Source organism: Glycine soja, chromosome 3 (genome assembly GCF_004193775.1).
Source record: "Glycine soja cultivar W05 chromosome 3, ASM419377v2, whole genome shotgun sequence".
Taxonomy (NCBI): Eukaryota; Viridiplantae; Streptophyta; class Magnoliopsida; order Fabales; family Fabaceae; genus Glycine; species Glycine soja.
In genome coordinates this window covers 1,213,123-1,335,018 of record NC_041004.1, presented here as the reverse complement: position 1 = coordinate 1,335,018, position 121,896 = coordinate 1,213,123, and the positions used below count along the sequence as shown (strand labels likewise).

General features: G+C 32.2%; 8 protein-coding genes and 1 pseudogene across 11 annotated transcripts; 3 read left to right on the top strand and 6 right to left on the bottom strand.

Moving 5' to 3' along the window:
* Positions 1-2,032: 2,032 nt before the first annotated feature.
* LOC114405769 (transcription factor MYB41-like) lies at positions 2,033-5,270 on the bottom strand. Its single transcript, XM_028368260.1, has 4 exons — positions 5,000-5,270; positions 4,737-4,873; positions 3,814-3,943; positions 2,033-2,801 (listed from the first exon to the last, which is right to left on the bottom strand). The coding sequence occupies exons 2-4, from the start codon at positions 4,870-4,872 to the stop codon at positions 2,246-2,248; spliced, it is 822 nt and encodes a 273-aa protein (XP_028224061.1). The 5' UTR covers position 4,873; positions 5,000-5,270; the 3' UTR covers positions 2,033-2,245.
* Positions 5,271-13,457: 8,187 nt separating this feature from the next.
* On the bottom strand, positions 13,458-20,230 carry LOC114405766 (DEAD-box ATP-dependent RNA helicase 8-like). Of its 2 annotated transcripts, none has more exons than XM_028368257.1 (10): positions 19,575-20,230; positions 17,959-18,019; positions 17,124-17,358; positions 16,168-16,406; positions 15,638-15,889; positions 15,377-15,557; positions 14,953-15,041; positions 14,783-14,856; positions 14,575-14,702; positions 13,458-14,126 (listed from the first exon to the last, which is right to left on the bottom strand). In XM_028368257.1, the coding sequence occupies exons 1-9, from the start codon at positions 19,871-19,873 to the stop codon at positions 14,624-14,626; spliced, it is 1,509 nt and encodes a 502-aa protein (XP_028224058.1). In that variant the 5' UTR covers positions 19,874-20,230; the 3' UTR covers positions 13,458-14,126; positions 14,575-14,623. The 2 variants fall into 2 exon arrangements, with proteins under 2 accessions (XP_028224058.1, XP_028224056.1); XM_028368255.1 differs by having other exon boundaries at positions 13,458-14,131; positions 19,575-20,229.
* Positions 20,231-20,761: 531 nt separating this feature from the next.
* On the bottom strand, positions 20,762-21,278 carry LOC114405618 (TATA-binding protein-associated factor 2N-like). The gene is made up of 2 exons (XM_028368068.1): positions 21,274-21,278; positions 20,762-21,170 (listed from the first exon to the last, which is right to left on the bottom strand). Exons 1-2 carry the CDS (start codon positions 21,276-21,278, stop codon positions 20,762-20,764), a joined length of 414 nt encoding a protein of 137 aa, XP_028223869.1.
* Positions 21,279-24,155: 2,877 nt separating this feature from the next.
* LOC114405768 (28S ribosomal protein S33, mitochondrial-like) lies at positions 24,156-26,068 on the bottom strand. The gene is made up of 2 exons (XM_028368259.1): positions 25,606-26,068; positions 24,156-24,506 (listed from the first exon to the last, which is right to left on the bottom strand). Exons 1-2 carry the CDS (start codon positions 25,821-25,823, stop codon positions 24,416-24,418), a joined length of 309 nt encoding a protein of 102 aa, XP_028224060.1. The 5' UTR covers positions 25,824-26,068; the 3' UTR covers positions 24,156-24,415.
* An 801-nt stretch (positions 26,069-26,869) lies between these two features.
* Positions 26,870-33,090, bottom strand: LOC114405767 (DEAD-box ATP-dependent RNA helicase 8-like). Its single transcript, XM_028368258.1, has 10 exons — positions 32,396-33,090; positions 31,005-31,065; positions 30,167-30,401; positions 29,197-29,435; positions 28,544-28,795; positions 28,280-28,460; positions 27,848-27,936; positions 27,670-27,743; positions 27,464-27,591; positions 26,870-27,131 (listed from the first exon to the last, which is right to left on the bottom strand). The coding sequence occupies exons 1-9, from the start codon at positions 32,683-32,685 to the stop codon at positions 27,513-27,515; spliced, it is 1,500 nt and encodes a 499-aa protein (XP_028224059.1). The 5' UTR covers positions 32,686-33,090; the 3' UTR covers positions 26,870-27,131; positions 27,464-27,512.
* An 8,205-nt stretch (positions 33,091-41,295) lies between these two features.
* On the top strand, positions 41,296-50,792 carry LOC114405765 (O-glucosyltransferase rumi homolog). Of its 2 annotated transcripts, none has more exons than XM_028368253.1 (6): positions 41,296-41,519; positions 48,102-48,637; positions 48,896-49,088; positions 49,178-49,242; positions 49,394-49,604; positions 50,280-50,792. In XM_028368253.1, the coding sequence occupies exons 1-6, from the start codon at positions 41,373-41,375 to the stop codon at positions 50,622-50,624; spliced, it is 1,497 nt and encodes a 498-aa protein (XP_028224054.1). In that variant the 5' UTR covers positions 41,296-41,372; the 3' UTR covers positions 50,625-50,792. The 2 variants fall into 2 exon arrangements, with proteins under 2 accessions (XP_028224054.1, XP_028224055.1); XM_028368254.1 differs by lacking the exon at positions 41,296-41,519 and adding an exon at positions 43,671-43,929.
* Positions 50,793-57,279: 6,487 nt separating this feature from the next.
* Positions 57,280-64,656, top strand: LOC114405763 (protein O-glucosyltransferase 1-like). Of its 2 annotated transcripts, none has more exons than XM_028368251.1 (7): positions 57,280-57,433; positions 58,873-59,015; positions 61,267-61,805; positions 62,514-62,706; positions 62,799-62,863; positions 63,012-63,222; positions 64,170-64,656. In XM_028368251.1, the coding sequence occupies exons 2-7, from the start codon at positions 58,938-58,940 to the stop codon at positions 64,512-64,514; spliced, it is 1,431 nt and encodes a 476-aa protein (XP_028224052.1). In that variant the 5' UTR covers positions 57,280-57,433; positions 58,873-58,937; the 3' UTR covers positions 64,515-64,656. The 2 variants fall into 2 exon arrangements, with proteins under 2 accessions (XP_028224052.1, XP_028224053.1); XM_028368252.1 differs by having other exon boundaries at positions 58,794-59,015.
* Positions 64,657-72,578: 7,922 nt separating this feature from the next.
* Positions 72,579-78,041, top strand: LOC114405762 (FT-interacting protein 3-like). Its single transcript, XM_028368250.1, has 2 exons — positions 72,579-72,990; positions 74,659-78,041. Exon 2 carries the CDS (start codon positions 74,709-74,711, stop codon positions 77,718-77,720), a length of 3,012 nt encoding a protein of 1,003 aa, XP_028224051.1. The 5' UTR covers positions 72,579-72,990; positions 74,659-74,708; the 3' UTR covers positions 77,721-78,041.
* Positions 78,042-78,949: 908 nt separating this feature from the next.
* LOC114405761 lies at positions 78,950-104,290 on the bottom strand (annotated as a pseudogene).
* Between the last annotated feature and the right edge of the window lie 17,606 nt (positions 104,291-121,896).

The following is a 121,896-nucleotide window of genomic DNA, read 5'->3' as shown; positions in this document are numbered from 1 at the left end:
AAGTGAATAACGAAAGAGCCTTAATGCACAGCAATCAGAGCAGAAGGCAAGGTTTGTAAAAAAAAAAAAAGTCTCAAGTTACATAAAAATGCTACAAACTAGGAATGAAATTGTCTACAACTTTTCTTGCTTGTTTTTAAATGTTGTTTATGTGTGTAGGAAATTGAAAGGGAAACATTATGAGAATGTTTGCTATGTAATTAAACAAATATTTTCAGTTAATTTATAATTTTTTATTAGCTAAAAAAAACTTGTTTGATAATATTATGTAAAGTTTGTGACATACAGGACAGCCTGAAGGTCTTTTTGTTAAGATGCTTTATTCCATCTTTTTTTTTCATTTGGTTTTTCACAACAAGAATCATTGTTACCATGGAACATCAAGCGTTTAATATTTTTTACTGACACTAGGAAGATACCTTCTGTGCTTCTTATCGATTTTCAAGTGTTTTGTTTTATATTAGTTGCACTTGCACATAAAACAAAATGAACGCATCAAAATCATATGGACTACAGACTATATAGAAATTGATTTTTTAAAAAATTTTAGGATCAAAAGAGATATAATGAGGGTTAGATGGTTAAAAGAAAAGAAAAGAAAAGAGAGGAAATTAGAAAAGTTTTGAGTCCGATTTCTTTTACTGATAAAATTAACATTCTAACAAACTATGGTGTCACTTGATTTATTTTTAAAGAAAATAAAAAATAAGAGTAAAAATATATTTGATTAAAATTTTTAAAATATTTTAAAAAACAGACCCAAAATTAAAAACAACAAACCAATGTTTTTAATTTTTTCTGAAGAAGTGAAAATGCAATGACAACATGATATATATTTGCTTTATAAATAAAAATAACAACTAAACTAATAGACCAATTATGTCATAAAATAATTAATGTTACTTTATATAATACTAAAATTTTTAATGTACAATGCATAGTTCTTTTTCTGAAGAAGTGAAAATGCAATGAAAACATGATAAATATTTGTTTTATAAATCAAAATAATAACTGAGTTAATAAACCAATTATATTATAAAATAATTAATGTTGTTCTATATAATACTAAAATTTCTAATATATATTTAATGCACATGTAAGTTTACATAATAAATTTTGTGACAATTAATTTTGATCTAATAATTAATTTTTTTACATATATAAATTTTTATTAAACCTATGATTTTAATTTAAAATTTATATATGTAAAAAATGCATTAGATCAAAATTAATTATAATAAGACAAAAAACAAAAATCTACTTAATATAATAATTATAAAAAATTTATAATTAAATTTATTAAAAAAATTAAAAATAATTTTTTTTAGATTTTTTTAAGATATAGTTAATACAGATGTACAATCCATATGTTTATTAGAAAAATAATTTTGAATTTTTTTTAAAAGTGTTAAAGGTAAAAGAAATCTACACAATGCAGAAAGAACAAGCCAAACTAATGTGCTATGAAGTTAGTAGTAATTTAAGTGCGTAACAAAAGTGGAAGCACAAACATTAGAGAATAAACCGCTCAACATATTAAAAATATAATTTTAGCAATTACATGTAGATAGTGATACGGTACATCAATAGTCGATGATATGATATCGGATTGAGAAAAAGTATTATAATTAAACACTATAAACATAATCATTCAATAACAACTCTAAATTTGTTAATTTTAAAATATTTATTGATTTTTAAAATAATTATTTTAAAATAATTCAAATAATAATTTATGATTGAATAATGATATAAAATTATCAGTACATAACTATTAAATTCTATAAGAAATAGGAGAGTATAATATAAATTTCAAAATTACATAAAAAAATTAGATAAGAAATGAAAAATACACTCATTTCAGTCAACTAGTCGCATTTCTACCGGTCCTTAAAAGTGAAAAGCCTAATAATAATCATATTTCTGCAATGTCATTAATATATGCTGAATAACAGTTGTACTCATCTAAAATTACTAGTTCATTTTCTCATATACTAATAGCATGTTTGGATTAGATTAATTTTTTCCCCGAATCAATTCCAAATTCTCATTGAAAGTCCAAGCAACAAATAGTTGCTTTCACTTTTTTCAATTTTCAGCATAATTTCCTTCCAAAATCAATTATGATAGTTAATTATCCTAACATGCTATAAGTCTACAAAATAGCCAACAAAAAGCTACATGTCAGCATATCAACAACATCATACATGCACTAATTAAGGGTAAGGAAGGGGCTGTTGGTGTCTCATAATTCTAAGAAGCTCATGTCATTGTTCATAGGAAAGTCTAACAAGAGCTGCAAAGAAGTGTCACAAGAGTCATGGTGTAGTTCACTAGAGCTTGATGATGAATCCGAGACAATTTTCTTAACACCCCACAGAAACTCCTCTTTCACAATGCTTGCTGGGGTTAAGGAAGCCAAATCCGTTGTGGCAGACTGTGACTCACATTTGATTGAAGATTCTAATTTGTGGACATCACGAAAAGATTCTCCAAGATCAGAGTTCCAAATTCGTAGGAAGTAGTCAGAGTCAGTTTTGTTGTTGTTGTTGTATAAGTGTGGTTCCCTTGAGAGCCTTGCCTCTGCTTCAAGCCTTGCACTCTCCCACTGGGCCATGTGGCGGGTTGAAGTGGATGATGATGCATGAGCCTTGTCATTAGGGTTATGTGGAGAGGCTAGTGGTTGGTGGGTTTGTGGGTCAAGGCCCATGCAAATGAGACGTTTCTTCAAGTGGGTGTTCCATAAGTTTTTTATCTCATTGTCTGTTCTTCCTGGTAGCTGAGAGGCTATAGCAGCCCACCTGTGAATTGGTTCATTTTTTTTAACATTGCCAAAATATATAGCCTTAGAGAAAAAGAGAGAAATCATTATATGGTTTCTACTAATATCTACATGACATGTAATGAGTTTATTAATTTTTTTCTCTCATAGATAAAAAATTTTGAGTACGTATCACATAAGAGTTGGTTGAGACTGTGGAAGAGGGACATGCAGTTGTTATTAACTGAAATTTGAAAATAAGAATTGGAGCCCCCAATGGTGATAATTGTTGTTCATATGCAGATGGCCCAAGATGTCTTTTATTGGGGTTCAAGAAATAAATGGTTCTAAATATAATATTAATAAAGGACAATCAGTAATTAGTGAAATTAGCATACAACTTTGTTCATATTAGTCTTTGATTCATAAAAGTAAATCTAAAGTTCCTGAACATATTTTGTCAATCAGATTAAGTTTTAAGGATTAATTTGACTAATGAAATGTGCATTTAAGAACTAATTTGATTGAGAACATCCACATGCAAACTCTTTGGGGTGTAATTTAAATCATTTAGGCTTTAATTCAAGCAAGAGTGCAAGACTATATATTTTATCTATAAGACAATTTTTTTGTTTTCAAAGGAGCCTAATAATCACACAAGAATTTTGTTTTTATTCATACAGTAACATGGAATGTGAATCCACTTCAAGAGTTATTATGTACAAGAGAAAGAAAGACACATTGTTCAAATGAAACTACACTCAAACCTTGTGTCTTTCTCTCTCCCGCTTCACGACAGCTGCTTCAAAGTAATAGGGCATTTTAAACACCACATATCAAACTTTCAATTCCAAAATATCTCCCATGCATTAATTTAGATTTGGACTCCATTTTCACATAATAAAAAAGAGTTTAAGTTGCAAGACAAGAACTAGACCATTGACACATTAATTTTAAGCAAACACAACTAAGAATTGAAATAGATCTTTCCATCATTTACCAAAGCTATGTTAAAATTTTGTGTCTCACTCTTAGTCAACATTATTAGGTACCTATTTCCAAGGATACCATGAAGCTGTATGATTAGTTTTTCATCCTCAAGTGTAAAGGAACCACGTTTAATATCTGGTCTGAGGTAGTTTGTCCATCTTAACCGGCAACTCTTACCACAACGAAGAAGACCTGAAAGGGAGGGTTAAAAGGGAAGTTATATGGCCAAATATTCTTATGTAAAGCAAGTATAAAAACAAAAGTGTTCATGTGAAGAAAAATCTACAGATGGACGAGTGAATTGGCACTTGCTTAGCTTATGTGTAACAAATCAAATAAAAATGAAGGCCAAGTTTTCGGTTGAAAACACAAAAAGAACAAGAGAAAATCAACACAAAACTATGACTTGATATTTAGAAACAAAATGGTTATCAATGTAAAATCTACGGCTAAACTTGAGTACATATTTCAATCATATTCAATGCTTAAAAATATTTCTGTTAAAATTTAGAAAATGATGAGTAAACAATATTTTGTTATTCCTAACAAATTTTTGTGAGTGTGCTAAAAAAGAAGGTTCTGCATTTCTCCTTGAAATTTATAATAAAGGGACACTTTCCCCTGCCCTTCAACCCAATATTGTTCTAATAACTTGGTTGCAAAATTAAAAACCATTAGAGGGACCCCAAAATCATCCAAGGCACTTGTTAACAAGCCTAACAGCCTATTTCAAAGAAAAGCTCCTCTAACTAAAGCTACAGCCTTACCATAATTTTTTTTTATAAAAAAAGTCAAATTTGAGAAACATATGCTTCATATCAATGGAAAGGTATTTTAAAGCAGCATTTTTTTTATTGCTTTCTGAGTGTAACAAAAAGAGGGAAACTTTTTTGTTTCCAAGAGAGAAAAGTGATTGTTGAAGTAGAGTTTCAAAACATGACCAACAAAGCAAGAGAAAAAACACAACAAAAGGGCATGGGAAAACCTGCTAAATTGGGGAGAGAACGCCAACTTCCATGACCACCATTCTTGTTGATATAATTTACAAGAATCTCATCCTCTTCAGCAGTCCAAGGACCTTTCTTCAACCCCATCTTGTCACAACATGGTTTCCTTCCCATCCTTACCAACAAAGAACATTCACAAAGTTAGAATCATAACAATATTCATGTATAAATAAAATATAAAAAAGAAAGAGCAACAAAAACAATTATTATTTATTTTTAATTTTTAATTTCACACACGAACCTTCAAGAGTGAGTTTCCTTGTCCGTTGCAAGCTAGCTAGCACTTGAAGCCTCGAAGTGGGTATGACATAAATTGGGTAGGATTTAAAGTTGAAAGGAAAAAAATGTGTATTATGATCATTATGGCTATTCGAGGAGGCAGTATTTAATGATAGGGGACTTGCAAGGACTATAGTATAGGCGAGTTTCAAGCTTGCTTTATGCAATAAATGTGTGTGTTCAGTGAATTCAGAAGTTGAATCATCGTTGTTGAGCATTGTTGCACGTACATTGTGTGTGTTTTTCTCTCTTTTGTTTTCTTTATTACATACTCCTAGTCCTAGTATATCGATAAAACTGAGAGCATCTTTATCTCTCTTTCCCTGGCTACACACAGGTTACAAAAACAATTTAGTTATTCTAAGTTTTGATTAATTAATTTTAAGGAACTGTACTTGTATTAAATAATAGTGTTTAAGTGAGAGGGTTAGCCTAAAGAAACTAAAATAAAATTTGTTAATTTTTTAACGAATAAATATAAAATTTATCATCAATTAAAACAAAATAATGATTAAAACATAAATTATTATTAGGAACCGTTGTAAAAGAAAAATTTATTAGAAAATAAATTTAAAAATTATATATTTATTAGGAATCAAAAATATATTATAAAAAATAACTTATTAATTGTTTCTTTAGAAAACCTTCTTATTCTTATGAGAAGAAGTGGGAATCCAAAATTTCTAAATAAGTGAGAAAGTTTTAACTATATTTATAATAATGTATTTTCAAAAATCTTTTAAATATATAAAATACATTCCAAAAATTATAATTTTTAATAGACAAATGCTTAAGACACTAGTTAAAAAAAGTAAGAACATCTCCCGCGATAGGAGCTTAGTTGCATTCCTTATTGAATTTTGGGTGGGTCCTATAATCACGTAAATATATAAGAATCAGAAATTATGTTTTTCTTCAATGAAATCTTTCTAAAAGAGATGTCACATGTACAAAACGGTTTTCCTCTTTTTTTTGCACGGGATGATGTTGGTTGATGTAAATAATTTAGTTTTTAATACCTCCAACGGAGGAAAAAATGAAGACATTGTTCCTTGTGTTTAATCAACACTAACAATATTATTGCTGGAGATGCCCTAAAAAGAAAAAAAATTAAAAGAAAAAACTTCTCCAATGCCATTTACAAATAAAGTTTACTAAAAGAAGTTTGATTTTGTTGGTTAATTTGAAAATCGAGATGATACTGGATAAATCTGAAGTCGTGTATAACACTTTCAGATTGAATCAAATTTCGGGGTTCAACCAAAATTGTTCAATCGGATAAAATCAGAAGATTATAATTTAAGAGTTTTGTTTTAGTCTTGTATGTTTTGTCACCCGTTATGCTTTCTGAACCAGAATGATTATTTATGATCAAAGAACATGTGGTTTTTGGCGGTTGATGGAAGTTTTTTCTTTTTTAAAAACTGCTGTTGATGGAAGTTTTAGTAACTTTCATGTAACTTCCAACCGTTGATGGAAGTTTTAGTAACTTCCATGTAACTTCCAAAATTTGTCTAAACTGAACATCTCATTATTACCTTAAAACAAGCATTCTCATTTTAACATAATAAAGAGATCAATTATTTTCACGTTATTCCTTTAAAATTTTATCGTTTTAAAAATTGTGTTAATATTTTTATAATTAAGTATTAACACAACTCTCAAATTAATTTCATTTTGAAGGGATAAGGCGAGACAGCTTAAAAAATCATATGAAAGAAATTAATTCCTAAAAAAATATAAAATAATTTATTATAAAGTTAACCATAATCATAAAAAGTCAACAATAGTAATTTATTATTGGCAAAATAATTGTGTCATGATCATCGTTATAAAAGTAGTTACTAATTTTTCTTTTGCGTCAATTGTAAAAGATCGTCACTTACTAGTATTGATCAAGTCATCTATATCTATATATACTAATATAAAATCCCTTTTGATTATTGCCACAAGTCGCCATTTTATGCAGTATAGCTTGTTATTTCATTTTTTTTCTTTAACCTTATCCTTTCTCAATTTCTCTCATGGTCTACACGTCATCTTTGGTAGGAAGGAAATAAATAATATACTAAAAAATTATATATTTTATTTTGTGAATTCACATCTCTTATATTTTATTTTAATTAAAAAAAATCCTCTAAATCAAACATACCTTACAAACTCTCTAGGAGTCAATCAAATCAAACGCTATTTTTCTTCTTCCAATTACTCTTTCTTTGTACAAGCAAACCAACAATGAAAAATCCCAATACCACCAAAATGAAGCCTTCCCTCCCAAGCCAAAAATCAAAACCGAAACGTGACACACCAAGTCACCACTTTAGTTTTATTTTTTATATAACATCTTTCTATTAATCCTTAAATTATCATATTTAAAATTTAAAATAAGAAACAATAAAAGCTGCATGATAAAAGGAGATAAAGAGTGTGTGGTTCTTTACCTAAGGTTTTTGTTTTTTTACATAAATGGCATTACAGATGAAAGCGGATGCAGTGAATACGATAGTGACTGCATTAAATACAGAATCAAGAAGAAGAAAAAAAAGTTAGTACTATAAGATTGAGTAATGAAAATGTACTACATCATTACATATAGTGACATGCTCAGAGATTTCAAAGGATGGACTGAGAGGATAAGAAGCATCAATGAAGGTGCAATAAATGACATGCAGTGTACGGATTCAGCATCACAAGAGCATTTATTTTTCTACATTTCATGTTTTTCTACGTAGAAAGAAGGAAAAGAAAATAAAAAAAATCTTAATAAAAAATAAAAAATAACTATTTTAATCCCAAAATGTGTCAATCAATGATAGAATGAAAAATTTTATTTAGTTCACGTTAAAAGTATATTTTGTTAGGATTAATTTAAAACTAAATTATAAATTTTAGAAATTAAATTATCATTAAATGTGAAATGGGTTTATACAATTCATATAATTTTAAATTTTGACAGTGTTAATTATTAGTTTTTACCCAAATGTGAAGTGATCATGACTCGATCCATAATATAAGAGATAAAATCGGTTTAATATAACTTTTTCTTATAATATATACATATTTAGAATATGACGTCGAGATCACTCATTAAATTAAAACAATTTTAAATTAATTAATTCACATATTTAAATGTAATTCTGAAATTTATTTTAAGTGCTAACTAAATAGTCACTTAAAAAATAAAAATTTACCCAGTTCAAAGTCATAAATAATCTTTCAAGAAAAAAATATAGTAAATGTTTAGTCTAAAATCTTAGTTATTTAAAAATAAGGCACGTGATAATTAATTACTTACGGAAAAATGATTTTTATTTATTAAAAAGTACCATTTTTTTTTATAGAAATCCACTTTAAAAATGCATTAATAATCATATTAATATATATATATATATATACTAATATGATTATTAATGCATTTTTAAAGTGGATTTCTATAAAAAAAAAATGTTTTTAAATCATTGTACTTAAAAGACTGGTCAGCAAAATCCTTAAAATAACTATTTGTTCTGAGTGAAGTATTAAATTAGAAGTTGTCTAACTTGTCCCAAATTCCTTTCAAAAAAACTTATCCCAAATCAGAATAAGATAAATAATTCATTGAAAATGATTGTACAATTAATTGTGTATTTTAAGATCATCTGTATAATATTCTTAATTGGATCGATCATCTTCTTTGAAGTTGTTTAATCCTGCTTTTACTTGGGATAAGGTAAAACAACATATTAAATTGTGACACTGTATTGAATCAAATGTAAAATTATGTTTTGTGAACGTTGTTTCATATATATACTTTTTTTGTTTCTCAATGTCAATTATCTTTATTTCTCAGAAGTAACTCTGGTTGAGACACGTAAAACATTAAATATGAACATCTCACTAAAAAAAAATCTTAGTTTGTTACATTGTAGAAAACTAACTCTTTGTCCTAGTTAGTTGTTTGATTAACATATTGTATTTTAAAAATAAATTAGAATTTGCGAGGTATGGCATGGTGTATTGACATTATTGTGCATTTTCTTTTCGCATCTTGTACTTCTCAGTGATTCTTCCCATTTAGGTAATGCTGTTCCCACTTCTATATTCTAAATATTTTTATAGTTGTATCCCCTCATATGGAATCAATTCAAAATAGTATTCATGGATTCTTACATCTAATATTTTTCGATTCACAAAAAATAAAACATCAACTATTTTTTTCTTTTTACATTTGTCAATACATGCTCTAATTGCTTTTGCAAAATGACGAGTTTAAGACACTACATTTTTTATGATCGAGTTAAATTTATGACACTATCTTGAGTTTAAGAATAATTTACCACACAATGAAGATTAAATAATGATTCCGATTGATTAAGTTTTCTGATTTAAAGCAAAAAAAAAGAAGAAAAAAAAGTTTTCTGATAAACTTTTGACCAAACGATCCTTATCCTGCAGCGCTCAGCTTCGGGTAATAAATGCAATGCTAGCCGATGATATTTTTATGTATACTTTTTACTTTTTAAGATAATGAAAAAGCAACAGGGAGGTTAGATCATATATCATTACTCGAAAGTCCACCATTAGGGTTGGTTTGAAAGAGTAGAAGAGGATGAAAGAAAAGAAATATAAAAAAAAAATTATTTGAATTAAGGTAAAAGATAAAAGATGTAGGACGTACTCACATAATTTTTTTCAAATTTTCCTTTTTTTTTCTTCTCTAACCAAACAAAGGCTGGTCAAATTAAATTCTAAATAAAGATATATCCAAAAAAAAAGAAAAAGAAAAACTGAAACTAACGTATTATCCAGTAATTGGTGCGCAAATTTTGAGGATTGAGTCATAGTTTCTAAGGTTATCATTTGTCAACAATTTTTTTATCCATCCAAGATAGTTTTTAATTAAGAGTATATGGAAATTTATAATAATTTATGCACTTTATTCATCTAATTGAATTAGATGTATTGACATCATTTGTCAATATTGAATAAACCAACTAAGAAATAAAAAATCAATACTTGCAAATAAGAATCTTTGATAAAAAAAAAATATCTTTTCATCGATACAGTTTGAATATAAACAAACTTCTATTACGGTTAAAAGTCATCTCAATATTTCTGTCAACTAATAAAAGGAAACATTATGATAGTAATTTTTTTTAATATAGTTGGTAAACTAGTAAAGGCTTCTCTATAATATTTTTTTCTCAAATTATAACAAATTTACTTACATATGTACACATTATGAGCAAATTTGGTTATAATTGGTAAATTTGTCTCTTAATGACTTATACCCCTCTCCTGCTCAAGTTAATCCTTTATATTCTCATTTATACTATTCAAACGTGAATCATAGAAACAACTTTTAGTTGCTTTTGGAGTATCTTAATATGAAAATTTGATCAAACATGAATAATAAATACTAATTCAAACACGCACTATATAATTATTTTAAATGCCCAACTTGTTGAGTAAGGAATTGAGGTATGGTATCCCCAAGTCCTTTTGGAAGAGGAACTCCATATTAAGAATGAGTTGGAACATAAGAAAGTCAGACATAGTCTAGTAAGACTTCATTTCACACAAAGTAATAATCCATTTTAATGTGCTTAGTATTAACGAATATTAATGCAAAAATAAAGAAAATAAAAAATTGTTGCTTTAAGAGTAAAATTACTTTTGAACTCTCCCAACTTTAATCCAAGCAAGCACACAATACACTTCAATTCATATGAATTTTTATTCACCAGAAAAATCATATTTATTTGAAGCTCTAGTAACTAAACGAGGGAAAATAAGTATCACGGAATCAACCTTAAATTGCAATGTAATCAAGAAATTATAACATCAGAGGCTCGGTCCAATGGTTAATAATATCTTTTTAATTCCTGTACAATTTTAGGTGATAGTTACGGGATCATGATTTCAGTAACTCTATCTAAAATATTTGAGGAAACTTGCATTCTACCCTCGTGTGAAAAAACTTAAACAAACGAACACAGGAACACGAAACAATCCTTCAAAAAAACAAAAAGGAACACGAAACAAACTAGTCTGCATTGAAGAACACCCAATAAGTCAACAAGGATGAAATGATTCATTCCAATAGGTGACTCATCAATGATGAGAACATAACCTTCCTAATATTTTTAAAAAAAAAAATTTAACAAACTGGTCATAATTCAGAAATGCAGGTTAAAGCTTCAATGAACTCAAAAAACAACTTCTCGTACCCTTCATTCCATGTTATGCATGTAAAAATACCCGAAAATCCTCTCAAAACACTTCGCAGTGCAATCTGCCGACAGTCCTCTAAACCTAGGGTTACCGAAGGAGCTTCCATCGAAGTGTAACGCAGCAATGACCCAATGTTCTTTATTGCTATTAGATGTCAACTTTGGAGTAGGCTTTCTGGAAGTCTCTATATACAGTTGCAATCCACAGGCAATGCAGATACAGTTTGCAAATTCTTCCAAGTGAACATGAATACTCCTCGCCTTCAGAAAGCACGAAAGAGAGGCAAGGAATTTGTTTTACTTTTCATATGTAAAACTAACTTTCCTAGGAAAAAACAAATTAGATTTGTAGTTTTTACTAGACATGGCAAGGGGAGGGGAAAGTTCCTGACTTCGACTCTCTTTCCCCTCCCCAACATATCCTTGTACCCGTTCCTAATAGTAGATGGGTTAAATTTTGTTATCTGATCCCAAGTATCCATTGGGTAACAACTATATTTGTCCTTGTCTCGTCTTCCGTTCAGATTTGTGAAATAAGAGTTTTTTTTAAAAAAATATATTAAAAATATGATTTTAAAAAAACTAAATTAATTATTACACATTTATTTTTAACTACTTATATATCAACAAATTCTTTGCAATGCATTTGTTTGAAAAAATTGTCAAGAAACAAATATTAAATTATGTAAAAATTCTAAAATAAAATTAACAAGTAATAAATATAATTTTAATAATTTCATCATCAGATCTATCTTCGATGGGGGTTCAAATAATTTAGTGGTGAATCTTCCTTTCGACTTGATCAAGCTCCTCGACAAGGTCGACGAGTTCGTCTAATCCCTCATTGTTTTCGCGCATTAAGCTCAAGAATATGTTTATTTGCTAATATGATGGCCGGTCATAGTTCAGTAAAGATTTTAAGTGGGCTGATGAACTTAAAAAGCCACCTACATATGTTTTAGGCCCCATCATTCTAAAGTTTAGTTTTCAGATAAATTCTTAATTTTTTTAAAGACATTACTCAAATTACGTATCTCATTAAAAACTTATAGCAACTTATCAAACAAAAGCTAAAAGAAAAAAGAGTAAGGGTATTACTAGCATAATATCCACAATTTGATTCAAGGAAGTGTAGGCTTCAGACAATTTTGCAGAGAAGGAAATGCCAAACACAAACCTAAGCCTAACAGGAATGAGCAACAGCAAGATGAAAAGATGGGGTGCTCCCAAAAATAATAATAAAAATAAATTCAATAGATATATATATATTCAATTTAGTTTCCTACTTTACTACAAAGTATTATAAAGAGATAGGCACCCTTCATGAGGAATATATGCTTCAACAAAAATCACACAAGAATAGATTTTATACAATCAAAACCACTTACATGAATACATATATGGAACAAGTAATAACATTCTCATTCCCAACCCCAATTAAAAAATTCAGGTAATTCCTAAAATTATACTCAATCAACTCGAATATTTCCCATTAAAATTGAAACAGATACCCCCAGATACAAATTTTGTTACCATGCCAAGATTTTACAAAACATAAACATTTACCGTCAATACTCAACACACAAATGGAATCCCAATTTTCTTTAAAAGTGCATTCCATTATTATAATATTAGTATGATAAGTAGAATAAAAATGTCAAGTGTCAAGGGTAACGTGATTTAGCAAAATACTTCCATTTTCTGAATGTTTGTCCCATAGATACATTTGAAAGTTTGTCTTGAAACAAATTTGTTTTCTAAAAGTGATTCATAAACAGTTGAACAAGACACTGACGAGAGAGAGTACATTTTGTTTGTTTTCTTAAATTTTAAAGCCACATGTTTTTAAAATACTTTTTTAAAATTTAATAGATTTTGAATTGGAAATTAATTTCTAAAATGGATTAGAAGTGTTATCGAAAATATTTTTTTTAAAAAAAAAGTGATGAAAATCAAAACGCCCTTAATTTTACATTTGAATATGAATCCATTCTTGTGACTTGGAAATGTGCATTCTACCAATGCTATAGTTATAAAAATCCATGAGCATCAGAAGCTACCAAGCAGATACCATTTCAGTACCCTGTCTGCATAGCTTCATGAAATTAACAGTTGTAAAAACAGCATATCGAAAGAAAGGCTCCACAAGCTTGGTAAGGCCTTCAAGGCTTTAATAGCAATGGCCATGAAAATCCTGGCTACAAGCAATTGTGGATAAACCAGCACCGCCACGAACCATTTGGCATAATATGAGCAGCAAATGTTGAAGTTTCTACAACTAAGAATCTACAATCTATAAGATAACCCATAATGGCAAACCAATAGCATAAGGGTATTGCAAATAAGTGTCCCTTATCCTGAGGGACACTAATTAAGGATTCCAAAATAGAAAGTTTTTATTAAAATTCACATTGAAAATGCATTGGAAATCATAGTAGATATATATTTAATGACACTTGAATGAAAAGTTTCTATTTTGAATTCCTTAACCAGTGCCCAAAGTGGTTAGAATTTGCCTTAGGATAATAGCATAGGCAAGGAATATGTTTCATAAAAAGGTATGTTATCCCTAAACCATTCAATTATAAAACTACAATACTAAAAACATGTACTGACAAAATAAATCTGCAAAGGTAATCAACAGAAACCCAAACTGAACCCAGTAACTATCTGGCAGTTAAAAGCCAATATTAAACTTTTTAAAGGTCCCAATAAAGTTTCAGGGCTTTCAACCAGAATTAATCCGAAAGCACTCAATAATGGGTACAATAATACCCAGTTTTCGACAATGCATCCTCTCATGCCAGGGTCCTCTAATACACAATTTGTCACTAGCTTTGCAAATCCTCTCATGCACCTACTTGAGCCACGGTCACACTAACCTGCAAGAAATGCACACATCAGTAACAGCAACTGCAGCTATACATATAATAGTTGATAAACCATGAGCTAAAACAAATAGAGGCATATACCACTGCATAGAACAACTATATAAATTTAGCATATGCAATCCTGAACATATTTAATACATGTATAGTATCCAGGCAAAACTTCAAAATATTTTTAAAATAAAGATACACTAACATTGAATTTCCATGAAAAGACAAACTAATTTACCTATTTTAGGCAGATCAAAATGCATTTATTTCATCCTTCAAAGAAATTAATTACAATATCCAAGTCCATCGTGAGAAAGATATGGAAATCAACTTTAAGTTACACTAAAAATTATTCATATTTATCTCCACTTTTAAAGATCAAAACTCTAATCTGAATTTGGAAAATGCCCATCATAAATACGGAAAACATAAATCCTGTAACTCACAACTGCTATTAACCACAATTGTAAACACCACCCTGGTATTTACAGCCAATCACCGGCAATAAATTGCCTGATCAATTTGTGGGGGAATCTGCTTTATTTCAGTTCCAAGTTCTTGTTCAATCCTATATCTGAAAAAAGAGGATAGAATGCTTCAGAAAACATACAGCAAATATCTTCAAAAAAATCAATTCAAATGTAAATTACATACAGATTAAAGCGATCCTCATAGGTAATCAAGTTCACAGCTAAACCAAGGTGCCCAAACCTCCCTGAACGACCAACCTGTCATCAGCAGAGCATCCTTTAGAACATATATGCATAACCAGTACCATAGAAAATGAATTAGGTAGGTAGGGAGTGAGCACAAATCAAACATACCCTGTGCAAATAAGTCTCCGCATTCTTGGGAAAATCAAAATTAATAACAACATTTACTGCTTGAATGTCTATTCCTCTAGTAAAAAGATCTGCAAATGTTTCATATAAAAATATATAAAAACTGAAATTATTACAACAGTATTTATTTGTACAAGTAGAAAATCTAACCAAGAGTTTAAATATACAGATAAATTAATAATCGTGACATAAAAAGACTACACCAAATAAGTATACATTATACAATTATTGATTACTAAATTTGTTTTTTAAAATAAAAATGAAGATAATATCACAACAAAATGGACCAAAACCTAATAATTATTGCACACGACCATAACTGGTACAATAGGTATCAATCACAAGAACTAGGGGAAAAAAACTTCATTGTGCCAATTCATATGATGCTAAACTGTCAGCAGCGTACCAGTACAAACAAGATTTCGACATGCGCCATTGCGGAAGTCATGAAACACTCTGTTACGATGGTCTTGCAACATCTTTGCATGAATGTAGAAACATGAATACCCAAGTTCTGTGATTTTCTTGGCAAGGAGTTCAACCCGATTTACTGAATTGCAGAAGATGATAGACTGGTTTATTTGCAGCTGAAACAGAACCCATCATCAGCATCATCATATTCAAAGGCAGCATATAAGAAAATTAAGAAAACAAAGAAAAAGCAAACCTTAGAAAAAAGAGTATTTAGACAGTGGACTTTCTGTCTCTCTTCCACGAATGCATAAAATTGTGTAATACCTTTCAGAGTTAGCTCATCCATAAGGTTGATGACATAAGGTTTTCGAAGATACCTATCCTTGAAATCCTTTACAGTAACAGGAAATGTTGCTGAAAACATCAAGATTTGACGAGTTGTAGGAAGAAAATGAATCAGCTGCTCTATAGAAGGTTGAAACTCTGGGGACAGAAGCTTATCGGCCTGACAAACCCAAAAAGCAATAAAAAGCCTCAGATTGATAAGTAACTGTTACTACTAAAGACATAAATCTTAAAAGTGCCATAGAATGAACATACATAAATAATGGAAAAGAAAATATGTTCAGCTCTATTTAAAACATGAATGAGAAATCAATGAACAGAGGCATTTGCTTTAGAAATACAAATTCCTAATCCTAGCACATTGGACAAAAAAATTAAAGAACATAATGCCCATCAGATCTTCTTCGTCGAATATGATCCAAGGTGAAATGTGTTTACCTCATCCATAACAAGCATAGCACAATCTTTCAGAATACAAACACCTTTCTTGGCAAGATCTAATATTCTTCCTGGAGTTCCAACTAGTAAATGAACTGGTTGATATAAGCGCATTATATCATCTTTCAGGCTGGTACCACCTGTTGTAACCATAACTTGAATTTTCAAGTGCTTTCCAAGCTCTTTGCACACTTGAGAAGTCTGCAATGCCAATTCTCGGGTTGGGACCAGTATAACAACTGCATTACAGAAAAATACATTGAAAACATTCAATTCAAAGCAAGGGTAAAGCCAATCATCATGCTTATTCAAAAAGTCCACAACCATGAAATAACTGAAGATGATGCAGAAATGAATCATGAAACAACAATGCCACCAAAAATATATCAACTATTTTCAGCTATTGCAATAAAATCCAAGTATCCAAAAATTCATCTTCATCTAAAATAACTTTTCAGGAGAATCAACAAGATATCCATTAATTTAAAGGGAATATCAAAATCTTATAACTAAAACATAGAGCTTTTATTAAAACCAGATGTCCAGTAGAGAATAAAGAGAAGACAAATAAACTCTGAATTTAGCATTGTTTCATATATATATTGCTTCAATTCTGTGTAGGGTCACATATCAGGTTTGTTGTACCAAGTGAAGACTGAAACTAAAGACAATCAACATGTAAGTTGTAACAGTTTCAGTATCGTTCATTTTTTATGACAAAAACCAACTTGATGTGCCCTTCAAACTTGAAAGTTCGGCTTGTTACTGCAACTCCAGCTGAACCTTACCAGTCACAAGTCCCATTTTCTTTTTTTAATAGAATACTGCTTACAATCAGTAACAGGCTACCAGATATGCTTATGGAACTGAGACATCTTTAAATACTATTCTTTCAACTAGGCTATGAGAATCATGTGAAAAGCTTAAGCCAAGAGGACTAGAGGAGGACATCAAACCTTGAATAACATTATTGTCCTGGTCAATTTTTTCCAATGCAGGAATGCAAAATGCAGCTGTTTTGCCAGTTCCGTTCTTAGCCCTAGCAAGAATGTCACTACCAGTAAGAGCAATCGGAATGCTTTCTTCTTGGATGGGAGAAGGCCTTTCAAAACCCTTCTCATATATTCCCATGAGCAGCTCACGCTTCAAAAAGTAATCCTCAAACTCATTTCCTTTAGTTGCCGTTACATCCTGAGGAACAAAAAGGCACCAGATCAAGACAAACAGGTATATATTACAAAATAAAAGTTAATAATGACAAACCCATAATCATAGTAGCTATACGACTAACAAATGGATGGTATTATTTTATGCCTTTCAAGTAGATATTAGAAAATTAAGTAATTATTTACATGTAAAATCTAATAACACCACTCAGAAAATTAAAACTAAGGGTAAAAGCCATTGATTGCACTAGTTACAAGGAACAAAATTCAGTACATCTACTAAATCTCTAGACAAAGTATAATTAGTTGAACTAGTTCATAAATTCTACAAGTATGATTGTAGTCTAAATAACTGACAGCAAATCAGTACAAGAAATTAAAAAAAAAGACATCAATCAATCAATGAAATTCCAGTTAAATTCTATGACAAGAATGTTCTTCACTAAACATTTATAATGTGTGAAAAAATGACTCCATACTTAAAGGATATGCAAAAAAAAAAGTATGGAATTAGAAATATCACAAGGTGTAATGCTCTAAGGATCTCAAAGAAAATATATGATTAACACAAAATGCACATAACAAATAACTTGAGGCATAACACGATGTTATTCCATGACCATACCTCTGTCCTATAGCGAGTATCAGCTGGTGGAATCTTTAGTCTTGCTTTCCAATCTTGGGAACTAATAAAGGAAAACCAAAAAACAAATGAGGATTCTCTTTCCTTTTGAAATAACAGAACCACTAACAAGAAAATAGCTTCATCTAGCAGTAATAGAACAAAACCATACAATGTGATTTTATAATTCCAACTTATTGTAAACTCATAATTGCACCAAAATAAGTCGTAATTAATAATCCTAATAGTTTATAAACTTCATATTATAAACAGATAAACAATAAAACATGTTTCAATCATTGTTATCATAATTGTATAAATTGCTATACAATTCATGTGATTCAATTCAATTCTGAGACACAGCAATTCAGAACGCATTTATAATTTTGGTACTAAATTGCACCTAGAATCATCTGTACTGATATGAATTGCAGGAATCTCTATATTGTATAATGGAGCAATAGGATCTTGCATAAAACCAGGTCTGGTCAGGTCATGCAAAATCCGATAACCATGGTTTCAATAATCACAATTTAAGATACATTTATTAGTTATATTGCTGAAAGTGTAATGAAAAGCCTTAAATACAAATTACAAATATCTAACGAGAATAATAAGTTAATAAAAGGAAAAGAGGATAGTTATGCCAACTGCCAAGAGGCAAGAGCAACAAGACTGATGCAAATTCCCAAATAAAAATAGATCATTGATGTCATTTCTTTTTATGATCAATAATAGTTCACTCAGATAAAAAATTTCAGAGGGCAATCCAACCAGACAAGGAGCCATGCAAAACAAGGTAAAAGTGCCGTGCATTTCAGTTCTGAAAAGAACACAAGCAGCAGCACATAGAAAGAAGGCCAGCAACACCACAACAGGACCTCACAATCAGGCTAGACAGACAATGGGATCTCTTTGATCTAGAGATGCCAAAAGAAGACAGGTTCCAGCAATACCAGTGTTATCAATGGCATATCACGCAAAATGACAAACCAATAACCCACTATATCATATAACAGATAGTGTTGCAGGCAAATAGCAGAAGTCGTATTCACATATCGTTTGAAATTCATGATATATCAATTATTATACATGTATTGAAATTTAAGTTGCATGAAAATAAAAATTGGAATAATATTAACTCAAAAAGTTAAATTACAGAGACTTGCTGGAGATGACATAAGGTTGCAGGATGCAAGCTGCAACCACAACACCCATGGCCGAAACAGTCCTGATCCCCAGGAATTCCACAATGCAAGAGTACTATAGCAGCGCCACAGCAGTTATTTAACTGCATTCACCATTGGATGCTGCAGTAGTCTCACAAAATAGCTACATCACAAGAGTGGAAAGCCTCCACTCAACAGCAGTACAATCGCAGCCATTGACCAATGCAATTATGCCCCCAAGTAACCAAACCATTAAAATTTTCAAACACTGATTTCACCATTTCATCATTGCCTACACAATCAGAAACCTCTAAACAACAAACACCACAAACAGCCACACAGAATCAACCAAACACACCAATAACACCACCTCAACGCTAACCCTAACCCTAATATAAAGAAACCACACATCGAACAGAAGCCATATATAAAGAAAACCAAGACACGCACCTCGAATCCATGGGTTCGGACTGCACGGTCTTCTCGACCTCGTCGACGGCATTGGCATCCCTTCTCAGCCACTGCTGCTGCTGCTGCGGCGGCGGCGGCTGCAACAAATGCCTCTGCACATACTGCGGCTGTTGTTGCTGGTGGTGGTACGGCGGCCGAGCCTGGAACGCGTGATGATTCTGGTTCAGGTTCGGGTTCTGGTTCAGGCTCGGGTTCTGGCCCAGGTTGGGATTGAAACCTCCGCGACCAATCCCCATCCCGGGAGGGTACCTCGCTCTATTGTTGTTGTTGTGATTCATCTCACCGATTCAAAACCCTAAAAACTTCACAAAAAATTCTAACCTAAACTACCGAAAGAATTTACAAATCGACACAAAAACTACGCCTCTGGGGGGGAATCAGGTATCATACAGAAAGAAAGGGTTAGGGTTTGGTTTTGTTCAGGGAAATGAAAATTGGAGCGGAAATGTTCGGAGATTTGAACAGATCTAGAGAGAGAGAGTGATCGATGAAAGAAAGAAAGGATTTTCAGAGGTTCTTCAAGTTCAACCCACGGAGAGAAAAGAAGAGGGTTGGATTTTTATGTGTTGGTTTGGAAGGGTAAAGATTGAAAGGAAGAAAGAAAACAAGTGAACAACACAGAATGAGAGAATGCACAAAGGAAACAAAAAAAGTAAATAGTTATTTTCATTGTTTGGATAGGATAATTTAATTAGATAATATATTTTTTTTATAAAGAATTAATTTTTTTTATTAGAAGTAACTGTTTAAATATTTTAGTAAAAAAAAAATTAAAAATTTTAAAAGGAATTTTAGTTAGTTGAAAGAATAGAATGTCAAATTCTATCTTCAAGAGAGTGAATTTCTAATTCTCGGAAGTAAGTTTCTTAGATTCCGACGGCTACCGCCGCCATGGATTGCATCTTTGTAGTCAAGAACCAACGCAGCAAGATTTGCATTCTCGCCATCGACAGCGACGACATGCGCGGGATTCTCGTCGGAAAAGTCCTCGCCTACCTGGAAGCCGCATTGAGGAAGAAATCCAGCGACCAAAACACCACCATCGCAAACTACTTCAACGTGGCCGCCGGCGCCGGAGTCGGCGGCATCTTCACGGTGATACTCTTCTCCATCAAAGTCCTCACTGTAAGAAAATAACAACAACGATTTCCTTTTGCCGTTGTGTTCTAACCTCGACGATCTCCACCAGCACCGGCACGCCTCCTTCCTCCACCAGCACCACCCTCGCCTCCGATACCGCCACCAGCACACTCACCACGTACGCCGACTTGTCCACCATGTTCGACTCGAAGTCCGCCATCAGCTCCACCAGTACCTTCATGATCCCCGCCTTCACCGCCCTGATCTTGTTCTCCTTCACCATGCACAGCAAGTACAGCGTTGTCGATGCATCCTTCTTCGCGCGGAACCCCCCACTCTCCAGGAGGCTCACCAGCAGTGGAATCACACTGGACCGCCCGATCGGCGCCTTGCTCTCCTCCACCTGTGAGAGTCTTAGCAGCGCGCACGCCTCGTTCTCCTTCGTCGTCAGGGTTCCCACGCGCAGGTGCGATGCTCTTCTTCACGAGGCTTCGACTTTTAATAAAGAAATCCAAACAGAGAATTTTAAAAATAAAGGAATTTAAATTGGAGCATTTGAAATTCTCCGAATTTAAAATTCTTTAAAATTTTAAATTGCCTCATCCTCTTAGGGTGTGTTTGGATGAGCCAATTTAAAATGCTCCAATTCTTTCTGAGAATTTCAAATGCTCCAATTTAAATTTCTTTATTTTTAAAATTCTGTGTTTGAATTCCTTTATTAAAAATGGAAGCTATCCATTTCCGACATCGTCGCCGCCGCCAATGGCTTCTCCTCCTAGATACACCTATAGCATCCTTTGTAAGATTATATCTCAAACCAAAGGGACAATTTTGTAGACAGAAAAAGAAACTTGTGAATGAGTTTCATGCTTAGCTATGAATTAATCAGACTTTTTTATGAAAATAATTATTAATCAAATTTTATTTATTGTTTAATCGAATTTTGAATTAGTCCATCTCTTTTTCCGGATAAATAAGAGGTTTAAGACAAAAAAAAAAATTATCCAAGTAACAGCTTCAAAAGATGGAATATTATTGATAACAGAAGCAAGAGGATTCGAAAAAAAAACACCCTTGGAAATAAGCTTTGAAGCCACTTAAGAATTTATCTCAACAACAATGTTACTAAGATTCAAACTTCAAGCGAGTTCATCCCATACAAGATCAAATAAGGTCCCGGAAAATCAAATTGTTTCAACTTTTCCAGAGAAACCAACAAGTAATAGCAAACATAATAATACCTTTAGGTCCATCAATGTTCGCTTTCAACCAGCATGAACTGTCATCGCCAATACAATAATGCAACACATCAATATATTGAGTTGACTTTGAATTCTTCTCGCATTTAAGAGCAATCTCTCAGTAACTGAAGAATAGACTCTTGAAAAAGACCACACCAGCAACAAAAACCATCAGAGGAAATATGTCTGTTAAGTAAAAAGAGCTTAATTTGTTGGAAAGCTTTTGTGATCTAGCACCCAAAGGAAGTGTTTAATATTTTCTGGCAATGGAAGTGTCCAAATCTAGGAAATGCTTGCTCTCGAGTTAATCAACAAAAAGCAAGAGTACTACTCATTACAGGGACGCAATTTTATTAAACTATAAGACACTGTTGTGACATACACATGACTAACATGTACATTTTATTGGAATTTAATTCTCTTCATTCTAACCTTAAGAGAAGGACTTCTAGATTCAAAGAAAATAAAATGGTAAGAATAAGAAATAATTCTAAAAAAATTACTTTTGGTGTAAGCAAATTTCTCTTCTCTCTCATATAATTGATGCAATTAATGATGACATACACATTATCATAACAATCAAGGGAACATCTCTACCATGCCCCTGGTGAACCAACCCATCAAAATCCTTTGAGGCAACCCAATAATCATAACTAAGATGTGTCATACAGTCTCAGACCTACTTAACAACCCCATGCATTATGAGCCTTATCTAACGACATATTTAAGAAGTAATGTTCTCTCAAAAGTGTCAAAGTATATTGCATGTAACATCACCTTTAGGAGACATTAGTGTCAACCTTATTTGTTTCAGAGCCAAGCATGCAAGCATCTAAGAGATCATTATATATCTTTCACATCAAGATAAGGTACCTAGGAATAACCGTCCATACAAGTTGGTAGTCACTGTTGCCTTTTAGCCAACAACCCTCACATGTAAATATCAAAGTTCTTCTCACAGTCGGATATTCTCTTTTGCATCTTAATATACTGTTACTCCACTAGAATTTCTACTAAGTTAAGCATATGAGTGTCTCTACAAGCATCATCGCCTTGGACTATCATACTCAATCGTTGTCAAACAATTCACTGAAAGTCACCAACATCCACGTGTGAACTTTTTTTATTTTATTTTATTTTTATATCATAGTTGTACTGAAATTCAAACTTATAATCTCATGCATATTATCTCAAACCTCTCAACACTAAACGGACTCTAGTGGTTCTATGAACTTGTTGTTTGAGTCATTTCAAATCAATAGTTTTCTTGCTTCCAATTTCCAATTAGAGGTATGGATATTCTACAATTGTTATTTTTAGAGACTATAGTTTTAATTAGAATAAATCTTAGTTTTGATTCGTTATGTTTTAGTATTTTTTATTTTGGTATATTAAATTGTAAAAGTTTCATTTTCATTCTTTTTATTTTTTAAAATTTTAATTTGATACATTGTATTTTAAATTTTTATTTTAGTCTTTTATTTTCTTGAAAGTTTCATTTTAATTATTTTTTTTTCATTTTTCATTTAAAACGTTAGTCATCCATTCATGTTTTAAATTTTGAAATAGTTAATTATGTTAGTTATTATTATTTTAAATTAATTATTTTACTTATATTTAGTGCTCCTTCAAAATTTAAAATATTGACAAAGCACTAAAAATTTTAAGAGAAAATAAAAAAAATAATCCAAATAAAACTTTAAAAAAATAAAGTTTAAAATGAAACTTTTAACACTTAATGTACTAAAATGAAACTTTCAAAAATATAAAAGATCAAAATAAAACTCTTAAAACTTAATGTATCAAAGTAAAAAAAATATTAAAATATAATGAATCAATAATGATATTTAGTCTTTTAATTATAAAGAGTGATGATTTTTACCTTTTTAAGAGACAAAACATTTCTTCAATCCTTCGTTTTTATTTTATTAGATGCTCAAAAATTGTTGGTACACCGATGCACACGAGATGTTATTGCTTAAGACAGTGAGATAAGCACACGGTTACACCAGATATTGTCCCATTAAATTATAAGCATTATTCTATTTATATTATCCGTCCGTATACATCACACACACCCTAATTAATAACGACAAAATGAATGAAACATGTCTGCCCAATAAAAATGAGATAGGCACCGGCTTATTGAAAGTGACAGAGTTCAGTTCATCTAAAACTCCAACTATAATAACAGTAACAAAATAAGAAAATGGGTACTTTATGATTCATAACCTTGTGGTTGCATTCCAAATTTCCAAGATAGACTGAACCAATATCAGAAAATTTAATTGCACAAAGAGGACAGAGATCTCAACCAAATTAGGCTAGTGATTTCAAACTCTAAAATGCATGAGTTTACATTCTGATAACAAAAGTAAAACTCAAAGTGTTATCACATAAATAAACAAGTACTTGTCTTAAACTCAAAAGAGTACCCACAAAATAATTCCAGAGAGAGAGAGATGAGAGAGAGGAGAGAGAGAGAGGTGAAAGTATAATTTATTTGTTGCGTTTGGCAGCACGCCTTCCTTGGCCCTTCTTGGGTGGTCCTTTTCCTCGCCGCTTCAACATTTCAAGCTTTGATAAGCGTCTAGAAAAAACAAGATAGCAAATGTTGAATTGAATGAGTGGAAGTCGATGTAAGATAACTGGTAAAAGCTACCAAAGATTCTGACTGTAACATAAGAACATCCTTCTACTGACATAAATTAGCATTACTAGAATGCACTTGATGCAAGCAAGACAACATAGTCAAATTCACAGTGGAAATCAAAAACAGACCTCACCTAATTTAAATATCCGAGTTTTCACATTGGGAAAGAAGTAGTGCACTACTAAAGTTTAACAGAAACATTCATCAGCCACCATCTCCGGTATAAGATTATTTCCAACTTGTAAAGGAAGGTTAGCTAAACAGAATGTAATTTGCATCAAACATGTTCTTTCTACCCTTGTATTTTGAAAGCTGTAAACTAAGTTCAAAGACATACAATGGACAGGAGTAACATAAACATATCTAAAAAATGGGATAAAAATTCAAAAGGTAAAATTTTACCTTCAGATTGAAAATAATCCCACCAAGACAACAATAGACTAGTAATATCCATTTATTCACAGAAGAAAAATACTACCAACGTACACTGTAACTCACTCCCATTGTTAATTAAATAAGGAATGAAAGCTACTAAATTTTGTGATTCTTGATAAAATTTAGCAATGTGTTGCTAGCTTTTCCCATTCAGCAAATTATAATGTGTCAACATATTGAGCAGTTCATACCAAATGCAAAACAATCAACATTGGTATTGCCATCCACACCATACCACTGCATTCAATCCCTAAACTGATCGTTCTCACTTACCACGGCTTAAAAGAAATTATTGAAACGGGGTTTCAGGTTAACACACAATTTCTCCATTAAAATGAAGCACAGAGTGATCAAACCCCAAACCAGACCCCTGCAGAAAAAAGGGAACTTTACGATCCCATTCCATCCATTAACCAAAATAACAAAACCCCATAAACTCGCACGCGCTAAAAAACACAGGAAACTCCAGAAAGAAACCAAAACAAAAGAGTACCGTCACAGAGGCATAAACACAAACAGGTAGTGGGCATTCCCGTGTGGGCGCGTGCAAACAAATTACGATGGATAAAAAATGAAAATGTGGGTGAGAGAGAGAGAGTACTCTTGTTCTTGACGGGCCATGACAAGAGGGTCGTCTTTCTTGATGTCGTGAGGGTACCACTGAGCGACTTTTTCACCGAAGAGCTTCATGCGGAGAAGCTTGTGTGGAGTTTTCATGCCAGTGGGGTTCAATTGGTGGCCGAAGATCCTGGCTCGTGCTTCCACCACTCCTTGATTCATTGCTACACTCAACATGTTCTTCAAACTACCACTAGCCATCTTCTTTGAGTTTGTTTTCTGTGTATGTGTTCGTAGAGATGGAGGCCACGGGGTTAATGAATTCGTTTTATGGGTAATCACAATTTGACCCCTCTAAATGCATATTTTTCGACTAATCACTAATGCCCCTGGAATTTTTTAACCATATGTAATCTTAGAAGAAATGATTCATTCACAATTTAGTCCCTAAAATCAAAAAAATTAAAAAAAAAATCTCCAAAATTGTAATGTTATTCATTTTACTCCTTCCATAAGTAAGGTCTATCTCATAAGTGTGTTACTTGTCATGAGTTCCGTAACATATCAGGTGGTGTTATTTTAGTTTTTGAAATTATAACCCAAAATCAATTTAGTCATTGAAATGTGATTTTTATTTTATAGTAATCAAATTTAATTTTAGCTATAAAATATAAAATTTTATTTAATAACAATAATATATCTTTCCTTAAGTATGTACTTATACTTTCATTATACGATTTTTAGGATAAAAGAAAATAAAAATGAGAGAAATAAAAAAGTATTCTTATTATTTAGATAGAAAAAAAAAGAGAAATTAAAAAATCCCAAATTTAATATATTAAAAAAGAGGTTGATTTTATAATTTTACTTGCATATTTTGGTTATCTACCGTTATATTTAGAAGATATCAGGAGTAGTTCAATGTTTATATAATTTAAGAGAAATTTGGATAAAACCTATTTAAATTAACAAAATCAATTTATTAAATTATATTTTTTTATACCTAAGAATCAAAATGAAGTATATGAAAATTGTCTACTTAATCAATTGGAGTAAATTCCATTGATAGTAAGTGTGCTTAATTTCCCGTTAAATTTTTTAGAAACATGTTGAAACAGAAGTTAAAATGATTTTAGTTAAAATTTTGCATCTTTAATTCAACATTAAAAAATTAATTCTAGATTCAAAATTAATTTTGAATTCAAATAACTTTAGGTCACTTTGGCATTGACAGTTGATCAAGAATTTTATCCTGAGTTGTAGTACTAATTTTATTTTAAAATAAAAACATCTCCATCACTTCAAAATTAATTTTAACCAAATCAATTTTATTAACACTCATCCAAACATACTATAAATTATTTTAATTTATTTAAAATGATCGACCGTTCTGCAAATGTAATCAACAGAAACCCAAACTGGAATTAATCCGAAAGCACTCAATTAATGGGTCCAATAATACCCAGTTCTCGACAGTGCATCCTCCCATACCAGGGTCCACTAATACAGAATTTGTCACTTGCTTTGCAAATCCTCTCTTGCACCTACTTTAGCCACGGTCACACTAACCTGCAAGAAATGCATACATGTCAGCAACAGCAACTGCAGCTATACATATAATAGTTGATAAACCATAGTAGGCATATACCACTGCATGGAACTACTAGCATATACAATCTTGAACATATTTATTACAAGTATCCAGGCAAAACTTCATCAAAACATTTTAAAAATGAAGATACACCAAAATTGAAGTTCCGTGAAAAGACAACTAATTTACATATTTTAGGCCGATCGCAACGCATTTATTTCATCCTTAAAAGAAATTAATGACAATATCCAAGTCCTAAGAGAGAAAGATATTGAAACCAACTTGCATTTACATAAATCCTGTCACTCACCACTGCTATTAGCCACAATGGTAAACACAACCATGGTATTTACAGCCAATCACCGGCAATAAATTGCCTGATCAATTTGTGGGGGAATCTGCTTTATTTCAGTTCCAAGTTCTTGTTCAATCCTATATCTGAACAAAAGATGGAATGCTTCAGAAAACATACAGCATATGTCTTCAAAAAAATCAATTCAAATGTAAATTACATACAAATTAAAGCGATCCTCATAGGTAATCAAGTTCACTGCTAAACCCAGGTGCCCAAACCTCCCTGAACGACCAACCTGTCATCAGCAGAGCATCCTTTAGAACATCTATACGTAACTAGTATCATAGAAAATGAATTAGGTAGGTAGGTAGGTAGGGAATGAGCACAAATCAAACATACCCTGTGCAAATAAGTCTCTGCGTTCTTGGGAAAATCAAAATTAATAACAACGTTAACTGCTTGAATATCTATTCCTCTAGTAAAAAGATCTGCAAATGTTTCACGTAAAAATATGTGAAAAACTTAAATTATTACAACAGAATTTGTAAAAGTATAAAATCTAACCAAGAGTTTAATTATACAGATAAATATCATGACATAAAGACACTACACCAAACAAATATAGATTATACAATTATTGGTTACTAAACTTCTTTTTTAAAATAAAAATGAAGATAACATCACAACAAAGAAAATGGACCAAAACCTAAGAAATATTGCACACAACCATAACGGGTAGGATAGGTACCATTCACAAGCAACAGAAAAAAAAAAAAAAAAAAAAAACTTAATTGTTCCTGTTCATGTGATGCTAAAGTGTCAGCAACGCACCAGTACAAACAAGATTTCGACATGCACCATTGCGGAAGTCATGAAACACTCTGTTACGATGGTCCTGCAACATCTTTGCATGAATGTAGAAACATGAATAACCAAGTTCCGTGATTTTCTTGGCAAGAAGTTCAACCCGATTCACTGAATTGCAGAAGATGATAGACTGGTTTATTTGCAGCTGAAATAGAACACATCATCAGCATCAGCATCATATTCACAGACAGCATATAAGAAAATTAAGAGAACAAAGAAAAAGTAAACCTTAGAAAATAGAGTATTTAGGCAGTGGACTTTCTGTCTCTCTTCCACGAATGCATAAAATTGAGTAATACCCTTCAGAGTTAGCTCATCCATAAGGTTGATGACATAAGGTTTTCGAAGATACCTATCTTTGAAATCCTTTACAGTAACAGGAAATGTTGCTGAAAACATCAAGATTTGACGGGTTGTAGGAAGACAATGAATCAGCTGCTCTATAGAAGGTTGAAACTCTGGGGACAGAAGCTTATCGGCCTGACAACCACAAAAAACAATGTAAAGTCTCAGATTGATAAGTAACTGTTACAGCTAAAGACAAATCTTAAAAGTGCCATAGAATGAACATGCACAAATAATGGAAACGAAAATATATTCTGCTCAATATTTAAAACATGAATGAGAAACCAATGAACAGAGGCATTTGCTTCCACTACCAATTTGACAACATTTAGAGATACAAATTCCTAATCCTAGCACATTGGACAAAAAATTAAAGAAACATAAACGTGCATCAGATCATATTCGTCGAATAAGATCCAATTGTGATTCTTACCTTGACTTCCTAAACCTTTTTAAATATGAAAATGTTTTACAAACTGTTCATGCTTCTCAACCAAATTATATAAATGAGTGACTTCCAGGTGAAATGTGTTTACCTCATCCATAACAAGCATAGCACAATCTTTCAGAATACAAACACCTTTCTTGGCAAGATCTAATATTCTTCCTGGAGTTCCAACTAGTAAATGAACTGGTTGATATAAGCGCATTATATCATCTTTCAGGCTGGTACCACCTGTTGTAACCATAACTTGAATCTTCAAGTGCTTTGCAAGCTCTTTGCACACTTGAGAAGTTTGCAATGCCAATTCTCGGGTTGGGACCAGTATAACAACTGCATGACAGAATAGAAAACAAGGGAAGAGCAAATCATCATGCTTATCCAAAAAGTCAACAACCATGAAATAACTGAAGATAATGCAGAATTGAATCATGAACCAACAATGCCATCAAAAATATATCAAAGCTATTTTCAACTATTGCAATAAAATCAAAGTATCCACACATCCATCATCATCTAAAACAACTTTTCAGGACAATCAACAAGATATCCATTAATTTAAAGGGAAATTCAAAATTCTGTAACTAAAACATAGAGCTTTTATTAAAACCAGATGTCCAGTAGAGAATAAAGAGAAGACAAATAAACTCTAAATTTAACATTGTTTCGTATATATATATATATATATATATTACTCCAATTCTGTGTAGGGTCACATATCAGGTTTGTTGTGCCAAGTGAAGACTGAAACTAAATACAATCAACATGTAAGTTGTAACAGTTTCAGTATCATTCATTTTCCATGACAAAAACCTAAGAACATACAAAAACCAACTTAACGTGCCCTTCAAACTTGAAAGCCTGGCTTGTTACTGCAACTCCAGCTAAACCTTACCAGTCACAAATCCCAATTTTCTTTTTTTAATAGAACACTGCTTACAATCAGTAAAAGGCTACCAGATATGCTTATGGAACTGAGAAATCTTTACATGCAGTCCTTTCAACTAGGCTATGAGAATCATGTGAAAAGCTTAAGCCAAGAGGACTAGAGGAGGACATCAAACCTTGAATAACATTATTATCCTGGTCAATTTTTTCCAATGCAGGAATGCAAAATGCAGCTGTTTTGCCAGTTCCGTTCTTAGCCCTAGCAAGAATGTCACTACCAGTAAGAGCAATCGGAATGCTTTCTTCTTGGATGGGAGAAGGCCTTTCAAAACCCTTCTCATATATTCCCATGAGCAGCTCACGCTTCAAAAAGTAATCCTCAAACTCATTTCCTTTAGTTGCCGTTACATCCTGAGGAACAAAAAGGCACCAGATCAAGACAAACAGGTATATATTATAAAATAAAAGTTAATAATGACAAACCCATAATCATAGTAGCTATACGACTAATAAATGGATGGTATCATTTTATGCCTTTCAAGTAGATATTAGAAAATTAAGTAATTATTTACATGTAAAATCTAATAACATCACTCAGAAAATTAAAATTTAGGGTAAAAGCCATTGATTGCACTAGTTACAAGGAACAAAATTCAGTACATCTACTAAATTTCTAGACAAAGTATAAATAGTTGAACTAGTTTGTAAATTCTACAGGTATGATTGTAGTCCAAATAACTGACCGTAACTCAGTACAAGGCACTAAAAAAAAGACATCAATCAATCAATGAAATTCCAGTTAAATTCTATGACAAGAATGATCTTCACCAACATTTATAATGTATGAAAAAATGACTCCATACTTTAAGGATATGCAAAAACAAAACGTATGGAATTAGAAATATCACAAATAAGGTGTAATGCTCTGAGGATCTCAAAGAAAATATATGATTAACACAAAATGCACATAACAAATAACTTGAGGCATAACATGATGTTATTCCATGACCATACCTCTGTTTTATAGCGAGTATCAGCTGGTGGAATCTTTAGTCTTGCCTTCCAATCTTGAGAACTAATAAAGGAAAACCAAAAAACAAATAAGGATTCTCTTTCCTTTTGAAATAACAGAACCACTAACAATAATAGCTTCATCTAGCAGTAAAAGAACAAAACCATACATTGTAATTTGTACAATTCCAACTTATTGTAAACTCATAATTTCACCAAAATAACTCATAATTAATAATCCTAATAGTTTATAAACAGACAAACAATAAAACATGTTTCAATCATTGTTATCAAAATTGTATAAATTGCTATACAATTTGATTCGATTCAATTCTGAGACACAGCAATTCAGAACACATTTAGAATTGTTTTTGGTACTAAATTGTACCTATGATCATCTGTACTGATATGAATTGCAGGAATCTCTATATTGTATAATGGAGCAACTAGATCTTGCATAAAACCAGGTCAGGTCATGCAAAATCTGACACCATGGTTTCAATAATCACAATCTAAGATACATTTATTAGTTATATTGCTTAAAGTGTAATGAAAAGCCTTAAATACAAATAACAAATATCAAACAAGCATAAATGAATAAAAGGAAAAGAGGATAGTTATGTCAACAGCCAAGGGCAACAAGACTGTTGTAAATTCCCAAATAGAAAGAGAACATTGATGTCATTTCTATTTATGATGAATTGTCCACTCAGATAAAAAAAAATGTAGACGGCAATCCAACCCGACAAGGAGTCATACAAAACAAGACCTCACAATCTGGCTGGACATACAACGGGATCTCTATGATCAAGGGACGTCAAAAGAAGACAGGTTCCTGCAATAACAGATCAATGGCAGATCCCGGAAATCCAATAACCCATTATATCATATAATGGATAGCATTGCATTCGCATAGCATTTGAAATTTGAGTTGTGCACAAATAAAAATTGGCACAATATTAACTCAAAAGTCCAATTGGCCAGAGACCCAAAAGAATTCGCATTGACAGAGCATTCGTGATCCCCACGAATTCAACAATGCAATAGCACTATAGCAGCACTACCGCACCTACTTAAGAACACTAGGCAATACACTATAACCGCATCCACCATTCAAGCCTCCACTCAACAGTGCAATCACAGCCATTGTTGGTCAATGCAGTTATGTCCAAGCAACCAAAGCAATCAAATTTCAAACAAAGCTTTCACCATTTCATCATTACCTACACTATCAAAAACCTCTAAACAACAAGAATCACCAAGCCAACCAGCCAAGCAAGCACATTGCAGAAACACAACAAAAAGCCATACAACAGCAACCAATAACACCACCTCAACACTAACCCTAATTACAAACCACACATCGTATATAACGAAAACCACAACACACGCACCTCGAATCCACGGCTTCAGACTGCACGGTCTTCTCGACCTCGTCGACGGCGGCGCTGCCGTCCCTTCTCAGCCATTGCTGCTGCTGTTGCTGCAGCAAATGCCTCTGCACGTACTGCACCCGTTGTTGCTGGTGGTGGTACGGTGGCCGAGCCTGGAACGCGTGATGATTCTGGTTCAGGCTCGGGTTCTGGTTCAAGTTCGGGTTCTGGCTCGGGTTCGGATTGAAACCACCGCGCCCAAGCCCCATCCCGGGAGGGTACCTCGCTCTATTGTTGTTGTTGTGATTCATCTCACCGATTCAAAACCCTAAAAACTTAACAAAAAAAAATTCTAACCTAAACTACCGAAAGAATTTACAAATCGGCACGAAAACTACACGCCTGAGGGAAAAAATCAGGTATCATACAGAGAGAAAGGGTTAGGGTTTGCTCTTGTTCGGGGAAATTGAAATTGGAGCGGAAATGATTCGGGATTTGAACAGATCTAGAGAGAGAGAAAGAGGGTTTTGTGAGGTTCAATTGAACCCGCGGAGAGAGAAGAAGAAGAAGAGAGTGTTGGATTTTTATGTGTTGGTTCGGAAGGATTAAGGTTGAAACTTGAAATGAAGAGAACAAGTGAACAACACCAGAAACAGAGAATGCAGAAACTAGTTCCCTCTTCTTTTTTTTCTAGGGTACGATACGAATTTTTTTTATTTTCGAATTATTATACTTTGGCCCCTGTTCTTCTTTATTGTCTAGAGTTCCCCAGTTTTCCTATCAACGTTACCATTTCCCTTTCGTGCTTTTTAGTCAGGACTAGAATTTTAGTCAATGCAATCCACAAAATAAATATTTACTTTATATAGCTAAAATTTATCACAAATAAATATCCTTTAATAGTATTTTAGTTAATTTATGATTGGATGGAATTTTAGTGAATGCAATCCACAAAATAATTTACTTTACATTGTTGAAACTTATCATAAATAACTATTTTTAAATAGTATTTCAGTTAATGTGATCTTAAAAATAAATGTTTATTTAACCTATGTGTCTCGGAAAAAAATGGCCTCAAGTTGGTTTTCAGGTATTATTGATGTGGATACACATGACTGGCAACATATATACTTCATTCATCCTTAAATATAAGATTTTTTTTAATTATTTCATTTTTTAAAAAAGTTAATTAATATAATTATTATTATTAAATTTATTAATAATTTATCTTATTTTATCAAATTTATTCTTAAATTTACTGAGACTTATAATTTTTTTCACTTAATTACTTTCATATCTAATTAATTAATGTGTGTTAGTCTTCATATCACATTTTATAATAAAAATAATATATTTCTTTTAAATATATAATATTTATTATAAAATAATAAAAAATATTTGAATAAAAAATAATTAATACGAAAGACGAAAAGATAACTTAAAAAAAATATCCTATAAAAAGATAAATAAAACTGAAAAAAATCTTATATTTAAAAACAGAAAAATGATTTACCCTTGTCCTCCTAAGTTAGGTTCATCTTTGTTAACTGATGCAATGGGGGATCTTATTCCCTAGCGGTAGTTAGTTTCTTTTTTTCTCGCATCTGTTGTTTCTGTATTCCCATTAATAAAAATTAAAATAACTTTGCCTAGTGCTAGATACATGCCACATAGAATACCTAGTATATATTTTTGTTCTGACTTTAGATGGAGTACTTATTGTAACCATCATCATTTGGTATTCATTAATAATAAAAAAAATTGCAGTTAAAAAAATATGTTGTAATTAAAATTATTTTATCTTTATAATAATAAAAGTAAGAAAGTATGAGATAAATAGTCATGTAATCGAGTTGAAAACATACTTCTTAAATGTATTTTTTTATATATAAACTTTTTTCTAAAAATATTTTAAAAAATATATAATATATGTTCTTATATAAAGATGACAATGTCTACATTCGACCATCATACATCATTTTTTAAGAATTCTTAAATAAATCTAAGACACAACATAATTTTACTCTCTTTAGTCTCTCTCCTTCTCCTATGGTTTCTCTACCGTCATTGACAGTCAATCACCACCCACCATCGCGGCATATATGCAAAGTTATGAAATTTTGTCCGATCATTAACTCAGTTGAGATAGTGGTTCAGTGGTCCAATCTATAGGTCAGTAATTGGTCCAGTTTAACCTGATATATATTAAAAAATTCAAAATTATATATGTATATATTATATATAAGTGTATAACTAACATTAGTTGATTAAGAAAAGTTTATTCATACTCCAAAATTCAAAATAACAATTGAAGTATTAAAGTTGATAACAAATAATAATTCATTAACACAATTACACAAGTCCCAAATTTTTTTGGAGCGTTTTGGAGTTTTTTTATTTTTTTTATGCGAAATAGGTTTTAAAAATCGATTCGGATCGTCGGGTTTATCTCAAACCGACTGGATTTGGGCGGGTCTAATTGGATCAAGTGCATGACCGATCCAACAACCAAACCAGTCAGATTATAACACCAGGTCTCAATTGGATCAATCCGACCGACCGAGTCAGACCAGATTTTTAAACTATGCATATATGCTGATATCACTCACCAACCCATCGCCACCACTCCCATTTCCCCCTTCTTCCCTTCTCCATTCCAAAGAATTAGAAATCTAGATGTATGAACAAGAAACTAGACAATCATCAACTAAGTTTGATAACATCGATAAAAAAATCCTATGTTATGGAAACCAAACAAAGAACATTTCGTTAAATTAATAATAAAAAAAAACATGAATATGCAAAATCAATGGAGGTGCACACACAATGGTTCATGTCGCGAATCCAGAGGCGGTGGAGGAGGCGTCACTCCTTTGAGTCATAGTTTCTGCATTCGCTCTTTAGTGTTGTGGAGGTGCATGCCAACAAGCAATGTCAATGGTGGGTGCTTCGATTGTGCGACAAAGGCTTCGAAAATTCTAAAGCTTAGATTGGGAGACAATGGTTTGGAGGAGCCTTTGGGTGGGTCTCATGGCCTTAAGGAGGATGACAATGATAATAGTGATGATGGTGGGTGATGACTGAAGCGAAATGACGATGGTGGGTGGTGACTAACCTCTGACAATGGTGGAGGAGCTGCCAGAGAAGAAGGGAGACTAACAAGAGTAAAGTTTTTCTTTTTTATATTATTAAACAAGAGTAAAGTTATGGTATGATGGATGGATGTATAATAAAAATGTGTGCCTTACATTAATATATAAGAGTTCTTAAAAATGGTACATGATGGATAATTTAAAGATGGTGATTTACCCTAGACACCGCCATATGAAGATATATCTTTATACTATATATGTATAAAAAATCCTTATTTAATTGAGCAGAAAATTTTTAGAGAATTTTTTTTTATCTATTTTGTAATTTATAAAATTATATAAAATATAGTAATTCATCAAATATTAAGAAAAGTGTATATTCTTATTTGAAATAATTTAGATAATTATGTTCAACATATATATTAAGGTAATTAAGATTATTTAAAGATAAGGTAATCATATAATTTTCAATTAATTAGAATAATTATGAAAAATATATATTTTTTATTCCTTTCAATTTTTTTTCAGTCAGCCTTTGAACGCTTCATTGTTTAGTGTTTTTTCATACATTGTTAACATTGAAAATTGTAAATAATTTTTAAAAAGAATTTATACTTATCAAATAATAATTTTCATTAATGATTTTATAAACAAATAAATGTTTAAGTGCGAAACATATAATTTATTTTTTTATTGTAAGTCTTTTTTAGTTAAACAAGTAGTTATAGTTTTTAACTTAAGAAATTTTTTTAAATATTATTAAATAATAATAATAATAATCTCAATAGTAATATCCATTATAATAGTTTTTATAGTGATTTCGCCAGTAATAATTTTGATAGTTGCAGTTTTCGATAATAATGATTTTAATAATAATTCTAATAGGGTTTGATAACAATTCTAATAATAATTTGGATAATAATAAGAAAATGAGATCCAATAAAATTAAAGTTTATAAAAGAAATTGAGATTGAAAAAAAGATAAAGATTTAGAGGAAATAAAGAAAAATAATCGAAAGTTAATTTCATTGAAAGTGGGAAAAATAGAGAAAGTTTTATTTTCATTGAAAGTGGGTTCGAATCTAAAATATCAATCCGTTGTGTTATGTAAATTTTTGTTTAATGAATTTAGTTGCCTCTTGTTGCAACATCTTGCATATGCATTGTGACAGCGTTCACAGAGCAAGGAATCTGGAAACATACTAGCTGCATGAGTTAATGATTTCCCGAGAACGATCATGGCATCATTCTAAATATTTTCCACTGTTAAGTTAATGTTGATGGAATTGACTTCAAATTTGAATTATTATGGCTTCCCTTCAGCACAATAAGTCAAGTTGTTTTGAACTAGTTACATCATTTGTATAATATTCTTAGATGAAACAATTTGTTTTTAAGTGCATGTTAATGGAATTGCTATACAAAAACATAGGATAAATTTCTTTTTTGTATGTCTTTGGGATTTTCGATCTAATGAAAAGCAAACTGCTGTAGCATAAACTTGAATTAGGAACTCTACCAAACCCTGAGATTGATCATAGTTTGTAGTTTGAACTTACATTTTGTTAGTCTTGGAATCAAATATGAAAAGGATTGATGATCCTCGTTCAATACAACTTTCTTAGTTTCTTTATCTTTTCTTAATTTGTTTTTTTGCACCTTCTCAGGAATTAGGATGAAATGTTACCCTCCTCTCTTTCTGTTTATAATTTTTCTTTGTTCTCTCAAGTCGTATTTCTTTCTTTTATACCTTACCCCTCTCCTCATTTTCTAGGTTTCAATTTTTTATCTTTTCTGCTAACTAGATTCCTAAAATTATTTATATTTAAAATATAGCATTCTATGTAGGAAAGTAGACCGTGGATATTGATAGAAACAGATGAGATCCCACGATGCCTTCTTCTCAAGGCGGTTAAGAAACATATTGGGAAGGGAATCAAGGACTAGAACAAGAGACATTTCATCGCCTTCTTGTCAAAGTGATTATACTTTTCTTTCTTAACGGTGTATAGAAAGTAAATTCTTTTTTACACTTCGAACTAATAGTCATTTTTGTGTGAATGCATGAGTAGTATGTAAAGATTTGAGTGATAGTGATTCAATTTAAGAAAAAATAACTTTTAAGACCAAATTAAGGCATGATAGTTGTTGAGGAGTAAATATCAACTTTGTATGTCAAGATATGTAAGATGCAACTTAGTACATATAGACTGACTTAAGGATAATAAGTTGATGACCGGTTCAAGGACAACATAAATTAAAGATGTCTTAATAATAACTTTATCACAATACTTAAAATGAGATTTCCAACACAAATACTTATAATAAGACACGGGGTTAATAACGTCACAACAATATCACTATATATAAACTTCCAATGATAAAATAGAAGGACTTTCATTACATTCTCAATCACACTTGATTTTAAATTTTTCTCTCATTTTGTTGTATATTCGAACAATAAGTATTAACATCTAGAGACATGATCTCATTTATTTCATGTGATTATTTATATTTTCTTTATATATTTTGTATTCAATTTTTGAATTATGAGTTATGTAATAATAATCAATAATATTGGTCAAGAGTATATAACATGGTCATTTTGATTGTATCCATGGGATGTATGAAATTTCTAATGAAGAGGTATCAAGTAAAACCATAATTTACATAATTTCTCTTGTATAGATGTTGTTAATATTCACGGTTAAGTAACTTAAGTTATGTTTTAATTTGCCTGTAAAAAAATAGTTATGTTTTAATTCGGTTTAATATTTTATATTGTCAAATATAGTGTATTAAGAACTGTTTCTGTAAAAAATAAAAAAAAATTATGAAACTTAAATTAGATTAATTATTAATAATCATTATTCTATTTTTTATAAAAAAAATTAAAGTATAATTACAGTTTTATACATTGCATGAATTACCGTACCAGTACCATGTAAAATTAAGATTGGTAAGCTTCAAAATTTACACTTATTCTAGATTACAACAACAACAAAAAAATGTAACAACTCATATATATATACACATACACGATCGAGCATGAAAACTTTCCATGTTTCTTTACACAATAAATTTTCCCTCGATTCCTTTGCAAGCAAAATATATTGTGATCAGTCAACTTAATCAATGTGTCTCGGTTCATATATAAATTGTTTTTATATTAGTATATTTACTTAAAATATGTTTTTTTTAGAGAATTTCCTTAGTAAAATATTAGTAATTAAAATAAGATGTTAAAGATACTTCTCTTAGTGTCTGTTTGTTTAAAGTTTTTAGAATGTAAAAAAAGTGATTTATTATTTGGGGGATTTTGTGAAAAGTAGAAGTTTTTTTTTTTTGTTTGGTTACAGTTATAAAAAGCCATTTTTATTTTAAAAGGTTAATTATAATCTTGGTTTATTTTTTTACAGAATTTATAATCTTAGTTATTTTTAGAAACTACACTTAATTTTTCTTAAAATATATAACTAAAAATATTTTTTTAAGATTCTAATTTTGCACCATAAAATAATTATTCTAATTTTTATGAAAAATTATACGAATACGCTGAAAAGTAAAAATATTTCAAAGTGATTTTTCATTAAAAAAAACTAAAAAAAATTGTTGTCAACAAAATATTACAAAAGTTAAAGGCGTCAAGGAAGACGAGTCTGAAGTCTAACCATCATTAGTGCATGTCATGTGCTGAGAAAGTTAATTGTTTATCTTTTAAGCAACGAAATTAATTAGTTAGATATTTTATTTATGAAGAAATTAAGAAGATGTGATCAGTCAAACCATGCTTAATCTACACTATCGGGTCGGTTTTCATTTTCTCTGGGCTAATGTAAAAATAATATTAATAAGGTCAAATAAAAAAAGAAAAATAACTTCACCATAAGGATCCCATGTTTCAATGCACTAAGACGGATCTGATACACAGTTTCTTGGGTTGTAAGAAAAAGAAGTTATATTAATACAACAAATTATATAAATAAAAAAGGAAAGAGTTAAAAAATTTAAAATATAACAAGTGATAACAAAGAGAAATAAAAACAAAAAAATATTGTATTAAATATGATTTTATATATGGAAAAAATATGTTTTTAATCTTGTATATTTTAGGGGTTATTTTGATTTTGGTCCCTATAAATTGATAAATTTATTCTTTTAACTTTTAAAAATATGTGTATTTAATTAGTATCTAATTTTATTATATAAATATATTTTTTCTTACAAGAAAGCATTGCCATTTATATTTTATACAACCATGTGCAATCAAATAGTTATAAATAAGTGGGAAAAAACTAATAACTGTAAATAGGATACTCAGATAATTTTATCTTTAAACTGTGTATACACAAAAGATGTGTTCACACATCTTTAAAATTTAAGAATGGATATATTTTTATTTATATATGTTAGACATCGACCAACTCACTTTAAGGAAAACTTTAAGGAGACAATGAAAATTAAAATGCATGCAATGATAGTGTTGATTGGCCCTAATTTAATTTGGATTGAACCAAATAAAATTTGAAACAAATACTATTTTTATAAATTATTTTTAATGAAGAAAACTTAAAAACAAAGTTTTTGAGAAACCAACTTTTGATGTTTTTGACAATCATATTTTACACATGGTCATATTAATATTAGGCTTCGGCTTTCAAGCAAACAAATTATGTTAGATATGCCTTTGTCATTTTGTTTTTTTTGGGAGGCAAAATACGTTTAATTTCCTCGATGAGATACACGCACACTCTTGGCAATGTTGACTTATCATAGCCTCTAAGCAAATACTAAAAGAAGATGCAAAATAGAAAGGATAGACTATAATTGAAAATAAAAATGTACTACAAAAAAAATTGGATTGAACCAAATTAAATTAAACTAATCAGCAATCATAGAATGAACATTTGAGAACCATGGACATATTGAACTTGTCCAAAACAAATGAAAACTGGTGAAGAAATGTTGGCGGAAAGGCTAGAAATTAAAATTGAAACCGGTCGTTTTTATTTATTTATTTACTAATATTTTAGTTTATATAATCCACAAGATAAATATTTAGTTAATAAAATTATTTTTTAATAAATGAATAATTTTAAATATATTAACTATGATCTTTATTAAATATAATATATTAATGATAAAATAGTACATATATACTAATAATGTAAAATTTTAATATTATTATTCAATCACAAATAATTATGCATGATAAGACTATTAGCTCTTATAATAATTATAATTATTGTAAAAATAATATAAATGATCATTTGTAATTATATTTAATAAATAAACACATAAATTTAAATATTTAATAATGTTGTTTGATTTGACTATATATTTAATAAATATAATTACAATAATTTTATTATATTCCTTATTGATTAAAAATATAATTTATAAAGCATTTTAAAATGGAAAAATTTAAATATAAACATATATAATAACATATTTATTAGTATCAATATTTAATATTTTGGCTACATATTGAATTTAATTAATATAGTATATATTTAATGGTATTGGATGGTCAATTTGACTTATAATGTAACACATACATAGTAAAAATGATATTTAGTCTTGTACTAATATTGATTCGATTATGATTCCATTATAAGTATACCAAAAAGTTTTACCCAATATCTTTATTAGTTCAAAGACTTAAGTTATATATATATATATATGCTTAAAGTCATGATGTCATTCATCATACATGCTTAAACTATTTTATATTGCACGTTCCGTTGGTACACGCAAGGAACAAGCTTTGAACCTCTTGATGAAATAAAAATTTGATTAAGATCCAATATTTGAGGTAGTTAATTAGTCTAATTAAAAAATCTATATAATTGAGTTAGTTAGTCCTAGCTAGCATCACAAGCTGGAGTGGATATCGATCTCCATCAATGGCCAACACTAAGAGGCAAGGTTGTCACCAATTGCAATCATCATATAGCAAAGAGAAAAGATGGATTTCAACCTATGGCTTGTTCTCCCTCGCTTTCCTCTTTGTGTTTGCTGCAACCAATTTCATTGCCAACTGGCTTGACCTAGTAAGTCATCACTCTCTTAATTTTGCTATCTTAATAGCCCCTCTTAATTAATTTCTGTATATATGTATGTGTGTTTAAGCTTGATTTTGATGCTTTGCTTCCAAGTTTTATGAATAGTACTTACGCATATATATATATATATATATATATATTGTTTATCTCTTTCTTTGTTCTTACTTGTTAATTAATTTGAATGATTGATCAATTAATCCCTTCGCCTGAAGCTAAGGGGTGCTGGTCTTGTAGTTCTACTCTCTCTTTCTTTGTTACGTTCTTACTTTCGAAAGTAAAGTATATGGAATGAAAAAAAAAAGGAGATTTTTTTAAGGGGTACGTACGTAGGGGGAAGAATTAAACGGATTACGTAAATGACTGAAATACGATTAAATTAATTAATAACACGTAATGCTTTTGGATTAAAAAAACTATTGACCTTTGACTTCGTTGGTGTGTATACTATGATTCCACCAATTTTTTTTTTCACCATGAAATTGTTCGAAGTACTCCACCCGTTTAATTTGGTGTGATAATTAATTTTTATTGGAAAATTTAACTGTTTATATTTTGTGAGATTTTTTTTTCTAATCACATTTTTTTCTGTATAAAACTCGATTTTGAGATTTGATTAGGAAGATTTAGTTTAATACCAATCGAACCATATATTCCATTACCATCAAATTAAGTGCATGCTTAAATTTATGAAATAGATAATGGCTACAGTAATAAGCTGCATAAACTAAGTGTCGTGATCGTAAGGCAGCCTAACTTAAAAGAACTGATTATTGTCAACTTGATGTATTTCAAAGTCGATGCACTCAATTACTTGTTTTGAAGAAACATTTGCAATAATAATTTCTTTTGCCTTGTAAAAAAACTTGTTTTTGAAGAAATTGAGACATCTTGGCATTATATTTTTCTCATGGTAGGCATGATACCACGACTGGATCATTATTCATACATTGTTATAAATTTATGCAACACTTGAGTTTCTAGTGGCTATTAATCTGTGGGTATAATGATTAAAATCTTATTTATATAGAGCCAATATCATTTGAACTGGAAATTTTCAATTTCAATATATATATAATATAATATAATATAAAAAATCAAATTAATAGATATCTTATATATGTTTTTTCCTTCTTTTGATTATAGAATTGATTGTAATGAACTAATAGTTTAAAAATATTTTATATACTATTATTTAACTATAAATGTTTATATACGATAAGTTTTTGTTGTTTTTTATAATAAGTATTTCTTTATTATATTCCTACGGTAATTATTAGAGATCCAAATCCTTAATATGCAAACGAGTAGCAATTTACCGAAATTATAATTTGCTTTATAGAAGATTTTTCCTTTATATGTTTTAAAGAAAACTCTATATATGCGTTAATAACAACGCTCAAGATATATATATGGCGAGTTTACGTTATGTGAGGCATGTTTGAATGGTCCAAAACAGCAACTAATAACGTGTGTTAGAGGTGGGGAATAAATTGGAATATAATTGTAAGTGCTCTTAGAATCTTCGTGAGTGTTTATCAACCTAATATCAACCTAAAGATATTTTAAGTTAGGTTGTTTCTTCCTACACCTTTAAGTAATTTAGCTTATCATTTTTATAATTTTTTTATCTTTAGGATTTATTATTTCAAAAATCAAAATTTGTAATCAATTCAGAATATAATTTTATATTTTGTATTGATCATTTCGAAAGTTAAAAAAACATTGAACCTCTTGGAGGCACAGAAAACAATAATCTTTTAAGATAATCTCGAGTTTGAAAAAAAAAAGCACAACGAAATGGGTCGACTTTATTTATTTATTTGGAGGAGGAGTTCACTTATTTGGGACACTTATAAGATACCTGTAAAAAAAAAAATCATGGTTTTTGCTTTAAATTTAGTGATCATATCTTTTGAAGATTATCAGATTAAAGATATGAGTAGAAGTAGGAGTTTTGGAGGAAAAAAGAAAGGACAATAAATAAATATCCTCTAATTTAACATTTTTTAAATAAGAATAAAATTATAGATTAACATAAATTTGGTGTCTTATTTTTTTAGACAAAATTTAGTGTCTTAATCACTTGGGAAAAAAAGAAGATAATAAGAAGATAATGTTAGATACTATATATAGTCCCACTTAAAATTAGTCTTTTATCCGAAAGCCAATAACCAAATAGAGTAGTTGCATCATGCAATTGGCACACCATTGCCTCACACTCAGTTATTAATAGTCAACCACAAAATTAAGCTTGTAGAATTCTAAGGCTAACCTCTCGCATATGTATGATTCATGGTGGCTGTGAGAGTGGTTTAGCATAATGACGAGATGGACATTCTTCTCCGTCATCCTCTTGGCTGCATTTGTTGCAAGCACTTTCTTCCTCGAAATTGATCTTGTAAGTAGTCTTGTTAATTACCCATGATATATATATCTTTGTTCGAGATATTATTGCATATATATGTCTTAATTAAACCTTGGAGATCATATGCTTTTAATTGTCTCTCCTTGACCCCCTTATTGATTCATATGTTGCCTATCTCTCTCTCTCTCTCTTGGTTTGGTTTTGTTCCCTCCCAAAGAACTAAAGTTTTCAATTCTACTCGTAGTTGTCTTTCTTTCGTGATAAAGGAAGAAGGAATAGAGGAGAGTTTTTGAGTTCGGTTACTCTTTCACTAATAACTTAACATCTCTTTCTCTTGGTTCGATTTGTCCCCTCCCAAAGAGCCTAGACTTCAATTCTAATCATAGTTGCCTTTCTTTCTTTGTTGATAACCTATATACGTATAAGTTTAAATGCAAATAATTGTTATTCTTAGTTGTAGTATATTATAACTTGTAAGAACAGAAGAGTAATTTCATCACGAAATTCAGCTAGGAGTTATATCCTCTTCAAATGTTAATTTATTATTATGACTTTTCCAAGCAAGTTAAACTCGTAGGAGATAATGAAAAGGTAAGTATGCATGGGATGATGAATATAATACTTATGGAAGATTTGACATACATTAATGGTGTTGCTTTTTTTTAGGAGAAAAACTCGTTCGATTCTAATTTACAAGGAATATGTATATAATAAAATAATAATGAAGCAACGTGTGGGGTGCGGATAAAATAAAATAAAATGCTGCGTTCTGTTCTGTTTGTTTTTAGTATTATTTTTTTTGTCAGCCTGTTTGTTTTAGTTATTTTAACAGAATAAAAATGTATTCACGTCTAGCTAGCAAATGGTTTCTTAGTACTACAGATGGTAATATATTTATTATGAAAGTGGGAATTATGCGATTAAGTAAAATTATCGTTATCATTACATTTTCATTACTATAATATATGTGGTTTCTTCTTCACATAGTCCATATCTAGTACTTTTAACACCATCCACACGTTGTGCACGTTTGATTATAATAATATAGGTGTGCATCGTGGCACGTATTCTTATAAAATGAAGATATTATGTGGTTAGATACAAATTCTCGATCCTTGCTATTTTTTTAGCCTAAAATAACTAGTAATAAGGATGACACTGTGATGAATCGGTTTCTGACAACTATGTTGTGTTTGATTGCGAAGAGAAAAATAGAATTGATGGAAATAAAAAAGAGATGATTAAAGAAAAGAGAAATAGAGTAGAAATTAAAAATAGAATGTTTGGTTGCTTGATTTGAGTGAAATATGTGATAAATAGAGTGAAAATAAAAAAGTGAGATTGATCGATCAAAAGTGTCTACTAAAGACAAAAAGTAAGTCATTGTATTATATTGTATTAATAAGGGCAAAAAAAAAACATGTTGCTCACTAAAGATAAAATCGTGGGATCATTGAAATTTTCAAATGAATTCTACTTTATCTTACTGGTACCAAATGTTCAGGTGCTATTTTCATCGGTACAATATCATTTTTGTCGTCACAATCAAATCAATTGCTAATGTAAAGTTGATGTAGAGGGGTTTTTCCGGTGGTATTTGACTCATGAGATTCGCTAGTTATTCATTTTGAGATTCACCAAACACATAACCAATTTATTCATAGGGCTCTCCTAAAGATGGTTCCTCAATGCCTTGTAATTTGGGAGCCCATAAGAAGTAGGGAGGGGGTCCTCCAAATAAAGTGTACATGCATAAATTTATTGTCTCTAGAATTGTTATCTAGATTGCCTTGGATATAAAGGATTCCATTTCACATGGGAAGCCAAGGGTATCAAAGATAGGTTGGAGATAGCTAGTTGTAATGCGAATTGGCACCTTAGTTTTTCCTTTGCTTTACTCTTCCACCTCCCACCCTTTAAATCTAATCATAATACCTTACTTCTAAAGCTTAGTGAGGATAATCAATAAGGGAGAAGGGAAAGGTTCAAACTCTTGGCAAGTTGGATTGTGGATTGCACTTTCTAGGAGGAGGTATATATACAAGGGCAATAGAACTTAGTAAAATTTTAGGGTTTAGGCTCAAAGATGATTTGTGCCAAAACCTTTGTGTGTTAATCCTTCATGAAAGAAAACATGAAGCAATGCTTTGTGTACATCTTATACCGTACTTGTATGAGACTAACCTCTTAGCATGCTTCGACTTCGTCACTAGCCGACCAAATTACTTTCACCCAAGTTGTTAATGCTACCCTTCCAACCTTCACCATGCAAACAATGTTATTGCCTAAGACTATTTGTCATAGGTTGGAGAAATCTGCTTGGAATTTTGTTTGAGGTCATAGGGATGATGTTAGAGGTTGTCATACTATTGGGCTAGGTTTTGTCATTCAAAAGGAAGAGGGAGGTGTTGTGTTTAAATATCTTCATCTCTTTAATAAGGCCTTTGTCTCTAAGTTAGGATGGGATCTTATCTATTAACCTTAGGCTCTTTAGGTCAAAACGCTCTTTGCAAAGTATCAGTGTGAGGAAAAGGTCATTCCCAACGTGTAGCCTGAGAGGGAATATTCATTGTGGTAACATGACAAAGTATTTTAAAATGGGGTCGTTGGTTGATAAGTAATGGTATCATTATGAGGTTTTAGGAGGATTTTGGAAGTTCATGATGAGATTTGTGCTATGATTCCTTCTTTTCAATTCCTAGCTTGGATAGATTTGTATGGAGTTCTATAGTTGATGGTTCCTTCTTCACTAATAGAAACCTTGCAAACACATATGGTGACACGTACTCATGATAGGGGTTTGGAAGTTGAATATTCACTAAAAGGTTAAGGGATTCTTATGGAAAGCTATGCAACATGGCCACCCAACTAAAAAATTATTTAGTAGGGTTATCTTAATTTGCAGCTCGAGCTTATTTTGTATGTAGCAAGAGGAAACTACCTTGCACATTTTAAGGAATTACAATATTATTAGGCAGATTTGGCTTGGCCAAGGGGCTTCTCTCCCCAATGATTTCTTTGGCATGGAGATGGTTGATTGTCTTCTTATTTCTTTGTAATATAAAACCCAGGAGAATTGTCAATCCTAGTATGCATTGATAAATTTTGTTTGAAAACATCCTTTACTTTATTTGTGAGCATAAATGCAAGCTTATTTTTTAATATAATATTTTTAATTGTAATGAAATTTTTCATGCTTCCCAAAGGATAACTTGTGGTTATATAGATATTGTTACTAACCCTCTAAGTATGTTGTCATCACATGGTCTTCAGCCATATCTCACATTGTTAAATGAATTGTAGAAGGTTTAGTGTATATATCAACTAGGATCCAAAGCTTTGTGTGCCGAGGTCTTTAGGGACCAAGATGGTAAAATAAATATTAGACTTTGTTATAAATCTTTAAATCACAAACAATTCTATGGCTAAGTTTTATGCTATTCTCTTTGCTCTTCAAGTGGTTTGGGGCATGGGCTTTCATAGGATCATTGTGGGTTGTGACTTTATAGTGTCGGTTATGTTGATTAATCAAGGTTGTTATCAGCTTCACACTAATACAATATGGTTCACATGATTTATGTTTGATTGAATCATGCTTGAGAGGTAATAATCTCTCGTTCCCATTGAGAATCTAATATGATACTTGGTTGGCTTGCTAACAAGGCTCATAGTTATCCTATTGGTTTGCACATTCTTTATTCCCCTAGGTTGTTTTCACCTGCTATGATATGATGTTGTAGGGCTTTTTATTACCCACATTATTTTGATTCCTTAATTTCATGTATATTGGGATGTAGTTCCTCCACTGAATAAAAAAAATGTATGATATATAATTTATAATGGTGGCGTGTATCCCAACATTAATTTTTATTTATTGCTACCATAATTATAACATTTGATTGAGCAATAAAACAACAACTTTTTGCATAATTTTTCTTTTCATAAAAATTTTACAAAATTTGTAAGAAGTAAACTATGTGTTAGTAGCAAAAATTTATATATGAGAAAAATAGTATGTATAATCATAATATAATTTCTTTTAAAAGTCATTTAATAATAAATTATCATTATAGTAAGTTTACTACTTTGATTATAACTAGATTAAAAGTCATTACTAATAATGATTTCTAATTTGTTGACCTTTACAATGATAATAATACCCAGTAAACTCTATATATAATCATGCTAATTTTTTTTTATTTCAGTTCAGAATAACAACCACTACTATTCTCAAGACAAATATAGTATTCAATAGGCAACAACCCCAGTTCCCACTTAATTGCACCAACGAGAAGTTAGCAACAACATGCCCATCATACTACCCAACAAAATTTCAATTTTATGATAATTCATCTACTACATCATGCCCAGAATACTTCAGATGGATCCATGAAGATTTAAAACCATGGGAGAGTTCAGGAATCACAAGGGACATGATTGAAAGAGGCAAAAATATTTCGCATTTCAGGCTTGTAATTGTAAACGGAAAAGCTTATATAGAAAAGTTTGCCAAATCATATCAAACAAGGGATGTGTTCACAATATGGGGAATTTTGCAACTTCTAAGGTTGTACCCTGGAAAGGTACCAGATTTAGAGCTAATGTTTCACTGCGGGGACAAAACTGTTGTATTCAAAAAAGATTTCCAAGGACCACAAATGTCACCTCCGCCCGTGTTCCATTATTGTGGAGAAGAAAATTCATATGACATTGTTTTCCCTGATTGGACCTTCTGGGGTTGGTAAAGTATCTTTTCCTTTTGAAGTTAAAAACTTATTGTTATTTGTTTTAGGTGCATTAATTTGGTTTTAGAGGACCTAAATATGGGTGGAAACCTTCTTTATTTTTAATATTCTTATAGACTTGTTTTTAATTCTTTTATTAAGTTTCATCTCTAATTTCCATGTTTAAAGACACAATGTGATTTCATTACTTTTCCTTTAATTAAAATGAAACAAAAGGAAAAAAAGTTATATTTTTATATTTTTTTTCTTACTAGGGCTGAGCTTAGCATAAGACCATGGGAAACAACATTACATAATATACAAGAAGGCAACAAGATGGTCAAATGGAAGGATAGGATTCCCTATGCTTTTTGGAAGGGCAACCCAAAAGTGTCTATTATTAGGAGAGAACTTGGCAAGTGCAATGTCACAGAAAAACAAGATTGGAATGCAAGAATATATGACATAGTAAATATATAATTTAAAATCTGACTTTTATTTTTGGTTAATGCATTAATTATCTCAAGATGAAATTAACACATTTTTTTTCTTTTCAGCAATGGCTACAGGAGAGAGCAAGTAATTTTGAGAATTCAAAACTTGAAAATCAATGTACCTTTAGGTAAAGTTTTCAAGCATATTTTATGATTTATATTTTTTTTAATAATTATTATAGTAGGGATTAGTTTGCTTTTTGAATCTATCACATATAGTATTGTTTAGATTTTACTTACTAAATTTTGAAATTTGTTTGTGTTGCATTTTATGTTAAGATATAAGATCTATGCAGAAGGGGCCACGTGGTCTGTGAGTGAAAAGTACATCATAGCATGTGACTCAATGACTATGTTTATAGAACCTAAGTATTATGACTTCTTTACAAGAAATATGTTACCTTTGCGACACTACTGGCCTATCAGCACAAAAAATATGTGTGAAGAGATTAAGTATGCAGTGGATTGGGGAAATGCTCACCTTGACCATGTAATTATTTTCTTCCTTTATTTTTTCCTAAATGATTTCCGTGTTTAAACAAACTAAGGTTGGATTGAAAGTATGCTAATTGCACAATGAAACAAGCACTCAATTTATAGCTACATTATACATGACATTTGAATTTTATTGGAATTAGCTACATAGGATCTACCTAAAATTTAACATACCTAACAAAAATAGTTTTTTCTTTATGGCTTACATATTTAAGAATTTTTTTCCAACTAATGAATGAAACCTATAGCTTTAGCCACACACAACACAAAATAAGCCATTTTACCTTTTACTTAAATTACATTTAGAAATACAAAATTAGACTTAGATCATCCCTAATTATTGCACTATGTAGCGATGAAAGAGACAATCACATTCTAGGTAAGTCTCACATTAATCCCATATCTTTCTCTCTCCTCAATGTAGTTGAAGTTAGTGAAAAAACTAAAACATAAAATTATCATGACTTCAATCACAAAAGATTGTTGCAAATTGTGTTGTTAAGTCAAATAGTCAATACATGTCCTTTTCAATTACCTATAAGTTCCTTTAATGGTTGTTTTTTTTTTAATTTTTGCAATTCATTTAAATTCTTTAGCTTATCCCCTCCTAAAAATAATAAAAAATCCTTGTCTAGTTTTTTTTTTAATTGACAATTTTAATTAATTGCAGGCACAAGCAATTGGAGATGGAGGAACTAACTACATCTTAGAGAATTTAAAGATGAAATTTGTATATGATTACATGTTTCATTTATTAAATAACTATTCAAAACTCTTGAAATTCAAACCAACCATACCTATAGGAGCTGTTGAGATTTGTTCTGAAAGTATGGCTTGTTCCTTGCATGGTCAAAGGAAACATTTTATGGTTGAATCCATGGTGATCTCACCAAGTGATACACCTCCATGTATATTGCCTCCTCCTTATACACCTGAAACTCTAAAAGAGTTTCTACAAGAAAAAGAAAATCTAATCAAACAAGTGAAGACAAGGGTGATCAATACAAAGCAATAAAGGCTAGTGTTGACGGTGTTGTAGTATGTATGTATGTAGATGTAATTCTTACACACACACAACACTCTTGATGAATGTCACATTGTCAATTAGTCATAGTGTAACAAATTCAATCTATCAAAATGTGATTGAATATTCATGATTAGAAGAAAGTTTTTTGTTAATTTATCCTACCTTTGTCCCTTTCTATAAGATATTATTTTGGAATTTTCTTGTTCCTTTTTATAAGATTCTTTTCTAATTGTCTCTTGCATTCATTATTTTTTTACCAAAATACCCTTAATAATTTCAGTCCATAAATAATAAATGTTATGAATTGTCTCTTTCCCTCTCTATTATGAGAATTGGAGAATTAACAAGTCTAGTTAAAAAAATTATAACTCCACTATTATCATTCTTTGTTCATGCATTAATTATTTAAGGATAATTTTGTAATAATATTACAATTACAAAAAAAATTTAATGCTAATAACTAAATTAACCAACTTTCTTAATACATGTGAATTAGTTAACAATGTCTTACAATTAGGGACAGAGATAGCATGAAGTTTTTAGTTATACTCCCTTATAACTCATATATGACCAAAAAACTCATATAGTGATGTAAAATATAAGCAAATATTAACTAATTTCACTCCATATAATGATTATATTTTCAAAATATTCTTCATTTAATTAAGATTATATTTTGAATCACCATTTTTAATTCTTTATATCAAGATTTAATGAAGGGAAATTTAGAAAAGAAAAGTTTTATTTTTTAAAGAGATTAGTAAAATTAAATGAGATGTTAAATAATTTCCTTAATTAGCTTGATTTGTTTTTTATTTCTTCAAATATTTGAGTACAAAGGAAGTATCTTGTAAATTTTAGATAATTACATGAACAAAAAGAGTAATGTTTAATAACAACCCTTACCTCATGAGCTAACTTTTAAGGTTAAGTTGAGCATAAATCCAAAATTTTAAGATGATATTAAAGTTTATCGTAGAAATTATTTTTTGGTCTGTTATGTCACATATTATTTGGATATTATTGGATCACTTGTAGCTGTATGGAAATGTCTAGTCCTACAAACTTTACACTTGACATGTTCATACCTCAACATGAAGAGGTGTTGGAGATTTCACATTGACTAGCACTATGAAAAAAAATTATGTATATAAGCAAGACTAACCCTCGTCTCATGAGTTAAATTTTATAGTTATTTGGGTCCAAACCTAGACAAAGTTTATGGTTGGAGATCATTTCATGTCTTCTACTATGAGAATGTAATCCCACACTCTTTGATTTACTTATTTTTAAATAGATGGTTAGGATTTTTAAAAAATTTCTTTTTGTTCTTTTTATCTCTTTCTTTCTCATTTTGCCTCTTCAAAATCCTTTATCTATGCCTTTTTCCTTCAAGGCCATGTACCTTTTCCTTTTCCACAACTTTATTGTTACTTGATTTATAGATCCACACTTGAGGCACATAGAGACAAGCTGATTTTATAACATGTTGCTCTTGTATCAATTATTGTTGAACACAAGTGGCTTCTAAGGCCCCATTCGGGGTGATTGTATGTTTGTAATTTTGAAATTTTATAAAATCAAAATCAGTTTTACTGTTGGGTTTTCAGTTGTAGTTATTAATTTTGAAAAGATGTTGCAAAATAAGCAGCAAAACAAATCAATTTGAGGATAGGCAACAACAAAAGATCACCATCATCATCAATAATCAATAACAAGAAACATTTTGACTCAAACGAACATTTTATCAAACACCTTCTGAGCATCTTAACATAATTCCCTTTGAATGTTCAACATTGAAGTTCCAATAACAAGAGCCCAGATCCACCAAAAAATGAAAAGGTAATCACAGAACAGAGAAGTAGATTACATAATCGCAAGCCAAGAACCTTGACCAGAGCAAGAGCATTCTTCGGTTCAAACCTAACAATTGCCGAAAATTGTCACCAATAGCTTCACATGGCAATGCATATGGTGGTGGTTACAAAACAAGATCCCAAGCGACAAAGGCCATGACTACATGGTGAGATAAAACGATGTCAAAGATTAACATTGAAATCGTGTTTGCCTAAGCTCCCTCCTCTGATTGTAGTGTCAATGCACAACATATTTTGTGTCGAGCATTGCTACTTTGATCATTGTGACTGCTCATATGACTGCAAGGATGCCAAGAGAGAATTCATCACAAGAGAAAATTTAGTCATCAAAGCTACAAAGAGGAAATGGTGGTGGTGGGTGAGGAGGAGGAAGATGAAGAACTTACCAACGAGCGACTGATAACTGCTAAATCTGAGTTATTTTTTATAATAAAAATATATTGAAAATATCCTTAAAAATATTTATTTAGCAGTTATTTTTGGCTTAAATGATAGGAATTGATATTTTTTATTTATGGCTTGCAGGTATGAAAAGGAGGGATTAAAAGCAAAAAAAAAAATTCAGAAGATATCAAAAATATAAAATAAGGAAGATTTTTTTGGCATCAGGCCCAAGTCAACTCCAACAACTATAGAAAGGGAGTCAAGCCCAAGTCCACTCTAGCAGCTATAAAAATGGAGTCAAGCCAAGGAGAAAAGACACACTGAGTCTCAGAGCATTCTAATACACACCTAAAGTATGAGAACTCTTCCTTAGGGAATCCTTTCTTCTCTTTCATCATTTTCTATTTCTTTTTTCCATCTTTACTTCTCCATCAGTTCCTATACTCCTTTTTTATTGTAAGACCCCTTATGGCTATGAGAGGCTAAACTCTTAGTTAGGGTCTGACAGACCTAAAAAGTCAAAAGATGTATTGTACACTTCATATTTATCAATGGAAACAGGTGTTTTCTTTCCTATTATCCTTTCTTACTTGTAATTTCATGCAGTATTCCTCCTTGCATCATCTTTGGGATCAGGTGCTCGAGAGAGGGTAATCCTTAATAGAAAAACAAGGAAAGTTTTGCATGCATTTGTTTTAGGAATTAGTCGCTCGACAGAGGGTAATTTCTAATAGAACTAAAAGGAAGAAGTATCTTAATAAAATTATTGCTAGACATAGAGTGATTGCATTATGCCCATGCATCAAAGCAAACATCTAGAATTAGAACTTCATACATTTTATCTATTGACTCTTTGCAAAGACATTTGGGAGATAGATAGGTAAAATAAGCTTGTCATCGTGAGACATCATGGGCAAGTATTCTAACAGATGTGGGTAGGATAAATTCCCCTGATTAATAGAGAAAAATCACAAATAATACATCTTAGGCGAATAAGACATGCTAGGTCCTAACATTTTCATCCCATTGAATTCCCTATTATTTCTTTTGTTTTCAATTAATAGTTATTATTTTATATTTTGTTCTTTTATATTTATCTTTTATACCTCATCTTATCTTTTTCTCTTATAAATTGGAAATTATTCAACACAAGTACATAACAAAGTCCTTGTGGAAATCGACACTCAGACTTCCGAGTCTTTATTACTTGGACATTTGGTACACTTACCAATCAGTTAACAGTGACAACAACAATGGCGAGCGGCAACGATGACAACGAACGACAACTAGTAACTAGCAAAGAGAGAAAACAATTGGGGAAGAAGTTGGGTTAGGGTAAAATCAACAACTGAAACCAGAAACCTATTTTCATTGTTTTTGAAATAAGGTAAAATCTATTTTGAAAAGAAGAAACAAATCAAGTCACAATCATTTTAGTCAAACAAGTTTCCATTTTGAAATTGTATTTTAAAATGAAAACTGAAAATTGGCAACCATCCCGAACAAGACCTTAGTTCTTGCTTGTAAGTGGTTTGTATTCATTTATATAAATAATTGTGAAGAATTGATGCTTTTATTACATTTGTAATGAATTCTTTGTAAATACTATGCATAATAGATATTGCTCGATACAAACCTTACAATCTGGGCTACATGTTGGAGGTTTTAATTGGTGGAATTAATTGGAGTGGTTCACTATTGAAAAGAAATGGCGACGTTGACGCATTTTTCGATGCTAAAATGAAGTTTGTTGGTCGTTACATACTGGTCTAGAAAACACATGGCTTTGGTTTTTAAACTGGCTGACCAATTTTTTAAAGGCCAAATAATTTATTTAGTACATTATTTTATTTTTTTGTTTATCTTTTTAAATTGGTTCACAATGGTCTTTTTGTTCATCCAAAGTTAACACCGTTAATAAAATAAGGATATTAATGGCTAAAAACCGTCACAAAATGTAAAGATTTTTTTTTTCATCTTCAACTTCCTTCTTCTCTTGCTCTCGTTCTTCCCTTTTTTTTTCTTTTTCTTTGTGGACAACGGCGAGAGAGGCACCAATGAAGAAAGCAACGAAAAATCTGTAGATTCAAATATTAAATTTCCTTTTCTCCTTTTTTTTCTTTCTTTTCCAGATTTGCTCCTCCTTCTCTTTTTACCTCTCCTTTCTAATTGCCTCCATACCTCCCAACAATCACCACTCTTCCCATATTCAAACATCAACAACAATCAAATCCAAGAGTTTCCCTTGAAAAAATTATAAAACAAATATAAGAAATCAAGAACAACGAAATCATAAAAATTGAAAAACCAAAAATTGATCAAATTTAAAACTAAATACAGAAAATCATATATCCTAGAGGCTTTTTTTTAAGAAATTACAAAATAAATATGAAAATGAAGGTAATGCAACCAAAAATCAATAGAGAAGTAGGCCTTAGTGTAGGGCCATGGGGTTGGGGTCGTCGAAGCCAAAAAAGCTAAAGACGAGGGTCATGGGATTGAGGTTGCCATTGCTAGCAGCGGAGATGAATGCCTCGACGGAAGGAACATGATGGTTGGGCACGGAGGCAACTCCGTTTTAAAGTCAGTGTTTGGGAGTGGACATTTGTAGGAAATGATGGAATGGGGAGGAGTGTGGGTAGAGGTTTTAGATTTGGGGCTTGGACTAATGTTGGGAGTGTTTGATTTTTATTTTTTTTTGTGTATGTTGGGAAAATGATAAGGGAGGAGAAAGGAGAATGTGATAATGGATAAGAAACTTATATTTGGTTAATTATCAATATCTTTATTTTATTAACCGTATTAACTTTAGATGGATAAAATAATCATTTTGAACTAATTTAATAAGATAAATGATCAAAATAAACTTTCTAAAAAATAAATGATCAAATTGAACCACAAAAATAATATAAATGACCAAATATGTTATTTGGCCTTTTTTTTTAAATTGAATACCATTCAAACCTGAAACTAAAAATCAAAAACAGAATTGTTTTACTTTTTAAATAAGCAAAGTTAGAAATGCTTTTAGTGTTTGTTTAAACTTTTAAAAATAGTCTTAGAAAAACGTGGTTGATTATTTGCAGATTTTGTGAAAACTAGAAGTTATTTTTTATTTGGTTACAATTATAAAAAGAAAATTTTATTTAAAAACATAGTTATGTTTTTAGTTATTTTTAGAAGCTACTCAAATTTTCTCAAAATAATTAAAATTTTAATTTCTTTAAAGATTTTATTTTCTGAAAAATTATACAAATGCGCTAGAAATATATTTAAAAGTGATATTTCATTGTAAAAACTAAAAATTAATGTTGCCAATAAAATAATACAATTGTTAACGGCGACAAGGAAGATAATCAGACGAGTCTTAATCATTATTGGTGCATGCCACGTGATGAGAAATTAACTGTTTCTCTTTTAAGTAATGAAATTAAGATGTGATTAGTCAATTTGTCAAAAATAAGATGTGATTAGTCAAACCATGATTAATTTAGACCCTCAGGCTTTCCTTTTCTTTGGGCTTGCCCAGCGTAAAAATAATATTAATAAAGAAAAAGAAAAAAAAAAAAGAAAATTGACTTTTCCACAAGGACCCCAGTTTCATTGCACTAAGCCGGATCTCACACAAAGTTTCTTGGGTTACAAGAAAAAAAATTATATTAATACTACAAATTATACAATAAAAAAAAGAAAAAAAGTGAGATAAAATGAGGGATATAATGAAGAGAAATAAAAAAATGGTGTATTAATTGTTATATATTTTTATTTTATTAATATAATCTCTTTTATAACAAAGTTTTGCCAATTATGTATCTAAGATTTTAATCTGAAATAGATTCACTTATTTCAATAATAACTCTTTTAAAATTATTTCTAATCTTAATCATTTATTTTTTTGAGATTTATTGATTAATATTAGTTATTTATTATAATTATTAACTCTTAAAAAAATAAATGATAAGTAGAGTTACTTTTGAAGTAAAAGGAATATATATATATATACACATACATTACAAGTTCAAATATATAAAAGTTAACAAATCTGAAATCTTTTTACTAGTCAGAAACTTAAAATCAGTGGTAAAAACTATATATCCTTTTCTATCAAAGTGTTTTTATAATATAAAATTATCCCAACAAAGTAACACCTTAATTATTTTCATAAAGCAAACGCATACCAGATTTACTTTCAGCTGATTAATTTAATTAAAGTTATGATATCATTCTTTATAGATGCTTAAATTATTTTATATTGTACATTCCATTTGTAAGCAAGCTTTGGACCTTGACTAAATGAAAATTTGATTAAGATCCAATATTGGAGGTAGTAAGAGAGCATATATTTAGTCATATACTATATATCACAAGCTGAAGTAGTGGAACTCCATCGATGTCCAAAAGCCAAGGTTGTCACTAATCATGATCTCATATATATAACAAAAAGAGAAAAGATGGTTTTCAACCTATGGCTTTTTCTCCTTTGCCTTCATTTTTTTGTTTGCTGCAACCAATTTCATGTTCAATTGGGTTGACCTCGTAAGTAATCTCTCTCTTTTTCTATCTTAATCAATTCTCTTAACTAATTTCAGTGTCTGTGTTCAAGTTATCCCTTGTTTTAGCTTAAATTTCATGCTTTGCTTGTTTTGTCAATATATTTTGCTTGTCACTTTCTTTGTTAATTTCTTAGTAACATTATTGGGTGTTGCTCTTGTGTATAGTTACTACTTACTACTAGGTACTCTTTTTTTCAGAACCAACGCAGTAATTTTAATCTTGAATCTGTTTTTACTTATTTACCCCATTCATGTGAAGTAACTATCAATACTTTTGGACATGCAAGTATGGAAAGAAAATACAATTTTTTTTACCATTAAGTTCGTTTCGTGTACAGTGTGGTGGTAATAGTATTTTATTTTTCCATCATTTTAAGTGCACTTAAATTCGTGAAAATGGTGAAATAGTTAGGCAACATTAACTAGTGTTATGATAGGTAGCCAAACCAAAAGGTCCAAAACGCACCATTTAATTATTATCAACTTCCCTCTGTTTCGAAATTTGATTGTTTAGGCCCGGTTGGGGTGATTTCTAGTACGTCCTAATTTTTTAAAAAAATGTTTTTTTTTTTAATTTTTAGTTTTGAACAAATTTATTTTAAAATTTTTCTATTATGTTAAAATTAATTTAATGAAATCTTTCCTCTCAATCACTTAAGGAGACAAAATTCAGTGCCAGATATATCAATGACTCGTTGGTTTACTAAACTAGTTTCATCTCATGTGCTAATAATTTTTTTCCCCGAAATTTAATTTCTTAAACTTTACTGTATGTCGAATTCGAAATTTCAAAATTTAATAGGATTTTTACTCAAAACATTGCCCGATAAAATAATTAAAGTCACTGTAAATTAACTGACGATATCAATGTAGAAAATTATTTGTTATTTTTCAAAGAGAAATGCTAATTAATTAGTGTTTTGTGTGACACTTGTTAAGAAAACATTTTAAAAAAATATTATATTTAAAAATTATTTAATATTATATTTTTAAAATAATTTAAAGTTTTTAATGAAGTATATTTATTATTCATTACTCGATGATTCCCTTGGGACACTTATTATCATGAAACTTTTCACTATGCCACTTTGCTATCGCTTACTTCTTACCCTGATATAGACGGTAGAGTACAAGAATCATACCTAAAAGCATTAAACTCTTAATTAAAAATGGCTGTACTTTACAATAAAAACTTAGATATATACTTTGCAGATACTTAATGTTGAGCAAGCTATATATTAAAAAAGTCGTACGTAGCTTTTGGGTCCAAACTCAGAATTTTAAGACTTTATTATGTGATTATGTGACCACTTGCTAACTTTTAATTTTGACTATTATTATAGTTGTACAGAGTAAATTCATAATATATTAAGCAAGTATTCTCAACAAGTGTAGTCAGCTATTAATACTCAACAACAACAGGTTGTAGAATTCTAAAGCTAACCTCTCGCATTTTGATTCATGGTGGCTGTGAGTGGTTTGGCATAATGGCGAAATGGATTTTCTTCCCCATCATCTTCTTTGTTGTATTTGTTGCAAGCACCTTCCTCCTGGAAATTAACCTTGTAAGTCTCTTCTATATATCCTTGACATATATATCCATATATCTCTATTTGTATATATTATTAAACCTTAGATATATGGTTTAATTCCTTGATGCTTGGTTGCCTTAATGCCCTTGTTTCGTTGTTAATTGGTAATCTATATAAATTTAATCTATTTTTTTTCAGTAAAAAAATCTAATCTAAGTTTTAAGACAAATTATGTTTAGAAAAAATAGATTATATACTAGTAGTATAAAATAATTTTTCACGCTGACCTAACTATAAAGTACAATTGATAAATTTATTGATTTTATAATAATAATTTTAAAATACATATTAATAATGATTTTTAATTGATTTATTTTTACTGGAAAAATAATTACTCATAGCTATTAAACTCTTGTTGTGATTCTTAGCTGTAGTGTATTATAACTTCTAAGAAAGCAAAGAGGCAAGGGTAATTACATCCTGAAATTCAGCTAGTAGTTATCCTCGTCAGATTTCAATTTATATTATTAAGACTTTTCCGAGCAAGTTAAACCCAAAGGAGAAAATTAAAGAGAAATTATGGGATGGATATAATACTAATTCTAATGTAATGATGTTGCTTAAGAAAGAAAACTCGTGCGATTCTAATTTGCAAGGAATATGATAAAATAATAACTAAACAATACTATGTTTTTGGCAATGTTTCGGGTGCGGATAAAATGAAATGCTAGAAACGAAAAGATTATCCATTACAGTCTTATCCACTCATTCAATCACAATAAATTTGTTGACTTATTATATAATTATATTAAAGTAATTTAAATAGTAATTTATTATAATATAAAATTATTTTATTACAATATAAAATTATTTTATACTATCCGTACATTAATATAAAATTCTAAAAAAAATATGTTATGTTTTATTTGTTTTCGGTTATCTTGATAGAATCAAAATGTACAAGGTTAAAGTATGACTTTTATTCTTATAAATATAAAAATATTTAAATTTGTTATATAAAATTTTTAGTATGTGATTTTGTTCTCATAAAATTAAAATATATTATTCTTTTTATCAGAGTAAGGATTGTATATTATTTTTTTTACATTGATTATATAAACATAAAAAACATCATATTTTACATTAATTATATGTATAATTAATGTGCAAGGTCATCATGATAGGTTCGAATAAATTTGAATCTACTTTTGAGCTAAACAAAATGACATTTTTTAATTTTGTGTGAAAAAAAAGTATTAAAAAACTTGGAATCAATTTTAAACAGTTTCATATTTATGTGGATAAAAAAATATATTTTTATCCATTAGATAACTTATGTTTATTATTACGACAAGTCTAAACTCTAGCATTTGCTTTTTTTTTTTTTGAGAAAAAAGTTAGTTAATATATTTATTACTACCTCCTCCTTAAATATAAGATCTTTTTAATTAATTTATACTTTTAAAAATTAATTAATTTAGTTAATAACATTAAATTTATTAATAGTTTGTATTATTTTTCAAATATTACTTTGAAATTATTAGAACACACCATCTTTCTTTTCACTTAATTACTTTACCTAATTATTTAATGTATGTTAGTCCTTTTTTCAAAAAAATAAAAATAAGAGAAAGAAAATACATTTATCTTTTTAATTCATAGAATTTGTGCTAAAACAAATATTAAAATTATTTTGGTAAAGAATAATTCATCCATAAAAAGAGACAAATGATTTTTTTAAAAAAAATCTTATATTCAAAGACAAAAGTAGTATTTTATTAATTATGCAACTAAATAAAATTATATAAATATTTTTTACATGGTCAAATAATAAAAATATAATTATGTATAGTAGAATCATTAACTTCTACACGGTCAATGGCTAATATGATTTCTTTTTAATTGGAAATATGATTTTTTACATTAGTAATACATAAAAATTGAACTCAATTATCATTATCATTACATTTTCATCACTATAATATATGGTTATTTTTTAATTTATTTTTCAAAAAAAAATGAGAAAAATATATTGAATAAAAATATAATTGTAACATAGTAGGTATTACAAAAGTATAAAAAGTTTACTTTCCACGACCCTTAGTCCACATAACATTATTGTACACATTAATGTAATATAATATAATAAAAATGTGTATTCCAATATTTTATTTATTTATTGTTAGCACAATCATAACAGTTAGGTGTACAAAAATTATAAAAAGTATAATTTATGTATCTAGCTCATATTTATATATAACATGTTATCTTCTATCTTTTTCAGTCCAGAATAACAAGAACTACAATTTTCAAGACAATTATAATATTCAATAAGCAACAACCTCAATTCCCACTTAACTGCACGGATGGAAACTTAGCAAAAACTTGTTCATCATACTATCCAACAACATTCGATCTTGATGATGATTCATCAACTACATCATGTCCAAATTACTTCAAATGGATCCATGAAGATCTAAAACCATGGAAGAGTAAAGGAATCACAAGAGACATGGTTGAAAGAGGCAAAAACGTTTCCCATTTTAGGCTTGTAATTGTAAATGGAAAAGCTTATGTTGAAAAGTATGACAAAGTGTATCAGACAAGAGATGTGTTCACAATATGGGGAATTTTACAACTTCTAAGGTTATACCCGGGAAAGATACCAGATTTGGATCTAATGTTTCAATGTGGAGACAAGCCTGTTGTGTTAAAAAAAGATTTTCAAGGACCACAAGCCATGTCACCACCCCCCGTGTTCCATTATTGTGGAGATGAAAATGCACATGACATTGTATTCCCTGATTGGTCCTTCTGGGGTTGGTAAAGCTTCTATACCTTTCAAAACTAAAAACAACATTAACAAGACATTTTTTAAAGTGCGTTTGTCACCTGTTTTGAATGTGCATAATATAAGAAATGATAAATGGGAGGACAACATGTGGGAAGTAAAAATCAAGGATGCATTTGCAATTTGTTACATTGTCAATTTTTACCATTTCCTTTGGTTCCACTATTATTAATAATTTATTTTTCTATGCACATTTCTTTGAGAAGTGGTGAATTTGAATTCTCTCATGTTATTAAAAGTGTGTTTGGTGTGGTATAATGAAAGAGAAATAACTAATTTTTATGTCCAATCTCATCACAACTCTTTGTAGCTTCCAAATTTTTACATAAAAAATATTATTTTTGTGGTCATCACAAAACCAAAACACTCATTAAATAACATGATAATATTATGAGAGAAAGATCTAGAAATAGTTATAGTAAAAGTTATTATTATTATTATTATTATTATTATCATTATTATTATTATTATTATTATTAGGTTTTATAATTTTGTTTGAAATGACCTAAATCTTGGTGGAAACCTTTTTTTAATCTTCTTATAGATTTTTATTTTATTTCTTCTATTATGTTTTGTCTCAAATGTGTATGTTTGAAGATACAATGTGATTTCATTATTTTCCTTAATTAAAATGAAAAAAAGGAAAATAAAGTTACACTTTTACATTTTTTTCATACAAGGCCTGAGATCAACATAGGACCATGGGAAACAACATTACATAAGATATTGGAAGGCAACAAGATGATCAAATGGAAGGATAGGACACCCTATGCTTTTTGGAAGGGCAACTTGGCAATGGCTGATATTAGGAGAGAACTTGGCAAGTGCAACCCCACAAAAGAACATGATTGGAATGCAAGAATACATAACATAGTAATATATAATTTTAACCCTAGTTTTTTTTTCAGGTTAGTATTTCATCAATTATTTGAGGATGAATTAACATATGTTTCTTTTCTTTTCAGCAATGGAACAAGGAGGAAGCAAATAATTTTGAGAGCTCAAAACTAGAAAACCAATGCAACTTTAGGTAAATATTTTCAAGCTCTATGTAGGATTTTTTTATATCATTATTATAGAAGGAATTAATTTGTTTTTTTAATCTATTACACACATATATTATTTTATATTTTACATAATAAATTTTGAAATTTGTACGTGTTGTGTTTTGTGTTAAGATATAAGATCTACGTAGAAGGAGCCGCGTGGTCTGTGAGTGAAAAATACATAATAGGATGTGACTCAATGACCTTGTTCATAGAGCCTACATATTATGAGTTTTTTACAAGAAGCATGGTACCTTTGCAACACTATTGGCCTATCAGTCCCAAAAATATGTGTGAAGACATTAAGTATGCTGTGGATTGGGGAAATGCTCACCTTGATAATGTAATCATTTTCTTCCTCTATTTTCTCCTAAATTATTTTTATACTTACACAAACTCATGTTGCGCTGAAATTATTTTATTTGCACAATGAAACATGCCCTTAGTTTCTAGCTTCATTACACATGGGATTTAACTTTAATTGGACTTAGCTATATAACATCCACCTAAAATTTTAACATACCTAATAAAAACTATTTTGTTTATGACTTACATATTTATGCACGGAATTGTATTTTTTTTCTCTCTAACTAAACAACCTGGCTTTTGCTTCATAGGATAACAAAATAGTCTTTGACACCTTTTATATATAATAATCACAAAATATTGTATTAGACCTTTTCTGACTATTGCACTATGTAATGAGAAAAAAAAAAAAGTCTAGGTCAACGTCATTAGTTTGATAAGTTCCACTTACACAATAAATTATTAAGTGGTCTAAAATTATCATTACCTATCACTTAATTGAATATTAATAGTTTTATCTACTAAACTAAAAAACTTACACACAAGTGTGTGTGTGTATATATATATACACACACACACTCACACAAATTGGTTGTGGTCTTAGACACATGTTGATCCCATATCATGTAATAATTTCTACACTTTTACCTTGTATATTTTTCTTCTTCATATATGTGTAGTTGGTGGAAAGAAAAGAAACAAACAACACAAAACTCTTGATATCAATCCCAAAAAAACATATGCATATGGTGAAGTTAATACCCATTCTTTTTCTAAGCATAAGTCTATATATCCTTGAAAAATAGATTATTCATAAATATGACAAATTAAAAGGGAAGAAAATAACTAATTAAATTGGTCAATTAGCTAGTTGCATATTAATTCGTTTAGTATTTTTTTTTAATACATTTGAATTCCTTGGTTTATCCAGAAAGGAATCCTTGCCTAATTTATTTCAAAAAAATCAATTTTAATTAATTGCAGGCACAAGTAATTGGCAATGGAGGAACTAGTTTCATTGTAGAGAATTTAAAGACGAAGTTTGTGTATGATTACATGTTTTATCTATTGAATGAGTACGCAAAACTCTTGAAATTCAAACCAACCATACCAACAGGAGCGGTTGAGATTTGTTCTGAAAGTATGGCATGTTCTGTGCATGGTCTAGAGAAACGTTTTATGGTTGAGTCCATGGTGACCTCACCAAGTGATACTCCTCCATGTACCATGCCTCCTCCTTATACACCTGAAACTCTAAAAGAGTTTTTACAAGAAAAGGAAAATATAATCAAACAAGTGAAGACAAAAGAGGTCAATACAAAGATGTAAAGGCTAGTGTTGATTGTGTTGTAGTCTATATGTAGATGTAGTTCTTATGCACGCACAACACTCTTCATGCATGCCATATTAGCAATTAACTGTTGGTAACAAATTCAACCTATCAAAATGTGATTGAATATTCTTGATTGGAGAGCATTTTTTGTTAATTTATTTAAAGCTTTTAGTTATGTCTTGTAAATTTAGTTTATTACATGAATAAAGTGCAATATTTTCCTATACTACATCCTAATTTGGCTCAATACCAACTCAAGAATCAATTTTATTGTACACCATATAGTAATAGATTTTTTTTTGTTTCCTCTCCATCAATGATAAAAAGGACCTTGTTATTCTCACACCTTATAATGTTAAGTTTACCCCCCCCCCCCTAACTTTTTCAAGATTTTTTTACAATACCATGTTTTTGTTGTGATAAGTACATAAAAAAGCTTGTTTAATTTTTGTTGTGTTTTGGGGTGTGAAATCACCAAAGAAAATGGAAATAAGTTTTCACTATGTTAGATTTTTACAAAGATTAACACAACCAAAATAAATTTCCATTTTGTATGATTTCACAATATACAATTAATAGTGTTTCCATTGTGTATAGTGAATTCTTCGAACTTACATCATTAAGTGTAATAGTGTGTGTTTAGTTTCATGGTGAAAAACATGAAAATCAATTTTACTAGAGAGAGAAGAAGTGACAACATGGCGTTTCACATATTATTGTTTGTTAGTTAATGTTGTTACTAACAAAATTAACATTTGAACTAGTTTGATGGACAAAATGCAATTGCAAAAATATTTTTTTTTAATTTTTATCTTTTAGCTCCTCACACTTTCAGGCGAAAAAAATTAGTTTACTCAATATGTGGAACAGGAATTGGCTATTAGCAAGAAGCCCAAGGTGCATAGGCTCAATCTAGCCCATAAATGAATTTAGGACAAATATTATATCATCAAAGTGACAAAATTATTCTAAACACAATAAACTTAATAGAAAAATAAAATAAATTTTGAGATTATCATAAATTGAAAGTGACAATGATATTATTTGATCACAATGTGTAATTAGGGTAGATAAAGTTACACAACATATGCTAACAATCTAGTTTATTTTGACTTATTAGACCTAAAATAAGTAAGTAATACAATAAGAAAAACACGAAATACCGAGCAAAACTAGCAACCAAAATATTTATGTCGCAAATTGCGTTCGACTTAGCAACCGCTAACAAGATTCATCATTTATAAACAACAATTAGTGATTGGAAGTTTCAGTAACAAAAGAATCAGTCGCTAAATTAGTTGCTGCGTTATTTTTTTCAACAATAAATTTTGTAGATTTACAAGCAATTGTGCTTGCGACTAAATACATTTTAAATTCAGCAACTGACTTTGTTTAGTCACAAACTATGAATTTTTTCCAAATGGAGACGGACTAGTTTTAGATGTTAATTTACAATATGTTTTGTTTGTTGTTTTTGCCATTATTTTGGACGAAATGATTCAGTCGCTACTTTTATAATTTATAAGTCACTTTGAGATAGAATAGTTTGTTGCTAATATGACATTACAAATTTTAATATTATGATAATCGTTATAAAATTGTGATTTTAATATTATAATAGATCAATATTAACATCAATAATATAAAATTGAAAATATCAATATTAATAATATAATAAATATTTAAATAATAAAAATATAATTATAACAAACAAATTAGGTTTTGAATTTTTAAAATATCTATTTAACTTATTATTCTTCATCTTTTCATAATATCTATTCCAGCTATTAGGAAACTATTTATTTATTATTTAAATATATAAATGAAATTTTATAATTAATATTTACATAATTTATTAGTTATATATAGGAGTGAGAATAGGACAGGCCAGACCAGGCTTTGAAAGGCCTGAGTCTAGCCTACGATGAATTTTTGAGGTCTGAGCCTGACCTATAGCCTATCAAAGGCTTTTATTTTGACTCGACTGACCTGATAGTCTTTTTAAAAGTTTTTTTTAAAAGCTTTCTTTACATTAAATCTTTAATATTCATTTGCTTTGGAGTAGACACGTAATAGAAAAGTTAAAGGAAACGTTAACAGAAATAGGAAAGCCAATGAGAAATATAAAAGGGCACATGACTCACACCTAAATTGTAATTAAAGTCTTACTTGATTACAGTGATAAAAGTTATGGAGCAGTAATGTGTAATCAAAGTCTGATGGTTTTTTAAACAAAAATTAGTTGTACCCAAAAAATAATATAAGTATATATTGGTACCCAAAAAATAATATAAGTATATATACATACATATAGGCCGGCCTATCAGGCTTATAAGATTTTTTAATAAGCCTATCTATTTAATTTAATAGGTTTTTAAAAAAGTTTGGGCCTAACCTTTTAATTAAATAGGTCAGTTCAGGCCAGACTTTATGTAGGTCAGGTCGTAGACCCCTGTAAGCCGTCCTGACCTATTTCCACCCCTAGTTATATATAAATTTAAGAAAAAATAGACTATACACTCCTGGAACAATTTTAATTAAACTCATATGATCGAAACAAATTTAAACAATTTTAAAAGAAAAAATTATTTTTTTCAGTACTAGTCTAAGGAAACCATAAGATTGAAACAAAATAAGATTGAATTTTTATATTTATTGATTAAAACATATGATTTCTTAATGAAAATAAAAAATTAAACACCGCTTTAAATTTGTTGACATATTTCAATGTTTCATGTAATTAATATGTAAACACTGAGGGTATGTTTGATTAACATTAGATTCAAGAGACACGCATTCTAAAACACATTTTGTGAGAAGTGAGAATTTAAAACTTTTGATTGAATGGTTGTTTGAAGACTTTCCAACGAAAAAATAAACACACTAAACAAATTAAACTTTGAGGTTTTAGTTTATATACATATAAAAAAGGACGGAGGTCAAGGCTTCCGAATGTTACTTTATAATAAATAATAAATAACAGATCAAGATAATGTCAACATTATAGAAATTAAGTTTAAATTAAGGTTAGATAAGCATAACCTTTTCTCGTCGCACGTACGTGTCTGATAAACGTATTTGTTAAAACTTTGCAGAATTTTATATTCAGAAAGAATAGTATTTTATGGACACATGGAACTTGTTAGACAATTCTAATGTTTGTTCGGTCATGCATGCATTATCCACTCAGTGTGAAATGTTTGCTTTATCTTTTTAATATGGAAGGAAAAAGAGTCATAGACTTAGTTGGATTCAATTTCATTAGCTGTGTGCGCAGTTGTTAGATTTAGGTAGGTTAATTAGTTTAATTTCATGTTAATTATTCAGTTTTTTAGATGAACTCAGACATTTTTGTCTCAAAGTGAATTTTACGTATTTGAAATGAATAGATCTGCATTAGCTGGTCTGATGCTACACATTGTAGTTTCTGCTTCTTCTTATTCACTTGGCCCATGTATGGGTCAATTAGTTTATAATTAAAAAAAGTGTTTAAAAAAAGGAACTTTTTTTTAAAAAAAATTCTTCTTAAAATAGATACAATTTATTTCTTAAAAAAAGAGAAAAATTATTTTTTTAATAAAAAATGTTTAAATAAATACATTAAAAAATAAAAAATAATTTATTTTATTATTTTTTTAAAAACAAGTTTAAACAAATTCACCCAATTATATCATACGCAAATGCAACTATATATATGCTAATTTCTTGAGATATTGAGAAGTATTTTTTCAATTGATATTTTTTCACTTCATATATTTTTATACACACAGAGTGAGACCGGAATAGAATAATTTGTCAACTATGCCACCATATTTATTATCTAGTTAGTTTTTATTTATTTATTAAAAGGAACACCGAAATTCAAAGAAGAAACTACACTAGAATCCCACATAGCACCTTCTTTACAAAGGTTGGAGGTTGCTCAAAAATCAAAAACTTATCTCCCATAACATAAGTTTTCATTTTTTATGAATAAATATTAATTATTAATTTTTATTAAAAATATTTATACATGATTCAAACTCACGATCTCTTATATTTTTTCTTCACTCCTAAATCTTCATTTTCCAACCACACCATACCAATCATATATCTCCCATATAAATGTACATGATTAACAAACTTTTGAGTTAACTCGCTAATTCCTACGAGTTTACGAGTCTACTTACCTTCTATGAGTTGACTCTTGAGTAAATTATTTTTTAGTAGATTCTGGGTAAATTCTATAAACTCTAAGTAAAATCAGTAAACTCTCGAGTTTATCACCGTGTCAACGAGTCAGTAAGTTAAAAAAAATTAGACCACAATGTAAGTCATTTTGGATTATTTTTTGTTTGTTTAGTGTTCAATATACCATCATTTAGTGTGTTATTCTCAAATACAAAAATTCTCACCTTTAATAACAGCAAACACTTGTTCTCTAATAACATCAAATCCGCAATGAGAATGATCTACCACTACTATAACATCTGTAAGTTATTATCTAGTAGTGATGCATAAATAGACTTGGTTATTTAAGTATTATGAAATTTATAATTTACTATTTTGTTTTATTATATTGTTGAAATGTTTAATTGATATGTTATTTATCGATATTTTGTTATTATTTTTATATGAAGTGGACTCTTACGAGTTTACGAGTTGAGTTCACAAGTCGAGTTTCTAAAACTCTTACAAGTTTACATAAATTCTCGAGTTTGATAACCTTGTAAATGTATGATGTGTTGTTGTATCAAGTCATATAATTCAATTCACAATATGTGGAAGTTGATATAAATGAAGTTATGAACAAGTTTCTCTATTTTCAATTCGATGATGTGTTTCCTTATAAGCATCTAACTCCTAATATGGTAAAAGAGCTTCAGCCTTCATGATCCCACCTGTGGATGAGGAGAGCCTTGGTTCCAATATTGGTGGACCTAGAATTTGAAGAATTGCGTTGGGTTCTCTGCTGTTCGTGTTGTAGCTTTCTAGGGTCTCATGTTCTGTCCCCACAAAGATTTAGCTTTTCCTGCTCATTCCCTTGTTTTTTTATTTTTATTTTCAATCTTTGCAATGGTTGACTCTTGCGACGACCCTCATATATACTAATTATAATTAAAATTAAAGTTTTACCTAAGTTGGTATTGAATATGAACGTAAGTTAAGTGAAAATTCTAATGGAAGATCGTCAATACTAGAAACACTTATGGTACTACATGTGTCTACGTTTATATTTTATTCAATTAATCAATATTCAATGAAAGTTCATATGATCAAGTTTCTTTCTCATTTCTATGGTACAATTTTCTATGATCATATGATTCCAAATAAGTTGAAGTAATTAATAATACCAGTGCCACTAAATACTATAATAGCCAAAAAGATAGATGTAAGATGTGCCAATACGTTTAACCTTATGAGCACCAGATGATTCTCTTGAAAATGAAATGATAGCAACGAGGGACCAGAAATAGGCGTGTTTTTCCAGTTGAAAGGAAATTCTTATTTAACAATTTAAGAAAATAATGGTCAAAACAGTATTTTTATTTGTCCAGTGCGAGTAGACAAAACAACATTAATTGCTTTATACTTCGATACGCAGTACTATGGGCCGGCAATGGATCCAAAAAATTGAGATCAGTTATGATAATTGTTGAGGTGGCCGAAGAGCTAAAGATTAAAATTAAAAAAGAAAGTATATTAGAGAGACTAAAATAAAGAAAATGTGCATTTACTCACATAGTACAAACTCCAAACTAAAAAATTATATAAAGTAACGCGTCATCATGTGGCAAACTGAAGCAACGTTAAAGTCAACTAAATAATAACACATAGGATTAATATTCCACAAATTATTTTTAAAAAACTACAACAGAAACTCTTTAACTTAATATTCGGTAAATTAATAAACTCTCTAAAATAATATATTTGTCTGATTCCGACTTGGGTCAATATAAAAAATTGAAAAACTCAATAAAATAATAAGATAATAATTTTTCGTGAGATTCCTTTATAATTTTCAGTCTCAAAAAAATCATAAATTAATAATTTATTGAAACTAAAAAAATATATTACACCCTATTGAAATATGATTCAATAGTTATTTGTTTTTCTCTAAAATTCAAGTTTATTTGGAGCTCATCTCTAACTTTTCTTATTGCATCCAAGAGCTCACATGTTGTATTTTTGTATTGTATCATAAAGTTGTGAAAAGTACTTCCTTTCGCGTAACAGGCTTCAAAGATACCGTATCATCTTCACCATCATTCTCTGCATTGTTTTCAATGATAGTACCCACAATATCTTCTAAACTCTGAACCTCCGAACATACTTCATTTTTACCTAGGTAGTTCATTAGATTGTCGATATCCATCTTATTACGATAGCCACATTGATTGATCATAATTACTTAAAAACTCTTTAAATTAATAATTATTAATTTATCGATAAATTAATAACTCTTTAAATTAATAAATTTATCTAGACATTACTAATTTATATAGTTTTAACTGTAAAATGTAAAAATCCTGTAAACTACAATAACTTTAAAAACATGATTAAGTCAAAGAAATAACATAACATAATTTGAACAAAATCTCCTTAATGCATGAAAGAAAAATCAGTGGAGTTAGTAAAAAATTACAATAAAATTATCTACTATACTGTAGGATATATAATAATACAAAGTCATCTTTCATTCAATAATACATGTTATCTAGGGTATCTTTTTCTTTCAAAATTGCACGTATTTTTTCTTCTTATTTTTTCTAAGAATTTCTTCCTTTGTTGTTAATTTTATTTTTATTTTTATTTATAACTTGGTGCTCTTTACTCAAAAAAGAAAACTTGGTGCTCTTATTTTAAGAGATAATTAAACACTTTGGTTTTAGGAAAATTTGACTCAAACTTATAGAACTTCAATTATGGGAGAAACCCCTACCCAACAAATACAAGGAGGGATTGGATATATTTAACCAGCAAGTATAAAGTTTCATAATCAATGAGAACAAAAGCTAATTAAAAACGATAATTTGAAACCATGATTATTTATTTATTTATAAATGGTTCTAGTTAATTTGATCTTATTAAGTAAATAATTGATTATCTATATAACGTCTGTAGAATATTTGACTGCAGTCTACAGGACGTTATATATGTGCTAGATCTTGGAGAGAATTTTAGAGAAATGTTAATTTCTAAATTAAACGGAGAATTATTATAGAAAATAGTTTTACAGATTGGTTTACATGTATAAATATTTGAAACAGAAGAATCTACTTATTTAATTGACTGTCTTTGAAAGGTCTAAATAGTAGTAGTACTTTGACATTAATACCTAATGGTTACATCATAATGGTTTAAATTAAAAATATTTGAAAAATAAAAAATTAATTAAAATTATGACTTTTCATTTATATTTCAAGTTTGTTGAAATATTTAGAGAATTATTATAGAAAAGAGAAATTCTTACTTAAATTAATCATTTGTGTTTGTAAAGGATTAAACATTGTACATGAGTTATTATAAATTTTATAATATCATCTTTAATTTAATTTTTATGGATAAAAAAAATAAAATCAGGTATATTTTATTGAAAAACATTGAAGCCAATTCTTTTTTCCACACAATTAATTATGACCATTAATTAATAATCTAATGTGGTTTATAATTATTATTTTTTATGAGGTGGCATATAACTATTATTATCTCCCTTTGATATTTTAGATGATTTAATTTTTTCATCTTAAAACTATTGATGTTTTAGTCTTTTGTATTAAAATATCATTTTATTTAATATCTCATTAATAGTGATAAATTATATTACAATTTCTTAATATATGTAATTAACAAATTAATTATAATTTAAAACTCTTAATTAAAGATTTAAAATTAAAAGAAAGGATAACAAATAAATTATACTAAATGCTTTATTAGCATATTATTTATGAAGCTCAAAAATCAAAATCCCAACTCTGGTTACTAAATTTGTAGAAAATAGAAAATTATGAAAAGGAATATTACAAGAATCTATATTTCTGTATTTGAAGACGAAACAGGACAAACAAAAAAAAGCATGAAGACTCGAACTTGTGGTGATGTAGAGAGAGAGAGAGAGAGAGAGAGAGAGAGAGTTTGCAATTGCATTGATGAGTAGTGAGTGGAGAGGGTGGGGCCAAAGCTAAACTCACCCAACCCCAACAAGACTGTAATAAAACCGTGTTGTGAGTTCTGAGATGGCACAACACTGCTACAACTACTGAAAAATCCGAAACCGACATTCTACAACGTCAATTTATGTGTGCTACTTGACTTGAATCATTTTCTCTCTCTCTCTCTCTCTCTCTGAAACCCCATTTCTTCTTCTTCTTCCTCTTTTTATTTCTCACATAACTCCTCTTTTCCTCACCTCAATCTCACTTTTTGTTGTTGTGGTTTTCTCTTTTGGGTCTTCAGCTTTTCAAGCGAAGTCTCAAAGCTAAAAAATTTCAGGTGTGTTTCTTCTTCTTCTTCTTTCTTCTGGGTTTGTTTTGTTTTTATTTTTATGTGCTTTTTTCTTTCTAGGTATTTGTGGAATGTTTTTGATGATTTGCTGCTGGATTTTGTGGAAGATGGATGTTTTTTCTTCTGATTTCACTGTTGTAGTCTCAAAAGTTTTTTTTTTTTTTTTTTGTGGGGGGGGAGGAGGGTATTGGGCAGCTGTGGTGTCCTTGTGTTTTTTTCCTGGGAAAAAATTGAAAATTTGGGTAAGGTTCCTCAGAATCAACTTCTTTTCTGTGTCAAAAGTTGTTTTTTTTTTCTCTAATTTTTTTCATTCTTAATTTTGCAAAATATTGAATGATTAATTACTAATTAGGTCTTATGATTGTTTTTCAGCTGAAAGCCTGGAATTTTTTAACAATAAAAGGAACTTGCATGAGAATACATAAGCACTTTGGGGTTCATGATTCACAGATCACTGGATTTTCTTTTAATATTAAAAGATTTTCATTTTCTTCAGAGTATCTGAAGATCACACGATCTTATGTGCTGTGGTACAAGGAATCCATGGCTTTCCCCCCTGTTTTATGTTGTATTCTATTCTTTTGCAATCTTGGAAATATTTTTTTCTTATTTTTATTTTCATACGTAATAGATTAAAAAGTATTTAAGGCTCGTTTTCATTATTGACTTGCTCCTTTCATTATTGTTTTGGAACTTTTCTCTTTCTTACTTGAGTTTTAAGAATTACTACTTGCTTTTGATAATGGTATCCATCTCTCTTATTTTTCTTTTCTTTGTTTTTACTTCAGAGGGGTGAATCATGCCTTATCTTGTCTTATTTATGACAGGAACCAACTGAATAATAATTTATAACCCCATGCATAAAAAAATGATTATAAATCCTGTTGCTTTTCTATACACACGCACACACTAAAATTTATGTACTTAGCTGTATTTCATATCGTATTTGACCTTGGTGGTCAATTTTTACTATTAAAAATTAAAATAAATAAATATTAATTTGAACATGTCATGCCTTTCTTTAATAAATCAATTGATGAGAATACTTTTACTTAAGTATTTGCTGGTGAGCTTCCAAATGATTGACTTTGGATTTATGATAGGAATTCAAAGGTTTTCAAGAAAAGTTGAGCTTGGTCAATGTGGTAATGTTATAGTCAAGTTAGGTCTACACTCTACACCTGGTGTATTGCTTTTTCTTTGTCAGGACTTAGGAGAATTTGTCTGCCAACAAAATAAGTTTTTGAAGCTTAGATGTATCTAGAATCGCTGTACTACTGCTAGAATTTATCTTTGAATATTGATAAAAAACAAAAGCAGCAAATTGCTGGATTAAGGATATGCTTCTTTTGTCTATGAATTTGTAGCAAAACTTTCACTATTTAAGCATTTGATTTTCATCCACTGACAGGGTAAAGAATTATACATCAAAAGCAAACCATATATTGCCATGTATTTTAAAATCTTCACTTACTACAATGATGTTGCCTTTTATGTCTATTCATAATGATAATATAGAAATGTTTATACTCCAGTTGATTAAAATTACACTCATAATTTAATAGAGAGGACATGGCCAAATTTTTTTTAGATTATATTAGGCTATTGAAATTGATATCTGATATTATAATGATCTTGAACCCTGTTTCTTTTCAGGTATAACGTCTCTCAAGTTTTTTCTGGAAGCTAATTAGTTATTATTGGCAATGAGCAATCTCAAGCTAGGTGTGGAAGTTGTGGGTGCTCATGACCTTATGCCCAAAGATGGACAGGGCTCATGTAGTACTTATGTGGAACTTCACTTTGGTGGTCAGAAATTTGGGACTACAACTAAAGAGAAAGATTTGAATCCTGTTTGGAATGAGAAATTTTACTTCAATGTTACTGATCCAAGCAAATTGCAGAATCTCACTCTTGATGCTTGCATCTACCACTATAGCAAGAGTAATAATTCCAAAGTCTTCCTGGGTAAGGTTCACCTTACTGGACCCTCATTTGTACCTTATGCCGATGCTGTTGTTTTGCACTACCCTCTGGAAAAGAAAAATGTTTTTTCCCGCATTAAAGGAGAGCTTGGTTTGAAGGTATATGTCACTGATGATCCTTCGATAAAATCCTCAAACCCTCTTCATGATGTGGAACCCTCTGCGCACACAGTCCAACCCTCAACCCCAGATCAATCACCAGTTTCATTCACAAATTCAATCCTGAACGTCTTTTCTCGCAAGAAAAATGAGACAAAGCACACATTTCATACCCTTCCCAATTCAAATGAAGAAAAACAGCATAAATCTTCTTCTTCTTCAGCTGCTGCAAAGACAACTAAAGACTCAGGGATGCATGAGACTAAATCTGGAATGCCTCCTCCAAAAGTTTTGCATGCGTATCCAGGTTTGTCCTCCCCAATGGATTATGCACTCAAAGAGACAAGCCCTTTTCTTGGAGGGGGACAAGTAGTTGGTGGGCGAGTTATTCGCGGGTACAGGCCATCCAGCTCCTATGACCTTGTTGAACCAATGCAATACCTATTTGTACGAGTTGTAAGAGCTCGTTTGGCTGGGAGCATTGATCCATATGTGGAGGTAAAGGTTGGAAATTTCAAAGGAATTACCAAACACTATGAGAAAACTCAAGATCCTGAATGGAATCAAGTGTTTGCCTTTGCAAGGGAAAATCAGCAGTCAACTTTGCTTGAAGTTGCGGTCAAAGACAAGAATATATTACTAGATGAAGTTATTGGCACTGTGAAGTTTGATCTCCACGACGTTCCTACACGTGTTCCACCTAATAGTCCATTGGCTCCTGAGTGGTATAGGATTGACAAGGGTAAGGACAAGAAAAAAGGGGAGCTGATGCTCGCTGTATGGTTTGGCACACAAGCCGATGAAGCTTTTCCTGATGCTTGGCATTCTGATGCTCTCTCCTCTGGTGATATCTCCTCAGCTGCATATGCTCATATGAGATCAAAAGTTTACCATTCACCAAGATTATGGTACGTACGGGTTAAAGTTATCGAGGCTCAAGACTTACATGTGTCAGAGAATTCCCAAATCCATGATGCCTATGTTAAGCTACAGATTGGTAACCAGATTTTGAAGACAAGACCAGTTCAATCAAGGACTATGATTCTGCGTTGGGATCAAGAGCTGATGTTTGTTGCTGCTGAACCCTTCGAGGAACCTCTGATTGTTTCAGTGGAAAATCGAGTTGGTCCCAACAAAGATGAGACTATTGGAGCTGTTGTTATTCCTTTAAACCAAACTGATAAGCGAGCTGATGATAGACTTATCCTTACTAGGTGGTATCACCTTGAAGAGTCCATGCCATCTGCGATGGATGGGGAACAAGGAAAAAAGGAGAAAGATAAATTTTTTAGTAGAATTCACCTTAGTGTCTGTCTTGATGGTGGTTACCATGTTTTTGATGGGTCAACTTATTATAGTAGTGATCTCAGACCAACGTCAAAGCAGCTCTGGAAGAAGTCAATTGGTCATTTAGAAATTGGCATTCTAAGTGTCGATGGACTTCATCCGACGAAAACAAGGGATGGAAGGGGGATAACAGATACATACTGTGTGGCAAAATATGGGCATAAATGGGTTCGCACTCGAACCATTAGTGACAGTCTTAGTCCAAAATACAATGAGCAGTACACTTGGGACGTTTATGATCCTGCTACAGTTCTCACTGTGGCGGTGTTTGATAATGGACAACTTCAAAATTCAGATGGTAACAAAGATCTAAAAATTGGTAAAGTTCGGATCCGGATCTCAACCCTGGAAGCTGGTCGTGTTTACACAAACGCTTACCCATTACTAGTCCTACATCCTTCAGGTGTCAAGAAGATGGGTGAGTTGCACTTGGCCATTAGATTCTCCTGTTCCTCAATGGTTGACTTGATGCAACAGTATTTCAAGCCTCACTTGCCAAAAATGCACTATAAGAGGCCACTTAACTTAATGGAACAGGAAAAGCTGCGACACCAAGCGGTCAATGTTGTTGCTGCTCGACTTAGTAGGGCGGAACCCCCGCTTAGAAAGGAGGTAGTTGAATACATGTGTGACACAGATTCTCATCTCTGGAGTATGAGGCGCAGCAAGGCGAACTTCTACCGTCTGATGACAGTGTTTTCTGGAATTCTCTCGGTGGTAAGATGGTTAGGGGAAGTTTCCACATGGAAGCATCCTATAACAACAGTGCTGGTGCACATTCTTTTTCTGATGCTTGTGTGTTTCCCTGAACTTATACTGCCAACCGTGTTTCTATACATGTTTGTCATCGGCATGTGGAATTGGAGGTTCCGGCCAAGGTGCCCTCCTCACATGAACATCAGACTCTCCTATGCAGAAAGGGTGACCCCGGATGAGCTTGACGAGGAATTTGACACATTCCCCACCTCAAAGAGCCCCGACATTCTACGTTGGAGGTATGATCGGTTAAGAAGTGTGGCTGGGAGGATCCAGAGTGTTGTTGGAGATTTAGCTACTCAAGGAGAGAGGATCCAAGCTCTTGTGAACTGGCGTGATCCTCGTGCCACTGCCATGTTCATGGTATTTTGCTTCGTGGCTGCTATTGCGTTGTATGTCACACCCTTCCAGCTGCCTATTCTTCTGACTGGATTCTACTTGATGAGGCACCCCATGCTTCGAAGCAAGGTGCCGCCTGCTCCGGTTAATTTCTTCCGCAGGTTGCCTTCTCTCACAGACAGCATGCTGTAAATGGACACTCTTGGTGTGTTCTTGAATCTTGAAAACTTATCTGCTGCTGCCAGTGTTTGAATCTGGCATTAGTTTTTGGCAGTGGTTGTAGAATCATTGGAGCTATCTCACTTTGTGTTGGTTTATTGAGTGTTGACTGTTGATGCAACTGTATACTTAGTGTGGTAAAACTCCAATGTAGTTTTCATGTTAATCAGCGTTTGTGAACTTATGTTCTATGCTTGAATGGCTCGTGACTATGTTAAATGATCTGTCTAAGCTCTTAAGTGACTAAGAAAATTGTATTTCTAAGAGGAGTACTGAAATGATCTTTGGGCTCAATTTGTCACTCCTTAAAACATGAGGGTATAATATTTAGAGATGAGTATTGTAATTATATGAAAATTTCTTTCTAAATATTTTTACAAACTAGCAGGTGGGTTTTGAATCTTTTGATCAATTCTTTAACAAACTTAACATGTACATGTGTGTTCACAAAGTGTAAAGAAAGTGTACACATGCATGTGTACAATAAAATATGAAATTATTAAAATTGTAACCGTTGGGAAATCCTATGGGTAAAATGGGGGGATTTGAAGTGTTGTAGAGTCAAAGTTATCAAAAAATGGATAATCAGAGGCTTTACAAGCGGGGGGAATCAAACCCCTAACCTTTCTGTTCTTTTTTCTCCTTTTATTATCCAATTAATCATATAACTTATATGTTATTCAACCTTTTTATTTTTACTCAATGACCCTCACACTTAAATTCAACATTAATCTTTTCCCTTTTTCGGACTTAACACATTAATGTGAATCCGGCCACTATCAATTTGAACAACCCTTAATCTATTATTTGACGTTTTAAAATTTCATTTTTTTATTTTCGTATCAACACAATTTTTCTCTTATTATCAATATTTTTCTTTTCATTTTTTTATTTACATAAATTACAACTACATTTGCGTGTTTTACTTAAGAACTCAACATAAAACATTTCGATAAAATCAATTTTTCTTATCAACCAAGTTTTTTAAAATCATTTAGGGAAGAGTAAAACAACAAGGACAAATTTATTAATGTAAACTCGAAACACATAAGATTGAATCAACACAAGATTCAACACTTTTTTTTTTTGTCTGGGTTTGAGGTCCCCCTTATTATTGTACAAGTAGTCTTCTCTTGCGTGACAGAGATGTATGGTCACATCCTTATTAAGTTATTAAGCTTTACTTTACATCTAATTGTGTATCATGCATCGGACCAGTGAATGTCTGATTCACCCCAGTCACGTTTTGGCACACCCAAAGCCTTCCAAACAGCCTTAGAGGCATCAACAACATTGTTGGGGCATGGAGGCTGAAAATCATGCTCAGCATCACACCCTCTTTTGGAATCACACTCATCGACCACCATGGCATGGACCCTTCTTCCATTTCCAAAGATTGTGATATTGTGATGACACCTCTTTTTGTTATTGAACCATCCAGTTGTTAATGCCAGTACTGGAGTGTTGTCTGAGTAAAACTTGTTGTCACACTCTTAAGGGCCACCTCCATCTCCACCTTTCTCAAAGCTATTTAGTGTTAGAATTGCTTTTGTGTGATGAGAGATAGGTGGGGAACACTTGAATGTGTGGTAAACTTTTCCCTTTTTGCAACACTCAGACTCATCCTCTCAGTTGCATTTTCCTGAAGGAGGCTTTTTTCCCCTTAGCCTTCCACTAGGCCTGCAGTTAGCACCTTCAATGCTTATTAGCCAGAAACTGGCTACAAGAATTAGAAGAAAGAGAATGGTTTGAAAAGAAGTTGTTCAAATTTTGAACTTCATCGTTCTCTTCTAATTTTATCTCTCAATGATGTTGTGTAATTAGAGAGTATAATCAGCATGGGTATTTATAGAGATACCAAGCTCAAATGACATAATCTCCTTGTCAAATAAGACATTCTATAACAATTAAGTTCATTTTTCATTTACAATCCAATGAACATTGTTAAAATCTCACCACGTATATATTCAATGCTCATGATTATGTCTTCAATCAAATGAAATTTAGTTTTACCCCCATATATTCTCTCGCTTTCTAATTATGACACCCTTTTCAAAAATTTATTTTTCTCTTTTTATAAGATTATTTTTTTAATTGTTAGATGTATTAATTGCTTTCTCTCCTAAACACTCTTAATTACTAGAGAAATACCGGTGTTGTGTGGTTTATAAATAATTAAAGAAATATTTAAATAAATTATTTATTTGATAAATTAAATTTAAAAATATAATTGTCGATGATATTTTATATCATTTTTTGTTAAAAGAGATAAAAAAATTATGTATAAATTAAGATATTTTTTATTTATTAATATATTTATAAGGGAATGTGTTAAAATTGGAGGCTGACCACTCAATTAAAGTTGATTAACATGAATATAAAAGTAAATGTTTTGTATAAATTTTATAAGAACAGTATAAGAATAAAGTGAAATTGACATAATAAAACAGCTAAAAAAATATATTTAATGAAAGAAAAATAGTCAATCATAATGGTAAAACACATAAGAATGATGCGAATAAAACACCAAAAATTGTTCATTTAAATAAACTTTTTGTATTTATTTTCTTTTGCTCTATTGTTGAATCTTGTTTTCTTTGGTGTGCTCCTTTTTAAACTTTGATGTCAAAATAATTTTGTTTATTCGTCTTTCTCCTTAATCGACTTTCTGAGATTGAATAAACTTCATTTGATGATGAAGATATATCTTTTGACTTCTTGGATGCTTGTAGCTTTGAGTTTTTACTTATGACAAATTCTTTTTTCACATTTTTCTTTAATGGACTTTCTTCTTTTTTTGATGATGAAGATGCATCTTTTGACTTCTTAGATAATTGTAGCTTTGGACATTGACTTGTGACAATTTGTTTATCTGTCTTTTTTTTTAATGGACTTTGTGAGATTTGATAAACTTCTTCATTAGATGATAAAGATGCACCTTTTAACTTGTTGGATGCTTGTAGATTTGGATTTTGACTTGCAATTAGTTCTTCATCTAACTCATTTGATGATATTTGTTGTGGTGAAGTGAATTCTTTTTTTTTAATAAAAATATTAATTAGAGGAAAAAACTATTAATATTTTGTACAAGAAGTAAAAATATAAATAAATTATAAATATGATTACATGTTTAATTTCTTTGAGGAGAGGATCATGCCAAATGATATTTTTTGGGTTTGGGATAAAAGTCCTTGTGATGGTATATGTTTGAAATCCTTCCTTCAAGTTGTGAGCTTGATTTTAAAAGGGTATACAATATTGGGGTATGTGAGGCTTATTTGCATTTTGAGTGTGAAGGAGTTCAGATGCTGTTCTGTTTAGAATTTGTTGTGCATCTTGATCGAACATTGTGAATGTTGCTACACCGATGTCATTAGAGACTTTCAATTGTATCTTGAACCTAAAAAAAGATTTTAAAAATTGTAATATTTATTTAATTATGTTATAAAAAATAATTCATTATATACAAATATTAAACCTTGTTGTTGTTGTTGTTGGGTACTTGGATTACTGTTTGCATTCTCTACAAGTGTATTGATTTTCTTATTTTGTAACTTTCTTTTGGCATTTCTCACATGCAACATAATTTCAACCAAACGTATCATCAGTCTCATTGATTGTTGCATGAATTGTGAACACATTATCCTATTATTTTATATATGTTAAAACTAAGAAAAAATTAAGTATTATTGAATATTATGAATATGAAGGTCATGGTAGCTTAGCCTACTCGTGATTCTGATACCTATTTCATGGACACTATATATGTCGAAGATCTTTTATTTGTTGACATTCTCTTGTCAAGATCAATGTTGTTAGAACTTGAAGAAGATAGTTCTTTTATTTGGTGTTGCTCCATTTTTTTTTCTACATGTAGTTATATATTTAGAATAAAATTTATAATTTTTTAACTACATCAATCAAAGAATTATAATAAACTAACGATTTTGTTTGTTGAATGTTACAAGATGTGTATAATAAAATAAAATAAGAGAAGAAAATTCATTTTACCCTATCTTGAACTTTGCAAAATCAGGATTATCTAGGTTGACATAGATCTTTGTATTTGAAATTGAATTGATTAAATACTCAGTTGAAAAACAATTATTAAAATATAATTGTTAGTAAATTAAAATTATTATAGTAAACAAAATATTGTAAGCAAAAAATATGATATAAATTTAACTGAATTAAAATATCAAATTAAATAAACATGCTAATATAAAAATAAAGAGATAGGAAATTATGGATTAATTTTTATTTAAATGTCATTTAAAGATTATATATATATATATATATATATATATATATATATATATATAAAACTTAATATAAAAAATTAAATTTAGAAAAATAATTTCAATTTCCATAGTGAAATGATATATGATAATCGTTTAATGTAAACATTAAGTACAAATTAACCATTTTAGTTATCCATATTTTTTTGGCTAAATGATCTATATATATATATAAAGAAAAGAAAAGAGTAGTAAGAAAAGAAAAGATATATTTTTTTGAGGCTATGTTTGTCTGCCAAGTAACTTTAATAACTTCGTTTCTGAAAATAATCGATTAAAAATGGAGATGTGAAAATATTATTTTATATTACATTTTATTGTGTAAAGAAATATATATTAATGAATTATACAAAAATATTATTTAAACAAAATTTATAGTTAATGATAAAGTAAGGATAATATATTTATTCTTTTGGTATAGGATTTTGTTATGCTGTGAGAAACATTAAAACAGAAAGAAGAAAAAGAGAAGTGATAGATACAAAAGAAAAATGTTTATCTTCTTCCAAATCATCAATTGTGGTAACAACTTAATAGTATGAATAGATTCTCTCTCAAAAAATTAATGAGAATCAATTAAGTGAGTAGAAAGATAAGAAAAAAAGATCTTATAATTAACATATTTAATATGATTTATTAAATTAATCATTTTTTAAGAGATGTGAATTAATTAAAAAATATCTTATAAGTAAGGAAAACAAGAGAATATTACATTCTTGATTCTATCTCCGGTGCTAATCTTAATTTTAATTTGTAGTATTTCTCTATGGAGGGCCCCGTTTGGCACATTAAGATTCAAAGATTTTTTTTGTAATATTTAATGGAAGTATTTAATAAATCAATTAAGTGTTCCCTTGACCTTGGAACACATGTTCCGATCCGACAAATTATTTGGCATAATGATAATATGATGCATAGTCATCAGCATAATATAATAGAACCATCCTGACTTATGATCTATTTATTGATCCTCATATTCTTCACAAATATTGTGTTCAGATTAGAATTAGTAGATCAGAAACGAAGTCGATTTTTTTTTGTTCCCAACGTTAATAACACAGCCACCCATGTTACTATATAGTAAATATTTTATGTTACTTCTCCAAATTGAATACAGATATTAGGAACTTAGGATTCGGAATACGGTTGAAACTTGAAATGCTGTAATTGGCATTTTGTAATGGAAGACGGTAACATCAAATTCACCACTTTTTTGTTGGTGTTAGCCCATATTTTCGACGAGCTAAAATATGCTCTAAGTATGCATTAGATGTCGTCTCGAGTTTCGAAGCATATTACAGAGCAAGAGTCTGGTCAGGACCTGCTCGAATCGAAAAGAGAGGAGAATCTTTAAGAAGGAATTCCCAGGTTCAAAGAAGTATTTACGAAGTACAAAGCTAAGACAAGAAAGAGGACTTCGAGCTATTGGGCAATTCGAACTGGTGTATGGACGAGTCGAAGTCGAGGCAGCAAGAGTTCTGGACTTAGCGTAATTTCTGAACAAATCTTCACCAAATCAGTTCGATCTCGAGTAATGTGGATAACCGTTCTAGGGAGCGGTTATGCAAGGTGTACGTAGCAGGACACTTGGCGTTAGGATAGCGTTCGACCGTTAGGGCAGTTTATTTTCGAAAATCTATATATAGCAGTTTTTTAGTCAGATTTCAGGGTCGCAAATCATTTCTACAGAATCCTTATACACTCAAAGTATCCAGCGCAGAGAGAAACGAGTACACAAGGAGAATGTATGTTTGTTTGTGAACCATTTTAAATTTCTGCAAACTTTACATTTCGAATGCAATGCAATTTACGCTTCACTTTAGAATTCCTGTCTTTTAAATGGTTCATTCGATCGAGTGAACTTACTGCTCCTTTACATTCTGCAATTTTCCTCCCTTGTTAATTTACTTCCAGCCTTTCGATTCTGTCAAAGAATTTTCTTTTCCTTGCCTAGTTATTTCCAGCATTTCGATTTCTGTTAAACAATTTTACTTTCTGCAAATTTCGAACCAGTGAGTGTTTGTTGCAATGATGAACATTAACGGTTTATGTTTAAAGCAAACACGCAAATGACATGCTCCTGAGATTCACTAGTTGGTCTCGCAAGCAATTAACTTAGACTAGCGGTTGTTTACCAAATTCCAGCGTAAACAAATTGGCACGCCCAGTGGGACCGGTCAATTGCGTGTTTTGATTTTAAATTATTTTTAAAGTTGTTTGTTGCAGTTGGTTTATTGCCTTCTTAATTGTTTTGATTTTTTGTATGCATTTAAGAAGTGGGAAATCTGTTCCACACTTAACAGAATTCAAAACTCGTACAAGGATGGCTAGACCACCCCCAAGCAATCGAAACAATGACCTTCCAAATATGGAGGGGCAACCAACGCAAACATCTGTCAGTAATGCCAATATAAATTCTGGTATAGGACCAATTCCTGACCAAACTGTTGGCACGATTAGTTCAACCGCTTCGACGGTTATGAATCAGACAGGGGTAACCTCTCCCATGACCAACATGACGTTGGCAAGTTCGACCACGTCAGCGTCTGCTTTTGCCCCTTGGAACAACCCTAGTTTAGGGAATCCCAGTGGAAGTCCCTTTCGACCGCCTCAAAACCCTCTATATGGCATGCCTACATCTTTGATGGTAGGGTTGCAAAATTCTCAACCAAACATAGAGAATCTTAATATGTCCTCTCCATCAGGATCTGTAGCGGGCAATCAAGGTAGGGTAATTCCGCAACATTTAACTAATACATCCGTTTTGTCACTCAGACAACAAATGGATGAAAGTAACCATGATATGGTTAACATGTTAACACAACAAATAGGAACTGTTATTAACCCTTTAATTCAAAATACAAATGACAGTTACCAAACGTTAACAAATCAAATAAGTCGAATTGCTGACTTTTTTGGGGCACCACCCATACAACAACCACCAATTCGACAGATCCAAATACAGGCGCCTGTCCAAGAGATACAGATGCCTAACAATCCCGGGATGCAAATGGCTCAAGCACCACAACCAGCGGCACGCATAGAGCCACCAGTCCAACAGGTCGAACCAAACCCTGGTATAGTATTGGTAAATAGAAACCAAAATGCTGATGAAGTAATAGGGAATATTCAACAAAACCGTTTCGATAGGCAGAATAACCTGGCCCAAATGGTCGAAACGATTTTGGTGCAGAATGGTTTGAACTTAGGCTTACACAGGCCTAATTTTGTGTCTCCATTATCTGAGTATGTGTTACAGACAGAATTACCAAGGGGTGTGAAAATCCCTAAGTTTACCAAGTTTGCGGGAGAGACAAATGAGTCCACTGTCGAACACGTTGCTAGATATTTGGTCGAAGCAGGGGATTTGGCTAATAATGAAAATTTAAGAATGAAATTTTTCCCTAGTTCCTTGACTAAAAATGCTTTTACATGGTTTACAACCCTTCCTCCTCATTCCATACATAATTGGAACCAATTGGAAAGGATTTTCCATGAGCAATTTTATATGGGACAGTCTAAGATCAGCCTTAAAGAGTTAGCCAGCGTTCGACGCAAGGCACTTGAATCAATTGATGATTATTTGAACAGATTCAGACTCTTAAAGGCAAGGTGTTTCACCCAAGTCCCTGAACATGAATTAGTCGAAATGGCTGCTGGTGGCCTAGACTATTCGATTAGAAAGAAATTAGATACCCAGTATTTAAGGGATATGGCTCAATTGGCTGATAGAGTTCGACAACTCGAACGGTTGAAGGCCGAAAAGGCTAGAAATTCTAAATTCCACAAGAAGGAAAAGGTTGCTTATATCGAAACCAATGACAGTGACCAGGAGTTCGATATTATATATGAAGATATCGAAGACAGTGAGGTTGATTTAGCAGAATTAAAACCTGGACCTCCTTATGTTTGTAAACTCCTTAGACCTTCCAATGGAAAAAACCCTGTTGAACCTAAAAATGATAAATTTGTGTCTAAAACTTATACATTTGACATAACTAAATGTGATGAAATATTTGATTTATTAGTCACAGATGGCCAGATTGTTGTTCCTAAGGGCTTGAGAGTACCCCCAATCGAACAACAGAAAAAAAGGGGTTATTGTAAATTTCATAATTTCCTTGGCCATAAAACCTCACGTTGTGTTCTTTTCAGGGATTTGGTTCAAAAGGCTCTTGACGAAGGAAGGCTAAAATTTGGTGAGAAACCAAAGGTTGTTCAGGCAAATGCTGAAACATCCAAAGCTGCCGAAACTCTCTATGCGGAGCCCCAAGAAATAATGATGGTCGAAACAATGGAGGTGTCCCATGTGCAAGTTCAGGATGTATCTGAAGAGGATTACAACGAACAGATGAAGGTTGTTTATCCTCAGGCTGAGGAGGAGTTAATTGATTTCTTGAACAGATGCAAACTCGAAAACAAGATTGTGATGCTTTGCCCTCGCTGCAGTGCAGTATGTGATAAGGAGGCTACTGAGGGCCTCAAGAAATACCAAGTTGTTAATAAGGGGGCAAGGCAGAACCAACGTTTCGATAAAGGCAAAGGAGTTATGGTGCAGTCGAATACTAATCAGAAGTCGGGTCGAAGGAATACTTTCGTTCCTCCTGGTTCAGTGCCGGTCGAAAAATGGATGCACCAGGGACTCATAAGGTTCAACAAAGGGATTATGGAAGTAGGTGGTTCGAGTGGAACGAAGCAAATTGGCCCACAGAAGGCCAATAGGTACTCGTATAGGAACAATTACAAAGGAAAGAATCCTATGACGAGGACCCAATGGCGTAGGTTCCAGCGTCAGAAGAAGTTGGCCCAGCAGAACCCGCAAATGGGCCAATATAAAGAAGTATCTAGGAGGCCGGTAAAGGAGAGACTCCTGCCTCCAGTGGATGAAGACAAGATGGAGGATGAGGATCTACTGGATTCTGAGCCAGATTTCGATGTCATCTGTGTGGTATCCATCTTGCCATCTGAATATGATGTCCAATCTGAAGTTACTGAGATCGAAAGTGAGTTCGATCATTTTGATATGGCTGACCCAAAGCCAGTATGTTACTATGTTATGAATAATGGCTGTGTGGAAGAGCAATTAGCTTATTTCGAAAAGCCAGATTTTCAGATGAAAAGTCATCTCAAACCTCTTTTCATCAGGGCAAAAGTTGAGAATGTTGGAATCAACAAAGTGCTCATTGATGGAGGAGCGGCTGTCAACTTAATGCCTCGATCTATGCTCTACAAGATCGGGAAACATGACACAGATCTATCTGCCCACAACATTGTGCTTTCGAATTATGAGGGTAAAACTGGCTATTCTTTGGGAGCCATTCAAGTAGATGTTGCTGTAGGCAGTGTAGTTCGACCAACTCTTTTCCTGGTGATACAGTCTAAGGCTAATTTTAACTTGCTATTAGGAAGGGAGTGGATTCATGGAGTTGGGGCTGTGCCATCTACCCTTCACCAGAAGCTCATTATCTGGAGGGAGGATGGGATTGTGGAAAATATAGAGGCGGATCAAAGCTTCTATAAGTCAGAGGTCGATAATGTTACTGCACAAACCTTTGACAAAAAGTTGGCTAACATAGCACCTTGTGGTGACAAGGAGGCTGTTGTCGAATCGAGTGACAATGTTGTCCACTCTGTCAAACTCCATCCTACCTATGGGTTTATATGGGAGAGGGAGGAAATTGATGCTGTTCCCTCTGAAGATGGAGTCATTCCACCAACTGGGTGGAATACATACGAAGATTAATATGACTGAGGCCACTGCATGGGCCAGAATTACGGCTTATATGGCCGAAAATAGACTAAATACGGCCTTTGAGGCTGAATCTCAACAAAATATGGCAGTTGAAGCCAAGATCGAAGATCATGAAAACAAAGAAACAAAGGATCGAAGACTGGATTGTATTTATGATGATGAGCCGCTGGGTTTTGAGAAAAATCCCATAAGTGAGGCGCCAAAGATGCAGGCTCAAGATCCTTTGGAAGAGGTTGATATTGGAGATGGCTCGATTAAAAGGCCAACTTATATCAGTGCCAATATCACCTCAAGTTTAAAAGAAAAGCTGGTGCCTCTTCTTAGAGAGTTTAAAGACTGTTTTGCTTGGGACTACCACGAAATGCCTGGGTTAAGCAGAGAAATGGTCGAAATGAAATTACCTATTAAGGAGGGAAAAAGACCAGTAAAACAACTACCAAGAAGATTCGCACCAGAAATCATGTCCAAGATTAAGGAAGAGATCGAAAGGCTGCTGAGGTGTAAATTCATCAGGGCTGCCAGGTATGTCGAATGGTTAGCAAATATAGTCCCTGTCATTAAAAAGAATGGAACTCTTAGAGTATGCATAGATTTTAGGGATTTAAATAATGCTACACCTAAAGATGAATATGCTATGCCAGTAGCGGAAATGTTGGTAGATTCGGCAGCTGGTTTCGAATTTTTGAGCATGTTAGATGGTTATTCTGGTTATAACCAAATATTTATTGCTGAAAATGATGTGTCGAAAACAGCATTTCGATGCCCTGGTGCTTTAGGCACTTATGAATGGGTGGTTATGCCCTTTGGGTTGAAAAATGCTGGGGCCACTTATCAAAGGGCCATGAATTCCATGTTTCATGATTTTATTGACACATTTATGCAAATTTATATTGATGATATAATCATCAAATCCTCCTCAGAAGATAGCCATTTGGATTATCTTAGGCAATCTTTCGAACGAATGAGGAAACATGGATTAAAAATGAATCCATTAAAGTGTGCTTTTTGTGTGCGTGCAGGAGATTTCCTGGGATTTGTGGTACATAAAAAGGGCATTGAGATAAATCAAAATAAGACAAAGGCTATTTTTGAGACGAAGCCTCCTTCGACCAAAAAACAGCTTCAGTCTTTGCTAGGAAAAATCAACTTCTTGAGGCGATTCATTTCGAATCTAAGTGGCAAAGCTCAAATTTTTTCGCCATTACTTCGACTCAAGAAAGATGAACCATTCAAATGGAATGAAGAGCATCAAAAGGCTTTCGATGAAATTAAAGAATATCTGATCAAGCCTCCTGCGTTAATGCCTCCTAGTCGAAACAAGACTATGAAGTTGTATATTGCTGCGTCTGACAAGACCATTGGTAGCATGTTGGCTCAGGAAGATGATGATGGCATAGAACATGCAATTTATTATCTTAGTCGTGTACTAAATGATGCAGAAACTAGATATACGGCCATAGAAAAACTTTGTCTTTGTCTGTATTTCTCTTGTGCAAAACTTAAGCAATATATAAAGCCTGTTGATGTTTATGTGTATTCTCATTATGATATTATTAAACACATGTTGTCAAAACCTATTTTACACAGTAGAATTGGAAAATGGGCTTTAGCCTTAAAGAATATTCTTTAACATACAAGCCTTTGAAATCTGTTAAGGGTCAAATTGTGGCTGATTTTATTGTAGATCACTCATTGATCGAAATGCCGCAAGACTATGTCGATACAGAGCCTTGGATTTTGTATTTCGATGGTTCGAAACACAAATATGGAACTGGAATTGGAGTTTTAATAATATCCCCCAATAAAGTTCCAACTAAATTCAAATATAAAATCAAAGGGCTTTGTTCTAATAATGAGGCTGAGTATGAGGCTCTAATTACAGGCCTTGAAATTTTAATTAGCCTGGGGGCAAGAAATGTTAACATAAGGGGTGATTCAGAATTAGTAGTGAAGCAATTAACACAAGAATACAAATGTGTTAATGAACACTTAGCAAAATATTTTGTTATGGCCAGTTCTCTTCTGAATCATTTCGATTACATTAACATTGAGCATATACCTCGACTAGAAAACCAAGAAGCAAATGATTTAGCCCAAATAGCTTCAGGGTACAAAATGTCGAAGGAAAAACTAACTCAGTTGATCGAAATAAAAGATAAACTGGTGTTACTAGAGCCATTAAGCACTAAATTGCCAATGCCAAAACTTGTGGGGGCAAGTACACCACAAAATAATAAAGATGAAAGTATGAATGATCTTCAGGAAAAAATTCAAATTTTGGCCATTGACAATATGTTAGATAATGATTGGAGAAAGTCCATTATTGAATATTTGGAAAATCCAATAGGCAATGTGGCTCGAAAGATCAAATATAGGGCTTTAAATTACGTGATTGTGGGGAATGATTTGTTCAAAAAGACTGCAGAAGGAGTGTTGCTAAAATGTCTAAGTGAATCAGAAGCATACTTGGCAGTTTCCCATGTTCACAGTGGGCTTGTGGATCACATCAAGCAGGCCATAAAATGAAATGGCTTTTATTTCGACAAGGTTTGTATTGGCCTTCGATGTTAAAAGACTGTATAGAATTTGCTAAAGGCTGTCAAGAATGCCAAAAGCATGCAGGGATACAGCATGTACCTGCTAGTGAGTTACACTCCATAATCAAACCTTGGCCTTTCAGAGGATGGGCTTTGGACTTAATTGGTGAAATCAAGCCTGCCTCTTCTAAGAACCAGCGTTATATTATAGTTGGTATCGATTACTTTACAAAATGGATCGAAGCAGTCCCTTTGCCAAATGTTGATCAGGAAGCGGTAATTAGTTTCATTCAAAATTATATCATTTATAGGTTTGGTATTCCTGAAACAATTACCACTGATCAAGGTTCAGTTTTTACTGGACGAAAAATGAAAGAATTTGCCCAAAAAACTGGCTTTCGATTATTAACCTCAACACCATATTACGCGCAAGCAAATGGTCAGGTCGAAGCAGCCAATAAGATTGTAATTAACTTGATTAAAAAACACATTGCCCAAAAGCCAAGAAATTGGAATAAAACGTTAGATCAAGTTCTATGGGCATGTAGAAATTCTCCTAAGGAATCAACTAATACTACCCCATTTCGACTGACTTATGGGCACGATGCTGTACTTCCGGTCGAAATACATTTGCAATCAGCCAGAGTACAAAAACAAATGGACATTCCAATCGACCATTATTGGAAAATGATGTCAGATGAGTTAGTTGATTTAGACGAGGAGAGATTAAGAGCATTAGAAGTTTTGACTAAACAAAAAGAAAGAGTTGCTAAAGCTTATAATAAGAAAGTGAAGTCAAAAACTTTTAATGTTGGAGATTTAGTTTGGAAGGTTATCCTGCCCATGGATAGTAAGGATCGAGCCTTGGGCAAATGGTCCCCAAATTGGGAAGGACCGTTTAAAATAATTCAGATCTATTCGAATGGTGCTTATGAATTAGAGGAATTAACCCCTCAGAAACGTACTTTGAGTATAAATGGTAAATATTTGAAAAAATATAAACCAACATTGCTCGAAGTTAAAATAAGCATAGAATAGACAGAAGTAATGGAAACATAAAAATGGCGATAACAGTAAAATTGCCACGAAAGGGCATGTGTCAAATTTACATCAAGAGTAGAATCGAAATACAGAATTCGAAATAAAAAATCATAAGTTCTACTAATGCATGACTAAGTCCTCATATAGTTTCTTCAGGGTGGCCATCTCTTTGCTCAAAACCTGGTCAGCACTCTCCATAGCTCTCGCCTCATCTGCTACCGCTTGAGATGCACTAAAGGCCTTCAGGCCTTCCCTCCCTTTTTCGGCAACCAGCTTCTGAATCGAATCAGCAGCCTTCTCCTGGAGTTCTTTGCGTTTGGCCTGCTCTGTTACAATTTTCTGCCTTAGATCATCGACCTGAGACAGCAAATTTGTAATAGTTGCCTCCCAGGAGGAGATGTTATCATCACAGGCTTTGATCTCAGAAGATCCTTCTTTCGCTTCTTTGGTGAGACGCTCGACTTCACGTTGAGCCGCTCGGGCTTTCTCGAGCAGAAGGATATGTGCCTGTTTCTGGGCATCGAGTCTGGCGCCATTTTCGCGTTTTTTCTGCACAGTATTTGCAAATTGATCGATAATGGACTCGATTTGTATAACTTTACCCAGAATCTCATCAGAAGTAAGGGGGTTATGCAATTTCTTCAAAAAGTTCAGGTGCCCAAAAGCAGCAGAAGGGTTCTCTTCAATGGATTTAAGTACGTCTGCCCGTGCGTATTCCATTGATAACTTCAAAAGCAGGCAATCTTGGCGTACTGTAGAGGTTATATCAGCATCAGATGAGGACGAAGCACCAGGATTCTTTTCACTTGAGGTGTTGGCTTGACTGGTGTTCAGCAGGAGTCGAAGGGCTGCAGCAGGGTCTTCGTCTTGCATTTGAATGAATGTATCCTCTGCGATCCCTATGCTAGCGGAAAGCTTAGATGTCGAAGACGCTGGGAAAATGTCTGAACCTCCAGCTTCAGCCTCTTGTATGGCCTCTTCATCAGAAAAGTGTTCTTCAGATGAACTTCTTTGACTCGACCCCTGAGGACTGCTGGGTCCAATACCTTGACCTTCACCCTGTTCCTCAACATTCACTGCATCCGTCTCAGGAGCAGGAGAGGTTCGAGCACATGAGGGTATTTCTTCTACAGAAACATTTTGTTGTACCTGATTCGAGTTGTCATGGAAAAGGTTAACAAATAGTTTCGTATTAGCTATGATTAAAATCATATTAAGAATGATACCTCGACGGTAGGGTGTTCTTGTGGTAAGTCCGGTTGTTCGACAAGGTTGCCCATCTCAGCAATAGAGGGAGTAGTTTCTGTTTCAGCGCCGCCAGCATCAGTCGAAGGTGGTTGGACGTCAACAGGTTGATTCTCACCTTGTTCTTTTGAAGACTTGGTCTTCTTCTTTTTCTTCCTGACTGGCTCACCACCCTCGACCGTCACAGAAGGTTCAGGCTCGATCTGCTTCACTTTCTTTTTCTTCTTAGGCATTTGAGCCTGGAAATCGCCTGCCTCTGTTTGGTCGGCAGATTTGGTCGAAGTCTCAGGTGATTTTCTTTTTCTTACAAGAGGTTTTCCTCTTCTTCCTGTGTTATGAGGGTAAAGAAATGTCAGAATATAGACTTAAAAGAATTATAATATTGACATTAGAAATAAGACTTGCATCTTTTTCTTCGTCGAATTCGATGACCACACGCTTCGAGCGTTTTGAGGTCGTGGTAGTCTCGGTGCTATCATCTTTCTTATGACTCTGAAAAAATAAAGAAATATGAGGCAAAGACGTTAAGAGTAAAAGATAAGTTCAGAAGAGTTACCTTCTCTTCTTGTTTCCATTCTTGGATCTTCACCCCAGTGGGTTTCTTGGGTCTCACATCAGCTCGAGACGTTTCAGCAATTTTCTTTGTCATGATTGTTTTGCCTGAAAGTAAGAATATTAGAAAAGGCAAAAATACATATCAATTTAGAAAAATCAAAAGTAAGTTAGTACCTCGAGCTTGAAGGTTTGAGCGGATATTCTCGACCGTTGGTTGTGTAAAACCACTCTCAAGTCTGGAGATCATGATAGTTGTGTCTCCAACCGAACGGCCCGAATAATATTTCTCCCACCAGGTAACAAATCCCATGGTGCAGAAGTGGGAATGGTTGAACTCAAAAGGATGCAGGTTATAGTTTTCATCAAGAGAAATCTTCAAAAATTTCTTGAAAGTCTTTTCTGAAAGATTGGCCCCTCTTATGACGTCTCTAGGATCTTCGAACAAGCTTTTGGGACGGATCTGCGAAAGGCCAAATTGTCTTGAAACCAAATTAGGTTGGTATCCAACCAGGCCTAAATAGTTCGATTGAACACCTGTACGACAGGACAGGATCTGTGGATTCAAGTAAAATGACCATATTTCGTTCACTTCTTCTTCATTGTCCGGATCGACAGCAGGAAAATCGTCAGTGAACCAGGCCGGGCCGACCTCTCGACTAATGAATGGAGCATGTTGGGGAAGAAACTTGTCAAAGCTCAGAAAAATCTTCATGTACTTGAGGAACAGCTTTTGTGGATTTTGATCGAAGGTCTTGGGTGTTAATCGAAGTGCTCTCTGGCCTTCGATCGAGCGATTGGCAACTTCTTCAGCATAATCTTGTGGGATTATTAATCCCATTTCTTGTTCGAAAGTGGCATTAAGCCACAACTGGAGAAGCCACATAGGCCCAGATACTAAGAAGGAAGACCCATCCTTCGATTTCTTCAGGTCATCACATACCTCTCCAAGTGATTCATATAGCACTGCTAACAAGAGGCGTCCAAATCCAAAGTTCTGACCTTCATGAATTTGTATTGCCATTGGAATGAATCTTTTGGCTACTTGCAAGGATTTTGTGCAAAAGACATAGTGAGATAGCCATAGGGTCAGGAAGGCTACATGCTCTTCATCAGAGACTTCCTCTTCGACCGATCCTTTGTGTTCAGCTATATATTTGGAAAAGGTGTTCTCCTTATATACTAGCTTGATATTATCACTAGATTTAGTGGGATCATACGTTTCTCCGCTAGGCCTAAGGCCTGTGAGGGCAGCTACATCTAAGAGAGTAGGGGTCATCATACCACATTTAAATTGAAAGGTGTTGGTAGAAGACTCGAAAAAATGCATAGCTGCTATCAGCATTTCTGGTCGATATTCAGGACCAAATCGAGAGAATTGTATCAAGTCAAATATGCCATATGTCTTCCAGAAATCCTCATATGCTTGTTCGACTCTATCAATCCAAGGTAGGTAATCCCTATGGGCTATTGACGGGGCGGATCGAAAGAGTTTGTTGGGTTTGCTTAAACAATTAAAGTTGTAAGGCTCACTATCAAAAATCCTGGGTTCGCAAGTTGGATAGCAGGGAAATACCTTGTTCATTGAACTCGAAAGTGACTCTTGGTCTGGCAGAGGTCCACCGAAAGCATAAACTGTCCTTTCTACTGCGAAAGGGATCATCACCTCCGATTCCCAGATTTCTGTGTGTTCGGCGTCACCTTGTGGTTCTGGAACCACCTTCTCTCCGTCGTTCCTGACTGTAAAACGGTGCCATTTCCCAGCAAACGGAACTGCTTGTCCTTGCGACATTGTAAAATTTGAGAGAGGATGATTCTTACGAAGGGTTTTGTAACTGATAGAATCAGTGAGTGAGAGCTTGGGTTCACGAAGAACAATGGCAAAGCTCAGAGATTCGGTGAGTTTGATGATGAAAGGAGTAGCAAGTTGTTATCTGAGAATAAGGAAGCCTCGCCGGAGATAATGGATACGAATCAGCAAAGAAGAAGGGTTTCAGAAGCAAAGAGGAAGAAAGGTTTCGGGGTTTCGGAAGCAAAGAAGCTAAAGGGGTTTCTCTGAGGTTTTTTGGCGCTATTTATGGAGGTTTCACTTTAAAAAAGGGAAAATAATATAATAAGAATCAAGGGTCAGAAATCAATCACATCAGATTTCCCTTTTGACTCCCCAGCGTGACACGTGTCCCACTCTGCCTAGAAAGGTGGAATTAATGATGGGTAGTGGGAGATCGAGGCGACGGTTACCATTAAACGTGCCATCATGTCGCCGTTTCAGGAAAGCTGGTAGAAGAAGAGAAAAAAATGTCAACTTCTCATCTTCCTTCGATCTCGAATCGAAGCGGACATTTTTTGGGGGCAATTTGTTAGCCCATATTTTCGACGAGCTAAAATATGCTCTAAGTATGCATTAGATGTCGTCTCGAGTTTCGAAGCATATTACAGAGCAAGAGTCTGGTCAGGACCTGCTCGAATCGAAAAGAGAGGAGAATCTTTAAGAAGGAATTCCCAGGTTCAAAGAAGTATTTACGAAGTACAAAGCTAAGACAAGAAAGAGGACTTCGAGCTATTGGGCAATTCGAACTGGTGTATGGACGAGTCGAAGTCGAGGCAGCAAGAGTTCTGGACTTAGCGTAATTTCTGAACAAATCTTCACCAAATCAGTTCGATCTCGAGTAATGTGGATAACCGTTCTAGGGAGCGGTTATGCAAGGTGTACGTAGCAGGACACTTGGCGTTAGGATAGCGTTCGACCGTTAGGGCAGTTTATTTTCGAAAATCTATATATAGCAGTTTTTTAGTCAGATTTCAGGGTCGCAAATCATTTCTACAGAATCCTTATACACTCAAAGTATCCAGCGCAGAGAGAAACGAGTACACAAGGAGAATGTATGTTTGTTTGTGAACCATTTTAAATTTCTGCAAACTTTACATTTCGAATGCAATGCAATTTACGCTTCACTTTAGAATTCCTGTCTTTTAAATGGTTCATTCGATCGAGTGAACTTACTGCTCCTTTACATTCTGCAATTTTCCTCCCTTGTTAATTTACTTCCAGCCTTTCGATTCTGTCAAAGAATTTTCTTTTCCTTGCCTAGTTATTTCCAGCATTTCGATTTCTGTTAAACAATTTTACTTTCTGCAAATTTCGAACCAGTGAGTGTTTGTTGCAATGATGAACATTAACGGTTTATGTTTAAAGCAAACACGCAAATGACATGCTCCTGAGATTCACTAGTTGGTCTCGCAAGCAATTAACTTAGACTAGCGGTTGTTTACCAAATTCCAGCGTAAACAGTTGGATGGAAAGGCCCCAAAAGATTAACTAAAAAGTGTTGTTTGGCTAAACACCTATGGTTAGAAGTAACTGCTTGACCAAATGGTTTACCAGACAGCACCATCGATCAAAATTGATATCATTAATATTAAATATTGGCCGAATGATCAATTTAGTCTAAGAGAGATACTATAAAAAATTATAGTAAAATTTTTAAAATTTAATTAAGTCATCAGATTAAAACCTAAAATATACATAAGGATTCAAATTCTATTTTACTAGCCTCCAAATATTTAATGAAACTAATAATTTAAGCTATATTCCTGTACGCATGTTGGGACAATGCAAATTTACAAATTGGATAGTTTACTCGAACCATCTCAAGCCTCGAATGAGATTCGATGATTCTGTGGGCAGAATTTGTCTACAAGAGAATCTAGCTTATATATAATACATGCAAATGCAGGCCAATGGTTGTTTCCCTAGCAAGAAACTGGCTTCGCTATTTTTCCAAATTAAGGAAACAATCACCACACTTACGTTTGTCATTGTCTTTTACATGCTCATTGTTTTTCTTTACTTTTTCATTTTTTCTTTTCACATGGATTATAAACCATGGAGACGTACGTACAATGGCATGCGCAGCGTAGATGACCTTAATTAATAGTGAATTATTTGTCTACGAGCATTCAATAATCGGTTTTCTATTCCAAAAAATAATAGCAAGATTACAACAATATTCCTATTATTCATATGGTGTGTGAAAATTAGTGTTAATGGCATCTTCCATATGGAAGTTAATGAAACAGGATTTGGCACTAGCTATGCGAACAATACAAGGCAAAGCCGTACTTAGGTCATCCTTATTATTCCAAACCCCATGATAAAATTTAACAATAACACGTTGGTTTGTTTTTTCTTTGTCTAAATCACAAATATGTTTTATTGTAGAGGTAATAACCCCGTTTAAATTAAATAAGACTATATAGACAATAAATTAAATTAAAATAATCTCGCATCAATTAATTCATACACTCAATTGAAATCAAAATTTCATTATCTAACATGTAAGTAGGATGCATGTAAGGTACCAGTGCTAGGTACGAGTACTATCTACTATGGGCACAAGATGCTAGATTTTTATAAAATCTAAGGTACAATTACTGAATTAATTTTTTTAAAAATAAATACATATATAAAAATATAATTTAATATAATCATGAATAAAATTTATAAATAATGTATAAAAAACATAAAACAAGATAATTTTTAAAATAAATTCTTCAATATGACAAAAAAAAATCTCATAATAAAAAACTATAATAAATATTCACCCACAACACTTGAGCATGACTATGATATGTCACTTTAAGCAATGTTGATTTGTATCCTTATATGATCTGAAATTTTGATAGAATCATTTACTTGAATTTGATTAAGACTCAACAATACATAGGACAAGATCGGGTTAATTAACTCGATTAGTTGTTATAATATATCTATTAGCTTTGCATAGTTAAATTTCTGTAAAAAAAAATCATTACACAGTTAAACAGTAGAATGAATGAATTTTATACAACTAAAATTAAAGTATATATTTCAAGATAAATAATATCAATACTATTATAAAAATATACGTACTCTTCCACACACATAATTAAGAAGCATTTATAGAACAGGAAGAAGACATATATAAATGCACTATTATTGAATTGAATTAAGCATCAGACCAAGGCTTCCCACACAGCATTTGATGCATCAACAATGTTGTTTGCACAAGGAGGTTGATAGTCCTGATCTGCATCACAACCCTTGGTTGAGTCACACTGATCAACCACCATGGTGATCTTCTTGTGGCACCTGCTCTTTTTTTTTGGGTTCCTTTTCTATGTGGAGTAAAGGTTTAAATGAGAAGGTTAGTATATCTCACTTATTTAAGTGGAGAAGGATTGGATTAGAGAGTGAGATAGAAGGACTCATTTGAGAGAAAAAAATAGTTACAAATCATTGAGAGAGAAAAGAGAAAGAAAATCATTGTGATTTTCGCATATCCACTCGAGGGCATTTTTTCATATTGCAACTGCAGATTTGTTCACCGTTTGATCGGACTGATTTTTGGATAGCAGGTTCTATGTGCGTGATACTTCAAATTGTTTGGTTGGATCGGGAAAAAGATATATGGAGAGAGAGATAAGTGTTTCGCATTATCTGCTCTATATTATGAGGTTTTATCTTTTTGTCTCTATTGTATCAATTGGTGGTTTATTTTGATTTGACTGTTTGTAACACATTTTAGTACACTTGTTGGAGACTCTCTTGTATCTTTATTGATTATAGTGAAGTTATTTTTTTGCTCTGGATGACCCATAATTTTTACCCTTATATTGAGAGGTTTTCCACGTTAAACAAACCGTGTCTTTGTTTTCTTTAATTTATGTTTTGTGCTCTATATTTTATTGGTGCTCCTCACAGGTTCTTGCAAGTTTGAGAAAATTTATTTTCATTGCCTATTACTATGTTATAAAGTTTGTTATTGTGTTGGCCTATTTCCTCATCAAAGTGATATCAAAGCTCTTGGTTGAACGATGGAGGCACATATGAAGGGTGATAGAGACAAGAACAGGAATAAGTCCAGGTCTCGGTACAAGAATGTTGAGTGTCATTATTATCACAGAACGGGACATATCCAGAGGTATTATTTTTTATGGAAGAAGGAGAATAAAGACAAGAAGGGTAAGCAAAAAGAGAAGTATCATGATGATGACTGTGTGACTACTGCTACTAGTGATGATTTTGTTATTCTCCATGACTTTGATTCGCTTAATCTTGTACGTATCTAATGAGAACATGTGGATAATTGATAGTGGTGCTACACTGCATGTTACAACCAGGAAGGAGTTCTTCACATCTTACACTCCAGGTGATTTTGGAGTCTTGAAGATGGGTAATGATGGTGTGTCCAAGGTGATTGGTGTTGGTGATGTTTGTTTGCAAACCAACATGGGAATGCAGTTGCTACTTAGAGGAGTGAAATATGCTCCAAATGTCCGCTTTAATTTGATCTCTGTGTGGATACTTGATGATGCGGGTTATGATAACCACTTTGGTTCTGGAAAGTGGAAACTCACCAAGGGTAACCTGGTTGTGGCTAAGGGGAAGAAAATTTCAAAGTTGTATTGGATGAAAGCTTTGGTTGCTAGAGACAATGTGAATGCTATGGATATAGAGACATTTCTGTGACACCAAAGACTTAGTCATATAAGTGAGAAGGGGATAAATTGTTTAGCCAAGAAGGATATGCTTCCAGGATTGAAGAATGCAAATTTGGAGAAATGTTCTCATTGCATGGTTGGTAAGCAAATCAGAGTCTCTTTCAAGAAGCATCCTTCCTCAAGAAAATCTGAGTTGCTTGAATTGATGCATTCAAATGTTTGTGGCCCTTTGAAGGTGAAATCCTTTGGTGGTGCTAATATGATAACTAGGGAATTACTAAGAGGGAAGTTTGAAGCTTGCTGTGAGATCGTCAGTTTGACGGTCACCTCCACATAGTTGTGAGGGGGAGGTTGGTTGGGTTTTTTGTACTCCCTTCCTATGTGGAGTAAAGCTCCAAATGAGAAGGCTCGTATGTCTCACTTATTTAAGTGGAGATGAATCATATTAGAGAGTGAGATACAGTGAGAGAGACTCATTTAAGAGGGAAAAACAATTACAAATCATTGAGAGAGAAAGAAGGAGAGAGAAAACCATTGTGATTTTCGCATACCTACTAGAGAGCGTTTTTTCAGATTGCAACTACGGATTCGTTCACCGTTGGATTGGGCTGATTTTTGGACAGCAGGTTCTACGTGCGTGATACTTCAAATTTTTTGGTTGGATCGAGAAAAAGATACCTAGAGAGAAAGAGAGAGATAAGTGTTTCATGTTACCTGCTCTATATTTTGAGGTTTTATCTTCTTGTGTCTATTATACCAATTGGAGGTTTGTTTTGATTTGACTGCTTGTAGCATGTTTTAGTGAACTTGTTGGAGACTCTCTTGTATCTTCATTGATTATAGTGAATTTATTTCTTTGATCTGAACGACTCGTGGTTTTTACCCTTGCATTGAGGGGTTTTCCACGTTAAACAAATTGTGTTTCTGTTTTGCGCTCTATACTTTATTGATGCTTCTCACAGGTTCTTGAAAGTTTGGGAAAATTTATTTCCGTTGCTTATTACTCTGTTATAGAGTTTGTTATTGTGTTGACCTATTTCCCTATCACTCTTGTGGTTGAACCATCCAGTGGAGAGTGCAACTACCGGCGTGTTGTCAGAATGGTACTTGTTGTCGCAGTCCATGAAGGGCCACCTCCATCTCCATTCTTCTCGAAGCTGTTTAGGGTTAGGTATGCCTTTGTGTGACTAGTCACTTGTTGCGAACATTCGTATGTTTTGTACATCCTGCGTGCCTTGTTCACAGCAATCAGAATCATTTAATTTATTTGTTGCATTGTCCTGGAGGGGCCCCTTTCCCTTCGATTCTTCCACTTGGATGACATTGTTGTGCTTCGGAATACATGCAATTTGATAGTAGGAGAAAAACTAGTACACAAGAACATGCTTTTGTGGAAAGACTAGTGCTCTTCATTCTGTTTATGCTCCTTAATTTGTTTGTGCCTCTTATTGTTCTTGTACTTGTGAGTGCTTGATGCATGGATGGGGATTTTAAAGGGTATATATAGAAATTTCCGCATCAAGTAAATCATTAGGCTATGAGATAACAAACATATCCACCACAATACTATAGGACAATTTGTTGGTCAAAGAAAAAGTTTAACACACGACCGTGCATGTAAAGCCAAAATGACAAATACAGCATCTAGAAATTGATAACTACATATGGATATTAGTTCTCTCTCTCTCTCTCTCTTAGTTTATATATAAATATTTTTCTTAATTATCATTCATTTTGTACAGGGTACGTACTATTGAAACGATAGAAACGATCAACAGGTCAATGTCCTTAAATGGTAACAGATTACAATTCCAAAATGGCAAGTCTATGTTTGATTTTGAACACAAACTAGTACTTACAATTACGAGATTATTGATTTAAAGTTTTTCATTGATAATTAATCACAAACTAGTACTTTTACGCCACGACTTTGAGCCTACTCGTAATCACATGCTTCTCCACCACCAATATCAGCAAGCTTGTGCAGGAACGGTACACGTATCATTTCAACGAGTTGAAGATTGTGTGTAGCGTTAACTCTCGAGACATCAAAGTCTTCCACTGCAACTGGCTCACTATACAAAGTGATGATCATCGTGGATATGATTTTATCTCGGACTACTTGGAAACTCGTCGTTGGCCAAACATTGTGAGACTCAAGGCTTATATGACACTGTATTTTGAAGTGAAACAGATTCTTTCCACCATTCTTCAAGGGCTACTTAGCTTAAGCTTCGAATTTCTGTCTTTGAATTATATTAGGGATGAGATGGACGCTGCTTCCACTCCTGATCTTCCACTGTTTAAGAATTTAGTTCAGCTAAGGATTTTTCTTAAAAGGGATGATTCCTTACTTTTTGAACTTCCATCAAAGTGTCCCAAGCTTGAGGTTCTTCAAGTTAATATCACGCATAACCTATCAATTCTTCCTCTTTGAAAAATGCCTAGTAAGAAGAAAGAAATGAATTGAGTTTCTCCATAAATTAAAATAAGTTCTCCATTAATTAATTATTAACTAATTTGTAAATGTCTTCTTATTTTTTAAAAAAGTTATATAAAAAAGTTTCTACATAAAACTCATTTTATCTTAAAGAGAAGTTCATCTCATTATTTTTTTTTTCTCTTAAAAGTGTTTTTGAAGAAGCTTACCCAGACCATAAGTATAAGCTTTCTTCTTATTTCCCTTGTTCTAATATTGTCAGACTCAAGTGTAGGTAGCGGCTTTGAGCTTTCACTCCATAAATTCCATTGCGTTATTTATGTTTGAATTGGATTGGATTTTACATGTAATAAGAATTTATCTATAAAATATATAAAATCTGTTAAAAAAAAGCATGTGGTCCATTCTATGTAAGTATGTAATAAACTGGTTGTTGTTGCTTTTGAGAAACTGCAGTAACATGTTCATGGCAGCATAATTGGAAGGTTTTCAAATACACAGGTCCATGCAGCACAAATCATCTTAGTGTTAATATCTGTTGTTTCACAAATTAATCATCTTCTCACACTACAGAACATTGATGGAAGCTTAAGTCTTATGAGGAGTTGCCAATTAATTGGATTACTATGATTGATTAAGCAAAAAGATTCCTTAGTTTTTTTGGACGAAAGGCTTAGCTTTAGAATTATAATAATATTCACACGGAAGTTGAAGTGAACAATGTTTCTCAAAACTATGACTCTGTTTTGGTTGGTTTAAGCTTGCTTTTTGTCACCAGAACATAGCATGTAAGTAGCTCTTTAAAATGTCAGAGGCGCAGACTATGGAAACCTTAAGTTTGACAGAGAAAATATTAAGGGAAATGCTAACGAAACTCTTTTACTAACACTTTCTCTGTAATTAACTAAAATATGTCGGAAATGACCAATTTTGGGAACTCTTAGAGAATGATGGAAAAAAGCTTTAAAGAAAAGAAAGTGTTGCTAACATTTTTTTAAATATTATTATCCATAAATATGTTCCTGTGTATGTATCTGGTACCTATACACATTTGTGACTGGTTGGCGATGTTGCTTAAATGCAATTTAATCTAGTATTCCGTTGTAAAAAAGCACACTAATACTAACTGCAATTCTTAGCTATTCCTGTTTCAGATTTTTAGTAACAAATATCTATTATCTGCCTGCCTTTCTTGTTCCTAGTTGATATTGGAACATTCAAAATTATCTTTTATTTTCTCTGAATTGATATCACATTTTGTTTTTATCCAACTAAATTGATGCCGATTTTCGTACAATACTAAAAATTTAGTTTAACCTATATTTTGGGACTATAATGTTTGTTTAATTTTTTTTGTCCCCTAAGTTCACTTGAATAATTATCCTATTATTTCCTTTTTGATTAATAGGCAACCAAACACTTCCAAATTTGATATCTAAAGATAACATAGTTGAAAATGTATAACAATACCATATAAAGGTATATATATACATACAACAATTTTTACATGACACACTAGACAAATTAATTAACCAACACAACACATAGAGAATAGCTAGATAGAAGGCAGGCATGTACTAGTATAGTAGCATTAATTAGATTAAGCATCAGACCATGTAATTTCTAATCCACCCCACTGATTGTGAGGCACACCTAAGGCTTTCCAGACAGCCTTGGAGGCATCAACAATGTTGTTGGAACAAGGTGGTTGATAATCATGGTCTTCATCACATCCCATGGTCGAGTCACACTCGTCGACCACCATAGCCACCACGCTTTTGCCATTTCCACTGATGGTGATGTTGTGGAGGCACCTACTCCTGTCGTTGAACCATCCGGTGGAGAGTGCGACTACCGGTGTGTCATCGGAATGGTACTGGTTGTCACATTCTGAAGGGCCACCTCCATCTCCACCCTTTTCAAAACTATTCAGAGTGAGTTCAGCCTTTGTGTGCCTTGAAACTGCTGGCGAACATTTGTATGTTGTGTACGCCTTGCCTTGCACACAACAATCTGAATCATTCTCTTTGTTGCATTCTCCAGGAGGAGGCTTCTTTCCCATGATTCTCCCACTTGGACGACACTGTTGTGCTGAACACAAACAATTTGTTGAAATGAGAATGAGCAGCAGAACAAAGGATGCTATTGAGTTAGACATCTTCATTTTGTATATGTTCTCTCTTTTCTATGTTGTTTTTTGCTGTGTGCTTGCTGAAAAGGATGACACTTAGATGGTAATTTATAGGTGTAGTACTCTTTCATAATCTTCTTTTTTAATTGTTTTAAATTTATTTTGGAAAGATGAGTTTCGTTACTGCTGGATTGTGCTAGAAAAGGACCACTGTATATTGTACTAGCATCCAATGCATGCTTCCATGCCTTAATACTATATAACTATATATATTTATTTGCAATATTGGCGTTCCCTGTACGTCCTTTAAAGTAAATTTCCTTGCTTTCTTGCAACAATTTATTTGATCCAAGTTTTGACATGAAAGTTTCACTTATCGAGTTCTTGGCTTCTAGCTATGACATGAAATATTTCTCTGGTTCTTAATATTTAAAGGATTAGCTAGCAAGTGGTGATATTTGAAATTTGAAGCTAAAGGCCTCTATTTTGTCACTTGGCTTTCCACTGTCGTTGAACCATCCGATATGGCATCTATTTGATTATTTAATAATTTTTTATAGTTGGCCAAATATTGTGGAATATGGCATCTATTTGATTATTTAATAATTTTTTATAGTTGGCCAAATATTGTGGAGGCCAAGGTTGATTTAAAAATCAATATATATACCTTTACCCGGTATTGTTTTACATTTTTGAACTATATTATTAGATATGAAAATTGGAATTATATTGGGTTGCCAATTAATCAGATATGAAATCGGAGAAAAAAAAATTAAACAAACACTTTAGTCCCAAAATACAGGTGAAATCAAATTTTTAGTTCTGTATGAAAACTAGCATCAATTTTGTTCCTTAATTACAAAATTCGATATCAGTTAATTCAAAAAAAGAAAATTTTTGAAGGTTCCTAGGAAATACGAACAAGGAAGGCAGGCAATAATAGATGTAGATACTTCTAACTGAAAATCTGAAACTAGAATAGCCAAGTACTGCAGTTAGTTTCTGTGTGGTTTTTTCTTGTTTTCTTTTTAGCAGAATACTAGATTAAATTGTATTTAAGTAACATGGATAGCACAGTCATAAGTTGCATTTATAGATAAACTTAAAGAGCTATGTACATGCTCCCATTAACTCTGGAGACAAAAAAAAAAAAAAAGCTTATAGCAACCAGAACAGAATCTTAATTTCCAGAAACAACATTAATATACAAACAAGGCGTTGACTGCCTGTTGTCTGTCCTGTTGACACCTGTCCAATCAAAAAATAATAAACCCTCTAATCTTTCTTTGCTCACTTCAATCCACGTGTCCTGCCCGTTTTTTTGCTTTTTTCCTTTTCCCCTTCCCATTATTGAAGTCCCTCCCTCCATGTGTCCTGTCTGGGTTTTTTTCATTTCTTCTTTTCCCATTCTTACTCCGTTCACTCTCCAATCCTTCTTTGCTCACTTCAATCCAGGTGTCCTTCCCGTTTTTGCTTTTTTCCTTTTCCCCTTCCCATTATTGAAGCCCCTCCCTCCACGTGTCCTGTCCGGGTTTTTTCCATTTCTTCTTTTCCCATTCTCACTCCGTTCACTCTTTCTCTCCTGGTTTTTTTTTCCATTTCTTCTTCTCTTCTATTCCCGTTCTCACTCCGTTCACTCTTTCTCTCCTTTGGGCTTGCTTTCACAACTTTCGGTTTGTCTTGCATTTGTCTTGCTTTTTTTTTTTTTTTTTTTGTGGTTGCGTGTTCATTCTCTATTTTCCTTTTTTGGTTTGGGTTTTTGTTGATGGGTTTTTGTTTTGCTTCCTGCTCGCTCAGTTTTTTGTTTTGTATTTTGCTTCCTTTTCATTTTCGGCCCTTTGCATGTAATCGTTTTATTTTTTATTTGGTTTTTATGTATATTGCTTTGGACTGAAAAACTGAAAAAATGCGTGACCTTTGTCTGATTCTGATTTAGTTTGCTACTGTTTATCTGGCCTCCTCTGTGGTTTTGCCTTTCTGTTCGTTTTGATGGCTAATTTTTTTGGCTTTCCCTCTATTCTTTTGCATTTTTCTTTTCCGGTTACAGATGACCTTTTTTTGTTGGGTTTTGCTGACGTCTGTTGCTATTTTGTTATTCTATATCCAGGTTTGGAACTACGATTTTGTTCTTCTTTTTCCAGGTTTGTATTTGGTTCCTTTTGGCCTTTATGATGGTTTTCATGTGTTAAAAGCTTTCACCTTTGTATTTTTTTTATGTATATTGCTTTGAATTGGGAAACTGAAAAAAGGCATGGCCTTTGTCTGATTCTGATTTAGTTTGCTACTATTTATCTGGCCTCCTCTGTCGTTTTGCGTTTTTGTTCGTTTTGATGTCTAAATTTTTTTGGCTTTCCCTATATTCTTTTGCATATTTCTTTTCCGGTTACAAATGACCTTTTTTTCTTGGGTTTTGCTGACGTCTGTTGCTATTTTGTTCTTTTATATCCAGGTTTGGAACTGCGATTTTGTTGTTCTTATTCCAGATTTGTATTTGGTTCCTCTTGGCCTTTATGTTGGTTGTCATGTGTTAAAAGCTTTCACCTTTGTATTTGGTTTTTATGTATATTGCTTTGGACTGAAAAACTGAAAAAAGGCATGACCTTTGTCTGATTTTGATTTTGATTTGGTTTGGTTTTATATTGCTTTGGACTAAAAACAAACGTGGCGTTTGTCTGATTCTCATTTTGTTGCCTACTGTTTATTTTGCCTCCTCTGTGGTTTTGTGTTTCTGTTCATTTTGATTGATGTCTAAAAAGATTTTACCATTGTATTTGGTTCCTTTTTTATTCCCTTTATTTTTCGGCATCCTTCTTTTTCGGTTACTCTTTACCTTTTTTCTTGGGTTTTGCTAATGTCTGTTGCTATTTTGTTCTCCTATCCAGGTTTCTATTTTTCTGCATCTTTCTTTTTCGGTTACTCTTTACCTTTTTTTCTTCAGTTTTGCCAACGTCTGTTGTTATTTTGTTCTCCTATCCAGGTTTTGAATTGCGCTTTTGCTCTTCTTTTTCGATTGCTTTCATTGACCAAGTTTGTATTTGGTTCCTTTTGATTCTCTGCCCATTTGTTGGTTTTTATAAACATCTCTGATCACTAAATGCTGCAAATACACTATTTTTGAGTCTGTCTATGTCTTCCATTGTCAGTAGTATTTTGTCTCCTACTATTTCTATGTTCTTTAGTGTTTCATTCTGAACAAAAAGGTTTTGGATGTTGGTATCCTTCCCGTTATTTGCTCCTGTTTGCCACTGTTTTCAGGAACAAAAAGGTTTTGGATGTTGGTATCCTTCCCGCTATTTGCTCCTGTTTGAATGTGCTTCCTATTTTCTCTATATTTGTCTATTTTTTTGTGATTTCCTGTGGTCTTTATTATCTGTGTTGTAGCCATGTCTCAAAAAGAAAATTTCATATATGAGTTACGCACCAGAAAAGGAACATGGAAAATAGCTGTTCGTATCACTGATCTTTGGCAAGTTCGGAAGCAAAATAGTAAACAAGCAATTGAGATGGTGTTGATGGACCAAACAGTTATTGTTGTGTTTTTTCTGTTTGTTTTTATTAGTCATTTGTATTGTATGTGATGTCACTTCATTTTGTGGTTTAAGTGTTTCAGGGTTCAAAAATTGGGGCTACTCTCTGGCAAGAACTGTTCACTAAGTTGCGGGACAAGTTACATTGTGGTTCTTCGTATTTGATTCAGAACCTGAGGATTGTTGACAACCAATCTGAATACAGAGTCAGTCAAGTTCCACTTTTGGTTTATTTCCTGAAAACTACATCTGTCAAGGAAATCCAACGTCCAGAAATTGCTTCTAATATTGACCTAATTACTCCTTTTGCTGATATAATCTCTGGGGTGGCACCCTGCCATACTTTAGTGGGTCAGTTTGTTTTGTTTTTCGTATAACCAACAATTTGATATACATCTTTGTCTCGGACTAACGTTTGTTTTGGGTGGCCATGTTTGGCAAGACATCGTTGGTGTGGTTGCTGATCTCATTGATGTTAAGACAGTTAATCCCCCTCACAGGATGACAGTCAGGCTCAGGGATAACAGGTATTCAAATGTCCTAATTTAATATATATATATATATATATATATATCCTCCCAGACTAACCAAATCAGACCATTCCAGCTTCTCCTTATTATTTTATATGATCAATGGGTTAGCAACAACTAATATGCTGATTGTCATTGTCTGGTCATAGTAATTGTGAGATTCTAATGACTGTTTGGGAGGACTATGATATTCAGCTCCATGATGCTATTGACAAAAACCTTCTGCTTCAGTAACCATTGGTTGTTATGTTGACCCTGGGTAAAATCAAGGATGCTACAGGTCAGTGTGGTGTTGGTTGGTCTTTGTTTTACAAATTTATTCACTTTGATTAATAAATATCTATGTTGTTGATGATGTTGACGGATATTATTCCAGACAAGTATCCTCTAAGCGTGCAAAATGTCAAATTTGGATCTAGATTGTATGTGAACACTGACATTGCAGAGATACAACAATTTCGTCAAAGGTTTGTCATTAATTTTACATTTTTAAAATGTTGTCATGCTGTAGCCCTCATTTTTTTTTTACTTTCTTTGCATTTTTTATATGTTGTAATGCTGCAACTCTAATTTTTTTACTTGCGGTCCATTCAGTTTGTGTGTCCCTTTTACTGTGGTGGAATAACCCATGATAAAGGTGGTTCTCATTCTCAATCTAGCCAAAGTAATCTGCTGGAGAAGTTTTTTCATAATGCTCGAGTGGTTAGTATAGGTGAAATTAACAACCTCAGACAAGTTACTAATTGAACAGTGCTTTCCTTAATGTGGGCTTTACCCCATCTTTGTTTCGTCATCTATTATTTACCGTGTTTCAGGATTGTTAATGCTTGACTGTTGGAACAGTTGACAAAATCATCATTGATACTCCATGGAGTTATGACAGTTGTCCTAACTGTACCACCACATTTGATCCATCGAAAGGTGGCTCAGCTTGCCGTTCTTGCCAAAACAGTGTGACCGGCCGATACAGTTCCACAGTTAGCCATGATTGTTTTTTGCACTAATTATTTACTTACACGTTTTACTGTATTACCAAATTTTGCTGACACTGCTATGGATGCCAAGGTATAAGTTAAATGTTAGGATGAAGCATAATGGGGACAAAGGAAACTTCCTTTTCTGGGATGCAACATGTATCAACTAACAAACATATCAAAGCTAAGTAATTAGTGGTTACACAATCCTGTGGTATCAGCCTCTATGTTTTGTTTTACATCAATTTGATCACTTTGAATGTGCTAACTCAGTACATATGACAATATATTTTGTGAAGTCCACCATCATTTAATAGCAATGATGTATAAACAATCGAATGTCAAATATATATGTGAATATTTATTTATCCTTTGACTTTTGTTTATTTTTCATTCGTCCCATACTCTTTACTATCGCCATTGCCGTTATAATTATTAAATCAATTAAATCGGAGCATAACAATTTATTGTTCAATTAACCATACAATAACATATAAATCGATTCGGTTTGCTTTGTTTGGATGTTACTAAGTTGACATTGACTGTGTGACGAACGAAATACTTCGATGCTTTATCCTCCTGTCATATTTACCGTTTTATTATATATCCTAATATTGGGATATATCCAAATATTAGCTTATGTCATTTAATGTTTTTATTTATTTATTGCTATATTCATATTTATAATTTCATATTATACATACATACATACATACATACATACATACATACATACATATATATATATATATATATATATATATATATATATATATATATTAAATATTCATGTTTATATTATATATTTTATATTATAGTATATTATATTTACATTTGTTGTGCTTTAATGTCACAGATGCTTATTACTTTATGAGGGATGCAGCTTCCAGTATGACTTTGAAATAAATCGAAACTTACGGAAACTATCAAGATCCAGTATTTGTAGTGTGTGATTGTATTTCTTAGGAAATCTATATAGCAATTTTTGGGGTTCTGCCTTTGTCCGTGACCACAATAGCTATAGCTTACAATCATTTGTCTGTTGCAGGTGAGATGACCATCATTTCCTCACATGGAAATATTGATATACAAAAACACGTCCATCCCATTATATTTAACTCCATTTGTTTAAATATTACTGTTGCCAGCACATGGCATGCATATCATTGATGGCAGATCTCAATATCTTGCTGTTGACCTGAGACACAATAACCTGATGCCTCGACATGAGGTTGTCTTTTATTACCACCCAAATGGAGGTCTATGACTGATCATCCTGAGCGAAGACATCAGATGGGATGAAAAGGAGTCTACCTAAATAAGAGGGATAACACTTATAAGAGTGTTTCGTTGCTTTGGTTGTCCATTAGAAAATTTATATTTTTTTTGCTTTCATATGTGTTGGGATATTAGACAATATCATATTTGTTGTTCCACTTGAATCAATATTATATATGGTATAATAAACATGTTTCTTAATGAAGTTGTCCATTAGAAAATTTATATTTTTTTTTTGCTTTCATATGTGTTGGGATATTAGACAATATCATATTTGTTGTTCCACTTGAATCAATATTATATATGGTATAATAAACATGTTTCTTAATCAACTGTTCAATCTCTTGCTTTTTGTGATCTTAAATTTTAATTCAATTATTACTATTATATACCTACGTAAAACATTGTCTATCGACACACATAATCAATTCTATTTACTTAGCTTATAACACAACACAATAAAAGTTCATGAATTCATCACATCAGTTATATTAATAATTAATATCTCATGCTTAAGCTATCCCAGGCTTCCACAAATTATTAGTCATATGCAAAATAGTAACAACAATGCCGTTAATATATGTCTATTGCTTTGTGAATTTTTCAGTACTTAAAATTATTATTATATTGACACTAATCTCATTAGTTGCAAACACATTTAATGTGTATAACAATAAAAACATATGGTATGATTGTTCTGCGTTTTATAGGCCGCTATTTTTTGGGATGCCACGCTCCATGCATTTAATGAAACAAATTTAGATACACCTTTACCAACAACACTGACTGACCTTGATTGGTTAGGTGGTTTCACCCAGTGTATAAACTTACTTCCCTCATTCTACGGCCTTTGTCAATCCTCCATTGATGTTAATCAATCAATATCAATATTAATGCTATGGAAAGTATTCTTTAAAAACTTTTGTTACTTTCAATTCATCTGGCAATGCACCATTTAATTTCAAATATTTTGTTTCCTCCCTCATCAAACACTGAATGTATTCAACTTCAAAAACAAGGACGATGATCATAAATGTTCACACATAAGAGAATTTGCAAACCAAACACTTTACAACAATAGACCATTCGCAGTAGACCAAACCATTGAGTATGAAATTTAATGCGTGTTTTACTACAAATTTTTGTATTCTTTTATGCTATTGTGCTTTTTCAATTGCAAATACATATCCCTTTACTCGCTCATCCAAATAGCTGTAATATTGGTATCATTTTAAAATCCAGCTACTACAGCTACTTATTTAAGTCAGTTTCAACGTCTGATTTTCATGTTGTTTGAAAATCATAAGCCAATTGTTGCAGAAATCAAACTTCTCATGGACAACTATGCTGAACGAAGTAAGCGTAGGAAAATTATTTTACAACAAAAAGCATAACGTCCAGTCACTAATGGTAACAATTAATACAAATTTGTAATTCATTTATACATTATTCAAATTAACATTATACTTACAAAGACTATTATTATAAGCAACTTGCAGTATACCTCACAATGTAGCCCAACCATTAACCATAATAATAACCCCACTACAAGCTCCCAATGTACACCACCAACACACATAACTTTATCTATGAATCAATCTGGACATTGCTTGACAAACCATACAATCAATCTTTCTTCCATCTAGAGGAATTTGATGTCATGTTATGACAATAAAAAAAATACAACAACCCCTTCTACATCCACATGCCAAGTCAGTGATCATTATTCCAATATCACACAGTGTTATATTCATATAGGTAATTTTTTTTGTTATGTTATTATTACATATCTACATAGAAACATTTTATTTATTATTACATCAATTTCAAATCTTATTCTACAATCAACTTATATATATGATGCCATATTGTGTGTTTATTATGCAGATAAAAATCACACACCATCTAACACTACACAGGATCATCAATTTGTCAGCCATGACCTCTCATATTCCACTGATGATGATCTGAATATGACACAGGAAAACATTGCTATAGGTAATCATCCATTATTTATATTTTGCTTCTTCCATCATCAAATAAATTAATCAAATACTTTCGGCTGATGTGTTTTATACTAAATCAATATATGTAGAATACTCATTGAATGACCAACCGATAAATGATCTTGATGATTATGATGAGCAGATTATTCTAACCGCCTCATCTGCATATCAAAATACATGTTTTATCTTCCAACTAAAAAATTCATTCAAATGTGTTTGATATATATAATTACTGATAAGTTATTTATAGGTGGTGCTTACATTGATATTGGAGATCCTGTATGGGAATGCCTACATTGTAAAGCTATGATGTGGTATGATGAGAGGATAAATAAAGACAAACAAACCAAGAAACCAAGGTTTTCATTATGTTGTTCTGATGGAAAAATACAATTGCCTCTGTTGCAACAACCACCTCATCCATCGAATTACTTACTTTTCAATAACCACGATACTACAGCTAAGAATTTCCAGCAGCACATACAAATGTATAATCTAATGTTTGCGTTCACATCTCCCGGTATCAAAATTGACACATCCTATAACACTGGAAAGGGACCTCAAACTTTCCATATACATGGCCAAACACATCATCTTATTGGAAGCCTCCTCCCTATGCCTAATAACCCACCCAAGTTTGCACAACTATATATTTATGATACAAACAATGAGATCAACAACAAACTTTCACAGAACCCGTCAGTATTTATATTTATGTTACGCCTATAAAAAATTACATTTTCAAATGCCTGCCTATTCTGCTCTGACTAATTTTTAATTTACAGCATGCATGATATACTTGATGAACAAATTATCATTGCAATAAAAAACATGCTCGATCATCACAATCATTATGCCCAAAAGTTTAGGATGGCAAGGGACAAATTGCAATCTGCTGCACTTCCAGACTTAAAGATAAAACTGATTAGTCAAAGACAAACAGACGGAAGGTTATATAACTTACCAACTACCACTGAAGTTGCTACTTTGATTGTTGGTGATGAACACTCAGCTGATAAAAGAGATATCATAATAGAAAAACAATCCGTACCTCTGAAGAGAATACATGAACTTCATCCTACATATTTGCCTTTGCAATATCCATTTTTATACCCAAAAGGAGAAGATGGTTACATAGTAGATATACCTCATAAAGATCATGCCAATATACATATTGCAAAGAGGGAAAAAGTTACGTTACGCAAATATTTTTGTTACAGGCTACAATCAAGAACCAACAAAGCTCTAACTATACTTCATTCCTGAAGATTATTTCAGAAATGGATTGTTGATGAATATTGTATGATTGAGTCTAAAAAACTGAACTATGTGAGACAACATCAACAACAACTCAGGGTTGACAAATACATCAATTTAAGTGCCTCTAATGATCGTCCTGAAACACTTGGTAGGGATAAAGGAAAAAGAATCATACTGCCAAGTAGTTTTGTTGGTAGTCAAAGATATATGGAACAACTCTATTTTGATGGGATGACAATTTGTGGACATCTTGGATTTCCAGACTTATTCTTAACAATAACATGTAATCCAACATGGCCAGAAATGCAATGCCAGGTCACACAATCCAATCTCACCCCTCATAATTGCCCTGATATTATCACACGAGTTTTCAAAATAAAACTCAATAAATTGATGAATGACTTAAAACATGACAATATCTTTGGTAACATTATTGGATGTAAGTGATAAAAAGATCTATGACTTTTCTCCTACTTTGTAAATTGTTGTTTATAGTATCATTGACCCAACTTTATTGCAGTTATTTATACAATTGAGTGGCAAAAAAGAGGATTGCCACATGCCCACATTTAATCTTTTTGCACCTTTCAAACAAATTACCAAATCCAGAGGGTATTGATCACATCATTTCAGTAGAAATACCTAACAAACACACCCATGCAGAATTATTTGAAATAGTCTCCAGCCATATGATGCATGGACCATGTGGGTTTGCAAATAAAAGATCACCGTGTATGGTCAATGGGAAGTGTATTAGATGCTTTCCAAAAAAATTCCATGGAGAAACAATTTTTGACCAAGATGGATTCCCAGTTTATAGGAGAAGAAATGATGAATGCACAGTGATGAAAAATGGTATTGAACTAGATAACAAATTTGTTGTACCATACAATCCAAAACTGTTATTGAAATATAAAACACACCTAAATGTGGAATGGTGCAATCAAAGTACATCCATCAAATATTTGTTCAAATACATCAACAAAGGTTCTCACCATATCACAACCACTCTTCTAAATCATCACACCTCGAATGGTGCCCATTCTAGGGTTCAAGATGAAATTAAACAATACCTTGATTGTAGGTATGCTTCTATTCTCACCTCATTAAAATAAAAACATCATTTCACATAAGTTTATTTATTATAATATTATATATTGAACTTAAACTTACCAACATCCGACTGTATATTCAAGAATATATCTATCCTGCTTCAATCATTAGGTATGTATCTCCCTAGAAGCATGTTGGAAAATCTTCGCATTCCTGATGCACAGACGTTCCCCAGCAGTGGAGCGACTATATTTCCACCTTGAAAATCAACAACGTGTTTACTGGACAGATGATCAACAAATTGGTAAAGTCCTATCAAAAAACACAATCAAAGAATCCATGTTCACAACCTGGATGCATTCTAACAAAATATGTTCTTATGGACGAGATCTTACTTATCATCAATATATCTCGAGATTTGTTTATGTTGCCCGAAAAAGATGTTGGCAACCAAGAAAACAAGGGAATACAATAGGCAGACTCATATGGATCCCACTTTCAGCTGGTGAATTGTTTTACCTTAGAATGATACTATCCACTGCCAAAGGTGCACAACCTTACAGTGATATTAGAACAGTGAATGGTGTGGTATATGATACATTTAGGGAAGCATGTTTTGCAAAAGGCTTTCTAGGTAGTGATCAATAATTTATTAGTGCTTTACAAGAAGCTAATAATTGGGGCACTGCACACTACCTAAGAAAATTATTTGTCAAGCTTTTATTTATGAACGTTATGGACAGACCAGAATATGTTTGGCAACAAACATGGCAATGGACTGCACAATTGCTGCTGAACATTTTCTATTCCCACTCCCTCCACCTCTCATGCACGCTTTCTATCCGTGCTTACTCTCCTATGGGTTTGCCTTCTGATCTTTCACTTTGTCTACAAAAAAACCACTTTCCCTTCCCAAATCAGAGTTACACCACTTGGCCCCCTTCCTAGTAAATGCACTGCACAACTACTGCAGTTGTATCTCCCTATACTACATTAGATGTAATCATTATCATACATTCATACTCAACAATATTAATATTGGGAGCCGTCACCGCTGTTTACATCTAATTGGTGTTTATATCGAACTAACCGTACCGCCAATTACAAGCCCAACAAATACTATATATATATATATATATGTATGTATATGTATATACTACATCACCTATTCAACTTCTTCGCATCTTACGTAAACAAACAAACATGACCACTTATGGTTCCTGCTCCACTATTGTAACTTTTTTCCTGCGCTTTCTCATTTTCATCTTTGTTATATCTATTTGCTTTGTTCGTTTGGTTACTTACTATTTTTACATCATTTGTATGGTCTCCATCCGATTCAATGGCCACCATCAGATTTACTGCACCATTCCGTGTTCAAAAGGTCAGAATTCACATTCACAACCATCATACACTTAACTTTATTTCCATTTATTATCAACTACTTCGATTGACTTCTTTTCCCTGCAAAACCTTTTGCAAGTTCCATTCTCTTATCATAGGCAATGGATGCGCAAATACCCAAAGTATGTTTTATTACACTTTGATGGAAATAAACATTTCATTCGAGTAAGGACACATGGTAGCAAATGTTTCTTTGCTGATGGTTTAAAGGAATTTAGAACGACACACAATCTAAATGAGAGTGTGATTCTGCGTTTCGTTTCTTTTGACAAAAATACTACTTTCTCGGTTGATGTCGTCGGACCTACACACCGCCAATCCCGTGTAAAGCCCATTATATCAACTAGAAGATACATTTTTACAACTGATATCACACAAGACATGATACATAATAGCCTCCCTTTGGTGGGTTTTACTGCACTTTTTTTCATTTATAATAGTTTGTCGTTGTTTTTTTTTCCTTCCATTGCCTGATCATTCCTTGCTCATCAAATTGTTTGACCATCCTTTGTGTTGTTCATACAGATACATCCCGCAACATCTTCTAGATTTGTCTATGGTTCAAAGAAAACTATTACCCTACAGCGCGGCCTTCCAAAATGCACCCAGTGGCACATCACCATCCAGAATGACGTCCCAGCAATTGCAGAACCATGGTTCAACTTTATTCATGAAAATAAATTGATACCCGGAGATGAGGTAGTCTTCTACTACCGTTTTGACGAACATGCATGGGAAGTGCTCATCAGAAAAGATATCGAATGGGACAACGAGGAGATCAACTTCGACGACTGAGTTACTTTATAGTTATTTTTAACAGCTTGAACAATTTTCCCATTTTAATTCATCCTTTTATCCCGTTTCTTATCAAATCCGACAATATATTAACTATATCTGCTCCAATGATATGCAATTTACTTTATTAAACAAACTCACATTTGTTTTTATTTTTCCGTTGCTTCACCATTCTGAACCTCATAATTTTGTTTTCCTTTTTTCGCTGTTATCCATTCGTTAATGATGCACGAAATAATGATAATACTAATGTTTATCTTTACACATTCATTCTATTGATTGTTGTTTAACAATACAATTGATGAATGCAACGTTTAAAAGACACTCAAACTTGGTTTATACATTCAGAAATTTTTTATTTATTTTCTAGGTTTGTTTCATATTATTTTCAGCAATTTTAAAAAGTTTCCAACACGATCAACCCTTTCTACAAACAATTTACATAGTGTTTATGTCATTTACAGTAAAATACCGCCCCGTGCATCGAATGGGCATTCGACTAGTTTTAACTAAAAGCAATCCTCTTTTAATGGGTTTTGTTCATGGCTTCGAGTTTGTGTTGTGTGGAAAATTATTTTAAGGATGTCATGTTCACTTACTAGATAACAAGTAAAAGTGCCCCTTTAACAATAACTAGTCTGTAACCTGTACACATGCACATGTTGTTTGGTAAGTGAGCTAGCAAGCATATTTTCACTGCAATCTTAATATTTATAATAAAGTGATTGTTCAAACTACATCAGGAAGAAGCTCCATGGACTGAATTTTAGGACCATAGTATGCTGCATGAATAACTGAATAAAAATCTCTCTCAAATACAATAAAATAGCCAAATCCAACTACCATCTTCTTTTCTGTCAAAATACTATTTATAGTTAATCTGCACCATTTTAACCATTTAGCAACTTCCATCTCCTTGAAGGCAGTAGCCTGTGATGTGTAAATTTGCAATTTTGAACCCTGTCCAAAATACATGTGCATAAGTTTTTTCTGATACAATAGGTACATGTCATAATGGGCTCTCTTTTGAGAATCTGAAAGAATATGCAATGCATCATAATGGGCTCTCTTTTGAGAATCTGAAAGAATCTGCAATGCATCATGTAACCAAGGGAAAACCTCATTATAGTTACCCACACAAACTCAATGTAATGTATGGTCTGCAAGATTTCCAATAGTTAAAGTCATGAAGTATGTGGTCATCTTGCCAATACCATGAACATATTATAGCCAATTAATCAGCAAGGACGAAAATAAAATATGCATTAGACTATGTAAAACATATCCAAAATTTAGGAGAAAAAAAGGAAAGAAAAGCACATATAGTCAGTGTGACACCCTCTACCCCGACATATATATAAATAAACAAAATATATAAAAATATCGGTAACCAAATTCACATGGGTAAAATGTTCACATTCACTTCACTATTATCAATTAAAACTTATTAAAACATATTCGGCTCAAAATAAGGCCGTAAAAATTTACATAGATATTTTGTTAAATCAGTGAAATAAAATAAAATAGACTAACATCATACCATTAATATAAAAACTTATGTCCCACTATCACATCCTATCAGAGCGTTGTGTCTCGACGTCCTTCAGCACAATATTTCTTAAAGCAATTCACCTAGTCATCTGCTCCCCCGATCTCAAAGTACAAGATCATCACAGGATTCAAACACAAACAACACACAGGGAGTGAGGTATCACATTCCTAACTAATAGAGAAACAAGACAACTAGATATACATATCATATAAACCTAATAAAACTTACTTACACGTAATTCACGTAATTCCACCACTTTGTCATTCATAGTTCACTTTTCATCCATCAATCACACTTTTTAATCATCAATCACATTACACAAGAATCACACGCTCTGATCAAGACATAATAACACATCAATTTCATAATAAACAATTAGCAAGCGCATGAGACAGTTATGCTAAGACTCAAGCCTATATGCAATGTGGTACCATGTCAGCGAAAAATCACCCTGGGGCGCTTAGGAGTACATAACAAGACACACCTCACAATGGGTTTGTCAGGTCACTCTCACTAAGTAGATCATAGGGAGACCAGTCAGGGTCACGATGTTTTGCAAGAATGCTCCAACCATATGGGATCAACATAGGCTTAAAGGAACACTCAAACCCGGTGACCCCCAAGGCCTACATTCCGAAGAGTCTGTCTGGGCCTCTCCCTCCTGATTCAGGTCCAACCCCTAAAATCATTTTAGCACATAGACACTGCTCGTGAATTATACAATACCCACGACCTCACACTCGTGTGTTAAACACGCACAACATATTGCGCTACAATTTAACACTGGTTCCTAAATAGGAAACCTACACTTTCTCTTTAACACTGCGCATTTACACTTTTCTCAAGATAACACTGGTCGGGTTATTGTACAATTCACAGCTTACAACACCAATAATGTCACATCAAGAGTTAGTCACACACTTATTCACGACCAAAACTCATTCACAATTTCACATCTCATAATGTCACAATCCACTATCACATGTTTTTAAATTATATGAACACTTTGGTTAATTTCAATTATGATATTAATTTTTTAAAATTATATATAAAAACCTAAAAAAAGCAAGAAAAAGAGAAAATACAAAATCAATATCTCTCTCTAAATTTTTCCTTACTTTATTTCATCAATTCATATTAATTGGAAAAATGCTCGATTTATAAGGTTTACGCTCAACATAATAACATATCAATTTCACAACAATTGGTCTGTCAAACATATATAATTCATTGTAATAATTATAAGGATAAAATGAAAATTGCAAAAAATACCCCAAAACTCATTCCAATTGATATCTCTAAGGATCTCTACACATGTTCTCACTAATCCCCAATTGTGAATAACCCATCCCTTACCTCTGAGTGGGCTCACGTGTCTTCAACCAGCAATAGCAGCATCTCTAGCGGTTCCCTGAGATTCCTCCAGTTATTCCTCCGACTGTCTCGATAGAATTCCCAAACGTCAGAGAAACGGAGAAGAGATTGAAGCCTCCACTTATACTATCTTCATGAGATTCATTTTTCTCCCTCAAAGAATACTATATCGAAATCTCAACGGTTAAAGTCTGCGCAATTGAACTAAAAACAATATATCCAAATTTTATGAAAATCCAACGGTTAACGAAACTGGGATCGTAGTTTTACTGAGATTGTTCTGGGTTTCTGTGGGAAAAGAGAAAGCTACGGTGAAAAGGGTATTTCTCTTTGATCCGACATGTTTTTACAATTCCCAACGGTGAGAATGCTCGGAATTGGGTTACGAATGTGTTACTAAAATTTCACAATGATCCAACGGAAAGTGAGTCCGAGATCATTGTTTTCCTGAGGCAGGTTTGGTGGGCTGCGGGAAAAAGAAAGGGTTTTGAGAAGAGAAGGGGAAAAACGAAAATGAGGGCAAGAGGAGGCACCTGACCTAACATAGCTATTTATACCTAGGATACTCAGCCTATTATTTGCTCTATATTTATTTATTTATTTACTAAAAAACTTTTTAAATTTATTTACGAAAAATTGGGATGTTAGAGTCAGTTTGCCCTACTACTAACTTGACCAATGCAAGCAGTACCAAAAACCAATGTAGTAAAATGAACACCAAAATGGCAGAGAGGCCAAACTATCATAATGATGTTATTTATTCAAACTTTGGGCATTAGAAACTATCAAGGATCAATCAAACATTCATTAAGCAACTTCCCATTTGGTTTTTCTTTTGATTGAACTATTGAATGCATAACATTCTTAATCCTTCAAGGGCCGTAGATAGTTGTTTCCCTAATTAACAGACCGGAGCTTCTTCAAACTCATTACATCAATTTGACAAATTTTTTGTGTTCAAGAGCTAACTAAACACGCAATGGAGAAATAAAACAGACTATCAAAAGGTTACTATGAGCACGTCATTTCTCAATGTCGCAACCATTTAATAATCAACTCCTATATACATTGGTCGTATACAGAATATTCAAGCCCAATTATTCAGTCCACTAGATACAACGACTTGAGTAATAATAATAATAATAATAAAAACCTAAAGTAATATTGGAATAAAAAATGGAAACCTGATTTTGTACCTGGCCAAGCATTGCAGCTTCTGCTATTGGAATAAAAAATGAAAACCTGATTTTGTACTTGGCCAAGCATTGTAGCTTCTACTTCTATTCCACCAACTGTCCATCCAGTAAAACTCAGGCCATCAATGATAGTTGTGTCTAAATCAGTTTCTGTCATTTGTGTTGAACACAACTCTACCAAGGTATTCTAAATTAAAATCACAAAACTTGATTCAGAAGACAAATTTGAATCACGGGAATATCGTAGGCAACACCCTAGCATAGTCATGGTCACATGACTTGAGTAGTAGTAGTAATAATAATAATAATAATAATAATAATAATAATAATAACCAGAAGTAATATTGAAATAAAAAATGAAAACCTGATCTTGCTTGGTAAATGTGGCGGTCGAGGCTGAGAATGATCAGCGGCGAACGTCATTAACTCCTATGCTAAATCAATAAATAGATAAAAATGACACATTTATTCTTCAATATTGCCTTGTGAATCCCATTATTGCAACCCTTACATGGGCAAAGCGGCGTCACTTTCAGTATCGTCGTTGTGACTATAGCTTGTTCCAAAAATCAAACCACAAAAAAAACGTAAAGACTGTTTTAATTAAATCAAAATAGAATAACCTCTATCTTCCTCTTAACTTCTCCGACAACCGTCCCGTGAATCCTATTGTTGCAACTCTTGCATGGGCAAAGCATCGTCACCTCCAGGACTGTCGTTG

What these genes read in the sequence shown, in the direction of transcription:
- LOC114405768 (XM_028368259.1), bottom strand. Translation starts at nt 25,823, where the DNA reads ATGGCTAGTGGTAGTTTGAAGAACATGTTGAGTGTAGCAATGAATCAA. An exon ending in ATGGCCCGTCAAGAACAAGA is followed by an intron (nt 24,507 to 25,605) that starts GTACTCTCTCTC and finishes TGTTTTTTCTAG; the next exon opens with ACGCTTATCAAAGCTTGAAA.
- LOC114405763 (XM_028368251.1), top strand. Translation starts at nt 58,938, where the DNA reads ATGGCGAAATGGATTTTCTTCCCCATCATCTTCTTTGTTGTATTTGTT. An exon ending in ATGCAAGAATACATAACATA is followed by an intron (nt 62,707 to 62,798) that starts GTAATATATAAT and finishes TTTTCTTTTCAG; the next exon opens with CAATGGAACAAGGAGGAAGC. An exon ending in GAAATGCTCACCTTGATAAT is followed by an intron (nt 63,223 to 64,169) that starts GTAATCATTTTC and finishes AATTAATTGCAG; the next exon opens with GCACAAGTAATTGGCAATGG.
- LOC114405767 (XM_028368258.1), bottom strand. Translation starts at nt 32,685, where the DNA reads ATGAATCACAACAACAACAATAGAGCGAGGTACCCTCCCGGGATGGGG. An exon ending in CTATGCTTGTTATGGATGAG is followed by an intron (nt 28,796 to 29,196) that starts GTAAACACATTT and finishes TGTGGTTGTCAG; the next exon opens with GCCGATAAGCTTCTGTCCCC. An exon ending in TATGAGGATCGCTTTAATTT is followed by an intron (nt 27,592 to 27,669) that starts GTATGTAATTTA and finishes TCTTTTGTTCAG; the next exon opens with ATATAGGATTGAACAAGAAC.
- LOC114405765 (XM_028368253.1), top strand. Translation starts at nt 41,373, where the DNA reads ATGGCCAACACTAAGAGGCAAGGTTGTCACCAATTGCAATCATCATAT. An exon ending in GAAAATCAATGTACCTTTAG is followed by an intron (nt 49,243 to 49,393) that starts GTAAAGTTTTCA and finishes TTTTATGTTAAG; the next exon opens with ATATAAGATCTATGCAGAAG. An exon ending in GAAATGCTCACCTTGACCAT is followed by an intron (nt 49,605 to 50,279) that starts GTAATTATTTTC and finishes AATTAATTGCAG; the next exon opens with GCACAAGCAATTGGAGATGG.
- LOC114405762 (XM_028368250.1), top strand. Translation starts at nt 74,709, where the DNA reads ATGAGCAATCTCAAGCTAGGTGTGGAAGTTGTGGGTGCTCATGACCTT.
- LOC114405766 (XM_028368257.1), bottom strand. Translation starts at nt 19,873, where the DNA reads ATGAATCACAACAACAACAATAGAGCGAGGTACCCTCCCGGGATGGGG. An exon ending in CTATGCTTGTTATGGATGAG is followed by an intron (nt 15,890 to 16,167) that starts GTAAACACATTT and finishes TGGGTTTGTCAG; the next exon opens with GCCGATAAGCTTCTGTCCCC. An exon ending in TAAATACTCTTTTTTCTAAG is followed by an intron (nt 15,558 to 15,637) that starts GTTTGCTTTTTC and finishes GTTCTGTTTCAG; the next exon opens with CTGCAAATAAACCAGTCTAT.
- LOC114405769 (XM_028368260.1), bottom strand. Translation starts at nt 4,872, where the DNA reads ATGGGAAGGAAACCATGTTGTGACAAGATGGGGTTGAAGAAAGGTCCT. An exon ending in TTCTCTCCCCAATTTAGCAG is followed by an intron (nt 3,944 to 4,736) that starts GTTTTCCCATGC and finishes CCTCCCTTTCAG; the next exon opens with GTCTTCTTCGTTGTGGTAAG. An exon ending in CATGGTATCCTTGGAAATAG is followed by an intron (nt 2,802 to 3,813) that starts GTACCTAATAAT and finishes ACCAATTCACAG; the next exon opens with GTGGGCTGCTATAGCCTCTC.